Source organism: Oncorhynchus mykiss, chromosome 7 (genome assembly GCF_013265735.2).
Source record: "Oncorhynchus mykiss isolate Arlee chromosome 7, USDA_OmykA_1.1, whole genome shotgun sequence".
NCBI classification, from domain to species: Eukaryota; Metazoa; Chordata; class Actinopteri; order Salmoniformes; family Salmonidae; genus Oncorhynchus; species Oncorhynchus mykiss.
Window position 1 is genome coordinate 32,137,718 of NC_048571.1, and position 144,179 is coordinate 32,281,896.

The window sequence follows — 144,179 nt, forward strand, 5'->3', positions numbered from 1 at the left end:
TATGGTCAATCTTCCAATGATATGCCTACAAATACGTCACAATGCTGCAGACACCTTGGGGAAAACGTGGAAAAGGTAAGCTGACTCCTAGCTCCTCCACAGCCATATAAGGAGTCATTGCCATGAGGCGGTTTCAAAAAATGCGGCACTTCCTGATTGTATTTTTATCTGGGTTTTTTCTGTAACATCAGTTCTGTGGCACTCACAGACAATATCTTTGCAGTTTTGGAAACGTCAGTGTTTTCTTTCCAAATCTGTCAATTATATGCATAGTAGAGCATCTTTTCGTGACCAAATATCTTGTTTAAAACGGGAACGTTTTTCATCCAAAAATTAAAAGAGCGCCCCCTATATCGAAGAAGTTAAACAGCTTGGAAAATTCCAGAAAATGATGTCATAGCTTTAGAAGCTACTGATAGGCTAATTGACATAATTTGAGTCAATTTGAGGTGTACCTGTGAATGTATTTCAAGGCCTACCTTCAAACTCAGTGCCTCTTTGCTTGACATCATGGGAAAATCAAAAGAAATCAGCCAAGACTTCAGAAAATAAAATTGTAGACCTCCACAAGTCTGGTTCATCCTTGGGAGCAATTTCCAAACGCCTGAAGGTACCATGTTCATCTGTACAAACAACAGTACGCAAGTACAAACATTATGGGACCAAGCAGTCATCATACTGCTCAGGAAGGAGACACGTTGTCTCCTAGAGATGAACGTACTTTGGTGCGAAAAGTGTAAATCAATCCCAGAAAAGCAGCAAAGGACCTTGTGAAGATGCTGGAGGAAACAGGTACAAAAGTATCTATATACACAGTAAAACGAATCCTATATCGACATAACCTGAAAGGCCGCTCAGCAAGGAAGAAGCCACTGCTCCAAAACTGCCATAAAAAAGCCAGACTACGGTTTGCAGCTGCACATGGGGACAAAGATAGTACTTTTTGGAGAAATGTCCTCTGGTCTGATAAAACAAAAATAGAACTGTTTGGCAATAATGACCATCGTTATGTTTGGAGGAAAAAGGGGGCGCTTGCAAGCCAAAGAACACCATCCCAACCGTGAAGCACGGGGAGGCAGCATCATGTTGCGAGGATGCTTTGCTGCAGGACAGACTGGTGCACTTCACCAAATAGATGGCATCATGAGGGAGGACAATTATGTGGATATATTGAAGCAACATCTCAAGACATCAGTCAGTTAAAGTTAAATTGGTCTTCCAAATGGACAAGCATACTTCCAAAGTTATGGCAAAATGACTTAAGGACAACAAAGTCAAGGTATTGGATTGGCCATCACAAAGCCCTGACCTCAATCCTATAAAATATTTGTGGGGAAAACTGAAAAAGCATCTGTGAGCAAGGAGGCCGACAAACCTGACTCAGTTACACCAGCTCTGTCAGGAGGAATGGGCCAAAATTCACCCAACTTGTTGTGGCAAGCTTGTGGAAGGCTACCCAAAATGTTTGACCAAAGATAAAGCAATTTAAAGGCAATGCTACCAAATACTAATTGAGCGCATGTAAACTTCTGACCCACTGGGAATGTGATGAAAGAAATAAAAGCTGAAATAAATCATTCTCTGCTATTATTCTGACATTTTACATTCTTAAAATAAAGTGGTGATCCTCACTGACCTAAGACAGGGAATCTTTACTAGGATCAAATGTCAGGAATTGTGAAAAACTGATTTTAAATGTATTTGGCTAAGGTGTATGTAAACTTCCGACTTCAACTGTATATGAAAATTAATATTGATCTGTGTGGTCGTAACATACCAGACTCACTAATCACAAATGCTTCGTTTGTAAATTATTTCTGAGTGTTGGAGTGTGCCCCTGGCTATCCATCAAAAAAAATATTAAAAAAATGGGTCCATCTGGTTTAAGGAATTTGAAATGATTTATACTTTTGATACAAGTACATTTTAGCAATTCCATTTACTTAAGTATTTTTAAAACCAAATACTTTTACTCAATTAGTATTATACTGGGTGACTTTTACCTTAATAGAAAATGACTGAAGTATCTTTATATCTGGGCATTTTCTGTTAACCTGGAATTTTTCCTTATTCTAGGCTAGTACTTTTACTACTTTTAGTCTTAATCTTTCCTACACTTCTCACTGTTTAGCACATGACCTCACATGTGAATCCTTAAAGAGATGGTGGGGCTGGCTTAAGAGGGAGTGAACAATGCTGAATGAGTGTAGACAAATATAGAGCTCTCCAATAGGTACCAAAACATTCAAAAGACCCTTTTCTCAAAAGTGAGTTTACAAGTGTATCAACTTAAAGCAGAATTACTTTCCCATTGTTCCTCAAAAATGCAGTGTATGATATACCATTTTGTAGCTGAGTACTTTTTACCAATGTAAAAAACCCAATTTCAAATGTTGCTACATAAAACCAAATCCAGGTGGTGAGTCACATCTTAATTTGCTTTATTACAAATGTATTATATTGTTGAGATTATTACCATTATTATCAGTTATCAGCTATATAATTAATATTGATGTTAATATGATTAGAATGAATCATGTTATATACAGTACCGTGAAAAAGTATTTGCTGATTCTCAATTTTTGCATATTTTTCATACAGATCTTCAACCAAATCCTAATATTAGTTAGAGAACCAGGATTTACAAATAAAAAAAAGGCTACTTATTTTATTAATTAACAAAAGGTTACACAACACCCAATTCCCCTTTGTGAAAAAGTAATTGCCCCCTTACACTCAATAACTCGTTGTGCCACCTTGAGCTGCAATGACTGCAACCAAACGCTTCCTGTAGTTGTTTATTAGTCTCTCACATCACCATTGAGGATTTTTGCCTCCCTCTTGCATGCAGAAATGCTTTAACTCAGCAAAATGTGTGTTTTCAAGTATGAACCGCTCGTTTCCATTCCAAAACTTCAAATGTATTTATTTTTAACCACTTTCATGTAGACTCAGTTTTTTGTTTTGGATCATTTTCTTGCTGAATGACCCAGCTGCGCTTCAGCTCACTGATGGATGGCCAGTCATTCGCCTGTAGAATTCAAATATTTGTTTCCCTTAATGTCCGATTTGGTCTTGGTACGCTACGGTCACAAGACGCAGGCCTCCTAATTGTCCCTAGAATTTCTAAGCAAACAGCTGGAGGCAGGGCTTTCTCCTATAGAGCTCCATTTTTATGGAATGGTCGCCTACCCATGTGAGAGACGCAAACTCGGTCTTAAACTTTAAGTCTTTACTGAAGACTCATCTCTTCAGTGGGTCATATGATTGAGTGTAGTCTGGCCCAGGAGTGTGAAGTTGAACGGAAAGGCTCTGGAGCAACGAACCGCCCTTGCTGTCTCTGCCGGGCCGGTTCCCCTCTTTCCACTGGGATTCTCTGCCTCTAACCCTATTACAGGGGCTGAGTCACTGGCTTACTAGGGCTCTTTCATACCGTCCCTAGGAGGGGTGCGTCACTTGAGTGGGTTGAGTCACTGATATGATCTTCCTGTCTGGGTTGACGCCCCCCCCTTGGGTTGTGCCGTGGCGGAGATCTTTGAGGGCTATACTCGGCCTTGTCTCAGGATGGTAAGATATCCCTCTAGTGGTGTGGGGGCTGTGCTTTGGCAAAGTGGGTGGGGTTATATCCTTCCTGTTTGGCCCTGTCCGGGGGTGTCATCGGATGGGGCCACAGTGTCTCCTGACCCCTCCTGTCTCAGCCTCCAGTATTTGTGCTGCAGTAGTTTATGTGTCGGGGGGCTGGGGTCAGTTTGTTATGTCTGGAGTACTTCTCCTGTCCTATCCGGTGTCCTGTGTGAATTTAAGTATGCTCTCTCTAATTCTCTCTTTCTTTCTCTCTCTCGGAGGAGGACCTGAGCCCTAGGACCATGCCTCAGGACTACCTGACATGATGACTCCTTGCTGTCCCCAGTCCACCTCCAGTTTCAACTGTTCTGCCTGTGATTATTATTATTTGACCATGCTGGTCATTTATGAACATTTGAACATCTTGGCCATGTTCTGTTATAATCTCCAACCGGCACAGCCAGAAGAGGACTGGCCACCCCACATAGCCTGGTTCCTCTCTAGGTTTCTTCCTAGGTTTTGGCCTTTTTAGGGAGTTTTTCCTAGCCACCGTGCTTCTACACCTGCATTGCTTGCTGTTTGGGGTTTTAGGCTGGGTTTCTGTACAGCACTTTGAGATATCGTCTGATGTACGAAGGGCTATATAAATACATTCCATAATAACAAAGTTTTTAGATATTGCAAATGTAGAAAAGAAAAAAAAACACATACGTATTCAGATGCTTTACACAGTACATTGTTGAAGAACCTTTGGCAGGGATTACAGCATCGAGTCTTCTTGGGTATGACGCTACAAGCATGGCACACCTGTATTTGGGGAGTTTCTCCCATTCTTCTCTGCAGATCCTCTCAAGCTCTGTCAGGTTGGATGGGGAGCGTTGCTGCACAGTTATTTTCAGGTCTTTTGGCAAACTCCAAGCGGGCTGTCCTGCCTTTTACTGAGGAGTGACTTCCGTCTAGCCACTCTACCATAAAGGCCTGATTGGTGGAGTGCTGCAGAGATGGTAGTCTTTTTGGACGGTTCTCCCATCTCCACAGAGGAACTCTGAAGCTCAGTCAGAGTGACCATTGGGTTCTTGGTCTCCTCCCTGATCAAGGCCCTTCTACCCGATTGCTCTGTTTGGCCGGGTGGCCAGCTCTAGGAAGAGTCTTGGTGGTTCCAAACTTCTTCCATTTAAGAATGATAGAGGTCAATGTGTTTTGGGGGACCTTCAACGCTACAGAAATGTTTTGGTACCTTTCCCCAGATCTGTGCCTCGACAATCTTGTCGTCTCGGAGCTTTGTACAATTCCTTCGACCTCATGGCCTGATTTTTTTCTCTGACATGCACCATCAACTGTGGGATCTTATAGACAGGTGTGTGCCTTTTCCAACTCATGTCCAGTCAATTGAATTTACCACAGGTGGACTCCAATCAAGTTGAAGAAACAACAAAAATGATCAATGGAAACAGGATGCATCTGAGCTCAATTTCAAGTCTCATAGCAAAGGGTCTGAATACTTATGTAAATAAGGTATTTATTTTTTCTATTTTTAAATACATTTGCAAAAAAATCTAAACCTGTTCGCTTTGATATTATGGGGCATTGTGTGTAGACTGATGAGGAAAATGTTTTATTTAATCAATTTTTAGATTAAGGCTGTAACATAACAAAATGTGGAAAAAGCCAAGGGGTCTGAATACTTTCCGAATGCACTGTAGGAAGAGGAATATTAGAATGTGTAGAGAATCAACATGGTAGCGCAATCAATAAAAAAAATATGTTGAAGTGATCACCTATTCGAATGTAAGAATTACTTGGTGTTTAATGTCCTCTAATGTAATCTTAATTGAAAGCACGGCCTTAAAAAAGCTTCCAGAGTGGCGCAGCGGTCTAAGGCACTGCATCTCAGTGTTGCAGTGTCACTACAGCCTGGGGTTCGATCCCAGTCCCATAGGGTGCCGCACAATTCTCCCAGCGTCGTCCAGATAAGGGGAGGGTTTATTTGGCTCCACACGCTCTAACAACTCCTTGTGGCGGGCCAGGCGCATGCAAGCTCACTTTGGTTGTCATTTGAACGGTGCTTCTTCCGACACAGTGCAGCTGGCTTCCGGGTTAAGCGAGCAGGTGTTAAAAAGCACGGTTTGGCAGGACATGGGGGTAAAAATCTTTAAAAAAATAATAACAGCTGACTGATTTAGTCATTATATAAACATTCTTGATAGTAGTGGAAATGAACAATCGTCGACCTTGGCTTAGCCGTCAGCCTATTACATACTTTGCCAATTCAATGTACCCGGTCTAAAACTCGTGAGAGGATAACTTCTTGCCCAAGGACCTCTGAAACATTCAGACATGAATTTAACGACATTAGATCTGTCTTCAATATTGATGAACTGTAAATATTTGAACAGCGAGACTTGTCTATGGTGTCGGTGAGAAACTTGTTTTTGTTCTCCAGCAACGTGTACCTTTCCTACAGGGCAACAATTCTGTCATTGTAGCCCGACAGACGCTGTTCGCCATTCATGATCCGTTGGCCATGGCCGTCGATGGTCTTGCGAACGCCATCTAGAGTAGCTGATATCAGGACCAAAACAGTGTCTATTGTCCCTTTGACTTCTGAGACCATCATGATGTGTAGTTTGCCCAAGTCGGCAGGTAGGTCAGGTACAGGGTTGTCAGACATCTTAGTCATCTCTGCCATAGGTGGCGCAATCTTAGTCATCTCCAGCAGAGAGTTTTCGTTCAGACGGTCTTTGTGAGTTGTGAGCCATTTGAGTAAGACGTTAGAAAAAGTAAATCCTACATAGTAGTGAAAAGTACAGGAGCTACCTCACGTTACTCCCACATATTAATCCGGAAGCCAATACATAATACCCGGAAGCCTCCAAATAAAACATTCTACTATCGCATAGCTATTAGTATGAATATTCGGACATGGCCAAAGATAAAGAACGAGATGGTTACCTCAGCCTGCCAAGTGAGAGTGGCAGCGTTGAGGGCAGGGATACGGCCCGTCCCCAGCACGGCAATAGTCTCCCCGTCGTCATCCACCACCTTGAAGTCCAGGTCCTCATTGTACTTCCTGCGCTTCACCTGTCGCCCCGAGCGACGTTTCTATGAGAGAGAGTTTACACTAAGTGCCTTCATGTCAAGCATTAGCTACTGCACATAGAGTACCAGTCAAAAGTTGACACCTACTCATTCAAGGGTTTTTCTTTATTTTCTACATTGTAGAATAACAGTGAATAAATAAAAACTATGAAATAACACATATGGAACCATGTAGTAACCAAAAAAAACAGTTTTCCTTTCCTGTGGTGGTCTTCATGAGAGCCAGTTTCATCATAGCCCTCAATGGATTTTGCGACTGCACTTCAAGGGTTTTTTCTTTGAGCCAATCAGAAAATAGCCCTATTTGGTAAAATACCAAGTCCATATTATGGCAAGAACAGCTCAACTAAGCGAAGAGAAATGACAGTCCATCATTACTTTAAGACATGAAGGTCAGTCAATGTGGAAAATTTCAAGAACTTTGAAAGTTTCTTTAAGTGCAGTCGCAAAAAACCCATCAAGCGCTATGGTTAAACTGGCTTTCATGAGAACAACCACAGGAAAGGAAGACCCAGCGTTACCTCTGCTGCAGAAGATAAGTTCATTAGAGTTCCCAGCCTCAGAAATTGCAGCCCAGATAAATGCTACAGAGATCAAGTAACAGACATCTCAACATCAACTGTTCAGAGGAGACTGTGTGAAATTGCTGTAAAGAAACCTTTACTAATGGACACCAATAAGAAGAAGAGACTTGGGCCAAGAAACACGAGCAACGGACATTAAACTGGTAGAAATTGTCTTTTGGTCTGATGAGTCCAAATGTGAGATTTTTGGTTCCAACCGCCATGTCTTTGTGAGACGCAGAGTAGGTGAACGGATGGTCTCCGCATGTGTGGTGACCCAACTCACCTCCAGGCAGTGTAAGAGCTATTTGACCAGGAAGGAGAGTGATGGAGTGCTGCATCAAATGACCTGGCCTCCACAATCACCTGACCTCAACGCAATTGAGATGGTTTTGGATGAGTTGGACCGCAGAGTGAAGGAAAAGCAGCCAACAAATGTTCAGCATATGTGGGAACTCGTTCAAGACTTATGGAAAAGCATTCCATGTGAAGCTGGTTGAGAGAATGCCATGAGTGTACAAAAGCTGTCATCAAGGCAAAGGGTGGCTACTTTGAAGAAAACATATTGATGTTTAAGACTTTGTGTGTTAGTTCGTAGTTGATGTCTTCACTATTATTCTACAATGTAGAAAATAGTAAAAATAAAGAAAAACCTTTGAATGAGCAGGTGTCCAAACTTTTGACTGGTACTGCGCACACAAAAACATGCATTTTTGCTAACCAAATTGGCAGAACTGGAGTAATAATGAACGGCAACAAATAGGGTTTCACCAGCGTCACCGCTGAACCCCTGATTAGTGGGGTCAAAATTGTGATTTTCTGTTTTGTAATGGTGTTTCCACACTAGGAGCTCGAACCAACACTGGAATTGTGAAAATTATAAACATTTCTTTTTTTTTCTTTTTTTCTTTGCCTGAAACTCATCCTTTTCAGATTTTGGCCCAGAGCATGACATCACAATCTGATTATTCTGACCAATAACCAGTCATTTTTATTGCATGTGTATCCATTTTTTTTAAACCTTTATTTAACTAGGCAAGTCAGTTAAGAACAAATTCTTATTTTCAATGACGGCCTAAGAACAGTGGGTTAACTGCCTTGTTCAGGTTGCAGAACGACAGATTTTTACCTTGTCAGGTCAGGGATTCGATCTTGCAACCTTACTAGTCCAATGCTCTAACCACTAGGCTACCTGCCGCCTCCACTTTGAGAGTGAGAATGTTTTTTTTTTTTTTTTTTTACAGAACACTGTACAAATGGAAGCAACATGCGGAATTGTGAGAACAATTTACATATAAATACAGAAAATGGCAATACTAACAAAAATACACTAAACAAAAATAGGCAAAAAATATGTATTTGTCAACAAACCATGGGCTGGGACGGCTAACACTTTGATATGCTAGAGTCTAGACAATCCTACCTGCCAATCAGGGCTGTGTATGGAAATATATTTCAAATTTGTATCAACACGCCCACAAGATCAGACTGAGCGTTTCAATGGCAAAAAGAAACTCAGGGAAATAAGTGAGAAAAATACTGAGTTAGTTCCATGAAATAAACAGTGATTTATTAGACACAGTGATAAAAAATGTAATCAAAAGACTGCAAGGAGGCTTTAGAGAAGCAAGTGTCACTCAGTCTGCTCTTGCCCCAACCTGTCAGTCTGTTCCTCACCGTGTTGTCGAGGGGATCGATGCTCTCCTCTCCCCTGATGGCCAGCGCGGACAGGAAGGCCACATTATCTCTCTCCACAGCCTCCTGGACAACTGCCTCGCTTTTCCGCTTGCCCTTTTTCTTCTTCTCCGCTGGGACCGGCCCTTGGAAGACTTGCTCTCTGTAGAGACACAGCAGGGTTGGCACAATAGAAACAGAAGTACACCAGGGAGTGTTCGTAATCTGCACTCAACTGACCAGAGGGGTCACATGGCGGCATTGTGCGTTTATCACCTTGCCACCTCACATCTCAGCAGGTATACTAGCAGAGAATACAAAAGCTAGATACAGTGCATTCGGAAAGTATTCAGACACCTTGACTTTTTCCACAATGTTACGTTACAGCCTTATATATATACAGTGCCTTGCGAAAGTATTCGGCCCCCTTGAACTTTGCGACCTTTTGCCACATTTCAGGCTTCAAACATAAAGATATAAAACTGTATTTTTTTGTGAAGAATCAACAAGTGGGACACAATCATGAAGTGGAACGACATTTATTGGATATTTCAAACTTTTTTAACAAATCAAAAACTGAAAAATTGGGCATGCAAAATTATTCAGCCCCTTTACTTTCAGTGCAGCAAACTCTCTCCAGAAGTTCAGTGAGGATCTCTGAATGATCCAATGATGACCTAAATGACTAATGATGATAAATACAATCCACCTGTGTGTAATCAAGTCTCCGTATAAATGCACCTGCACTGTGATAGTCTCAGAGGTCCGTTAAAAGCGCAGAGAGCATCATGAAGAACAAGGAACACACCAGGCAGGTCCGAGATACTGTTGTGAAGAAGTTTAAAGCCGGATTTGGATACAAAAAAAATTCCCAAGCTTTAAACATCCCAAGGAGCACTGTGCAAGCGATAATATTGAAATGGAAGGAGTATCAGACCACTGCAAATCTACCAAGACCTGGCCGTCCCTCTAAACTCTTAGCTCATACAAGGAGAAGACTGATCAGAGATGCAGCCAAGAGGCCCATGATCACTCTGGATGAACTGCAGAGATCTACAGCTGAGGTGGGAGACTCTGTCCATAGGACAACAATCAGTCGTATATTGCACAAATCTGGCCTTTATGGAAGTGTGGCAAGAAGAAAGCCATTTCTTAAAGATATCCATAAAAAGTGTCGTTTAAAGTTTGCCACAAGCCACCTGGGAGACACACCAAACATGTGGAAGAAGGTGCTCTGGTCAGATGAAACCAAAATTGAACTTTTTGGCAACAATGCAAAACGTTATGTTTGGCGTAAAAGCAACACAGCTCATCACCCTGAACACACCATGCCCACTGTCAAACATGGTGGTGGCAGCATCATGGTTTGGGCCTGCTTTTCTTCAGCAGGGACAGGGAAGATGGTTAAAATTGATGGGAAGATGGATGGAGCCAAATACAGGACCATTCTGGAAGAAAACCTGATGGAGTCTGCAAAAGACCTGAGACTGGGACGGAGATTTGTCTTCCAACAAGACAATGATCCAAAACATAAAGCAAAATCTACAATGCAATGGTTCAAAAATAAACATATCCAGGTGTTAGAATGGCCAAGTCAAAGTCCAGACCTGAATCCAATCGAGAATCTGTGGAAAGAACTGAAAACTGCTGTTCACAAATGCTCTCCATCCAACCTCACTGAGCTCGAGCTGTTTTGCAAGGAGGAATGGGAAAAAAATTCAGTCTCTCGATGTGCAAAACTGATAGAGACATACCCCAAGCGACTTACAGCTGTAATCGCAGCAAAAGGTGGCGCTACAAAGTATTAACTTAAGGGGGCTGAATAATTTTGCACGCCCAATTTTTCAGTTTTTGATTTGTTAAAAAAGTTTGAAATATCCAATAAATGTCGTTCCACTTCATGATTGTGTCCCACCTGTTGTTGATTCTTCACAAAAAAATACAGTTTTATATCTTTATGTTTGAAGCCTGAAATGTGGCATGTATGTATGTATGTATGTATGTATGTATGTATGTATGTATGTATGTATGTATGTATGTATGTATGTATGTATGTATGTATGTATGTATGTATGTATGTATGTATGTATGTATGTATGTATGTATGTATATATATATATATATATATATATATATATATATATATATATATATATATATATATATATATATATATATCTCAAATGTATTATTGGTTTGTTCCCCCCCAGCTACACACAATACCCTATAATGACAAAGCAAAAACTGGTTGAAATATATATATATATATATATATCTCAAATGTATTATTGGTTTGTTCCCCCCCAGCTACACACAATACCCTATAATGACAAAGCAAAAACTGGTTGAAATAATACATTTTTGCAAATGTATTAAAAATAAACTTAATAAGCACATTTACATAAGTATTCTGACTAAGTATCCGGGCTGGGCCACTCAAGGACATTCAGAGACTTGACCCGAAGCCACTCATGCGTTGTCTTGGCTGTGTGCTTAGGGTTTCCCTGTTGGAAGGTGAACCTTCGGCCCAGTCTGAGGTTCAGAGCGCTCTGGGGCAGGTTATCACTGATCTCTCTGTACTTTGCTTTGTTCATCTTTCCCCGATCTGGTCTCCCAGTCCCTGAAGAACATCCCCACAGCATGATGCTGCCACCATCATGCTTCACCATAAGGATGGTGCCAGGTTTCCTCCAGACGTGACACGACATTCAGGCCAAAGCGTTCAAGTTTGGTTTCATCAGACCAGATAATCTTATTTCTCATGGTCTGGGAGTCCTTTAGGTGCCTTTTGAAAAACTCCAAGTGGACTGTCATGTGCCTTTTACTGAAGAGCTCTAGGAAGAGTCTTGGTGGTTCCAAACTTCCACTTAAGAATGATGGATGCCACTGTTTTAGGAGACCGTCAATACTACAGAAATGTTTTTGTAAACTTCCCCAAATCTGTGCCGCAAAACAATTCGGTCTTGGAGGACTACGGACAATTCCTTCGATCTCTTGGCTTGGTTTTTGCTCTGACATGCATGGGCCCTTATATAGACAGGTGTGTGCCTTTCTAAATCATGTCCAATCAATTGAATTTACCAGAGGTGAACTCCAATCAAGTTGTAGAAACCAAGGATGATCAATGGAAAAAGGATAAACCTGATCGCAATTTTGAGTCTCAAAGGGTCTGAATACTTTTGTAAATAAGGTTTATTTTATAGATTTGCAAAAGTGGTGCTTTCTGTAGATTGAGGAAAAAAAATATTTAACCCATTTTAGAATAAGGCTGTAACATAACAAAATGTGGAAAAAGTCAAGGTCTGAATACTTTCTGAATAAGTGGGCAATGTTTTTTTTCATGGCAATGTTTATTTTCTAACGTCCTTTTCTAACGTCCTTTTTTTGGGAACGCAGAGGTTTAAAAAAGTTCCCCACAGTTTTCATCTCAAATCCACCTGTTCTGCAGAGCGATTAAGAAAATGCCTCCCACTCCGCTACTGAAATGCCAAATAGCAAAATCCTGTGGTCTAGATATTAGCACCGAACGAATATCTCCCTAGATCCCATAACAAAGGTTCAATGACATGGTGCAACTTGGGAAATCTCATCTCTAACTAAAGCCATACAAAGTTGATTTACTTGTTCAACAGATTTTAAAAAAAATTAAGTGAGGCAAGTGAGCAATTAAAAAAAAAATTAAATACATTTAACCCCAAACTTACAAGGTTTTGTACTGACTTTACCAATACATTTTAGAATGACAGTCACAGGGACTACAGTATCCTGGTCAGGGTCATTAGTGTCAGGAGTTGGCCTGCACCTTTGAAAGCCTGTCCCAGCTGACTTTTAGGCATAGTTCATTAAATAAGAGACATAGATCTGAAAAATGAGCATGAAGGATCACATTGCGTAAGTGGAGAGGTGGGGGCTCTCAGAGTGAGTTGGTGTGCAATTGAGTAAACCGGCCATTGTTCCTCCCGCTGTTATGTAGAAAGCTACACACTCGGTTGATATATTATCGAATATATATTAAAAAAACTACCTGAGGAATGATTATAAAAAACATTTGACATGTTTCTGTGGACATTATGAAGACCATTTGGAATTTCCGTCTGCGTTGTCGTGACCGCTCTTTCCTGTGGATTATAACGCGACAAACAAACATCGGTATTTTGGGTATAAAAATAATCTTTATGGAACAAAAGGAACATTTGCTGTGTAACTGGGAGTCTCGTGAGTGAAAACATCCGAAGATCAAAGGTAAACGGTTAATGTGATTGCTTTTCTGATTTTCGTGACCAAGCTTCCTGATGCTAAGTGTACATAATGCTATGCTAGGCTATCAATAAACTTACACAAATGCTTGGATTGCTTTCGCTGTAAAGCATAATTTCAAAATCTGAGACGACAGGATGATTAACAAAAGGCTAAACTGTGTTTCAAAATATTGCACTTGTAATTTCATGAATATGAATATTTTCTAGTAATATTATTTGACTGCTATTCAGCGGTTGCAGACGAAAATTATCCCGCTACAGGGATTGGTAGCGTCAAGAAGTTAAATGTCTAACTCACGTCGGCCACAGAGAAGGAGAGCCCACAGTCCTTGGTACAAGCTGCGTCGGTGGCAATGTTATCCACAAAGCGGGCAAAGAAGGTGTTAAGCTTATCCGGAAGCAAGAAGTCCGTGTCCAGCGACACGGCTGGTTTTCCTTTTGTAGTCAGTGATCGTGTGTAGAGCCTGCCACATACGTCCCGTGTCTGAGCCATTGAATTGCGACTCTAATGTCTCTATACTGACATTTTTGCCTGTTTGATTGCCTTGGAGGGAATTCCTACTCTGTATTCTTCCATATTCCCAAGTCACCTTACCATTTTTAAATGCAGTGGTTCGCACTTTGTTGTGCAAATGCTGCCATCTATCCTCGGTTTCTGGTTAGGGTAGGTTTTAATAGTCACAGTGGGTATAACATCTCCTATACACTTCCTGGTGAACTCCGTTGCCATTTTAGTGAATATTATTCTCGGAAGTTTCCAGGAACATATCCTAGTCCGAGTACTCAAAACAATCTTGAAGCTTGGATTCCGATTGGTCAGACCAGCATTTGAATAATCCTTAGCATGTATACTTCCTGTTTGAGTTTCTGCCTATTGGAAGGGAGGAGCAAAAGAGAGTCATGGTCAGATTTGCCAAAAGGAGTGTGGGCGAACGCCTTGTATGCATCCTGGAAGTTGGAGTAACAGCGGTCTAGTGTTTTAGCAGTGCGAGTACTACAGTCGATATGCTGATAGAATTTAGGCAGTCTTCTCCTTAAACTTGCTTTGTTAAAATCCCCAGTTACAATAAATGCAGCCTCAGGATGTATGGTTTCCAGTTTGCATTAAGTCCAATGAAGTTCCTTTAGTTCCTGTATGTTATCACAATTACACTGTCATGACGTTGGCCTGTGGGTAGTAAGGTTTATGACCCCCCATAAATACTTTTCTCCCTTCCCTCTCTCTCTTGACTCTACTGAAGGACTCTTGAATAGCCTTTAATTTTCCCAGACTCTCTATGTTTAACAAACAGTGGGGGGAAAGGAACCATATTTCGGTAATCCAACCAGCGGAGAATATACGTTGGTACTTAATGAATATGATGTCATTTCGTTTGTCATCTGAGACATTCTTAACTGTATCGTGGAAAGTCTACAGATTATAGTTATCAGATTCACATGGAATTGTGCAATTTAAATGTTTAAATATGAAACTATTTGTGAAAAGATTAAATGTAATCTTAGCTTCCAAATGAAAGAATTGGGTTTTCATAAGGTTAGAGCTCTGCTCAATCAGTGGCCTGCCCCTATGAAGAGACATTGGTTATAAACTATGAAACACACCCTTCTCTCCCTCCACCAAATAAGCCCTTGACGAAAATGTAACCTCCTGTTCCAAGTACGCGAGGCCTGCAGCCTCTGCGGTCTGATGTCAGAAGGATTCAAATAATAAACTGTTCCAAAGGACGTGAAGACGACGGTCCATCGTTAAAAGGAGTAACATGTCAACTACAGAACTAAGCTAACCTCAGCTTGAGCTTTGGTTGCGAATGGTATGAACTTTGAACTCTTACTCGCTACAGAAGTGATACCTCCTAGCCGTTGACTTAGCAGCGGCCGCTGTAAACGTGGGCTAGGAAAGGACGGACAAAGGAACTCTTCTAACAAACACGACACTGCCAAGTATCCAGGTTACCCGCAGAGACACTCTTAAAAGATACAAGGAAGATCTCTGTTGGGCAACACGGCCAGCATCTACGAACAATCTACCGAAGCGCAGCTCAGAGTAAATATTTATTGCATTCTCCTTTATCAAAATGGGCGGTAATTTAGAATGCATAAGATACTGTATTTACGATAGTCTTCCCGCTCTTTCACTCAAGCCCAACCCCCTTTGTGTAACCAGCCGTCATGTCGGCTCCGTCCACCAGGGACGTTTTCTGTATGACAATTTGCATTCTGTGTATATGTAATTCTGTGTGATTTAGGTATTTAGTAAATAAATAATTAATGGCAGTAAATAAATACAAAGGCAGTCAAGCACCCAAGCTAACGTTGGCTAGCTACTTCCAGACACAAATGAGACCACTGACCATTTTACTCGCTCTAGCAGAGCTGGTTAGGCAGTTGTGTTAACCAGAGCGATGGTGACTAACTGTGCTGCTGGAAACAATTTAATTACGCTTTTTTGATAACATTTACTGACACCGGCCATATTCAACGTGTGTTGAGCGATCGTAAATTCATTATTCTGCGCCCTGGTACACTCAGACGAGAGTGCTCTAAAATCAGAGTAGATAGCCAGAGCGACATTACGAAAGCACCTGAATGTCCATTGAGAACGCACAACAACTATACCACTTAGCTAAGCTAAGAATGACGGGAATAATCAAATCAATAAACATTGGGTAGTTAGATAGCCTATAGTTAAAATACTGGCAAGTTTGATGTATAACTACTAACGTTAGGTAGATAGCATATTGCAGCAGTATGTACAGGTATGTTAGCTATGTGGTTCGTAAGGACAGCGTAGCTAACAAACCATAACATGTAAGGTAACTTATTTGAAAAGTCATTTGATTGAGTAGCAAGCTACCGTGAGGAGGCGCGCTATCAACTGCTGCTTGAGCCTGATTTTGGTGCACAGTCAATATTGCTCTGGACTTCGGGCAAGAAGGTTTAGGGTTCGAAGTCGTGCACAATTATCAGTTTATTATTTGGTTTATATTGCCCATTCATTGTCAGTTAGAGACACAGTAGTGCATTGGGACCCAAAAGCATCATCAGTGCTCTAACTCCCACTTGGTCGTTAGGGCAAATCTGGTCTGTGATAGGACAGGGGTTTTTCACACCTAGCTCGGCCATTAGACTATTCTTTAGTAAAGGTTGAATACTCTATTGTTCAGCTATTAGTCCCCCTCCCCAACTTGCAACAAATTGATGTATTTTTGTAGAGACTAAAACTTTATTTTCAAACAAAAATAATTGTTCTGAAAGCAAAAAAAAGGCTTAAGTAAAAAAAATAATTAAAAAAAATGTTGCAATCAAATCTTTTGTAATAGAGCGCAAAACTTTATGCATTTTAATACCACAAAATACTGAGATTTTTTTTTATTTGAAAACAAAACTCCAATTTAATTTCGCTATTAACCACCCTCCATTTTGGCAATTTTTTGAGTGTCAGTTTGGCTACAAACAAAACTGTTCAGCCTTTCTTTCCGACACAAAGGAAGTCATAGCAGACACTTACAAAGGACTGCGTGATGATGGCATCTCAGGTAAGCAGCACTGGGCATTCTTCCATCCAACTTCTACATAGCTAGTAGTTAGCTCCTAGACTTGGCATGGGTCCCCAGATCATCAAAAAGTTCTACAGCTGCACCATCGAGAGCCTGGTTGCATCACCGCCTGGTATGGCAACTGCTCGTCATCGTCAAGGCGCTTTAGGAGATAGTAGTTAGCTCCTACGATTCAGTGTCGGTTCATAACATTCTACTATATTACACATACATACCGTAGAATGATAAATCATGCAATTATTATTCTCAAGCTAACCAAAAACATTTAGCTACGAACGCCTGTGCTCGCCATTTTCAGTTGAATTCATCTAACCTTTCACAGCAACTCATAAGCAGGCCATGTCCTATTTGTTTCAAAGTCGATATTTTCTTACAGAAGGATGAAAGAATACAATATGTCTGCCAGAGAATGCTATTCTGATGTGTCAGATGAAGAGTTAGACCAGAAAGTCGGGGCCATTAAGGCAAGGAAGTCCCATCCGGGCTTTAGAATGGTCAAAGGAAGTCTCCAAGCAATGGGCCATCGTGTACAATGGCAAAGTGTTAGGGAGTCTTTGCTGCATATATATGGTGCAGGTATCATTGCCAGAATGATCCAGTTTTGTTGCATTGCTCGGCAAAAATACTCTGTACCTGCTCCCACTGTATATTATTTTGTATGCATATTGCATATTTCCCATCACACAATGAACAACCACAATACCAGTCTGGTGTTAAACTTTCTGTGCTGTATTGACATATGCTGAAAATGACATCTGCTGCTTTAGATTGAACGGTTATTTCTCAGTTATTGTTTTCATATCTACAAAAAATAAGCTCTTCATTTACTTTGAGTGTGAGCTGATCAAGGGGTCAAAAATGTAGATATTGCCAGATGTATGTTCACTGTCCGAGGAACAGGCCGTGGAAGCTTTATCACTGGCAATAGTGTCCATAACCAGAGGTAACTCAATTGTTCGGTGTTCTTTTTCTCTCTTCCTGTCTTGTTGTACATGGAACCTGTCTTAATTATTAAATTTAAAAAAACTTAAGATGTCAGCTGCTAATTTAAAGATTTACACCACAAACACTCAGCCATTTTCACAGGACTATCAAGCAACTGTCACTGCCAAATGTATCGTCACTAATACAGATTTGTTTATTCTGAGCATTCCAGATTCAGCAGGTGGAGGACCTGCTTTATCAGGAGGAACATTTGGAATCTGACATCCCATGCCCTCTGTCTACTGAGAATCTGCTGTGCTGCAACGTCAAGTTAACCCTACCACTGAATCAGCTTTTGGTCAGGACATATACATGCTCTTTGATTAGTTATGAGTCTCCAGCCTTTTTAGGTGCGGTCATCCCACACTATGTAAGATATTGTTTTAGCCTCAGTGCCACTGTTGATAATGGCAAACACTTGTATTTTTTGGAGGAGGGTGAAAGGATAGATAGCAGACCCAGCTGAACATTTGCTTCCCCCGTAATGTTTTGTCAGCAATCTTTGCTGAAGAACGTCATGGGAACCACTCAATATGATTGGTCATATAACAATCTTGGGACCAAAATGCATAATGAGTACTCCAACCCAACAGACCCTTGTGGTGGTCTGGAGCAATGAAGCTGGGTATTTATTTTTTATTTTATTTTACCTTTATTTAAATAGGTTAAGAGGTTAAATCAGTTAAGAACAAATTCTTATTTTCAATGATGGCCTGTTCAGGGGCAGAACGACAGATTTTTACCTTGTCAGCTCAGGGATTCGATCTTGCAACCTTTTGGTTACTAGCCCAATGCTCTAACCACTCGGCTACCTGCCGCCCCACCTCTAAGTCCTGCGGTGTAAGCTCGCAACTTTTAAAAGGAGGAACCACTTTACAATTTTCTAGGCTAACAATGTAAGAAACACATAGGAAACTTTACAGTATTTCGTTTTTGTAAGAACTAGAAGCGAGGCAGCCCTCTGCCGGCGCCATCTACACATTCTTCACATCCCGGTTAGTGAGCATTTCTCCTTTGCCAAGATAAACCAATCACCTGACAGGTGAGGCATATCAAGAAGCTGATTAAACAGCATGATCATTAGAGGTACACCTTGTGCTGGGGGCCCTAAAAAGGCCACTCTTAAACGTGCAGTTGTCACAACACAATGCCACATGTCTCAAGTTGAAGGAGCGTGCAATTGGCATGCTGACTGTATGAATATCCACCAGAGCTGTTGCCAGAATATTGTGTTCATAAGCAGCCACCAGTCATTTTAGAGAATTTGGCAGTACGTCCAACCGGTCTCAGAACCGGAGACCCAGTGTAACCACGCCAGCCCGGGACATCCACACCTGGCTTCTTCACCTGCGGGATCATCTGAGACCAGCCACTGGTGCAGCTGATGAAACAGAGGAGTATTTGTCTGTAATGAAGACCTTCTATGGGGAAAGAAAATCATGGCTGTGCCCCTGCCCAGTCATGTGAAATCCATGGATTAGGGCCTAATGAATTTTAATTGACTGATTTCCTTATATGAAAATTGTTGAAATAGTTGCATGTTGCATTTATATTTTTGTTTCATGTAGTAATTGCTATTATCCAATTCATATTATGGTTTCTGTCAGCCGACAGGTAGACGTTTGTGTTAGCTCACCCTTTCCTCAGTTAGCACTAGGACTAACGTAGCCTACAGTTTCCGATTTGGATTTAGAATGGCATTATACTGCTGCTACTTCGGTGAAAGTCTTAACATCTGCATGCAAAAATAAACTGCGTACAACTGACTGTTGCGTCAATCATAACTAGACATACTAATCAGACCGGTTTGAGCATACGCAGTAGGGAGCACTGTAAAATCATCACACCTGTGTACTCGTACATGTCAAAGGGTTAACATCTCCCACTACTATAGATGGGTTAGCTGACAACATCACGGAAACGATATGCACGTGTCACTGGGGCAGAAGTACATGAGTTGTGATTCTGGATAGCCCGATAGTTACCAACAATGACAAGAAACTGCCATGTGAGGAATCGTAAATGACTCATTTAAGCTAGTTTCATCTTGTTCTTGATACCATGTCTTGTTTTGTGTTTCGGCAGATTTCATGTCAATGCTAAGATGGCTCAAATTCGCTAGCTAGTTAACCAACAATGTATTTGAGACAACAAGTGCTCATTGTATATAATGCATACGTTTTTAATAAACATTGTTGACATGTAAACAGTCTGTTTTGCCCCATAGTTGCGCACGCGTCTGTTTTGTTGGTAAAGTGGCACAGTGGTCTAAGACACTGCATCTCAGTGCAAGAGGCGTCACTGCAGTACCTGGTTCGAATCCAGACTGCATCACATCCGGCCGTGATTGGGAGTCCCATAGGGCGGCGCACAATTGGCCCAGCGTCGTCCGGGTTTGGCCGCCATTGTAAATAAGAATTTGTTCTTAACTGACTTGCCTAGTTAAATAAAAATATTTTTAGACAGATTAAGCAAGCATACACATTTTCTTCAGGAAATGTACTTTTCCTAGTTTTAGTCATATGGAGTTGCAATGTCCCACAAATTCAATACCCAAATCAACTTGAAATATCTACAAAACAAGTTTTGCAGCTACATAATGCAAAAAGGTACAGAAAAAAATCTAACTTAAATTTGAGATTTACAAATATTTTTTTTGAGCCACATGATTCTATTCATCATGATTGAACCAAATTCCAACTACTACAATAAATCGGCAATTTTGTCAAAAATAGTTTCATATGAATCATCGATTATGTATTTTTTATTAGAAATGTTGGGGAGAAATGTGAAGCGGGGAGCCATTAAACAGTAAAATCAACTTTGTTAGGAGTTAACTCTAACAGCAGGGGTTCTGACTTCTTGTAACCCACCTAAATTATTTTAATTGGATTATTCCGCACTAGACAAACACAACCATGTCTCTAAATACAACCAAGATTTTACCGGCTAATCAACCAAGAGAACCTGGTTGCGACACACCATTTGAAAAACACAGTGAATGCACTAGAGAGCAAAAGCCCCTCACCTGGGTTTGCGGCCCCTCTGTCTGGGAGGAGAGGGGGCGCTCTTGCATTCTGAATGAGGAAGGGGCAGGGCCTGCACCTTGGGTTTTCTCCCTCTCTTCACCTCTTTTGGTGCCTTCACCTTCCTGGGCTCCTTGAAATTGCGCAGCAGCAGCAGCTCCTTCCCTTCTTTCTGCTCCCTCTTTTTATTTGGTTTCATGTCTCTCTCCAAGCCCTTGTGCTGCCAGGCACTGCCAGGCTCGCCCCACTTGTCTTTTTTCTTTTGTTTCTTCTTCTTCGCCCACCGCCCGCCCCCTCCATCGTCCTCCTCACTGTTGAGGGGTGACGAGGGGGCGCAGGGGCTGATCGAGCTAGTGCTCGCCTCGCCCATCCTGGGGTGCTTGGAGTTGGCCATGCAGTGATTGGTCTGACCACCACCAAGGTCCCTGATCTGGTCCTTAGAGCCCAGGGTACCCCTGGGAAATGGAGTTTGTGCATTTTGGGCAGTTGCATTAGAGGCTGCTGTAGCTAGAGTGTACTTTTGTAAGTGGGTGGTGGACATCTGGAAAAGAACAAGAATGGTGCAATGAAGATACAGAAAGATAAAGGGCTAGGAAAAAAATGCAGGTCATGCCTCTATCTTGCAGTCATAATGAGAGTGAATGGTCGTCACAGGGCGTACATCTGCAAATGTAAACAATGTTTGCCAGTGTTCAGAATCACATTACACAATGGCAACAAAAATCAACAAAACTTGGGCTTTCTTTGAGTAAAGTCTCAATCAAATTCTCCACATATTCAGAGACCCTAATATAGTGACAAATCTTTCCGTGTTGAATTAGAGGGTAAACCCAAAGTCTGCAAATCCCCCGATATTTAACGGCATGTTCAGAATTCCATTAAGGGTCTCCATGTTCCTCGATCCCTTCCTCAAAACGCACATCTGGGCTGTCATAATGCAGTTCAATTCTATGGATAAACAAACTCCACAATAAAACTTCCCCATGATGCATTATGACTACTTCTTGAAATGCAAGCAGTCAGAGGGCATATGCTGGTTTACTGATACAGCAAAGTTGTGCACAATACTAATAAGCCAACGCAGATTCATAGGACCCCAGAACCTTTGGACAAGTGTACTCTCTCTACACCTGATGAGAGAAGTGCAACAGTAAACCAGCATATGCCCTCTGACTGCTTGCATTCCCAACAGTGACCACAAAATTATAGATTTAGGTGAGGATGCATCATTTGAACGGAAAGTCTCCATCGGACATATTTTGTAATCAAGTGAGTGCAGTTTGGTTAAAAAAAAGATGCAGTTAGCTGGAGGATGAAAGTCTGTGAAACCAATTTTATTAGCATGGGTATGAATGAAGATTAGAGTGAAGAAATATGAAATAAAAGGCCCCGTACAGCTGTTTTGAAATCTATAAATCATTTCTGGGTAACGATAAATTCAAATAAATAGAGCCAAATGGTAAAAACAAAGTACAAAAAATATATATATATATATATTTGATGAAACATTGAATTTGTCCTTACTGCTATTAGCCCATAGAAATGCATTGAATAAACTGATTCATTCATGGAAAAATAGTTTTTTTTTTAAAGATGTATCATAAGGAAGTCTCAGTCCTATATCTGAGCAATATGAAAGTTCAGGACATTTTCTATACTTTTTACCCATATTAAATCAATGAATCTAGGGTTACAGGGACTCTCCGCAACTACATTCAATGTGCAGGACAAAATTGATTAAGTTGGAGCTCTTCTCTGTCTGCATTAACAAGGACAACACACAGTTCTTTCCATCACTGTATGATTTTTTTTGTTTTTGTAGCTTACGGACAATGTCAAATGTGATAAAGCGAAGCACCTGAGTGAGTTGTGGTGGTGAATTACGCAGTTACTTTCCAAAATGGATGACACAAACAACTGGAATCGTTATCCTTTTCATGCCCTGCCTCCAATCCACTTATCGATATCTGAACAAGAGAGCCTCATCGAAATTGAAATAAGCGGTTCTGGGAAAATTGTATTTATATATCAGAAGACACTGCGAGATTTCTGGATTGGTCTGCGCTCAGTTTCTTGCCTTGGCAAATCGCGCTGTTAAGACACTGATGCCCTTTGCAACCACGTACCTATGTGAGAGTGGATTCTCAGCCCTCACTAGCATGAAAACTAAATACAGGCACAGACTGTGTGGGAAATGATTTAAATCCAAGACTCTCTCCAATACAACATTGCAGAGTTATGTGCATCCTTTCAAGCACACCCTTTGTGGTGAGTTATTCACAATTTTCAATGAACAAATAAAGTTTCATGTAAGATGGCTAAATAAAGAGTAAAATTTGTGATTATTATTTGCGCCCTGGTCTTATTTGTGCCCTGTTGTGACAAACTCACACAATTCTTATGTGTAAGAAATGTATTGTATAGTGTGTGTGGCAGGCTTACAATAGCAAAAAAAAACTTTTGAGTGTGCGCTGACCCTGGTGCTAGAGGTGGTACACAGCTGGAGGTAAAATTTTTGAAGGGGTATGGGACTATAAAAAGTTTGGGAACCACTGGACTATATACTTGATATTGAGGGAATGCTGGCTAAACTCAATTGGCAACTATACTGTAATTATACTGTAATGAGTTGTGTCGGCTAATCATTTGAACGTCTGGATTATCAAATTGACCGGCATGAATTAATGTGTAGTAGTAGAACTTGTGCTCGCAGATACTTATAGTCCGTGACAAGGACCAGGATTGTTGAAAACTGTCAAGGTATGTATTGTGGTAAAGGTTTGGGGTACCCGATGTCCCCAGTTTTGGGGGGGGGCCAGATTAATATTTTAATTCTGATGGGTGGAACATTATTTGAGCCATGACATTTTTACAGTATAAACAAGTATAAACAAGCGCTAAATCAAGACATTATAGTGAAGGTCATACACAGAAAAGCTCGGCATTCATCACCAGGATGTCTTAGTCTGACCCAATCTGTTCCTCTATGCTTTTGTGTTCATATTGTGCTACAAAATGATAAGCACATCATGTAACCATAATCAAGAGTAAATGCTAAGATGTACACTTACATTTACACAGTAACAAATATAAAATTAGTCCCAGAAAGCATTATTTTTTATATATATATTTTTTAAAGACCTACTGTTCGAGAAAAATCATTGATTTAATATAGCAACACTAATTGTATTCATGAGAATTAGCAGCATATCACATCCCAGTAGAGAAGTTTGTGTAAAAGCAGATATGGCACACTTCATGTGATAAGGGCTATATTGGTGCAGTCCCATTTTGAGCAACATGTTATTTATAAACCAAGGTTGAGGACATGTGGAGGGGCATATGGGACAACTCATACACAGGAGGATAATAATGTCAATGAATCAGACTCCCAGTGCCGGGAATCAGGGCCGTAGCCCTGGAAACAGGCTCTGTATCAAGCAGCAACGTAAACACGCCGTCTCTATGGTAACCCTTTTGTTGCCAGCTGACAGGACTATTTGACATTTCATCCATTTTGCACTTAGACAGATGCTACCTATAGCCTGCCCCCCTGCTTTGGTCAACAGCTGCTTTCCCCAGTATTCAGGCTGAACAATCAAAAGGGAGAAAGTCAACCACTAAATATGATAGTCAGTCTCTCAGAAATAGAGCTCTTAATGAGGTTTGTGACATTGAAAACAAGTTCAGCATTCATCTTGCCTATAGAAAGAATGCTTTCTATTTTTTTTACATGAATAGAACATAAAAACAGACCATGATGTAAATGACACCTCTCAAAGTAAACCGACCTAACACTCATAAAACGTTCACCAGCTTGCAAACAATGGACAGGACAAGGCTGCAAACAGACAAACTGGTAGCGCAAAGATTGAATAAGACAGAAAAGCCATGGATATGTCTTACTCCAAAATCACAGGAACATTCCTTCTCACCTTGCTCCATACCGCCTCCTTTCATGCCTTCTGTCTGTCACGATCCCTGTCAAATCCTAGTGTAGTAGTCCACAGTGTAACCCTCATCCAGGTTCCCATCTCCAGAACCACAGAGCTGCTGGCACATTGTCCTGAGGCTTCATGGCTCTACATTTCCCATGCACCTTCATTTGCGACTGCACGCACAGCACCCAGTGACGTGCTGCAGTGTACACGCTTGCCAGCCAACTCGGTCAACCACAAACAAGCTGCCTGCAATCAAATTCCCTATGAATCAATACAGTCTTCCGAGCTGCTGAACACCACAGATGCAGTCAAGTCAATGCTTCCCTGTGCCTTCTCCCTAAAAACACTGACACCTATTCAGCAGAAATGGTAAGGCTGCTGCCACAGGACGCTTGAGGACTGGGCATCATTCAAATGTAACCTCTCAGGAGAAGCATGGGGCTGCAGGGTGGTTTGGGTAGGGACATCCAGAGGGGAGTACCAGAAGGAATGCAAGCTCATGGGAGAGCAACATCTTTCTTCCCATGTGAAAGGGGAGGGCATAAAGTGGTGGGCATGGGTTGAGGCAGTTTCTGAGCAAGAAATAAATGACAAACAAAAGAGACTAAGTGAGATGGACAAGTGAAACTGCAGTTGTTCCATGTACACAAAGCTTGAGTGTTGCCTGTATGGTTCATACACAGGCTAACAATACCAATGCATCTGATACACTTCAGAGGGAGGTAATTTGTCCATTTAGGGGACTGCTTTTAGCACCCTGAGGTAAAGGTTATGTGTCTTAAAAAAGGGATACAACTTGACATGATTTTTGCACTAAAACTTGGCTGTAGTCGCTTACTGACAGTTTTTGGAAATGTTTCGCTTCAGGTAGTGAAGCACCAATGACATTTTTGGCCGATAACGATATTTTTCTTGCAAAAAATAAAAACGATACTGACATTTAAAGCATTTTAGTACAGTTAAATAGTTACACACACAGGGATCTAAGGAACTGCATCTCAGTGCAAGAGGCGTAACTACAGTCCATGGTTCAAATCCAGGCTGTATCACGTCAGTCCCATAGGGCGGCGCACAACTGTCCCAGTGTCGTGCGTGTAGGCGGTTAACGTGAATAAGAATTTGTTCTTAATTGACTTGCTAAATTAAGGTTACACACACACCAACAAAATAACTTTTTGGTTTGTATCTACGCATGTCCCCATTACCAGTAAAACAGTCAAAACCTATTTCTTTCACTTACTGTAATGTTTCGTTGTTCAGTCGTTTCATTCTCAACTAGGATTTCTATGGAGACGTGTCAAATAAGCTTGTTCACCAATCAGGACCTGAATATGAATGCACGTCACAATTTTACACGTTCATTAATTTACATAGTTATTTCACATTGATTAGACTGTCACTCGTATTTCATATGTCACAATGATTTTAGCTATACATATGCTATGATGCTGGTAAAGTTGTCTCATGCACCAACAGTGCTAGCTCATGGATGCAAACAACGTTCTTCCCCAAAAACATAGCAAAACGACCATTAGCTAGCTAACTATACAGCTAGGTGTCATCTAAAATAACCCTAAATTATAAAACAGTTCTTCTTTGATTAATGGTGGGAGGACCCATCTATGTGAAGCAAGCCACAAGGATTAGCCACAATAGCAGACTTTGCAGTTAGCCTTCAAAATAAAAAGTATGTCATTGACAGTGAAGCAAATGAATACAAATAATCTAATAGATCATGCTAAACGAGGTTGGAACGTTATATATGTTTACGGACATATTCAATCAAGCCTTATCCCAGTCTGCTGTTCCCACATGCTTCAAGAGGGCCACCATTGTTCCTGTTCCCAAGAAAGCTAAGGTAACTGAGCTAAATGACTAACGCCCCGTAGCACTCACTTCCGTCATCATGAGGTGCTTAGAGAGACTAGTCAAGGACGTCATCACCTCCTCCCTACCTGACACCCTAGACCCACTCCAATTTGCTTACCGCCCAAATAGGTCCACAGACGACGCAATCGCACTGCCCTAACCCATCTGGACAAGAGGAAAACCTCTGTAAGAATGCTTGTTCATCGACTACAGATCAGCATTTAACACCATAGTACCCTCAAACCTCGTCATTAAGCTCCAGACCCTGGGTCTCGGCCCCGCCCTGTGCAACTGGGTCCAAGACTTTCTGACGGGCCACCCCCAGGTGGTGAAGGTAGGAAACAACATCTCCACCCCGCTGATCCTCAACACTGGGGCCCAACAAGGGTGCATTCTCAGCCCTCTCCTGTACTCACTGTTCACCCATGACTGCGTGGCCATGCACGCCTCCAACTCAATCATCAAGTTTGCAGATGACACTACAGTGGTAGACTTGATTACCAACAATGACGAGACAGCCTACAGGGAGGAGATGAGGACCCTCGGAGTGTGGTGTCAGGAAAATAACCTTACACTCAATGTCAACAAAACATAGGAGATGCTCGTGGACATCACGTAACAGCAGAGGGAGCAGCCCCCTATCCACATCGATGGGACAGTAGTGGAGAGGGTGGAAAGTTAAGTTCCTCTGCATAAACATCACAGACAAACTGAAATGGTCCACCCACACAGACAGCGTGGTGAAGAAGGAGCAGCAGTGCCTCTTCAACCTCCGGAGGCTGAAGAAATTCAGCTTGTAACCAAAAACAAACTTTTACAGATGCACAATCGAGAGCATCCTGTCGGGCTGTATCACCACCTGGTACGGCGACTGCTCCGCCCACAACCGTAAGGCTCTCCAGAAGGTAGTGAGGTCTGCACAACGCATCACAGGTGGCAAACTACCTGCCCTCCAGGACACCTACACCACCCAATGACACAGGAAGGCCAAAAAGATCAAAGGACAACAACCACCGGAGCCACTGCCTGTTCACCCCGCTACCATTCAGAAGGCGAGGTCAGTACAGGTGCATCAAAGCTTGGACCGAGAGACTGAAAAACAGCTTCCATTTCAAGGCCATCAGACTGTTAAACAGCCATCACTAACACCGAGGCTGCTGCCAAAATACTGACTCAACTCTAGCCACTTTAATAATGGAAAAATTGATGTAATAAATGTATCACTAGTCACATTAAAACAATGCCACTTTATATAATGTTTACATACCCTACATTACTCATCTCATATGTACAGTGGGGAGAACAAGTATTTGATTTTCCTGATTACAAAGCATGTAGAGGTCTGTAATTTTTATCATAGGTACACTTCAACTGTGAGAGACGGAATCTAAAACAAAAATCCAGAAAAATCACATTGTATGACTGCATTTTATTGCATGACATAAGTATTTGATACATCAGAAAAGCAGAACTTATATTTGGTACAGAAACCTGTGTTTGCAATTACAGAGATCACACGTTTCCTGTAGTTCTTGACCAGGTTTGCACACACTGCAGCAGGGATTTTGGCCCACTCCTGCATACAGAACTTCTCCAGATCCTTCAGTTTTCGGGGCTGTCGCTGGGCAATACAGACTTTCAGCTCCCTCCAAAGATTTTCTATTGGGTTCAGGTCTGGAGACTGGCTAGGCCACTCCAGGACCTTGAGATGCTTCTTACTCCTTAGTTGTCCTGGCTGTGTGTTTCGGGTCGTTCTCATGCTGGAAGACCCAGCCATGACCCATCTTCAATGCTCTTACTGAGGGAAGGAGGTAGTTGGCCAAGATCTCGCGATACATGGCCCCATCCATCCTCCCCTCAATACGGTGCAGTCGTCCTCTCCCCTTTGCAGAAAAGCATCCCCAAAGAATTATCTTTCCACCTCCATGCTTCACGATTGGGATGGTGTTCTTGGGGTTGTACTCATCTTTCTTCTTCCTTCTACTAAAAAGCTCTATTTTTGTCTCATCAGACCACATTGACCTTCTCCCATTCCTCCTCTGGATCATCCAGATGGTCATTGGCAAACTTCAGACAGGCCTGGACATGCATTGGCTTGAGCAGGGGGACCTTGCGTGCGCTGCAGGATTTTAATCCATGACGGTGTAGTGTGTTACGAATGGTTTTCTTTGAGACTGTGGTCCCAGCTCTCTTCAGGTCATTGACCAGGTCCTGCCATGTAGTTCTCGGCTGATCCCTTACCTTCCTCATGATCATTGATGCCCCACGAGGTGAGATCTTGCATGGAGCCCAGGACCGAAAGTGATTGACCGTCATCTTGAACTTCTTCTATTTTCTAATAATTGCGCCAACAGTTGTTGCCTTCTCACCAAGCTGCTTGCCTATTGTCCTGTAACCCATCCCAGCCTTGTGCAGGTCTACAATTTTATCCCTGATGTCCTTACACAGTTATCTGGTCTTGGCCATTGTGGAGAGGTTGGAGTCTGTTTGATTGAGTGTGTGGACAGGTGTATTTTATACAGGTAACGAGTTCAAACAAGTGCAGTTAATACAGGTAATGAGTGGAGAACAGGAGGGCTTCTTAAAGAAAAACTAACAGGTCTGTGAGAGACGGAATTCTTACTGGTTGGTAGGTGATCAAATACTTATGTCATGCAATAAAATGCTAATTAATTACTTAAAAATCATAGAGTGATTTTCTGGATTTTTGTTTTCATTTCCGTCTCTCACAGTTGAAGTGTACCTTTGACAAAAATTACAGACCTCTACATGCTTTGTAAGTAGGAAAACCTGCAAAATCGGCAGTGTATCAAATACTTGTTCTCCCCACTGTATATACTGTACTCTATACCATACTGCATCTTGCCTATGCCGCTCGGCCATCACTCATTCATATATTTTTATGTACATATTCTTATTCATTCCTTTTCACTTGTGTGTATAAGGTAGTAGTTGTGAAATTGTTAGGTTAGATATTACTTGTTAGATATTACTGCATGGACGGAACTAGAAGCACAAGCATCTGCTAACAATGTATGTGACAAATAAAATTTCATTTAGATTGTTCATTTGACAAAAATCTTTTGAAATCATCCTGGATGTATTATACTTTAGAATTGCATTGGGGGCATACTTATTTCACTGTACAGCCTTATCTATGGCTTGTGGATCAATGACATGGGGCATCAGTCTACTCAGTGACACCCAGAGAACATTAGCATCGTAGCTCGTATTGCAGGACTCAAACAACTGAATTGAGCCACTTTTGTTGTCAACCTGCGAGTATTAAACACTATTCCATAGGAAAAGAAATACTCTGTGGATGTTTTGGAGTCTGATAAGTCTGAGGACGTTGGGGAAAAAAATATTGCTATTGAGTAGACCGTTACCCCATTTCATTGATCCCCAATCCTTAGGTAAAGCTGTACAGTGCAATATGAATGTCAATATGCTGACTGGGGAGGTGATTTCAGTCAGTCCCGCGATAAGAGCTAAAACGCTAATATTCGCGTAAACTCTTCACAGTTGTGTTCCGTGGGTGTCACCGAGTAGACTGATGCCCCATTTCATTGCTTCACATTCCAACCTTGTTTAACATTACCTAGTCTAAATATGGCATGATTCCACCAATTGTAACCTTCTGCATCACTTTCAAAGTGGTACTTTTATTTTGAAGGAAAACTGCAAATTCCACTATTGTGCCTAATACTTATTGTGGTTAGCTACACAACACATAACCCGGTCAGGTCGAGCCTCACTAGCCAGATGAAGCTAGCTGGCTGCTTATAACATTAGCTTTGGGCAACAGGATTAAGTAGCTGGCTAAGTTCAATTTCAATAGGCAAACAACAAGTGGCTAACTAACTAATACTTACTCACAAGGATTCCTGAATCATTACTAATAGTGAAAATGACTGCAGTTTCTACTGGTCGTATTGGTGGTATCTTGGTACCAAGCTAAAGCTAGCTAGCTACCCCAGAAGATGCGGTTGAACAAAATGCTTTATTACCAACGCGGAATTGTAAATGCATCGTTCGTGGCTGGTGTTTGCAGATTTGCGCCATTTGTACAGCTTTGACAGTGCTACTGATAGTAGGTGGAGCTTGGCTTGCACGTGCAAATTCAGAACACACAACATTCTATAATAGAACCGTGTTATTTGACGTGTCAAATTAAAAGCTTATTTAACGTGTCAAATAGTGTTATTTGACGTGTATCTTTGACACGCAAAGACCCAAAAGGTATTCCATAGTATGTCGTGAAGCTATTACTGTGCAACATCTGAATGGTGCACTTGGTTACGTTAGTGTGTGCCGGTGCACGACCAGTCGCAAAAGCCAACATCACCCACGACAGAGAACGGTTGATTGTCAAGGGCAATGAATTCCATTATCTGGCGTTAATGGATTTTGCCTTTTGAGTTGTCTCGCTGAAATGTTCTTACGCTTTCAAATGACTGCTCGATCCACACAGCAGACATTGTGGGCTAGGTTAGGAATGCTGTGTTGATCATACAGCGCAAAATTTTACATGGCGTCATATTAGGTATGCACTTCAGCTATGACATCGGTTTTTCACATCTGTGTTAAACTAGACATTGGGCCGATACCGATGTTGCCGTTTTTAGCTAATATCGGCTGATTCCGATATATCATGCACCCCTAGCTTTTGGTATTTATAATGTTGTCATAAACATTTTCTGTATGAATGAGGCCCTAAAACACACCTTGGAGGGTTTGGGGTATCTAAGGATGAGTCCCAATTCTCCACACTTCACTAAAAGTGTGTATTTGCAGACTTCTGCCCAATCCCAAATTGAGCACTAAGCAAGGGTTACCCAAAATGATCCTCGGGACCACGAGGGGTGCACATTTTTGTTTTTGTCCTAACACTACACGGCTGAGTTAAGTTTTCAAAGCTAGACAATTAGTTGACTATTTGAATTAGCTGTGCAGTGCTAGGGCAAAAACCAAAACATGCACCCCTTGGGGTCCCGAGGACAGAGTTTGGGAAACCCTGCCCTTGCACTTGTGGAGATCTGAGAGGATTTGACAGGTATAAGCAACATGGAGAAACTTCCACCTAGCCTGAGTGGGCAGGGTGGCACTATTACCATTACCACTATTGCTTACACCTGTCAAATCCTCTCAGATCTCCACAAGCGCATATGGCGTATGGTTTACAAGCCCATTTGGGATTGGGTCTTTCTGGCAAGGACTTTACAATAGTGGAAATACACTCCAGCCATGATTAAAAACAACCCTAACCCAAAACAGGGAACATGCAAGTGCACACTTTTGGAAAAGGGTGGGGAAATCGGGTGTAGCCTAATATTACAAAACGTATACTACACATACAGCACATACTAAAATTGACACCCTTGAAAGAGATTAGCAAAAATGTATAATTCAAATACTGAGCTATACTACATGCTCAAATGTTGGGAAATTATATTTTATGCTACACTGGACAAAAATATTTAAAGGAAACATGCAACAAATTCAAAGACTTTACACACACAGTCACAGATACCTTAAGAAAATAAAAATTACATCCAGAAAACCAGTCAGTATCTGGAAACCACCATCTGCCTCATACAGTGCGACATCGCCTTCAATATTTCCTTGATCAGGCTGTTGATTGGGGCCTGTGGAATGTTGTCCCACTCTTCAATGGCTGTGCGCAGTTTCTGGATATTGGCGGGAACTGGAACACGCTGTTGTACACGGCGATCTAGATCATTCCAAACATGGTCAATGGGTAACATGTCTGGTGAGTATGCAGGCCATGCAATTGAGTACAGATCCTTGTGCCGTGCATTATCATGCTGAAACATGATGTGGAAGTGTATGAATGCCACAACAATGGGCCTCAGGATCTCATCACGGTATTGCTGTGCATTCAAATTGCCAACAATAAAATGCATTTATGTTAGTTGTCCATACCATAACCCCACGGTTCAGTCTTCACAACAGCAAACTACTCGCCCACACACACTGTCTGCAATCTTCCCAGTACAGTTGAAACCGGGATTCATCTGTGAAGAGCACACTTCTCCAGTGTTTCTGACAGTTTGTGCATAAGTTCTTTGGTTGTGCAAACACAGTTTCAGCTGTCCAGGTGGCTGGTATCAGATGATCCCGCAGGGGAAGAAGCCGGATGTGGAGGTCCTGGGCTGGCGAAGTTACACGTGGTCTGCAGTTGCGAGGCCACTTGACATAAAACGACATTGCCTGAAAATTAAATGTTAATTTCTCCACCAACAGCTCTGGTGGACATTCCTGATGTTGGCACGCCAATTGCACACCTCTTCAAAACTTGACATTTGTGACAAAACTGCACATTTTAGAGAGGCCTTCATTGTCCACAACACAAGGTGCACCCATGTAATAATCATGCAGTTTAAATCCGCTTCTTGATAATCCAGCCACCTAACAGTTGTGGCATATTTTGGCAAAGGACAAATGCTCATCAACAAAACAATTTGTGCACAAAATGAGAGAATTAAACTTTTATGTATGTTTTTAATCTACACCAAAACCACCACTGGTGTGTGTGTGTTGGCAAAGAGCGCTAAAGCCTTCTCTAACCTGATTGCACTCCATTGCTTGTTTTTTTGTCATTTGAGTCTAAACAAATATTGAATAACTTTCATTTAAGCATAAATTAAAGCTATTCAAAGTTGGTTTAGAAAGACTCAAATGACCAAAAAAAAGGAGCGCAGTCAGGTTTGTAACTGAATGCAACATTTTTGGGTAGGAGTAAGAGTTAAGAAACTGTGTGTATATCATTAATTACAATGACAATTACAATTGAACAGTAAATCCTGCAAACAATGGCTTTTAAACAAATGATTTTAGTCATTACAGAATGAGCCTTCAAAATTAAGCCTATCAGTGGTTTAGAATGAAATACTGCCATTAACAAGAATCTCACGAACCAGCACTCCAAGAGGACTCCAAGACTAACGAACAGAGTCATGTGTATGGCCTGCGTTCAACATCAACTCAACAAAAGATGCGCAGAGAGACTGTGCTCTTATTGTATGGGTAACGTGTGATGAGTCAGAATCGTAGGTCTGACTCATCATTCAATTTCATTTGCGATGGAACTTAGGATCATAAATAACAAGCCACTTCGGCAACTCAAGGCTGAGTGACAGTGTTACTCTTGATTTACATACTTTTATATTTCAAGGTTGCTGAAGACATTTGTCAACAATGTATTATGTTCTAATATGTATGTATGTATGTATGTATGTATGTATGTATGTATGTATGTAACCGTTCAAAAGTTTGGGGTCACTTAAATTCCCTTGTTTTTTGTCCATTAAAATAAATTGGTCAGAAATAGTGTAGACATTGTTAATGTTGTAAATGAATATTGTAGCTGGAAACGGCTGATTTATGGAATATCTACATAGGCGTAATGAGGCCCATTATCAGCAAACATCACTCCTGTGTTCCAATGGCACATTGTGTTAGCTAATCAAAGTTGATCATTATAAAAAAATGAATTGATCATTAGAAAACCCTTTTGCAAATGTTAGCACAGCTGAAAACTGTTTGATTAAAGAAGCAATGAAACTGACCTAGAAGGCCAGCATCCCGGAGTCACCTCTTCACTGTTTACGTTGAGACTGGTGTTTTGCAGGTACTATTTAATGAAACTGCCAGTTGATGACTTGTGAGGCGTCTGTTTCTCAAACTAGACACTAATGTACTTGTTCTCTTGCTCAGTTGCGCACTCCTCTTTCCCACTCCTCTTTCTATTTTGGTTAGGGCCAGTTTGCACTGTTCTGTGAAGGGAGTAGTACACAGCGTTGTAAGAGAACTTCAGTTTCTTGGCAATTTCTCACAGCCTCTAATCGAACCCACAAATGCTGATGCTCCAGATACTCAACTAGTCTAAAGAATGCCAGTTTTATTGCTTCTTTAATCAGCACTAATCAACCGTTTTCATCTGTGCTAACATAATTGCAAAAGGGTTTTCTAATGACCAATTAGCCTTTTAAAAATGGTTAACTTGGATTAGCTAACACAACATGCCATTGGAACACAAGTGATGGTTGCTGATAATGGGCCTCTGTACGCCTATGTAGATATTCGGTTTTTAAAAAAAGCTGTTTCCAGCTACAAGTCATTTACAACATTAACAATGGCTACACTGTATTTCTGATCAATTTGATGTAATTTCAAATGTACAAAAAGTGTTTCTTTCAAAAACAAGGACATTTCTAAGTGACCCCAAACTTTTAAACAGTAGTGCATGTACACGTAGACAAGCATGCAAGTCAAAAAGATACAAACCTGTTTGTCCTTCTTTTGTATTTTCATATTTCTCTTCACCTTCACTGCATCTATGACACAGAAATAAATATCTTTATTGAAGTAAGAACATTTTTAAAAAATACACTAACCTCAGTAGGACCTGGTCAAATTATTTGCAAGGGCGGAAAGAGTTCATAGTTAAAAAATAAAAAAACAGGAGATAATTGGTTAGTCACCTTTCTCCATTGATAGTATTGTTACAATAAACCAAGGCTCTTTTACGACACATTCCATCTAGGCCTACATAATTAGGCACCATGAGCAATTCCAATGTTGCTACGGCACTTATGATTGTCAGGTGACAACTAGTCTCAGCTATATGTGAAATTTAAAAAAAAATGTGACACTAAAAGAGTTAGACATTTGCAAGTTACCTTGAAAGTGAGGAGCCAAACTAGCCTACTCCTTCCTGTGTCTACTGGATACAGACTAAACTCACCCCCGAATGCACCATTGTTTAGCCAACAAAATCAGACACAAAGGTGTTCTTTCATAGCAAACGTCATTTGGGACACATTGTTTGTTACAAACTAACTAACCTCAAGTGGTTTTGGATTTGTATAATGTGTGACATGTAATTGTTTATGTTTATTTTGTAGTGTATCATTTGTGCTTTTATTTTTGCGGACCCCAGGAAGAATAGCTGTGACTTATGCAACAGCGAATATGGATCCAAATAAACTGCAGGTGGCTAGGGGAGCTGCCTACTTTACCTGTGCGACCAGGGTCTTTGTTTTCTGTTAGACCTGGTGTAGTTGTGCGGCATATTGGCTCCACCAAAATTCCACAGGAATAATCGACCTACCTGCGGGAACGTGTCTTAGTTTCATGGCAAAGACTTGAGCTGGCTATCATGAAGTAGCTAGTAGACTGTAGAACTTAACTGCTACAAGTTGCCTGGCAAATTGAAGTTCTTGGCTAACTTATATGATTAAGAAAGCGTTATCAATTAATCTACCAAAAACAACACTAATCCTTACGTCGGCGGAGCCGTGTCCTATTTATATTAGCAAGGTATCGAGCTAGCCAGCCTGCTAACTAATGTCACTGCAATGATGTTATATATTCCAGTCCTTACACGTGTGAACACCCCCTTAAAATCCTTGCAGAGATATCGCCGCTACCCCTCAATGTGACTTCACCTACCTGGGCAACATTCACCGGTCAGAGCATCAGTTGCCAAACACTGCGCTTTCTCCCTGCATTTATTTCCAAGGACACAAAAACGCCATGACAGTTTAGAAAAATGCATTAAAAATTAGACGGGGTGTGAGATGGGGAGGGGGCCTCCGTGCAATTTCTTAATCCTCATAAAGCACACGAGCAGATGAGTTCATTCATGAGGGATGCACAAGTTTGAGACTCACCAACCACCCCACCACAACACAGGACCCTGCAATACAACACAGATTAAAAACAGTTAAAATACCTACTTACCTAAAATGGCTACTGCAGCAGCCAAAATACAAACAGCTATTATTTGGTGAAGTTTAGCGCTGGCCGCCTGCTACAACAGCCAAAATAATTGGACCCGTAACATTCTATTTTTCATTGGCTGCACCATAGTGCAGCTGGGTCGATTGATATTTCCATTGGTCCTCCAGCTGTCAAACAAGGAGTGCCGTTCTAAGTTTGTCTGAGAGCTACATATTGCAAACACATTGGGCACATTTAGTTACCGTTGATGTGAACCTTCTTGTGATTGGTTGTACTCTACTATTTTGCTTACCATAAAACCGCACGAAAACCTCATTTTTTCGGTCATGAGAGTCCCTCGGTTTTGCTCTTTGGCCGTGTAGTTTAACACGCATTAGTTTTATTCCTGGTCTCAATTCTGTAAAGATCTAGTGGTTTTATAATTCTTCTTCCTTGTGTAACAGTTTAGTTTCCAGCCCTCTCCTCTTTTCCCCTACCTGGGCTCGAACCAGGGACCCTTTGCACACATAGAGATCGTTGCACATCGCGCCACAAAAGCCGCGGGGAACAACTACTTCAGGTCTCAGAGCGAGTGACGTCACATATTGAAACGCTATTAGCGTGCACCCCGCTAATTAGCTAGCCATTTCACATCGGTTACACTTGCATCTTCCAATCATGATGGCTTTTATATGGAAGCCCATTCCTGCCACACAATAAATAGATTAAAATCAGTACTATCTAAAAATGTTGAGGTATGTTGGTCACAATTTCAAGATAGTATCTTGACATTTTTTAGATAGTATGTATACAATTTGAGACACTGTCTTGAAATCCTGACTATTGTATCTCTACATTTTTTAGATAGTATGTCAAAAATGTGAGATACTAATCTAAAAAAAATTGAGATACGTGAGTCAGAATTTCAACATATCTTATAAAGTTTGACTAACGTATTTCAAAATGTTTAGATAATATATCAAATTATTTACATACTATTACTACATTTAGAGATACAGTGGTTCGACAATTCTAAATGTTAAGGTTATGCCAAGGCACTGGTAGAGTAGTGGCGATTTTAAAATGTAAAACTCCCAACACAAAACAATTAATTAACTTGGGGCGGCAGGGTAGCCTAGTGGTTAGAGTTCAAATCCCCAAGCTGACAAGGTACAAATCTGTTGTTCTGCCCTTGAACAGGCAGTTGTTCCTAGGCCGTCATTGAAAATAAGAATTTGTTCTTAACTGACTTGCCTGGTTAAATAAAGGTAAAATAAAAATTGCACTATAACAGTGCCCACAAACTGTTAGGGCTGTCCCAACACCAGAGCCTTGCCTTCTGTTCAGCATGGAGTGAATCCTTACCACTGCTACACCTGGCTATCAGCGGAGCCTTGTCTTACAGCAAAACAGTTCAATCAGCCTCAATTTCTGCCGTAAAAAAAAACATAGCTGATACGGCTGACTTGCTTAAACAAATGTAGTTTCTACTGACAATTGAGATATACAAACTATGGCATAATTGGACGATGAGCGGATGGATAAGAGGCCATCCAAAAATTTGATTGAAACATTAATGAGGGAGCTAGGACGGAAATAGTCAATATAGCTATTTGTTCAGCACTTTTGAAATGCACAGCAACAGAATTCAGACCATGGGCCATTTTTACAGTATTCTCCTTGTACACCAAGTCATAACTGTAGGATAAATAAAGGGAGCATATAGGCAGACAATGAAAGCTCTTACAATATTCAATGATTACATTTCTCTAAAACAGGCTATAGGCTACATGTGCACCACCAACTTCTAACAGCTTACTACACAATGTACACTTAGTATTACTTTCTTAGGTACAGTATACAGTGCATTTGAAAGTAGTCAGACCCCTTGTCTTTTCCCACATTTTGTTACATTACAGCCTAATTCTAAAATGGAATAAATGCATTTTTTACCTCATCAATCTACACACAATATCCCATAATGACAAAGTGAAAACAGGTTTTTAGACATTTCTGCAAATCTATTAAACATAAAAAACAGAAATACCTTATTACTTACTTATACCTATTAGATAAGTATTCAAACCCTTTGCTATGATACTCGAAATTGAGATCAGGTGTATCCTGCATCCATTGATCATCCTTGAGATGTTTCTACAACTTGATTGGAGTCCGTCTGTGGTAAATTCAATTGATTGGACATGATTCGGAAATGCACACACCTGTCTATATAAGGTCCCAAAGTTGGCAGTACATGTCATAGCAAAAACCAAGCCATGAGGTTGAAGGAATTGTCCATATAGTTCCGAGACAGGATTGTGTCGAGGCACAGATCAGGGGAAGGCTACCAAAACATTTCTGCAGCATTAATTGACACCAAGAACACAGTGGCCTACATCATTTTTAAAGGAAGAAGTTTGGAACCACCAAGACTCTTCCTAGAGCAGGCCACCAGGCCAAACTTAGCATTTGGGGAAGAAGGGCCTTGTTCAGGGAGGTGACCAATATCCCAATGGTCACTCTGACAGAGCTCCAGTTCCTCTGTTGAGATGGGAACCATCTCTGCAGCACACCACCAATCAGGCCTTTATGGTAGAGTGACCAGACAGAAGCCATTCCTCAGTTAAAGGCACATGACAGCCAGTTTGGAGTTTGCCAAAAGCCACCTAAAGGACTCTCAGACCATGAGAAACAAGATTCTCTGGTCTGATGAAACTAAATCAAATTTGATTTGTCACATGCGCTGAATACAACAGTGAAATGCTTACTTACAAGCCCTTAACAATGCAGTTTTAAGAAAATACCAAAATAAAATGTTAAAAACTAAGAGAAAAAAATGACAAATAATTAAAGAGCAGCAGTAAATAACAATAGCGGGGCTATATACAGGGGGTACCAGTACAGAGTCAATGTGAGGGGGAACCGATGCCGAGGTAATTGAGGTAAATGTACATGTAGGTAGAGTATTTATAGTGACTATGCACAGATAATAACAGAGTGTAGCAGCAGCGTATAAGAGGGTGGGGGGGTGCAAGTAGTCCAGGTTGCCATTTGATTTGCGGTTCAGGAGTCTTATGGCTTGGGGGTAGAAGCTGTTTAGAAGCCTATAGGACCTAGACTTGGCACTCTGGTACCGCTTGCCATGCGGTAGCAGGGTGAACAGTCTATGACTAGTGCGGCTGGAGTCTGACAATTTTTAGGGCCTTCCTCTGACACTGCTTGGTATAGAGGTCCTGGATGGCAGGAAGCTTGAGCCCAGGGATGTACTGAGCTGTACGCACTACCCTCTGTAGTGCCTTGCGGTCGGAGGTCGAGCAGTTGCCATACCAGGCAGTGATGGAACCTGTCAAGATGCTCTCGATGGTGCAGCTGTAAAACCTTTTGAGGATCTGAGGACCCATGCAAAATCTTTCCAGTCTCCTGAGGGGGAATATCGTTTGTCGTGCCCTCTTCACGACTGTCTTGGTGTGCTTGGACTATGTTAGTTTGTTTGTGATGTGGACGCCAAGGAACGTTAAGCTCTCAACCTGCTCCACTACAGCCCAGTTGATGAGAAAGGTGCTCGTTCCTCCATTTCCTGTAGTCCCGATCATCTCCTTTGTCTTAATCACATTGAGGGAAAGGTTCTTGTCCTTGCACCACATGGTCAGGTCTCTGACCTCCTCCCTATAGGTGTTCTCGTCGTTTTCAGTGATCAAATACTCTACCACTGTTGTGTCATCAGCAAACTTAATGATGGTGTTGGAGTCATGCCTGGCCGTGCAGTCATGAGTGAACAGAGAGCACAGGAGGGGACTGAGCACGCACTCCCCGTGTTGAGGATCAGCGTAGCAGATGTGTTGTTACCCTACCCTTACCACCTGGGGGTGGCCAGTCAGGAAGTCCAGTATCCAGTTGCAGAGGGAGGTGTTTAGGCCCAGGGTCCGTAACTTGTTTGGGATAGGGGACAGTATTTTCACGTCCGGCTGAAAAGCGTGCCCAAAGTAAACTGCCTGTTACTCAGGCCCAGAAGCTAGGATATGCATATAATTGGTAGATTTGGATAGAAAACACTCTAAAGGTTCTAAAACTGTTACAATTATGTCTGTGAGTATAACAGAGGGGCGATACGGTGCGAAACCCCAAGGAAAAACCACACCAAAATAAAAATAATTCAGCTTACCACTATTTTCAATGGCTATCACTTTTATTATAAGGCGAAGTCCTCCCAGATTGCAATTCCTATGGCTTCCACTAGATGTCAAAAGTCTTTAGAAAGAGTTTCAGGCTGGTTTTTGGAAAAAATGAGCCATGGTTTGGCCGTAAAGCATTCTCACCAAACTGCTTGCCTATTGTCCTGTAACCCATCCCAGCCTTGTGCAGGTCTACAATTTTATCCCTGATGTCCTTACACAGTTCTCTGGTCTTGGCCATTGTGGAGAGGTTGGAGTCTGTTTGATTGAGTGTGTGGACAGGTGTCTTTTATACAGGTAACGAGTTCAAACAGGTGCAGTTTTAATACAGGTAATGAGTGGAGAACAGGAGTGCTTCTTAAAGAAAAACTAACAGGTCTGTGAGAGCTGGAATTCTTACTGGTTGGTAGGTGATCAAATACTTATGTCATGCAATAAAATTCAAATTAATTACTTAAAAATCATACAATGTGATTTTCTGGATTTTTGTTTTAGATTCCGTCTCTCACAGTTGAATTGTACCTATGACAAAAATTACAGACCTCTACATGCTTTGTAAAAAACCTGCAAAATCTGCCAGTGTATCAAATACTTGTTCTCCCCATTGTATGCATAGGCCCCCGCCTCGTGTCTTACCAGAGGCTGCTGTTTTACCCTGAAGATAGTGTATAACAGGCCAGCTGTATATTCTTGATGTCGCCGTTCAGCCACAACTCGCTGAAACATAAGATATTACAGTTTTTAAAGTCCTGTTGGGAGGATATACGTGCTTTCAGTTTGGCCCATTTATTTTCTAGCGATTGAACGTTAGCTAGCAGGAGGGAAAGCAAAGGCAGATTAGCCTGATCCTCACAAGGCACCCTGATCTTTTTCCACAAAATCTCAGTTTCCTTCTCCAGCGAATGATGGGGATCTTGGCCTGGTCGGGTGTCTGAAGTAGTATATCCCTCCCGTCCGACTCATTGAAGAAAAACTCTTTGTCTAATCTGAGGTGAGTAATCTCAGTTCTGATGTCCAGAAGTACAGAGAGATCATTGATAAAAATCTGCTCCAGAGCACTAAGGACCTCAGTCAGGTCAAAGGTTCACCTTCCAACAGCACAACGACCCTAAGCACACAGCCAAGACAACGCAGGAGTGGCTTCGGGACAAGTCTCTGAATGTCCTTGCGTGGCCTGGTCCTTGCGTGGCACAGAACCCGGACTTGAACCCTATTGAACATCTCTGGTGAGAAAATATCTGTGCTGAGATGCTCCCCATCCAACCTGACAGAGCTTTAGAGGATCTGCAAAGAAAAATGGGAGAATCTCCCCAAATACAGCTGTGCCAAGCTTGTAGTGTCATACCCAAGAAAACACAAGGCTGTAATCGCTGCCAAAGGTGCTTTTACTGAGTAAAGGGTCTGAATACTTATGTAAATGTGATATTTCTAAAAACCTGGTTTTGCTATGTCATTATGAGTTATTGTGTCTAGATTGATGAGGGGGAAAAAAACTATCTAATCAATTTTAAAATATGGCTGTCACTTAAAAATTCTGTAAAACGTCAAGGGGTCTGAATACTTTTCGAATGCACTGTATATATCTCCCTGGCATAGTACATAATTTATGTAGCAGAATTCAAGTCATTGTTGAACTCACCTTGTTGCGCTGTGCTCACTTGAACAGGAAGGTGGAGCAGCAGTCCTTCATGGACAAATTTTGTCATCAAAGTCTGGCATTCTCTGGATTTATGGTGCTTTCAACACAACTGGGAACTCGGAAAAAAACGAGGTCGAATCATGACATTAGTAATCTTCATCACTACCTTGATTACTTCCCCTTTTTCTTCACTCTGTAGCCTCACTCATTAGGCAGTATTAGTTCTGTTTTCATGTCCAGACGCTTCTCTTGTTTTGTAGCGCTCCATGTTCGTTATTATTAAATGCAACAACTGCACCTGCTCCCTTACTCTCTGCGTCTTCGTTACAGAATACTGCCTCAAAAGCCTTCCCTTCCTCATCACTACGGCTCCCGTACACAAAGTCATCATATCGTTGGCCCCGTGTTTTGGGATGTAGATGTGGACATCCGCCAGACTCTGGAGAGGGAACGCGTGCCTACTACCTGCCTTCCTGAGTCCATTTACGTCCTCACGGAGGTGAGGGATCAGCTGTTGACCTGGGCGAATACATCCCTTGCCGCTGGACATCCAGGAATTACCTACACTATTCAATCTATCTCTGCAAAGTACTGATGGCCCACTTTGGCACAGGACATCGCACGCTATGTCAATTCATGCTTCGTATGAGCCCAAACTAAATCTCCCAGGCACGCTCCAGCTGGGAAGCTTCTTCCCGTGCCTCAGCGGCCTTGGTCCTATCTGTCCATAGATTTGATTTCGTTACGGATCTCCCTCCGTCTGATGGTTTCATGGTGTTTAGGTCAGAACGTGACTAGGGTGGTGTTCTAGGGTGGTGTTCTAGTCATGATCATATTTAGGAAGCTCTTTCTCCCACCTGCTTTGTGGGATATTGTTTTGAGTGAGTGCATGGAGCACTACGGTACTTCATAGTTGTTGTTTGTTTCTTGTTTTGTTTAAGTTTCACTAAAATAAAGATGTGGAACTCCAATCACGCTGCGCCTTGGTCCACTCATTTCAACAACTGTGACAGATTCTCAAAATCCTCCCGTTTTATCCCTCTGCCTGGTCTCCTTACCGCACTCCAGGTCGCTGAGGCACTGTTCTAACAGGTCTTCCGGCACTATGGCCCCCAATTCACGTCACAGGTATGGAAAGCCTTCATGGAGAAGCTGGGGGTCACGTCACGCCTACCGGCGCTCGACATTGCCGGTTTACTAAACACCGGTCCTGGCAACCCATCATTACGCACACCTGCGACCCATCATCATGCACACCTGGACTTCATCACTACCTTGATTACTTCCCCTTTATCTAACACTCTGTAGCCTTTCTCATTAGGCCGTATTGGTTCTGTTTTCATGTCCAGACACTTCTCTTGTTTTGTATTGCGCCATGTTCGTTATTATTTAACTCAACAACTGCACCTGCTTCCTGACTCGCCTGTGTCTCCATTACACTGGATGACAGTTCAAAACGTATTTTCCAGTCGGCGCTCGTTTTTTTTCAGTGTTCCCAGTTGTCTTGAACTCACTGAAGTCTGACGTTTCCAGTTTTTTTGAACTCGGAAGAAGTTATGCTCGATTGACAGCATTGCCAATGCATTCAAACTTTTCTGGCACATGGTGTTGAATGTTTTTCCTTTTAAGCTTAGAAAAGAGACCCTTAAACACCCCACTCCACAGAATAGCAGGCTAGTGATTGCTTTGAGATGCTTGCAGTTAGCCACTGATACCTTCCAAACCACTCATTGCTGAATTTGTGATGTCCAACATGTTGTGTAATGTTTATGGCCGAAGAGCACCGGGTAGATGGTGGCAGACTGCAGTAAATTGCATCATATCATTGTGCCAGACTATCACAAGGGTGAGTTAGAGTGCTGATTATGCTTTTGTTTTCTCTCACTCGAAAAACAGAAAGAATGTATGTTTTATTTAATAAATGTACTTATTTATTTAGCCAATAAAGTGTATTAGTCATAAAGCTGAGTGACTTACTAATTTCTTGCCACACCCTGATCTGTTTCACCTGTCTTGTGCTTGTCTCTACCCCCCACCAGGTGTCTCCTATTTTTCCACATTCTCCACTGTGTATTTATACCTGCGTTTTCTGTTTATCTGTTGCCAGTTGGTCTTGTTTTTTCAGGTCTCACCAGAGTGTTTTCTGTTTCTCCTGTTCTCAAGTTTTTGTTTTCTAGTCTTCCCGGTTCAGATCTTTCTGCCTGTCCTAACCCTGAGCCTCTCTGTTGTTCTGTACCTGCTTGACTCTGACTTGTTTACCAACCTCTGCCTGTTCTGACCCCGAGCCTGCCTGTCATCCTGTACCTGCCTGACTCTGACCAGGTTTATAACTTTGTTACATTAAATATTCAGAGAATCGAACTATATGCCTCCTGTGTCTGCATCTGGGTCATATCCTGCGTCGTGATAGTACGAACCGGCCATGACTGACCCAGCAGATTCAGACCAGCTTCGCATCCCTGTCTCCTCCAAAGGAGCCACCATTGGAAGACACAAGGACCTACATCAAAACCTTATGCAAGGACTCCAGACCTTGGAAGAACGCCAGGATCACACTTTCAATGCATTGCTCGAGCAATACTGATGATTATCTACTAGGCAGCAAGCCACTATGGTAACCCCCCAGACTCTCAGTTACCCTGCTACCAGTGAGTCTTCTCCCCAGTCTACCCCAGCTTTTCAAGAACTTCGCTTACCTCCGGAAGTGCTACGCTGGAGATCCAGGAACCTGCCGGGCGTTTCTCTGCCAGTGCTCCCTCATCTTCGAGCTGTCTACCTGATAATGCTGATGTCTGGGAGGGCACTCACCTAGGCTACTGCAGTGTGGGAGCAACAATCCACTGTTTGCCTCAGTCTGGAGGAGTTTGTGGCGGAGGTTAGAAAGGTGTTTGATTCTCGGTTGTCCGGTGGAGAGGCTGCTCGGAATCTACTTCAACTGCGTCAAGACTCCAGTAGTGTCGCAGAATACGCTGTGGATTTTCGCACTTTGGCCGCCGGAGTCTCTGTTCAACACATTCCTTCATGAATTATCAGAGGTGGTTAAAAACGAGCGTGCAGCCTGGGAGCTTCCCATGGACCTCGACTCTCTCATAGCCTTGACCATATTGATCAATGGCCAGCTGTGAGAACGTAGGACAGAGTGGAGGTCTGTTCCCGGTCACACTCGCTCGTCCACAGCTCCCACCTCACCTCCGGGGAATCCTGGAAGTCCCCGGTGTCTACAACACGGGGAGAATCCGATGTCACCCAAGTTCCCTTGGTAAGGGAAGACCCCCATGAAGTGGACAAAAATGAATGGCAACTTATTTCCATTGGGCGAACCGTATACACAATCGCAAATAACACTCAAATGGACGGCAGTTCATCCAAACCATATGGCAAGTGGAACATGGCAAATGCCAAGTGTCATACTCCAAAACTCCCAAAGATGGCGAGAGCGCTCTACCATAGATTTTCATATGGCAAATGGTCACAAAGTCAAGAACCAGGGGTCAAATTTTGAAAGATATACAACCCCCTCTAAATAAGTGCTGTAAGGACAATTTTTTGGACAAAAACATGGATTTTTTTTGTCAGTTATACATAAGTAATAACCGTATGAACATACATTTGTCTTCTTTTATTGAGTTTGTCCATAAGGCCTGTGTTTTGTCCATTTGCAATATATGATCATAGGAAGTCGGCTTCCGAACCCAAAAGTCAGTAAACCATGTCCAAATGGCATAAGAAATATCCAAATGGTATTTATACTGTCCAAATGATATATATCACTATGTTGAGCCCTGAATCAACTTATAAGGTCTATTTGTCATGTTTGATCATAGGAAGACATAGGAAGTAAGAATTTGGTGCAATGAGAGAGAAGTTGGATTCTGTCGTTTTTTTTAAGATTTTTTGAAAAACGTCCAAAAGGATGAGCATGGGTGGGGTGTGCTCCCTACCCGGCCATGGACCACATGCACCCCCTAAAGGCATTAAAAACCATTAAAAAATATATGCTACTGGTAACCCTTTCAGATAACCAGGTGCATGGCTGTTCATTTGCAATGTCTTGCAATGGAAATTTACCATCAAGAATTTGACATGCTCTAATATACTGCAGAAAGGCCCAATTGACTGGCCCGTTGAACTCGGGATGGCCGGGCAGTGATAGTGGTTCCTCTCCATCGCTCGTTGGTGTTGATTTCAGCATGTCAATTTGGTGATGGTAAATCCCTCATTAAAAACATTTGGAAATGTACTTTCCATTTGCAATGTCTTACAATGGGTATTTACCATCACAAATTTGACATGCTCTAATATACTGCAGAAATGCCCAATTGACTAGCCCGCTGAACTCGGGATGGCCGGGCAGTGATAGTGGTTCATTTTAGAGTTCAACCGATTATGATTTTTCAACGCCGATACCGATTATTGGAGGACCAAAAAAGCTGATACTAGTTAAACAGCCATTTTTTTTATTTTTTATTTGTAATAATGACAATTACAACATTACTGAATGAACACTTATTTTTACTTAACATAATACATCAATAAAAATCAATTTAGCCTCAAATAAATAATGAAACATGTTCAATTTGGTTTAAATAATGAAAAAACTAAGTGTTGGAGAAGTAAAAGTGCAGTATGTTCCATGTAAAAAAGCTAACGTTTGAGTTCCTTGCTCAGAACATGACAACATATGAAAGTTTGTGGTTCCTTTTAACATGAGACTTCAATATTCCAAGGTAAGAGGTTTTAGGTTGTAGTTAATATAGTATTAATAGGACTATTTCTCTCTATACCATTTGTATTTCATATTCCTTTGACTATTGGATGTTCTTATAGGCACTATAGTATTGCCAGTGTAACAGTATAGCTTCCGTCCCTGGGATCGAACCAGGAACACATCGACAACAGCCACACTCGAAGCAGTGATACCCATCGCTCCACAAAAGCCACGGCCCTTGCAGAGCAAGGAGAATAACTACTCCAAGTCTCAGAGCGAGTGACGTTTGAAACACTATTAGCGCACACCCAGCTAACTAGCTAGCCATTTCACATCGGTTACACCAGCCGTTAGGCTGATAGGCTTGAAGTCATAAACAGCGATGTGCTTGCTAAACGTACAGGGCCCTCCCTTGTCTGCAATTCGGCAAATCTGATGATGAATCCATAGTCTTGCTTCCTGTTTACAAGCAGAAGTTGACACAGGAAGTAGCCACGATTCACTCCGTTGAGAAATGGTCTCCAGAATCAGAGGTTATGCTACAGTACTGCTTTGCTAGTGCTGATTTGAACATGTTTAGAGTCTCCGTCGATAACATTAACGAGCTGACAACCTCTGTCACCGGCTTCATTAGAAAATGCATCGGTGACGTTGTATCCATGGTGAGGGTTCACTGCTTCTCCAATCAAAAGGCCTGTTCACCGGACGTGCTACCTGTCCCAGATCTGCTGTTTTGAGGTGCTGATCTGTTGCGCCCTCGACAACTACTGTGATTATTATTATTTGACCATGCTGGTCATTTATGAACATTTTAAAATCTTGGCCATGTTCTGTTATAATCTCCAACCGGCACAGCCAGAAGAGGACTGGCCACCCCTCATAGCCTGGTTCCTCTCTAGGTTTCTTCCTAGGTTTTGGCCTTTCTAGGTAGTTTTTCCTAGCCACTGTACTTCCACACCTGCATTGCTTGCTGTTTGGGGTCTTAGGCTGGGTATCTGTACAGCACTTTGAGATATCAGCTGATCTAAGAAGGGCTACATAAATACATTTGATTCAATTAACCCTGAGATTGGCACAAAACTAAAGAACAAGGCTACCGCACACAGGGCTACCGCACACAAGGCTACAGCACACAGGGCTACCCCACACAGAGCTCAAATAAAATAAAATCTAATTTTATTGGTCACATACACGTGGTTAGCAGATGTTAATGCGAGTGTAGTGAAATGCTTGTGCTTCTAGTTCCGACCGTGCAGTAATATCTAACAAGTAATCAACCATTTGACAACAACTACCTTATACACACAAGTGTAAAGGATTAATAAGAATATGTACACATAAATATATGGATGAGTGATGGCCGTGCGGCATATGCAAGATGCAGTAGATGCTATAGAGTACAGTATATTCATATGAGATGAGTAATGTAGGGTATGTAAACATTACATAAAGTGGCATTGTTTAAAGTGACTAGTGATACATTTATTACTTCCAATTTTTTATTATTAAAGTGGCTAGAGATTTGAGTCAGTATGTTGGCAGCAGCCACTCAATGTTAGTGGTGGCTGTTTAACAGTCTGATGGCCTTGAGATAGAAGCTGTTTTTCAGTCTCTCTGTCCCAGCTTTGATGCACCTGTACTGACCTCACCTCTGGATGATTGCGGGGTGAACAGGCAGTGGCTCGGGTGATTGTTGTCCTTGATGATCTTTTGGCCTTCCTGTGTCATTGGGTCGTGTAGGTGTCCTGGAGGGCAGGTAGTTTGATGTGTTGTGCATGCGTTGTGCAGACCTCACTATCCTCTGGAGAGCCTTACGGTTATGGGTGGAGCAGTTGCCGTACCAGACGGTGATACAGCCCGACAGGATACTCTCGATTGTGCATCTGTAAAAGTTTGTGAGTGTTTTCAGTGACAAGCCAAATTTCTTCAGCCTCCTGAGGTTGAAGAGGCGCTGTTGCACCTTCTTCACCACGCTGTCTATGTGGGTGGACCATTTCAGTTTGTCCGTGATGTGTACGCCGAGGAACTTAAAACTTTCCACCTTTTCCCCTACTGTTCCGTCAATGTGGATAGGGGGGTGCTCCCTCTGCTGTTTCCTGAAGTCCACGATCATCTCCTTTGTTTTGTTGACGTTGAGTGTGAGGTTATTTTCCTGACACCTCACTCCGAGGGTCCTCATCTCCTCCCTGTAGGCTGTCTCGTCATTGTTGGTAATCAAGCCTACCACTGTAGTGTCATCTGCAAACTTGATGATTGAGTTGGAGTCGTGCATGTCCACGCAGTCATGTGAACAGGGAGTACAGGAGAGGGCTGAGAATGCACCCTTGTGAGGCCCCAGTGTTGAGGATCAGCGGGGTCAGATGTTGTTTCCTACCCTCACCAACGTCTCCTTGTCCCAGTCTGTAATCCCCACATGTTTTAAGATGACCACAATCATTCCTGTTACTAAACACTCTAAAGCTTCATGCCACAATGACCACCACCCTGTAGCAATTCTGTAATCATGAAGTGCTTTGAGAGGCTGGTTATGGCACAAATCTACTCCACCATCCACCAGCTCCAACAGATCCATAGACAACAATCTCAATTGCTCTCCACACTGCCCACGCCCACCTAGATAAGAGGAATATCTATGTTGACTACAGCTCAGCGTTCAACACCATTGTTCCCTCCAAGCTCGTCACCAAGCTTAGGACTCTAGGTCTGAACATCTCCCTCTGCAACTGGATCCTGGACTTCCGGACGGGCCGACCCCAGGTGGTGAGGGTAGGACATATCACCTCCGCGACGCTGACCCATAACACAGGGACTCCACACGGGTGTGTGCTTAGTCACTTCCTGTTCTCCCTGTTCACCCACAATTGTGTGGCCACGCACGACTCCAACACCTGATCACTGACAACGATGAGTCAGCCTACAGAGAGGACCAAGGAGCTGATGGTGGACTACAGGAAACGGGGACAGCTTCAAGTTCCTCTGTGTTCAACTCACTAAAGACTTAAAAATGTCCAAACACACACACGCAGTCATGAAGGAGACGCAACAGTACTTCTTCCCCCTCAGGAGGTTGAAAAAGTTTGTCATTGGCCCTCAAATCCTCAAAAGGTTCTACAACTGTACCAGTGAGAATATATTGACTGGCTGCATCACTGCTTGGTATGGCAATAGCACCGCCCTCGATTGCATGGCGCTACAGAAGGTTGTGTGGACAGCCCAGTACCTCACCGGCTGCCGAGCTCACTGCCATCCAGGACATCTATATCAGGCTATGTGAAAAGAAGGCCCGGGAAATCGTCAAAGACTCCAACCACCCAAGCCATAGACTATTTTCTCTGCTGCCGCACGACAAGAGGTACCAGTGCATCAAGTCTGACACCAACGGGCTCTTGAACAGCTTCTATCTCCAAGCAGTACGACTGATAAATAGCTAACGAAATAGCTACACACACTATCTGAGTTAACCTTGCATCTTTATTGACCTTTTATTTAAATCTTTGCACTGTCTCTATGCACACTCTCGGGGCCTTACACACTCGCACACACCGTCACTCCAACACACACACAAACACTCACTCCTTAATTTTCTCACTCACAAATAAAATGCACATATATTTATACTGACTAGATAATAAACAGAGTAGCAACAGTGTATGTGAAGAGTGTGAAAGTGTCTATATGTGAGTGTGTGTGTTTGGCGTCAATATGCATGTGTGTGAGAGTATGTAGTGTGTTTGTATGTGTGTGTGTGTGTTGTAGTGTCAGTGTAGTATGTGTGAGTGTGTGGGTGGAGTCTAGTCAGTGTGCATAGAGCTATTGCAAGATAGTTAGTGCAAAACAATAAAGATACAAAAAAATAATAGAGGGGGTTAATGTAAATGGCATATATTATATTACTCTAAAATATTTATAGGATGGCCAACCCTCTTGGGTGCAAAGCCAACATTGGATCTGACCTCCACTTTCCCAAAAATTCTGTGCTGCAGTATGACACACACTCGAAAATGCAGTCATGCAGAGCAAAACACATTAGTAGGGCCTTTTAAAATTAATTTAAATATTTAGCCTAATTCTGTATTAGTTTTTTAAAATTCTGTTTTCTCAGTTTTGTTTTTTCAGGATTTGGATATCCCCTGTTTTTTCTGGTTTTCCCCCAATTTTTTTTATTTAAAAATACTACAACATTTGATTTTCTGTGTTCACAACAATGATTAAACCGCATCAGTGGACCACTTTTATGGTCTGTGAAAAATCTAAGAAACTTTTGTGTAGTTTAAGTCAGTGCAAATGAACTGTTGTTTGGTTAATTAACAGCGTTTCGGTAGCGCAGTAAGCGCACATGTGATGGTGTTCGCAAATCAGACGGTGTTCGCAAATCAGATTTGTATTTATTTAAATTCATTTTTAGTAATTAAATGTTGAGTTAGATTACATATGGTTACTTCACAGCAATTGCTAGCCTGCTAACGGTAGCTGTTAGTGAGAACTTCCTAGGTGTTAACACATTTGTTTTTACATTTAAGCCTTTATATACAGTCTGTCACAATCGCCTAGAGAGATGGGTGCAAAGTCAATTGCAGAGAGCAGAGGATACTGGGGAAAACCGTCTTTATTGGGATTCCCAAACGAACGCCCAAAACCATAGGCGATTAATAGACAGAAAAATAGTCCGACCCAACACAGGGCACAAACGGACAGGAACACAAACACGCACACCCCGACTAACAGAAAATAATCCCGCACAAACATAGGCGGGCCTAACAGGCTTAAATAGACATAAATCAAGAAACAAAATAAGGGACAGGTGCAACCAATAAGACCAAACGAACAGAAAAGGATAAAGGGATCGGTGGCGGCTAGTAGACCAGCGACCGCCGAGCGCCGCCCGAACAGGCAGGGGAGCCACCTTCGGTGGGAGTTGTGGCAGTACCCCCCCCCCCCCCCCCCCCCGACGCGCGGCTCCTTCAGCGCACCGCCACCGGCCTTGAGGGCGACCCAGGGGGAGAGGCGCAGGGCGATCCGGGTGGAGGCGGTGGAAGTCCCTCAGTAGTGAAGGGTCCAAAATGTCCCCCAACGGTACCCATCACCTCTCCTCCGGACCATACCCCTCCCAGTCCACGAGGTACTATAGGCCCCTCACCCGGCGTCTAGAGTCCAGAATAGCACGTACAGTGCGCGGCTAGTAGAACGGCGACGACGACCGCCGAGCACCGCCCGAACAGGCAGGGGAGCCACCTTCGGTGGGAGTTGTGACACACTCAAACGTTTGGACACACCTTCTCATTCAAGGGTTTTTCAATATTGTTTCTATATTCTCCAATGTAGATTAATAGTGAAGACAAACTATGAAATAATACATTTGGAATCATGTAGTAACCAAAACAGTGTTAAATTAATCAAAATATAAAAGATTCTTCAAAGTAGCCAACCTTTGCCTTGATGACAGCTTTGCACACGCTTTGAAATCTCTCAACCAGCTTCACTTAGAACGCTTTTTCAACAGTCTTGAAGGAGTTCCTACATATGCTGAGCACCTGCTTTTCTTTCACTCTGTGGTCCAACTCATCCCAAACCATCTCAATTGGGTTGAGGTCGGGTGATTGTGGAGGCCAGGTCATCTGATGCAGCACTCCATCACTCTCCTTCTTGGTCAAATAGCTCTTAAACAGCCTGGAGGGGTGTTGGGTCACTTTCCTGTTGAAAAACAAATGTCCCACTAAGCGCAAACCAGATGGGATGGTGTATTGCTGCAGAATGCTGCGGTAGTGTAACCGATGGCTAGCTAGTTAGCGGGGTGCGCGCTAGTAGCGTTTCAATCGGTGACGTCACTCGCTCTGAGACCTTGAAGTAGTTGTTCCCCTTGCTCTGCAAGGGCTGTGGCTTTTGTCGAGTGATGGGTAACGATGCTTCGAGGGTGGCTGTCGTCGATGTGTGCAGAGAGTCCCTGGTTCGAGCCCAGGTAAGGGCCAGGAGAGCGACGGAAGCTAAACTGTTACATTGATGCTGTTGACCCGGATTACTGGTTGCTGCGGAAAAGGAGGAGGTCAAAAGTGGGGTGAGTGTAACATATGTGAAATGGCTAGCTAGTTAGCGGGGTGCGCTATTAGCGTTTCAATTGGTGTGCACATCACACCAATTCAATTGTTGTGCACGTCACAACAGGGTCCCTGGTTCGAGCCCAGGTAGGGGCGAAGAGAGAGACGGAAGCTAAACTGTTACAGTAGCCATGCTGGTTAAGTGTGCCTTGAATTCTAAATAAATCACTGACCGTGTCACCATAAAAGCGTCCCCACACCATCACACGTCCTCCTCCATGCTTCACGGTGGGAACCACACATAAGGAGATCAACCATTCACCTACTCTGCGTTTCACAAAGACATGGTGGTTGGAACCAAAAATCTCTCATTTGGACTCCAAATTCCACCGGTCTAATGTCCATTGCTTGTGTTTCTTGGCCCAAGCAAGTCTCTTCTTATTGGTGTCATGTAGTAGTGGTTTCTTTGCAGCAATTCGACCATGAATGCCTGATTCACGCAGTTTCCTCTGAACAGTTGATGTTGAGATGTGTCTGTTACTTGAACTCTGTGTAGCATTTATTTGGGCTGCAATTTCTGAGGCTGGTAACTCTATTGAACTTATCCTCGGCAGCCAAGGTAACTCTGGGTCTTCCATTCCTGTGCCGGTCCTCATGAGAACCAGTTTCATTTTCCAGAATCCGTCTATCTTCTGTATACCACCCCTACCTTGTCACAACACAACTGATTGGATCAAACACATTAAGAAGGAAAGAACTTCCACAAATTAACTTTTAACAAAGCATACCTGTTAATTGAAGCTGGTTGAGAGAATGCCAAAAATGCTATTTTGAAGAATCTCAAATCTCAAATATATTTTGATTTGTTTAAGACTGTTTTGGTTTCTACATGATTCGTTATGTGTTATTTCATAGTTTTGATGTCTTCACTATTATTCCTTAATGTATAATATAGTACAAATTTTTAAAAAAGGAATAAGTTGATGTGTCTAAGCCTTTGAATGGCCAAAGGTGTCTGACTTTACAGTAAGTACAGCATCATAAGATCCAAGGTATTTATGTATGTGTTATAAATTACCAAAGGGCTCTTACTTTTAAGGAAGTATAGCGTCATGCGATATAGAGTCTTTATGGATGTGTTATGAATGTGCTGAATACTACAGGTGCAGACTTTACCGTGCAATGCTTACTTACGAGCCCTTTTGCAACAATATAGAATTAAAAAGTAAGACATTTTTTTAAAGAAAACATTTGCTAAATAAAACAGGGGAATAGTAACACAATAAAATAACAATAAGGAGGCTATATACAATGAGTATCAGTACCAAGTCAATGTGCAGGGGTACGAGATAGTTAAGTTAATTTAAGTAAAATGAGTAGCTGCAGCATACAGTGCATTCGGAAATTATTCAGACCGCTTCCCTTTTTCCACACTTTCTTACGTTACAGCCTTATTCTAAAATGGGTCAATACTTTTTTCCACATCAATCTACACACAATGCCCAAAATGACGAAGCGAAAACAAGCTTTTAGACATTTTTGCAAATGTATTAAAAATAAAATCTCTTATTTACATAAGTATTCAGACCCTTTGCTAATGAGACTCGAAATTGGGCTCAGGTGCATCCTGTTTCCATTGATCACCCTTGAGATTGATCATCCTTGAGGTTCGCCAACTTGATTGGTCCACCGGTGGGAAATTCAATTGGACATGGTTTGGAAAGGCACACACCTGTGAGGTCAAGCCATGAGGTCAAATGAATTGTACGTAGAGCTCCTACCTCGGAGAGTACCAAAAATGTCTGCAGCATTGAAGGTCCCCAAGAACACAATGACCTCCATCAAGACTCTGCCGATAGCTGGCCGAATGTTTATTCCATGAAAAAATCAGCCATTTCCAGCTACAATAGTCATTTACAACATTAAGAATGTCTACACTGTATTTCTGGTTAATTTAATTTAATTTTAATGGACAAAAATTGTGATTTTCTTTCAAGGAAAGGACAATTCTAAGTGAACCCAAACTTATGAATGGTAGTGTACATATTACCTCAATTACCTCGACAAACCGGTGCCCCCTCACATTGACTCTGTACCGGTACTGTCACACCCTGACCATAGCGAGCTTTTTATTCTCTATGCTGGTAAGGTTGGGCAGCAGGGTAGCCTAGTGGTTAGAGTGTTGGACTAGTAATCACAAGGTTGTAAGTTCAAATCTCCGAGCTGATGAGGTACAAATCTGTCATTCTACACCTGAACAGGCAGCTAACCCACTGTTCCTAGGCTGTCATTGAAAATAGGAATTTGTTCTTAACTGACTTGCCTAGTTAAGGAAAGAAAAAAAAGAAGTGTAGGGTGTGACTAGGGTGGGTCATGTAGATAATTATATTTCTATGTTTGCCTGGTATGGTTCTCAATCAGAGGCAGCTATTTATCGTTGTCTCTGATTGGGGATCATATTTAGGCAGCTATTTCCCCTTTGTGTTTTGTGGGATCTTGACTATTGACTACTGCGAGCACTATATGTTTAGTTTTGCGATTTATTCTTTTCTTTGAGTTTCACTTCCTAATAAAGTGGATGGAACCATACCACGCTGCATCTTGGTCCACTCATTATAACGATTGTGACAGAAGATCCCACCAACAACGGACCAAGCAGCGTGCCCAGGAGAAGCAGGGATCCTGGGCCTGGGAGGAAAGTGGGGAGTGGAGGACATCCTGGACGTAGGACGAGATTATGGCAGGAGACAGAAGCCTGCCATGGAAGCAGGAAGAAGCAGCGAGGGAGCAACAACGAGAACACCGGGGTTCGCGGCCACGACGGAAGCCCGAGAGGCAGCCTCAAAACATTTTTTGGGGGGGGGTCACACGGGGTGGTTGGCGGAGCCAAGGTTTGAACCAGAGCCAACTCCCCGAACTCACCGCGGGAGTGTGTGACCGGTCTGGCACCATGTTTTTCGGTGATACGCACTGTGTCTCCATTGCACATTCACAGCCCGGTGCGTTCTGTGCCAGCTCCTCGCACTTGTCGTGCTAAAGTGGTTATCTGTCCAGGACGGGTTGTGCCGGCTCAGCACGCCTGGTCTCCAGTGCGCCTCCTCGGTCCAGGATATCCTGCGCCGGATCTATGCACTGTGTCCCCAGTGCGCCTTCACAGCCCAGTGCGTCCTGTGCCAGCTCTCCGCACTTGCAGTGCGAAGGTGGTCATTTGTCCAGGATGCGTTGTGCCAGCTCTACGCTCCAGACCTCTAGTGCACCTCCACAATCCAGTACGTCCTGTGCCTCCTCCCCGCACTCGTCCTGAGGTGTGTGTCACCTGTCCGGTGCCACCTGTACCGGTCCCATGCATCAGGCCTCCAGTGCGCCTCCACAGTCCAGTACATCCTGTGCCTCCTCCCCGCACTCGCCCCGAAGTGCGTGTCACCAGCCCGGTGCCACCTGTACCGGCCCCACGCATCAGATCTCCAGTGCACCTCCCCAGTCAAGTATGTCCTGTGCCTGCTCCTCGCGCTCGCCCTGAGGTATGTGTCACCAACCCAGTACCACCAGTGCCGGCCCCACGTACCAGGTTCCGGCGAGGATCCCCAGTCCAGAGCTTCCGGCGACGTTTCACAGTCCGGAACCTCTGGCGATGGTCCACAGTCCAGAACCTCCTGAGACGGTCTGCAGTCCGGAACCTCCTGAGACGGTCCACAGTCCGGAACCTCCTGAGACGGTCCACAGTCCGGAACCTCCTGAGACGGTCCGCAGTCCGGAACCTCCTGAGATGGTCCGCAGTCCAGAACCTCCTGAGACGGTCTGTGGTCCGGAGCCTCTAGCGACGGCGAGGATCTACGGTCTGGAGCCTCTGGAAACAATCTACGGTCCGGAGCCTCCGGTGACAATCCACGGTCCGGAGTCCCCTGCGATGATCCGGTTCCTATGGTGTCGACCCACTGTCCGGTTCCTCCGGCGACGACCCACAGTCCGGTTCCTCTGGTGACGATCCCTGCACCAGTGCCGCCATTGAAGATGACGTATCCGCGAGTGAAGTGGGTACTGCCGCCCCCGACAGTAGATGCCCACCCGGACCCTCCCCTATTTAGTCAGGTTTTGCGGTCGGAGTCTGCACCTTTGGCAGGGGGAACTGTCACGCCCTGGCCATAGAGAGCTTTTTATTCTCTATGTTGGTTAAGTCGGGGTGTGACTAGGGTGGGTCATCTAGGTGATTATGTTTCTATGTTGGCCAGGTATGGTTCCCAATCAGAGGCAGCTATTTATCGTTGTTTCTGATTGGGGATCATATTTAGGCAGCCATTTCCCCTTTGTGCTTTGTGGGATCTTGACAATGTATAGTTGCCTGCGAGCACTATAGTAGCTTCACCTTTCATTTTGCGATTTATTGTTTTCTTTGAGTTTCACTTCCTAATAAAGAGGACGGAACCATGTCACGCTGCATCTTGGTCCACTCATTATAACGATCGTGACAGGTATAAAGCCTCGCTACTACTGACAGGTATAAAGCCTCGCTACTGTTATTTTACTGCTGCTTTAATAATTTTTATTTTAATGTTTTACTCAATTTTTTCCTCAACACTTATTTTTCTTAAAACTGCATTGTTGGTTAAAGGCTTGTAAGTAAGCATTTCACTAAAAGGTCTAGTCGGCGCATGTGACAAATACAATTTGAATTGATCTAGGTAAGTGTTTCTTGGTGTATTGTGCACACAGCAAATCTAAACCTAACCCTAACCTTAACCACACTAATATCCGTATGTCTAAATCTTAAATTAATACCAAATAGCACATTTTTGTTTTCATCCAATTTTATGATATAGTCAATTGTGACTTTGTGGCTGTGCTATCTAATGGAAGCAATTCCCTCTGGCCTCAAAGGAGAAACAACCTTCCAGCTAGCTAATTAGCAAAGAACATAGCTAGCTAGCTAATAGTTTCACCGAGAAGAAGAAAGACTACACCCTTAAAATCTTTGGTCAACATATAAAATGCTTGTGGGGAAAACAACGGCAATGAAAGTTACAAACACAAACCCTTTATTATCAAGACGTAGGACTGATACGACAGAGATGCACACGACACTTGGGGAAGGTGTTATAAGAAGTCATTGGTTGATAGATTAAGCCAATGAGTAATGCTTATCACGACACTTTGTATTGGCTAAGGAAGGCCAAGTTCTATGCATTGTTATTGTAACGTTGTTATCACTTTTCATCATGTCACAATAAGCTTTGTTAAACATCTGGTAACAATGTTAGAAAAACATTTCATATTTTTTCATGTTGAAAAAATGTTGCATTCAAAACTTTGGACAATCTTAACCAGTGTTTCTTCTTGGTCAGGACGTTATTGTAAAATATAATGTGTTCTCAATTATATTTTGAAGGCAACAACTATAGTTTGATAGGGCATTCATAAAGTCTTCATAAGCACTCGTATCAATACTTCACAAATCATTTTGCCACCATTTAAATAGCATGACTAGATATTGAATGGTTTCTTTAGCATTTAGTTAAGCCTTAGTTTTGAAAAAGCTTATTTAAGTGTATAGTTTGTTCAAATTGGGACTGAAAGCTTGCAAGCTTGCAAGTTGCTACAATGTTTCAGGTAGAAAATGTGACTTGGGCATTTGATGAGAAATATATTTGGCTCCTTAAGGGTTAAAGGAGTTAGCCATATGTTCCGTGCACCCCTGCAATCCCTGGCACTCGTCTGGTTTCCCTGTGCTGCCCCTCCTCACTCCTCCCCTCATTCGCTTGGCCCTCAGCCCAGAGAGAGCTGGAAAATCCAATATTTTCCCCCCTAAGATTTAGACCTTAAACTTTTTTCAAGGGATAAAAATGGGCCAGTTTGTTAGAAATGCTGTGCCGATTTCTGGTCCCAGTACATCCCTGTGTGAATGTGTGAATCTTTACCCCAACATATACGCAGTATGGCTAATGTGCTGTTGCATGTCAATCATACTATCTTGCCTCATCCATGGAACATACGTATATATTGTTATTTATTTAACCATTATTTAACCAAGTAAGACCCATTGTTTGAAACCTCTTTTGCGAGAGTGACCTGGCAAGAAGGCAAAACAGGGAAATAGCAGCATGTACATAAAATGTTACAGAAATACACATACATACAAAATACAGTGTTATAAATACATTTGAATATTACCAAACCCTGCAGATGAGAAAGTTTAACGTGCATGTCACAGTAGGAATTAAATGATAACACAATCAGACCCCTCTGAAAGATCAAAGCTGATGTACTATCAGTCAACGTAAAGTTTGGCGGGATCTCTGGGGTACTGCAATGGAGAGATGTCTAATTTATTTTGCAAGTTACACATTTATCAACAGAGGGCGCTATTATGTCACAATAGCCAAATGCATAGGCAGGTCATATCCAGATCACTGCCTACATAAAGAACAAGATATCAGTACAGCTGAATGTATGATCGCTTGCTTTGAGTCACCCTGGGATAGGAGTGTGTTTTCTATCAGGTAAGGTCAAACATTTGCTGTCAGTACTACCACTACTGTACTTCCTGCCTCTTTGCTTGGGCTGTGCTCATTCAGTGTCCGCGTTTACATCCCAAGGCAATTGCTCATCAAGATGACATACATGCAATTGTGTTTTCATGGGATGAAAAGGATACTTTTAGCACAAATGCATGTATGCATTTGCTGAGTGCCTATACAATTGATAAAGTTGTTTACAGTGTCAACTCGGCCATAGTTTCTCATGAACCCCTTATGCTGTTGCTTGCCAGATCAAACAAAAACAATGAGGCTTGTCCTCACTCCTACTCAGTGAGTCAGTGGGTCTGGAGAAGGATTTGACACATTTTAAAACAAATAAGCCTAAGGCCTTCTCACAAGTCTGCAGCCTCCGTGTTTCTTTTTTAAACTCTTGCTCATGCTTATGGAAAATCTATCTGATTGAGAAATGGGAGGGGACAGAGGACTTTCAAGCTGTGCTTCCCACAGGTGGGGGAACATCTAGCTTAGAGTTAAATACTGTATAATGTTGCAGTGACATTGCAGGGAGGTTGTATAGAAGTTGTGGCTGTGTTTATTGTACATGAGGGTGCTCTTAGCTTGGGGTTTCTCCCAGAGATTGAAAAGCAGATTACATATTTTTTTTAAAGTAAAACACGCTTTTGGATGCCTAATAAAGAGCTTTGACATGCACTAATCGAAAGCAGCATCCAAAGAAGAGTCGGACAGATCCCATGCAGGCTTAAAGCATAGGGTGACAGGGACTAAAATATGACTAAATTACAAAAAATTGCTGAACTATGCACTATATGAACTATAAGTTTATCTTTATTTTTACTATTTTCTACATTGTAGAATAATAGTGAATATATCAAAACTATGAAATAACACATACGGAATAATTTCCAATCCCTCTTATATTTTTATGGTAAATACACTGCTCAAAAAAATAAAGGGAACACTAAAATAACACATCCTAGATCTGAATGAATGAAATATTCTTATTAAATACTTTTTTCTTTACATAGTTGAATGTGCTGACTACAAAATCACACAAAAATGATCAATGGAAATCAAATTTATCAACCCATGGAGGTCTGGATTTGGAGTCACACTCAAAATCAAAGTGGAAAACCACACTACAGGCTGATCCAACTTTGATGTAATGTCCTTAAAACAAGTCAAAATGAGGCTCAGTAGTGTGTGTGGCCTCCACGTGCCTGTATGACCTCCCTACAATGCCTGGGCATGCTCCTGATGAGGTGGCGGATGGTCTCCTGAGGGATCTCCTCCCAGACCTGGACTAAAGCATCCACCAACTCCTGGACAGTCTGTGGTGCAATGGTGGATGGAGCGAGACATGATGTCCCAGATGTGCTCAATTGGATTCAGGTCTGGGGAACGGGCGGGCCAGTCCATAGCATCAATGCCTTCCTCTTACAGGAACTGCTGACACACTCCAGCCACATGAGGTCTAGCATTGTCTTGCATTAGGAGGAACCCAGGGCCAACCGCACCAGCATATGGTCTCACAAGGGGTCTGAGGATCTCATCTCGGTACCTAATGGCAGTCAGGCTACCTCTGGCAAGCACTTGGAGGGCTGTTCAGCCCCCCAAAGAAATGCCACCCCACACCATGACTGACCCACCGCCAAACCGGTCATGCTGGAGGATGTTGCAGGCAGCAGAACATTCTCCACGGCGTCTCTAGACTGTCACGTCTGTCACATGTGCTCAGTGTGAACCTGCTTTCATCTGTGAAGAGCACAGGGCGCCAGTGGCGAATCTGCCAAGCTTGGTGTTCTCTGGCAAATGCCAAACGTCCTGCACGGTGTTGGGCTGTAAGCCCAACCCCCACCTGTGGACGTTGGGCCCTCATACCACCGTCATGGAGTCTGTTTCTGACCGTTTGAGCAGTCACATGCACATTTGTGGCCTGCTGGAGGTCATTTTGCAGGGCTCTGGCAGTGCTCCTCCTGCTCCTCCTTGCACAAAGGCAGAGGTAGCGGTCCTGCTGCTGGGTTGTTGCCCTCCTACGGCCTCCTCCACATCTCCTGATGTTCTGGCCTGTCTCATGGTAGCGCCTCCATGCTCTGGACACTACGCTGACAGACACAGCAAACCTTCTTGCCACAACTCGCTTTGATGTGCCATCCTGGATGAGCTGCACTACCTGAGCCACTTGTGTGGGTTGTAGACTTCGTCTCATGCTACCACTAGAGTGAAAGCACCGCCAGCATTCAAAAGTGACCAAAACATCAGCCAGGAAGCATAGGAACTGAGAAGTGGTCTGTGGTCACCACCTGCAGAACCACTCCTTTATTGGTGGTGTCTTGCTAATTGCCTATAATTTCCACCTGTTGTCTATTCCATTTGCACAACAGCATGTGAAATTTATTGTCAATCAGAGTTTGATTTCACAGAAGTATGATTGACTTGGAGTTACATTGTGTTGTTTAAGTGTTTACTTTATTTTTTTGAGGAGTGTATATATATTTATACATATGTACATACCCACATATAAATTCAGCAAAAAAAGAAACGTCCCTTTTTCAGGACCCTGTCTTTCAAAGATAATTCATAAAAAGTCCAAATTACCTCACAGATCTTCATTGTAAAGGGTTTAAAACACTGTTTCCCATGCTTGTTCAATGAACCATAAACAAGTAATGAACATGCACACGTGGAACGGTTGTTAAAAATTCGTATGGCTGCAATCCCGTTAACGGGATGATATGACAACAGCCAGTGAAAGTGCAGGGTGCCAAATTCAAAACATCAAAAATCTCATAATTAAAAGTCCTCAAACATACATGTATCTTATACCATTTTAAAGGTAGTCTTGTTGTGAATCCCACCACAGTGTCCGATTTCAAATAGGCTTTACGGCGAAAGCACCACAAACGATTATGTTAGGTGACCACCAAACCACAAAAAAAAACTGTCATTTTCCAAGCCAAAGAGGAGTCACAAAAATCACAAATGGAGATAAAAATGAATCACTAACCTTTGATGATCTTCATCAGATGACACGCATAGGACTTCATGTTACACAATACATGTATGTTTTGTTTGATAAAGTTCATATTTATCAAAATATGAGTTTACATTGGCGCGTTACATTCACTAGTTCCAAAAACATCCAGTGATTTTGCAAATCCACATCATTCAACAGAAATACTCATCATAAATGTAGATTATAATACAAGTTATACACATGGAATTATAGATATACCTCTCCTTAATGCAACCGCTGTGTCTGATTTCAAAAAATCTTTCCGGAATAAGCAAACCATGCAATAGTCTGAGACGGCGCTCAGAAGAAATAGTCACAATAGCCGCCAGATTGGCATCAACATAAACAAGAAATTACATGATGAATATTCCCTTACCTTTGATGATCTTCAACAGAAAGCACTCCAGGAATCCCAAGTCCACAATAAATGTTTGATTTGTTCAATAATGTCCGTTATTTATGTCCAAATACCTCCGTTTGTTAGCTCGTTTGGTATACATATCCAAACACTCATTCTGGTCAGCGAGCGTTACGTCAGACAAAAACTTCAAAAAGTTATATTACAGGTCGAGGAAAAATTTCAAACTAAGTACAGAATCAATCATTAGGATGTTTTTAACATATAGCTTCAATAAAGTTCCCACCGGAGTATTCCTTTGTGTCTTGATGAGCAATGGAATGCAAGTGGATACCATGAGGAATGAGCGTGATCAGAAAATGTCTGACTGCCAGTCAACTGATAGATTCTGCTCTCATTCAGTCCCACAACACAGTAGAAGTCTGTTAATGTAATTGAATTATGCCAATGTGCTTTCATTAATTGAAAACCCTTAATCTATTTTATGAGAATTTGGAGGTGTAACTGTGAATGTATTTCAAGGCCTACCTTCAAACTCAGTGCCTCTTTGCTTATCATCAAGGGAACATCAAAAGAAATCAGCCAAGACCTCAGAAAAAAAACTGTTGACCTCCACAAGTCTGGTTCATCCTTTGGAGAAATTTCCAAAAGCCTGAAGGTATCACGTCAATCTGTACAAACAATAGTACGCAAGTATAAACACCATGGGACCAAGCAGCCGTCATACCGCTCAGGAAGGAAACTCGTTCTGTCTCCTAGAGATGAACGTACTTTGCTGCAAAAAGTGCAAATCAATCCCAGAACAACAGCAAAGGACCTTGTGAAGATGCTGGAGGAAATAGGTACAAAAGTATCTGTATCCTCAGTAAAAACGAGTCCTATATCGACATAACCTGAAAGGTCGCTCAGCAAGGAAGAAGCCACTGCTCCAAAACTGGCATAAAAAAAGCCAGACTACGGTTTGCAACTGCACATGGTGTCAAGGTTGTGCGCTACTGGTGGAGAAGTCAGGTGCAAGAGAGCAGAGACTTGTGAACAGGCGCACACTTTATTAAGGCAGAGGCAATAAAACAGACAGACGCCACTGCGTCAAAACCTCCAGCCAAAGGTAAAAAGTGCAAGGCGCGAAACAGTCACAAAAATAAGCAAATGTTTAACAATTAACTTCATTAGGATAGGGGGCAGCATTGGGAAGTTTGGATGAAAAGCGTGCCCAGAGTAAATTGCCTGTTACTCAGGCCCAGAAGCTAGAATGTGCATATAAGATTTGGATCTGGATAGAAACCACTCTAAAGTTTCCAAAACTGTTAAAATAATGTATGTGAGTATAACAGAACTCATATGGCAGGCAAAAACCTGAGAAAAATCCAACCAGGAAGTGGGAAATCTGAGGTTTGTAGTTTTTTTAAGTGATTGCCTATCCAATATACTGTGTCTAAGGGGTCAGACTGGACTTCCTAAGGGTTCCACTAGATGTCAACAGTCTTTAGAAAGTTGTTTCAGGCTTCTATTGTGAAAGGGGAGCGAATAAGAGCTGTTTCAACAAGTGGTCAGGCTGAAAGCCTTTAGTTTAGTCTCGCACGTGGCCTTGAGCGCGAGCTCCGTTCCCTTTACTTTCTAATGAAAACAGTATTGTCCGGTTGAAACATTATTGAATATTTATGATAAAAACACCCTAAGGATCGATTAGAAACATTGTTTGACATGTTTCTACGAACTTTAATGGAACTTTTTTGAATTTTCATCTGGACTTTGTGAGCGCGCTTTGTGCATTTGGATTACTGGACTAAACGCTAGAACAAAAAGGAGGTATTTGGACATAAAGATTAAATTTATCGAACAAAACGAACATTTATTGTCTAACATGGAGACCTGGGAGTGCCATCAAATGAAGATCATCAAAGGTAAATTATTAATTTTAACGCTATTTCTGACTTGTGACACCTCTCCTTGGTTGGAAAATGGCTGTATGGATTATTGTGGCTAGGCGCTGACCTAACATGGTGTGCTTTCGCCGTAAAGCCTTTTTGAAATCGGACACTGTGGCTGGATTAACAAGAAGTTTATCTTTAAAATGTTGCATAATACTTGTATGTTTGAGGAATTTTAATTTAGAGATTTCAGTTGTTTGAATTTGGCGCCCTGCAATTTCACGCTCACGTCCCGAACAATCCCAAAGAGGTTAAACATCCTTCGTGAAATACCACGGAATACAGGGGAAAAAAACAGCCTGGCGCGTTACACGAAACACGTAACGAAAACAATTCCACACAAAGACGTGCAGGGGGAACAGAGGCATAAATACATGCAGTGTGATTAGGGAATGTAAACCAGGTGTGCAGGGAACAAGACAAAAAAAATGGAACAATGGAAAAATGGAGCAGTGATGGCTAGAAAGCCGGTGACGTCGACTGCCGAACGCCGCCCGAACAAGGAGAGACTTCGGTGGAAGTCATGACACATGGGGACAAAGATCGTACTTTTTGGAGAAAGTCCTCTGGTCTGATGAAACAAAAATATAACTGTTTGGTCATAATGACCATCGTTATGTTTGGAGGAAAAAGGGGGATGCTTGCAAGGTGAAGAACACCATCCCAACTGTGAAGCATAGGGGTGGCAGCATAATATTGTGGGGGTGCTTTGCTGTAGAAGGGACTGGTGCACTTCATAAAATAAATGGCTTCATGAGGCAGGAAAATGATGTGGATATATTGAAGCAACATCTCAAGACATCAGTCAGGAAGCTTGGTTGCAAATCGGTCTTTAAAATGGACAATGACCCCAAGCATACTTCCAAAATTGTGGCCAAATGGCTTACAACAAAGTCAAAGTATTGGAGTGGCCATCACAAAGCCCTGACCTCAATCCTATAGAAAATATGTGGGCAGAACTGAAAAAGCGTGTGCGAGCAAGGAGGCCTACAAACCTTACTCAGTTACACCAGCTCTGTCAGGAGGAATGGGCCAAAATTCACCTAACTTATTGTGGGAAGCTTGTGGAAGGCCACCCGAAATGTTTGACCCAAGTTAAAGAATTTATAGGCAATGCTACCAAATACTAATTGAGTGTATGTAAACTTCTGACCCACTGGGAATGTATTGAAAGAAATTAAAGCTGAAATAAATCATTCTCTCTACTATTATTCTGACATTTCACATTCTTAAAATAAAATGGTGATCCTAACTGACGTATGTAAGACAGGGAATCTTTACTAGGATCAAATGTCAGGAATTGTGAAAAACTGAGTTTAAATGTACTTTTTTTATTTTTTTATTTTTTATTTCACCTTTATTTAACCAGGTAGGCTAGTTGAGAACAAGTTCTCATTTGCAACTGCGACTTGGCCAAGATAAAGCATAGCAGTGTGAACAGACAACACAGAGTTACACATGGAGTAAACAATGAACAAGTCAATAACACAGTAGAAAAAAAGAGAGTCTATATACATTGTTTGCAAAAGGCATGAGGAGGTAGGCAAATAATTACAATTTTGCAGATTAACACTGGAGTGATAAATGATCAGATGGTCATGTACAGGTAGAGATATTGGTGTGCAAAAGAGCCGAAAAGTAAATAAATAAAAACAGTATGGGGATGAGGTAGGTAAAATTGGGTGGGCTATTTACCTATAGACTATGTACAGCTGCAGCGATCGGTTAGCTGCTCAGATAGCAGATGTTTGAAGTTGGTGAGGGAGATAAAAGTCTCCAACTTCAGCGATTTTTGCAATTCGTTCCATTCACAGGCAGTAGAGAACTGGAACGAAAGGTGGCCAAATGAGGTGTTGGCTTTAGGGATGATCAGTGAGAACTTGGCGAAGGTGTATGTAACTTCCGACTTTAACTGTAAATGAACACCCAAAGCATTGTCTTTTATGCTAGTCAGGAAGTAGAGGCTTTCATATTTTATTCTCAGGGAATATCTTCTGTCTGTATTGATTCCGGAGGGTTTTCATGACAGCTTTGAATGTCTGGAATTGTGTCCCAAATGGCATCCTATTTTCTATATACACAGTATAGTCTATGGGCCCTGATCAAATTTATTGCACTTTGTAGAGAATAGGGTGCCATTTGGTACGTAGTCTGGGAGATCAATATGAATTGCCTTCATATTGTTAAGAGGAAGGTTATAACAGATGAGAGCAAAGTTAATATGTTGAAAGGGCAACAATCGTTCAGATATAATTTCTCACATTGGCACAACATAACAGGAGATGCCTTGAACTTTATAGAGGCAGTAAAGTCATCTGTTTCACATTTGATTCGCTGGCAGAAAAATAAATAATTATACTAATGATGCCTTGATGAAAATATGACACCAATAAGGGAATGATTACGATGCCATAATAAATCAGGGGCCAAGTTCATCACCAAACATGGGAGGAGAGAGAGAGCTTGGATAGAGGCATGCAGCATCTGGAGAAAACATTTAGACTAACCATTAAGCATCCAAAACCTCTTAAAAGCTGATTAAAATATTCCCTGCTTGTGAACGACATGTTTAAAGGAAGTATTTGATGGCATGTATGGCTCTAAAGAGTCTCATGGTTTCGTGTTACAGAGTTAACACCAAGGTTTCATGGGTATTCACTTTTATCTATGAGAGGGTCTCTCTGGTGAGGGTTCCAGTGGTCGCCCTGTGGTCTGGGCTCTGTGTGTATGTGCATGCGGGTGTGAGTGTGTGCATGATTCTGTGTGTTTCTATGTGTGCTAATTTACAGTGCTGTCAGAAACCCCTTGACTTTTTCCACATTTTGTTGCATTACAGCCTGAAATGTTGTGTCACTGGCCTGCGCACAATACCCCATAATGTCAAAGTGGAATGATGTTTTCTTGAAATTTGTACAAATTAATAAAAAATGAAAAGCTGAAATGTCGAGTCAACAACCCCTTTGTAATGGCAAGCTTAAATAAGTTCAGGAGTAAATATTTGCTTAACAAGTCAAATAATAAGTTGCAAGAATTCTGTGTTCAATAATAGTGTTTAACATGATTTTTGAATGACTACCTCATCTCTGTACCCCACACATACAATTATCTGTAAGGTCCCTCAGTCGAGCAGTGAATTTCAAACACAGATTCAACCACAAAGACCAGGGAGGTTTTCCAATGCCTCACAAAGAAGGGCACCTATAGGTAAATGGGTAAAAAGGAGCAGACATTGAATATCCTTTTGAGCATGGTGAAGTTATTAATAACACCCAGTCACTACAAAGATACACGCGTACTTCCTAAATCAGTTGCTGGAGAGGAAGGCAACCGCCTACAGATTTCACCATGAGGCCAAAGGTAACTTTAAAAGGGAATTTCCCCTTGGGGTAGCCCTGGGTTTGTTTTGATCATGTCCAAGGGATTTTTAGGTCAGTGAGATGAGTTTCACACATAATTGGCCACGAAGAGGGCAGGACTGGGCTTCACGTGACGAACGGTACACCCTAATGGCGGCAGGTAGTCTGACGGGTAGGAGCATTGGGCCAGTAACTGAAAGGTTTCTGGATCGAATCCCCAAGCTGTCAAAATAAATATCTGCCGTTCTGCCGTGAGCAAGGCAGTTAACCCCCAACAACAACTGCTCCCCAGGCATTGATGACGTGGATGTCGATTAAGGCAGCCCCCTGCACCTCTGATTCAGAGGGGTTGGGTTAAATGCACAAGACAAATTTCAGCTGAATGCATTCAACTGACTAGGTGTTCCCCCTTCCTTCCCTTCTAATGATGACTTCCAATGTATTTGGGGGGGTCTGAAAATAAATGTAGTCCTGCTATGTGGCATTTCATGAAGCCTCTTTGTTCTCCTATTGTATGTTTGTTTGTGAGAATATATGGTTGTCCTTGTTTGATAGAGCCAACAGTTACAGAGTTTAATGGCTGTGATAGGAGACAACTAAGGATGGATACACAACATTGTAGTTACTCAACAATACTAACCTAAATGACAGAGTGAAAAGAAGTAAGCCTGTACAGAATAAAACAAATAAAAATAAAACTGCAAAAAATGTCCTGAATATAAAGCGTTATGTTTGGGGCAAATCCAACGTAACACATCACTGAGTACCTATCTTCATATTTTCAAGCATGGTGATGGCTGCATCACGTACGGGTATGCTTGTCATCGGCAAGGACTACGTTTTTTTTTAGGATAAAACAAAACAGAAAATAGCTAAGCACAGGCAAAGTTTGTAGAGGGAAACCTGGTTCAGTCTGCTATCCAACAGACACTGGGAGACAAATTCACCTTTCAGCAGGACAATAACCTAAAACACAATGCCAAATATACCCTGAAGGTGCTTACCAATACGACATTGAATGTTCCTGAGTGGCCTAGTTAGAGTTTTAACTGATATATGATGGAAATCTATGGCTCTCTAGCAATGATCAAAAAACAACTTGACAGATCTTGAAGAATTTAAAAAATAATGTTGTGCAAATATTGTACAATCCATGTGTGCAAATCTCTTTGATTCTTAACTAAAAAGACTCACAGCTGTAATTGCTGCCAAAGGTTATTCTAACATGTATTGACCCATCTGGTTTGGGTGTGAATACTTCATGAGTACTTCATTTTCAATACATTTTTTAAAATGTCAAAAAACATGGTATCCCTTTGTCGTTATGGGGTATTGTGTGTAGATGGGTGATTTCTTATTATTGAATAAATGTTGAATTCAGGCTGTAACACAGAGAGATGTGGAACAAGTCACAGGGTATGAATACTTTCTGATGGCACTGTATATGTTCATTATATGTATTCGAATGTACATGTCTGAGTGTGGAGGGATATCAATTGTCCAGAGGAGACTGTGTGAATCAGGCCTTCATGGTCAAATTGCTGCAAAGAAACCAATACTAAAGGACACCAATAAGAAGAAGAAACTTGCTTGGGCCAAGAAACTTGAGCAATGGACATTAGACCAGTGGTGTCTTTGTGATACGTGGTGTGGGATGATCTCCGCATGTGTATTTCCCACAGTAAAGCATGGAGGAGGAGGTGTTATGTGTGGGAGTGCTGCATCAGATGACCTGGCCTCCACAATCCCCCAACCTCAAACATATTGAGATGGTTTGGGATGAGTCGGAGCGCAGAGTGAAGGAAAAGCAGCCAACAAGTGCTCAGCATATGTGGGAACTCCTTCAAGACTGTTGGAAAAGCATTCCAAGTGTAGCTGGTTGAGAGAATGTCAAGAGTGTGCAAAGCTGTTATCAAGTCAAAGAGTGGCAATTTGAAGAATCTCAAATATAACATATATAAACTTAACAGTTTTTTGCTTACTACATGATTCCGTGTGTGTTATTACATAGTTTTGATGTCTTCACTATTTCCCCCCTCTCTCTTGGGTAGGATGTGAAGATTATTCATAGATTATACAAGTGAAGTTGAAGTGAAGTTGAGGAAGAGCTCTGATTGTTTACATAGTGTGTTTATTTTAATCTGTGATATTAAGGTTTACTTCCAAAAATGTGTAATCTCTCAAATTGAAATTGAAACGGATGCATAAGAATTTAAAGATGCTTTCCTCGCCCCTGTGGTTGCAGAATGAATAACATAAACAATTGCAGGATGTTATCTCCTAGGAAACAACATTACACAACATGTTTCTTCACTCAATTACACCATATGGAAAAACGTTTGTTCTCTCCTTACCTTGTGTCCAGTCAAATCAAAAACAAAAGTTGGAACATTTTGTGATATACCCCCCCCCCCCCCCCCCCCCAAAAAAAAAATATATATATATTGCATCTCCTCTATAGCCCCTGCTCCTTTGCCTCCCCATCCCTCCATTGCTTCATCCCTCCATCTCTGTGAAAGAGCTTTTCACATCTTTCTGTTTTCTTTATGGTTGTCTGTATGGTTCCAGCCTGTCTGTCTGTCCGTCCTTCCCTCTCTCTCTCTCAGACCTCTCTCTCTCTCTCTCTCTCAGACCTCTCTCTCTCTCAGACCTCTCTGTTGTTAATCTCTTTAGGAGAGCCCCAAACAGAGTGAGTGTGACTTCTTACTGCCATTTTTTTTCAACACAATGCTTTTGGAATGCACTGCATAATATATGTTGCACAATTGATTTAAGAGGGCTCATCAACTCTCATCACCTCTATTTCCATTTGGGTCCGAATGTCTTCCGAGTGTTTATACTTTGAAGAGGCTGGTTGGAGAGTAGAGGCTGGTTGTGTTTTTTTAGCAGGGAGAGCAGAGAAACAGCCACATTATTATAATTATCAGATTATGGTTTGCGAGGCCCTGATCAACTGTGGCACAGAGCCAAAGGCAGCTGAGTGGCCCTTGGGGACCGGCATAGCTGGTGGTTAAAGTTGATTGATGACTAACGGCCCCGAATGAACAGCTGTACTCAACATGCGGAGAGGAGACATCAGTTCCCAAACCTGAGAACAAGCAACAGTGAGAAACACTCCAACAATGAGAAACACTCCAACAATGAGAAACACTTCAACAATCAGAAACATTCCAACAATGAGGAACACTCCAACAATGAGAAACACTCCAACAATGAGAAACACTCCAACAATGAGAAACACATCATCAGTCAAAGACAGTTAAAAGGGCTTACACAACTACAATTCTTTCAATAGCGACATAAACTTTTATAGAATAGTTTTTTTATCAAGATAATTGTCCCGCTATTACTCAGCGGGACAAACTGGGCAAAATTGGTTGAAATTATGTCATTATGACATAACTTCAACCTGTTTTTAGTTGTATTGATACCATTTCAACCAGTTTGCCAGCTGGATATGAGTTATCAACCATGATAGCTGAGGTATTGTTGTGGGAGATATCCAACTGCGAGGGCCAATCCTCTTTTAACAAGCTTCATTAAGTCACTTAACCTTGCCCTCGTAATCCTCCTGCAGAGAGTGGCTTACGTAAACAATAACAGCTAATAGGCTTTGTTCCCTGACACTAGTGTTTGCTGAGACTGATCACCAGGGAGTTTCAGTGAAACTTCATTTGTCTGTCGTTTTGCCTTTATAACACTGTTATAATGCATATATGTAACAGAAGTAAGAATGAGCTGTAAACTCACTTCACAGCTAGCTTGAAATTTCGCCAATAGAATAGAATAATTTTGTATAGCACATCTGGTTGGTACGTTGTCAAGGTCACGTGTCTGAGATCAGAGAACCATTGGTTTGAGGGGACAGGGACAGTGGAGGAAGCAAAGCTGTTAGCAGGACACTGATGTCAGTTTCATACACACACATGCAGTGAATTCGGGAAAGTATTCAGACCCCTTCCCTTTTTCTACATTTTGTTACATTACAGTCTTATTCTAGAATGGAGTGAATAAAAAAATGTCTTCATCAATCTACGCACAACACGCCATAATGAAAAAGCGAAAACAGGTTTTAAGAAATGTTTGCAAATGTATTATTTTTTTTTTTTAAAGAAATACCTTATTTACATAAGCATTCAGACCCTTTGCTATGAGATTTGAAATTGAGCTCAGGTGCGTCCTGTTTCCATTGATCATCCTTGAGATGTTTCTACAACTTGATTGGAGTCCACCAATCATAAATCCAATTGATTGGACATGATTTGGAAAGGCTCACACCTGTCTACAGAAGGTCCCACAGTTGACAGTGCATGTCAGACCAAAAAACCAAGCCACGAGGTTGAAGGAATTGTCGGTAGAGCTCAGAGACTGGATTGTGTTGAGGCACAGATCTGGGGAGGGTACCAAAAAATGTCTGCAGCACTGAAGGTCCCCAAGAACACAGTGGCCTCCATCATTCTTAAATGGAACAAGTTGGGAACCACCAAGACCAATATACTTATCCTCTTGCTCAGTTGTGCACCGGGGCTTTCCACTCCTCTTTCTATTCTGGTCAGAGACAGTTTGCGCTGTTCTGTGAAGGGATTAGTACACAGCGTTGTACAAGATCTTCAGTTTCTTGGCAATTTCTCGCATGGAATAGCCTTAATTTCTCAGTACAAGAATAGACTGATGAGTTTCAGAAGAAAGTACTTTGTTTTTGGCAATTTTGAGCCTGCAATCAAACCCACAAGTGCTGATGCTCCAGATACTCAACTAGTCTAAAGAAGGCCAGTTTTATTGCTTCTATAACTCTTCATCCTACCCCCTCCTTTTTCGAACATTCTGTTAAAAATCGCGCAACATTTCAGCGTCCTGCTACTCATGCCAGGAATATAGTATATGTATATGATTAGTATGTGTGGATAGAAAACACTCTGAAGTTTCTAAAACTGGTTAAATCACGGCTGTGACTATAACAGAGCGTGTGTTTCATCGAAAAGCGCAAGAAAAACTGGTCACTGAAAGCTGAAAAAAGTATCCATGCGCCCCTTTCATGTATTGTTTAAAGGAAACCAAATTTAATATGGACACGGATGCAATTCCTACAGCTTCCACACGATGTCGCCAAAAACGTCATTTTCATTGACAAAAATCCTTTGAGACATTACCAATAGAGCCGTCATTCCATCCAGCCTATTTTGGAAGATTGAAAAATGGACATTGTTTTCTTGAGTAGCTGCTATTGAATACAGATCGCCCAGTGATCAATTTGATCGCTTATTAACGTTTACAAATACCTAAAGTTGGGTTACAAAAGTAGGTTGAAGTGTTTTGTCAAAGAATATAGGCAACTTATATACGGATTTAATCGGGAAAAAGACCAATTTGTGATGTTTATGGGACATATAGGAGTGCCAACAAAGAATATCATCAAAGGTAATGAATGTTTTATATTTTATTTCTGCGTTTTTGTGTAGCGCCGGCTACGCTAATTCTATTGTTTACGTCGCCTTCAGGCATTTTGGGGTGTTGCATGCTATCAGATAATAGCTTCTCATGCTTTCGCCGAAAAGCATTTTAAAAATCTGACTTGTTGGCTAGATTCACAACGAGTGTAGCTTTAATTCAATACCCTGCATGTGTATTTTAATGAACGTTTGAGTTTTAACGAGTACATTTAGCATTTAGCGTAGCGCATTTGCATTTCCAGGTGCCTACTTGAGACGTCTGCGTCTCAAGTAGGATAAAGAAGTTAATCAGAACAACAGTTTTTCATCTGTGCTAACATCATTTCAAAAGGGTTTTCTAATGATCAATTAGCCTTTTAAAATGATAAACTTGGATTAGCTAACACAATGTGCCTTTGGAACACAGGAGGGATGTTTTCTGATAATGTAACTCTGTACGCCTATGTAGATATTCCATTAAAAAATCTGCCGTTTCCAGCTACAATAGTCATTTACAACATGAACAATGTCTACACTGTATTTCTGGTCAATTTTATGTAATTTTAAAAGACAAAAAATGTGTTTTCCTCTAAACAACACGGATATTTCTAAATGACCCCAAACCTTTGAACTGTAGTGTATATAACGTGGAATAAAATTGTAATTGAATGTGATCTACTTCACTTTTTTATAATGAGGGGAAGTCTTCAGGCGACTAGAAAAAAATCCATGCTTGTAAAGTCAACACTGACCAGGTCCTTGATTATAATACGCCATACCTGGGGGCTTACAAGCCATGTGGGCACCAGTAACACAAGTCCACCCTCTTACACATACTGTATATTACATGTTGTAATGATTTATGACAACCAAGTGGATTTAAGATTCATAAAACACAGATCTCTAACAATAATTTGGAATGCCAGATCAACTGAATGCTGGACTGTGTTTCCAGTTTAATTTGACACGTCATAATGTTGTTGTTACTGATTAAATAAGCACTCAGCTTTGGTACAATATCCAAAGGTTTCAACACTGCCTTTACATAATGTTTGGACTTTGGGCGAAAGAGAATAATTCTAGTGATTCTGGGCAAATTCGTGGAAAATGGCAAAGAGACAAGCCAACAAGAACTGTGAGTTGTGGTTCTCCAGATTGTCTCTTTAGTTGTCAGAGGGATGCTTTTCTACCTGGAACCCTTCCTTGTGCTAATATTTCAATTGGCCTGGGCTCGATAACTGCAGCATGTTGTCATGTGGAGAGACACAGCCATCTGAGTCAAAGTGAACTAAGTGTCAAGATTAAGTAACTCAATCGGCCATTACTTACGTGGCCTTTCTCACACCACACATGCATCTTAATCATTTACCAGTGCTAGCATTGTTATGGAAACGGTACACTCTTAGAAAAAAAGGTGTGGGGGGGGCAGCAAGTCAAATACGTGACCTTTGAGATTGTGTGGGTGGGAGCAGGTAGCTGACTAGTGGTAGCTATTCATTAGCCTGAAAGTCTATGGTTAGAACTATTGGCCAGTCTTTCAGTTTTTGCCATGATACTCATGTACTGCCTGCGTCTGAGTGATTGAAGCAGGGAGAACTTGGGTGGCCGGGGTCCCAGATTATCTTCTTGGCCTTTTTGTGACACCTGGTGTTGTAGGTGTCCTGTAGGGCAGGCAGTATGCACCCTATGGTGCGTTTGGCTGCACATATCCCCCTCTGAAGAGCCTGCAGTCTGCGGCGGTGGAGTTGCCGTAACAGGCTGAGATGCAGACCGACAGTATGCTCTCAATGGTGCTCCTGTAGAACACTGTGAGGGCCCTGTCGCTGTTGTGCCTTCTTCACCCCAATAAAGAAAATGAGAAGTAAAAACAGGTTCAGCCCCTGGTTCGACCGTGATCTGGCAGAGTTACTCCACCTCAAGAATTCCATTTGGCGAAAGGGTCGGCACCCGCATACTCAGGCTGACTAGCTCTCGTTCAGGTAAATGAGAAATAAGTGCACTCAGGCTATCCGGAAGGCCAAAGTTAGTTACTTTAAGGAGCAGTTCTCTATCTGTGGGTCTAACCCCAAGAAGTTCTGGAAAATGGTTAAAGACCTGGAGGATGAACCCTCCTCCTCACAGCTGCATATGTCCCTTAATGTTGATAATGAAGTGTTGATTGAAGAGCTCAGCCATGTGCTCCTTGTCAGTAATAACCACATCAAGTCAGGATTCTTATTTGACTCATTGCCAGTCCAACATTTCCTCAACTCCCACCCCTTCTAATGCGACTAGCCCCGATGCTCCTCCCTCCTCCTTTTTCCCCTGCCCGCTATGAAGTTTCTCCCTACAGGTGGTCACTGAGTCTAAGGTGCTAAAGGAGCTCCTGGAACTTGATCCCCAAAAAAACATCTGGGTCAGATGGTTTAGATCCTTTCTTCTTTAAGGTTTCAGCCCCTATCATTGCTAAGCCTTTCTCTAACCTTTAATAACGTATCTCTCCTCTCTGGGGAGGTTCCCATTGCTTGGAAGGCAGCCACGGTGCGTCCTTTATTTAAAGGTGGGGGATCAAGCTGATCCTAACTCTTTATAGGACCATTTCTATTTTGCCCTGTTTATCAAAAGTGTTGGAAAAACTTGTCAATAATCAACTGACTGGCTTACTTGATGTCTATAGTATTATCTCTGGTTTGCAGTCTGGTTTCTGCTCAGGTTATGTATGTGTCACTGCAACCTTAAAGGTCCTCAATGATGTCACCATTGCCCTTGATTCTAAGCATTGTGGTGCTGCTATTTTGATTGACTTGGCCAAAGCTTTTGATACGGTAGACCATTCCATTCTTGTGGGCCGGCTAAGGAGTAATGGTGTTTCTGATGGGTGTTGGAGAATAATCAGAATTAGTTGGTAACATAGGTAAGATGTTTTATATTCATCATGTGTTTGTAAGTTACTTCTCAGCAGAATGTTATTTTTGTATAATACTGTGGCGGGGTTGCAGTATCTGTTCTATGTCAAGACTAAGTTACTGGGGCCGGAGAGGAGAGAGAGGTCAAGCGTGTATCTCTTGGCTCCACAATGTCTGTGTGCCAGTAAATGTGTCTCTGTGATCTTGTCAAGATAGGATGGATTTGATATATGGCTGTTGATATGGAGGATTTGTTTATGGTTCTGAGTTTGAGAAAATAAAAGTGCTACTATGTTGTTGTCATGTGGTGTTGATACCATGCTGTGTTGTCATGTGCTACTGCCATGCTATGTTATTGTCTTAGGTCTCTCCTTATGTGGTATTGTGGTGTCTCTCTTGTTGTGATGTGTATTTTGTCCTATATTTGTAATTTTAATCCCAGTCCCCGTCCCCGCATTGTAAATAAGAATTAGTTAAATAAAGGTTAAATAAAAAATGTAAAAATGCCCTACAGTGTCCGTGTGGTTAGAACATTTCAGCTTCTGTGAGATGTGTACACCGTTGATGAGGATGGGGGCGTGTCCAGCCTGGTTCCTCCTGAAGTCCACAATCAGCATGGTGCCAGGTTGTTTACACCTGTATCATCACACACTATTTAGTTCAGTTCTTTGCACAACATTATTGTGAGGTATTGTTTGTTTTGTGACACACCTCCATTCGGAGCGCTGTTTTTCACGTAATTGAATCCTCTCATATATGATAGTTTTTGCCTGCCTCACTAATGATGCCTTTGCCTAAAATTGGTAACAACATGTACAACAAATGAACAACATAATTGACAATAGAAGTAAAAACAGTTAACACATACAGTATCAGTCAACATTTTGGACACACATTCAAGGGTTTTTCTTTATTTGGACTATTTTCTACATTGTAGAATAATAGTGAAGACATCAAAACTATGAGATAACAAATCATGTAGTAAACAAAAAATTGTTCAACAAATCAAAATATATGTGAACAGTAAAGTTTGTGCCTGAGCTGGCGGACGAATGGTTCTTGCCTCTGCCTGCTGGAGTTACTTCATGTTGATTCCAACCTTAAAACCTGTTAAGGATATGGCAGACATACGCCCCCTTTGGAGAGATTGGGTACCCCTAGTAAACTGGAAAAAAAATCTGTCAAAAATTGCTAATATATGCAAATAAAAATTATTATTGGATAGAAAACACTCTAAAGATTCTAAAACCGTTGGAATTATGTCTGTAAGTATAGCAGAACTCACAGGGCAGGCATTCTTCCAAACTAGTTTTTGTGGCCATGAAAGTTGGAGCAACTTTGACGTCATGGCCCCCACCCTTCCCAACCAGTTATGATTCTGGGGACACTTTCTATCTCTTCCGCTAGATGTCCTCTTTCAGTAGAGCTTTGAATCGTTCAAATCCCGCGAGAATTGACCCTATGGGAGTGAAATTAGTGCGTGCCACGAGAGAATAGGCTGTGCGTATGGGCGCGAATTGGTCCCAGCCATTCCTTTGTTCCAGCACTCAAGAGAAGGGCAGACGATGGCCGATTGAATTGAAGTTTGTTTTGCGTGTCTAAAACATCATAAAGCTTGCTTCTGCACTTAGTTTGACCTGTTTAGTCGACATATAATATGTAATTTTGAAGTTTTGATGCGCAACTTTTCCGGACCAGAGGACGTTTTGGGTGCATTTCAGCTGATGTTATTAGCAGTAGCTAATACAAAGACGCAAGACTTGAAACCAAACGATGTATTGGGTAAGTATGAAGCCTTCCAGAACATTCTGAACGAAGACCATCGAAGGTAAGGGAATATTTATGCTTAAATCTGTGTTTCTGTTGACTCCAACATTACGTAGAAATGTAGCTTGGAACTGAGCGCCGTCTCAGCATATAGAATAGTGTGCGATTTCTGTAACGTTAAAAATAAATCTAACAAAGCGGTTGCATAAAGAAGCAGTGTATCTTTCTAACTATATGTAGAACATGTATATTTAGTCAAAGTTTATGATGTCTATTTACGTTATCTTGCCGCCCTACATAGATTTCCTGCGGGCATTTTTGAGTAATTTCTGAACGTGAACTCACTGTAAATGGACATTTATGGATATAAATGGCATATTATTGAAAAAAAAAAATGTACTGTGTAACATGTCATATTACTGTCATCTGATGAAGATTTTCAAAAGGTTAGTGAGCGATTTATTTTTTAATCCTGCATTTGTTGATTGCATGTTTTGGCTATTCAAATGAGCTGTGTCTGGTGGTGGTTTTACATACATATGTGCTATGTTTTCGCCGTAAAACATTTTAGAAATCTGGCTAGATGAACAAGGTGTTTATCTTTCATTTGAGCTATTGGACTTGTTAATGTGTGGAGGTTAAATATTTTTAAGAATATTTTTGCGTTCCATGCGCCACCGTTTCAGCTGAACGTGGGAGGGTTGATTCCCAATTGGGAACCAGTATCGTAGACAGGTTAAAGTAACAACAAAGAAAGTTAGCAGGTCTGTTAGGATATTATTTTGTCACTCCATCTGGATAAGGGCATTTCTGTGCTGTGCCAAAAATTCTCAAAAAGGTGAGATGGGAAACTCCACTTGATTCGTATCATTGTAATCCTCTTTCGTTTACAAATCTCATGACATGACTATGAGATGTGGTTGTAACGTAAACTCACCCCATTCCGTACAAATGTGAGCAACCGCAACATTCAAACGAGGCTACAAAGAAAACTAATGGGACTGTAGCGACTGTGTTGACGTCAAACTCGGGGGTATGAACTATGTTTCTATTCAAGCGTTGATCGACATGGTAATGGCTCTATAGTATTGGAGAAAAGTTGAAAAAATGGACCCTCCGTTACATCTTGACTTGTCATGTCATAACGTACAGCACGCATAAAGCAACTATTTCTGTCTTATAATCTCTCTCCACCAGGTGTAGCACTTCTAGCATCCTTTAAAAACAAGAAATGGACAGCGACGGGGGTAAGGGGGGGATACCTAGTCATTTTTTGCGTCATCATTGCATGCGATCATCATTCTCAAAGCCGCTGTTTACTTCTAAGATCACTTTAGCACCGCCCTAAAAACCAGATTAAAATTCGACACAAACCTTCGAATAGGTATGTAATGACACATTATATTAACTCTTTATAGTTTATATGTTTTATTTACATTTTAGAGGTGATAAGGTGATAAGTTGGACAGATCCAGTGAAAAAAAGCAATTTTCCCACACAACATCTCTCCTTCTCACTATCACGCATTAGTTTCGCTTCCCCAACAGCCATTTTTAAAAAGACCCGATGGGGCTCATTGCCTGCTTGAATTATGCAGAAACGGGCAGTGTTTAGGTCTTGTAATTGATTATGTTGGAAAGGGGAGAAATTGTGCATTACAATGGTATTGACATTCAAATTGATCTGGAAGTATTACGTTTTTGGGGCGCTAAAATAAGGGCAATTTTACGGACCAAGGCGATGTACGGGTTTAAGTGAGTTTACGTTATCTAGTGGAATTTTTATTCAGCTGAGCCTGCTAGCTAGCAAAATGTTAGGAGCTAGCGAATTAGCTAGCGAGCAATTGCTGTGAAGTCACCAAAATTATATAAAATAACAATTGAGGTAGCTATGTAATCTAAGACAAAACTTAACTACTACAAACTAATTTAAATTACAATAAATAAAGGTTAATTTACAAAAAAATTGAACTGTCCAGTGGAACCACAGGTGGGCTTATGTCGCTTATCCCTGGAGCCGGCCCTGACCATCATCTAGTGACCTCTTGGCACACCTGATCCAGGTATTGTAAATAAAAAATTTAAAAAATAAAATAATATATGATGACCTGTGTTACATTAAGATGACATCAAATTGTTAATCTAACTTTATGCTGTTTGGCTACAATGCCACATATCACACCTTTTTGGCACAAATGTTAACAACCTTGCAGACATTCTCAGTAGGTTTCACAGCTATTATTGTTGCAATGGCACAATAACTACAATGTGAGACGCAACAGATGCAAATGTTTACTCTCCCTTGGATCTTGTGGCGATGGAGCTGCACAAGATGGCTACTGGGTAGAGGGGACATTGCCAGGCGTTCCCCATTATAGGGTCACCATCTCAACTGGCAAGTGAGGCAGTTCAATATTGGCTGCTTATGATGTTATCATAGGTAATTGTCTAAGAGTTTTGTGTGAGTCTGGATGCTCCATATGTTTAGCAGCCAAGTTAACTATAGTGTATAGCCAAGTTCTGAGCATCCATTCTTTAGATATAATGTAAATATCTATACAATTCCTATAGACAAAATGTATAGAAATCCCTTGGGAGAAGGATTCCCTTTCCTGTCAGTGTGCTGATGTGTGGTGCAGCGGTTTAAGCTCCTAACTCCGGACCACATATAACCCTTCAGCGACAAGGGTTTGAGCCCTGGCTTAGCCGATTGTCTGTGCCGTTAAGCCCCCAGAGTCAATGTCCACGCCCCCTGTGAAAATATAACTAGCATTATAAAAAAATCCCCATAAAATCAGTCTTATTAAGCTAGATACAGTATAACTGTTTACCATTCCCTCTATATCTGTCCTGTACCTTTTTTTAAATTAAAAAAATGTAAATTTAAAAAAAATCATATTTGATTCCAATAAAAAAAATTGAATAAGAATCCAAAAGAAAATCCTTTTCAGATATAAGATAGGTTCCAAAATCTGCTAGGATTTTCCTTTGGATTCTAATATGATTTTTTTTTTATTGGAATCCTATAGGATTTTCGGACTAGGATATGTCTACAAAAGAGTCGTTAAATCTCCAATTTGAGGAGGTAGGAGTATTTGTGTGGAGAGTTCCTTTGTTCTACTGTGACCCTCTCTCTCCCATACTGCATGGTCAGGGAGACAAGAGTCTCTGCAAGGAATTTATGACGTGGTTGTAAAGTCAAAAACTGCTCCAAGGATGGGCCGGGGATGTCCGGGTTGGGCATTGCCGTTCAGGACCTGTTCTCTGTTCGTCCAGGCTGATAGATCTGAGTAGTAACTTAAATAAATACATAATTACATTTCTTTACCAAATGAGCGGCATTTTGGCACTAAGTGTTGGTTGTATGGGGACTTTGTTTATGGCTCTATCACTTCCTAAGTGTCAAGGGAAATTAACCGAAAAGGAATGAAAGCATAAACAAAAGATATATAAAATATAATTCTCACACCTTAATTCTCACACCTAATTGGACTGTATTCTATATACGTTCATGGTCTTTGCTACATGACTCTATCATGGCATTGTCTCTAATGTCATGTCTAGGGCATTCCTAATTTGCGGTGTGTTGCTTAGGGCATTATCCTAAGTTTATATCTTAAGTCTACAGCTGCAAGGCACCAGTTTTGGCCAGTCTACAGGGAAGACCTATGGACCTCTGTGGAGAAACTGGTGAGTACTGTAGCTGTAGAGTCAAAGGCCTCAAAGTAAATGTTCAACTTTACTAAGTCTGGTATTTTGCTCGGACCATTAAGTGATCCTAGCATAAATCCTTACTGAATGTTCCGTTGTACGTGTGTGTTTATGCTTACAGAAGCTCACATGCAAAGGGAAGAACTTATTCAGAATGAGTCTGACATAATCAGGTAATGTTCAGGTCAATGTCTGGAAGTCAGTCAGAATTGGTATCGAGGGAGTCCGTAGTAGTTTTACTACAAGTCACTGTGTCTTCCACTATTGCAAGGGCGATGGGTATGAAGAAGTCTATTGGGGTGGCAGGGTAGCCTAGTGGTTAGAGAGTTGGACTAGTAACCGAAAGGTTGCAAGTTCAAATCCCTGAGCTGACAAGGTACAAATCTGTCGTTCTGCCCCTGAACAGGAAATTAACCCACTGTTTCTAAGCCGTCATTGAAAATAAGAATTTGTTCTTAACTGACTTGCTATTTCATAGATATGTTATCCACGGAGGAGCTAACCTCACGACGGAAGTAATCTTTAAGTATTGGACCAGATCATGGTTCGTGACTTCTAATAACTTTCCTCCTGAATGAGGGTTATATTTATTAGTGGTATGTGTGTTAACCATTGGAAGAGTGTTCTGGAGATTTCCTTCCACGTGTTGCAATCTGAATGACTGAGTAACTATTCTGTCACTGTTGTCAAGGGCAATTTGATTTGTTAGGTCTCCAACCTTCTTACTGATTGTAGCTGGACTGACTTTTGCTGGTATTGGTACTGGTACTCAAAGGGACCAGACATCCTACCAATTTGTTCTGAAATATTATTCTACCGGAACACATGGTTAGATCATTATACTAGTTGTATTGTAGTTGAACATGGCAAGGCATGACTATTTTTGTCATTTGTTCTGGAGGTGGAAGTTCACTGGACTTCTTTTATGACCAGTGTGGTACACCTCAGTAATACTAAATAGTAAAGTACAGATACCACAAAAAACTACTAAAGTAATACTTTAAAGTACTTTTACTTAAGTACCACTGCTAATATGACTATGATGGTCATAACTCTTCTTGACAGTGTCATAAAGTGTATTTTCTTAGTCCAAGTAAAGTTATACAGGATGCCATGGTGCTTCTTGACAGTGTCATAAAGTGCATTTTCTTAGTCCAAATAAAGTGTCATAGGATGGTCGTAATGCTTCTTGACAGTGTCATAAAGAGTATTTTCTAGAAGATTTTTAAAATATGATGAAAAAAACATGACTGTAAAGAATTCATAAGAACAAAAACAAAGAACTTAAGAAACAAACTTTCAAATGAAAGGAAACTTCTTGGCAGGGAAAAAATACATTTGAATAAATGTGGGTTTGGCAGTCTTATGTAAGTGTCATAAAATAGTGCAGTATATGACACAACAGGTGTAAATATATGAGTCATGGCAGTTTTATGACCATATTATGACAGGTTATGACACATTATGACATGGCTACGACTGGGTGTCAAGTAAAGTGTACCGTGCTTTGCTCAAGGGTACATCGACAGATTTTTCTGCTAGTCGGCTCGGGGCTTCGAATCAGCGACATTTCAGTTCCTGGCCCAACGCTCTTAAAACCGTTACAGAGTTTAATGGCTGTAATAAGATAAAACTGAGGATGGATAAACAATATTAACCTAATTGACAGAGTGAAATTAAGGAAGCCTGTGCAGAATAAAAGTATTCCAAAACACACATCTTGTTTGCAACAAAGCACTAAAGTAAAACTGCAACATGTGGCAAAGCAATTAACTTTTTGTCCTGAATACAAAGTATTATCTTTGGGGAAAATCAAATACAATACATTACTGAGTACCACTCCATACTTTCAAGCAGAGAGGTGGCTGCATCATGTTATGGATATGCTTGTAATCGTTAAGGACTGGAGAGTTTTTCAGGATAAAAAATAAATGGAATGGAGCTAAGCACAGGCAAAATCCTAGGGGAAAACCTGGTTAAGTCTGCTTTGCACCAGACACTGGGAGATGAATTCACTTTTCAGCAGGACAATAACCTTAAACACAAGACCAAATCTACACGGGAGTTGCTTACCAAGAAGACAATGAATGTTCCTCAGTGGCCGAGTTACAGTTTTGACTTAACCTCTCTGAGCACCGAACCCGTTAGCGGGATTAAATTTGACAACATGCGGTGATCGCTACATAAATAGTCATATTAAACATTCATGAAAATACAAGTGTCTCATATGTATCGAAAGCCTAGAATCTTGCTAATCCAACTGCGTTGTCAGATTTAAAAAAGGATTTACTGCGAAAGAATACAATGCGATTATCTGAGGATAGAGCCCCATAAAAAAAACTATTTCAACCAGCACGTGTAACAAAATCACAAATTGCAATAAAATAAATCATTTACCTTTGACGATCTTCCTCTGTTTGCAATCCCAATGCTCATTGTTACACAATGAATGGTCTTTTATTTGATAAAATCAAGTTTTAAAGCCTAACACGAAACATTTTGTGAACCTCTTGTGTCGTTAATTCCGTCTCATTCAATTTTCGACGACACATTCGATGTAAATACACACACTAAACGTGACTTTTCCAGTCATGTTTGGTTTCATTGCAATCAACTGGTTTGTTTGTAACACAACCAAACCTGATGGGTCCTTTCGCAGGACGTATTGACTGAAAGAAACCGATTTGAAGACAACAAGTAATGACATCATTGTGCACCAATGATATGACCGCTGTTCCGTTGATTGACTGTAGTATTTTAACCCAATGACCACTGATTGTCTTGAAATATAGCTGGGTAGATAGCCAATGAGCTGAGGTAAACAGCAATATGTAATGTTTATGTGTTGGAAGACCAACCCATGTAGTAAACTCCTGCGTAAAGACGGTCATTCGCCATTGAAGATTCATACTGGGAGGAGCTAAGCTTGTGACAGCACTTTTTCGGTAACGCGCATCTTCAGCTGTTTATATATCGAATATCATGGCAAATAAGTCAGGGAAAGCTAAATCTAAGACTAGATATACGAATGTAGACAAAATTATAGAGGAAATTGATCGTGACAGTGAAACAGATCTTCTTTCGGAAGATTCAGCTAGCGACCATAGCTATGACTCCAAAATGGAAGCATATTTTTTCAACGGAGAGGACATTGTTTTGGACTGGTAAGTTCTTCTCATGCTAATGCCGTTGTTTGAAATTAAATTAATTTAAATTAATTATTTGTGATTTTTTAAAAACATTTTATTTGCAATATATAAAAACGTAATGGAATGTGTAAAGTATACATTGGCTATGCGTTGTGGGTGGGGGTATGTTTGTATGTATGTGAATTTTGATATATATATATATATATATATATATATATAAAATGGAATGGAGTAGAATATAACAGCAAACACACACATCGCAACACAGCGACCATGCTTCTTCCTCTCAGTCTACATATTATGGATTAGAATGGAGCATGGTCGAGATGCGTGTGTCTGCCACTCCACCCCACCCCCACATGAATTAGCCTATTTGAGGCAGGCCCACAACAATGGCCAAAGTGAAATGGAACAGCACTTTATGTTCCCAGTACTCTATATATCTGTTTATTATACCTGTTGTGACAGGGCTCAAATGTGAAACTATTCTAACTAAACATTTTCTTTCACAGTGACACTGAATCCGAATGGGAGCCCCCAGTGCCAAGGTGTCCATCCCCCACTGAAGCTGGTTCATCCAGCCGGACACCTGTTGTCTCCGGCTCCACACCTCCCGGGCCATATAGAGGTGTGAAGGCACTGACAAAGAAGCGGAGGAGGGGAAGTGTGCCACCTGCTAACGAAGGGACAGAAGGGCGTTGGCACACTGTCCTAGAAGATGATGTGGAGCCACCTCAACCAACATTTAGGCCGAAAAGGAAGCCAGGACCTCAGGTGAACATGACCGCAACTTACAGCCCCCTTCAGATTTTTCAGCTGTTTTTCACCCAATCCGTTGATTCGCTCGTGTCTAACACTAATAAGTATGGGGAGAAGAAGCAAACAGGCAAAAAGGTAGCATGGAAGTCCATATCCATGTCAGACTTTTCTGCTACCTTTCACTGGTCGTATACATGGGGCTGGTGAAGCTGAAAAGCCTGAGGGACTACTGGAAAACATCTCTCTACCAACTTCCTTCCCCATGACTGTTATGTCTTGCAAAAGGTTTCTGGTTATCTCACAGGCGCTTCACATCAGTGACCCAAAGGTTGATGAAGCGAATGACAAGAAGAGAGGCACAACAACGTTTGATAGACTGTGCAAAATAAAACCTCTCTACTACAGCATTGTTGAGGCCTGCAAAACCTACTTTCAGCCAGCCCAGAATGTGTCAATAGATGAGAGGATGGTAGCCTCAAAGGCCAGAATTGGCCTCAAACAGTACATGAGAAACAAACCAACCAAGTGGGGTTACAAGCTGTTTGTGTTGGCTGATTCTGTGTGTGCCAACACATGCTATTTTTTTGTCTATGAGGGGAAGAACAGTTTTGCTACCGGTACGGGACTTAGCTATGACTCTGTAATGGAGTTATTGGATTTTCAACTGCTAGGGAAGGGCTACAAACTGTTTGTGGATAACTTCTACACAAGCCCTACCCTGTTCGCAGACCTTAGGAAGCGGGAAGTGTGGGCTTGTGGCACCATTCGTACCAACAGGGTGGGCTTTCCGAGCGGGCTGAGCGGGGAACCATGCAATGGATCCGTGAAGATGGCCTGCTTTTGGTAAAGTGGATGGATACCAGAGAGGTGGTAATGTGCACAACAATCCACAAGTCCTTCAGTGGGGATCATGTCGTCAGACGTGTGAAGGACAGTGCCGGGGCATGGACCACCAAAAATGTCCCCATTCCAACTGCAGTAAAGGACTACAACAAGAGCATGGGAGGTGTGGACCTGTGAAATGCGCTGATAGGCTATTACAATGTTCTCCATAAGATGATGAAATGGTACAAGACGTTCTTCTATCATTTCATCGATATTGCTGTGGTGAATGCATTCATCCTACACAAGGAAATGGCTAAGAGCTGTGGAAAGCCCTTCCTCTCACAGAAAGCCTTCAGAGAGCTGCTCATCGAGGAGCTTGCTGGCTACAGCACCACTGCACCACGTTCCACCTACTCTACCTCTGTCCCTTCTGCTCCTGCCACAAGTGTTCATCTGCCCAAATGTATTTCTGCAGGTATGGATGTGCCTAAGGGCCAAAAGGGCACAGCATGGAGGCGTCGCTGTGTTGTTTGAAAGATTAAGTCCCCCATCACCTGCACCTCATGCTTGGTGACCCTCTGCTTTACAGCAGAAAGAGACTGCTATGGCACCTGGCATCAGCAGCACAATATTGTGTAGAGATTTGGCAAAGTGGGTGGGGTTATATCCTTCCTGTTTGGCCCTGTCCGGGGTCTCATCAGATGGGGCCACAGTGTCTCCTGACCCCTCCTGTCTCAGCCTCCAGTATTTATGCTGCAGTAGTTTATGTGTCGGGGGGCTAGGGTCAGTTTGTTATATCTGGAGTACTTCTTCTGTCTTTTCTGGTGTCCTGTGTGAATTTAAATCTACTTGAAACTCTATGGCACAACCTGAAAATGGCTGCCTGATCAATAATCAATTTGACAGAGTAAGAATTTTGAAAAGAATAATGGGCATATCCTTTCTAGCGCAGGCGTTCCGCTAGCGACCCACCTCGACAACATCCGATGAAATTGCAGAGCGCGAAATTCAAATTACAGAAATATAAATATTTAACATTCATGAAAGTGTGATACATCAGAAAAAAAGTGTAACTTCTTGTTAATCCAGCCGCTGTGTCAGATTTCAAAAAGGCTTTATGGTGAAAGCAAACCATGTGATTTTCTGAGGACAGCGCCCCGCATACAAAAGCATGAAAAACATATTTCAACCAGTCAGGTGCAACACGAAAGTCAGAAATAGCGATATAATAAATGCCTTACCTTTGAAAATCTTCTTCTGTTGGCATTCAAAAAGGACCCAGGAACATCACAAATGGTCCTTTTGTTCGATAAAGTCCATAAAAACTCAGTTTAGCTGGCGCTTCATTCAATAATCCACCGGTTTCCCTCCTTCAAAATGCATACAAAATGAATCCCAAACGTTACCAATAAACATATCCAAACAAGTCAAAAAACGTTTATAATCAAACCGCAGGTACCCTAATACGTAAATAAACAATACAATTTCAGACAGAGAATCTTTATTGTCTTTACCGGAGATAAACAACAAAGAACACGCTCTCATCCACGCGCTTGGAAACACTACAGCCAAAATGGGAGCCACCTAGAAAAACTACAAGTTCTAGCTCATTTTTCCAAAAACAAGCCTGAAACTCTTTCTAAAGACTGTTGACATCTAGTGGAAGCCCTAGGAACTTCAATCTGGGAGGATTTCACCTTATAATAAAAATGACAGCCATTGGAAACAGTGATAGGCTGAAATATATTTTGGGGAATGGTTTGTCCTCGGAGTTTCGCCTGCCATATCAGTTCTGTTATACTCACAGACATATCCATATCCTAGCTTCTGGGCCTGAGTAACAGGCAGTTGACTTTGGGCACGTTTCTAATCCGGACGTCAAAATACTGCCAACCTAGGCCAAAGAGGTTATTAACCTCTAGCGACGAGCAATCCCGTATCCGGGATCTTAAGTATAGCCTCAAGCTCATTATCATAACGCAACGTTAACTATTCATGAAAATCGCAAATGAAATGAAATAAATATATTGTCTCTCAAGCTTAGCCTTTTGTTAACAACACTGTCATCTCAGATTTTCAAAATATGCTTTTCAACCATAGCTAAACAAGCATTTGTGTAAGAGTATTGATAGCTAGCATAGCATTAAGCCTAGCATTCAGCAGGCAACATTTTCACAAAAACAAGAAAAGCATTCAAATAAAATAATTTACCTTTGAAGAACTTCAGATGTTTTCAATGAGGAGACTCTCAGTTAGATAGCAAATGTTCAGTTTTTCCAAAAATATTATTTGTGTAGGAGAAACCGCTCCGTTTTGTTCATCGTTTGGCTAAGAAAAAACCCTGAAAATTCAGTCATTATAACGTCAAACTTTTTTCCAAATTAACTCCATAATATCGACAGAAACATGGCAAACGTTGTTTAGAATCAATCCTCAAGGTGTTTTTCACATATCTATTTGATGATATATCATTCGTGGAAGTTTGGTTTCTCCTCTAAACCACATGGGAAAATGCATGCAGCTGGAGATTACGCAATAATTTTGACGGGGGACACCAAGCGGACACCTGGTAAATGTAGTCTCTTATGGTCAATCTTCCAATGATATGCCTACAAATACGTCACAATGCTGCAGACACCTTGGGGAAACGACAGAAAGTGTAGGCCCATTCCTTGCGCATTCACAGCCATATAAGGAGACATTGGAACAAAGCGCATTCAAAATCTGGGGCATTTCCTGTTTGAAATTTCATCTTGGTTTCGCCTGTAGCATCAGTTCTGTGGCACTCACAGATAATATCTTTGCAGATTTGGAAACGTCAGAGTTTTTTCTTTCCAAAGCTGTCAATTATATGCATAGTCAAGCATCTTTTCGTGACAAAATATCTTGTTTAAAACGGGAACGTTTTTCATCCAAACATTTTTATAGCGCCCCCTAATGCATAACTGGTTTTAAGTTGCACAATTCATGTGTGGAAAGATTTTAGAAACTTACCCAGGAAGACTCACTGTCACGCCCTGACCATAGAGAGCCCTCTGGGTTCTCTATGGTGTTGTAGGTCAGGTCGTGACGAGGGGGTGTTCTAGTCTTTCATTTCAATGTTGGTGCTCTTAGTATGGTTCCCAATTAGAGGCAGCTGATGTTCATTGTCTCTAATTGGGGATCATAGTTAAGGTGTCCCTGTTCCCACCTGCTTTGTGGGATATTGTTTTGGTTAGTGCATTATGCGCTCCGTGACTGCACGTTTGTTGTAAGTTTCACCATTAAATTGTTATGTGGAAATCTACGCAAGCTGCGCCTTGGTCCACTCATTTCAACAATCGTGACACTCACAGCTGTAATTGATGCCAAAGGTGTTTCAACAAAGTATTTGAAAAATTCTTGTAAATACTATATGTATTTCATTTTCATTTTCAATTTGCAAACATTTCTAAAAACATGTTTTCACTTTGTTATTATAGGGTATTGTGTGTAGATGGGTGAGATGTTTAACATTCTTGATTCATTTTGAATTCAGGCTGTAGAATAACAAAATGTGACATGGATATTCAGCTAGCAGGATATACGCTGCACCGGCTAGATAGAACAGCACACTCCGGTAAGACGAGGGGGGGCGGTCTGTGCATGTTTGTAGACAACAGCTGGTGCACGAAATCTAAGGAAGTCTCCAGATTTTGTTCGCCTGAAGTAGAGTATCTTATGATTAACTGTACACCACACTATTTGCCAAGAGAATTTTCATCTATTTTCATCTACATGTCCCTGATTGAGTCTGTAATACCAACATGTTTCAAGAAGAACACCATAGTCCCTGTGCCGAAGAACACTAGGCAACCTATCTAAATGACTACAGACCCGTCGCACCCACGTCCGTAGCCATGAAGCCATGAAGTGCTTTGATTGGCTGGCACTTCAATTTGCATACCGCTCCAACAGATCCACAGATGATGCAATCTCTGTTGCACTCCACACTGCCCTTTCCCACTTGAACAAAAGGAACACCTACGTTAGCATGCTATTCATTGACTACAGCTCAGCGTTCAACACCATAGTACCCTCAAAGCTCATCATTAAGCTAAGGATCCTGGGTCTAAACACCTCCCTCCACAACTGGATCCTGGACTTCCTGACGGGCCGCCCCAAAGTGGTGAGGGGAGGTAACAACACATCTGCACTGAACCTAAACACTGGAGCCCCTCAGGGGTGTGTGCTCAGTCCCCTCCTGTACTCCATGTTCACTCACGACTGCGTAGCCAGGCACGACTCCAACACAATCATTAAGTTTGCAGACGACACAACAGGGTTAGGCCTGGTCACCGACAACGATGAGGCAGCCTATAGGGAGGAGGTCAGAGACCTGGCCGGGTGGTGCCAGAATAACAACCTATCCCTCAATGTAACCAAGACTAAGGAGATGATTGTGGACTACAGGAAAAGGAGGACCGAGCACACCCCCATTCTCATCGATGGGGCTGTAGTGGAGCAGCTTGAGACCTTCAAGTTCCTTGGTGTCCGCATCACCAACAAACTAGAATGGTCCAAACACACTAAGATAGTCGTGAAGAGGGCATGACAAAGCCTATTCCCCCTCGGGAAACTAAAAGGATTTGGCATGGGTCCTCAGATCCTCAAAAGGTTCTACAGCTGCAACATCGAGAGCATCCTGTCTGGTTGCATCACTGCCTGGTACGGCAATTGCTCGGCCTCCGACCGCAAGGCACTACAGAGGGTAGTGCGTATAGCCCAGTACATCACTAAGCTGCTTGCCATCCAGGACCTCTACACCAGGCAGTGTCAGAGGAAGGCCCTAAAAATTGTCAAAGACCCCAGCAACCCCAGTCATAAACTGTTTTCTTTACTACCGCATGGCAAGTAGTACCGGAGTGCCAAGTCTAGGACCAATAGTTTTTACCCCAAAGCCATAAGACTCCTGAACAGGTTATCAAATGGCTACCCGGACTATTTGCATTGTGTCGTCCCCACCCCCAACCCCTCTTTTACGCTGCTGCTACTCTCTGTGTATCATATCTGCGTAGTCACTTTATCTATACATTCATGTACATACAACCTCAATTAACCCGACTAACCGGTACCTGTATATAGCTTCGCTACTGTTATAGCCTCGCTACTGCCTTGCTACTTGTTATTTTTCACTGTCTTTTTACTGTTGTTTTTTTATTTATTTACTTATCTGCTGCCTGCTACTATGATAAATCACATGGTGAGGGACATTTGCTATCAAGCTATTAATGTGCATAATATCTAACAAGAGGGTTAAGGGTAGGGAAAAAGGATGAAACGATAATGCGCAAACTGACTGAGTGACAGCAAACTTGGCTGACCGCTGCAAGTTGAGGACACAGACAGACAAACACCCCTCCGTGCACTGCTCCTGCTCCAGATTTTTATGCAGAGAGAACATGCAGGGAGGTATTTTGCCTCATCTACTTAGGCATATTTTCCAATCACGAATATCATCCAATCCGACTATCAACTATCAATTTACGGATATGATTACGAATACGAGGCACACTCCTAGTAGTTAATCTAGCTAGCTATCTAAACTTGTAGTAATCATGGCCCTGGGGCCCTGACCTCCAGAGGCCCCCATTGATTGAGTTAGTCATTCTCACTCAGATATCATATTAACATGAAATAAGTCATGGCAAAATGTGTAGATTTTTTTAAATTAGCTTTAAAATGGCAAAAATGTATCTACACCAAATGGCAAAATGAGTAGAATTGCATTACATTTGTTATCAAATTGCAGAATGTTCTCATCGCCACAAGGCAGAATGTGTAGAACTGCAGGAAATTAATAAAACATGTTCTCTCCGATGTCTTGGGGGGGTCCACTAAAATGTTTTGCCACGAGGTAGGGGCCCCCACCCAAATCGAGCTTAGGCTACAGCGAGCCCTGTTTATTATCCTAGTAATTGGATATAGTAATCATCATAAACTATCCTAAATTGTCATGGTTGAATAGATATAATTACACAGTTAAATACAGCGCATTCGGAAAGTATTTACTTTTTCCAAATTATGTTACGTTACAGCCTCATTCTAAAATGCATAAAATTGTTTTTTCTTCTTCACCAATCTACACACAATACCCCATAATGCCAAAGAAGAAACAGGTTTTTAGACATTTTTGCAAATATAGTATATATGGCAGGGATTACAGCTTTGGGAATTCTTGGGTATGACGCTACAAGCTTGAATTTGGGGAGTTTCTCCCATTCCTCTCTGCAGATTCTCTCAAGCTCTGTCAGGGTTGATGGGGAGCTATATTCAGGTCACTCCAGCGATGTTAGATCGGGTATAAATCCGGACTCTACCTGGGCCACTCAAGGACATTCAGCGACTTGTCCCGAAGCCACTCCTGCAATGTCTTCGCTGCGTGCTTAGGGTCGTTGTCCTGTTAGAAGGTGAACTTTCTACCAGTCTGAGGTCCTGAGCGCTCTGGAGCAGGTTTTCGTCAAGGATCTGTCTGTACTTTTCTCCGTTCATTGTTCCCTCGATCCTGACTAGTTTCCCAGTCCCTGCCGCTGAAAAACATCCCCACAGCATGATGCTGCCACCATCATGCTTCACTGTAGGGATGGTGCCAGCTTTGCTTACAGGCAAAATATTTTAATCTTGGTTTCATCAGACCAGAGAATCTTGTTTCTCATTGTCTGGGAGACCTTTAGGTGCTTTTTGGCTAACTCCAAGCGGGCTGTCATGTGCCTTTTACTGGGCAGTGGTTTCCGTCTGGCCACTCTACCATAAAGGCCTGATTGGTGGAGTGCTGCAGAGATGGCTGTCCTTCTGGAAGGTTCTCTCATCTCCACAGAGGAACTCTGGAGCTCTGTCAGAGTGATTATCTGGTTCTTGGTCACCTCCCTTACCCAGGCCCTTCTCTCCTGATTGCTCAGTTTGACCGGGTGCCGAGCTCTAGGAAGAGTCTTGGTGGTTCCAAACTTATTCCATTTAAGAATGATGGAGGATACTGTGTTCCTCGGGACCTTCAATGCTGCAGACATTTTTTGGTATGCTTCCCCAGATCTGTGCCTTGACACAATCCTGTCTCGGAGCTTAACAGACAATTCCTTCGTCCTCATGGCTTGGTTTCTGCTCTGACATGCACTGTCAACTGTTGGACCTGATATAGACAGTGTTATCTACTATGCATAGCCAATTCACCCCTACCCACAGTGCCTTGCAAAAGTATTCATCCCACTTGGCGTTTTTCCTATTTTGTTGCATTACAACCTGTAATTTAAATAGATTTTTATTTGGATTTCAATGGACAGACACAAAATAGTCCAAATTGGTGAAGTGAAATGAAAAAAAAACATGTTTCAAAAAATTCTACAGAATAAAAACGGAAAAGTGGTGCGTGCATATGTATTCACCCCCTTTGCTATGAAGCCCCTAAATAAGATCTGGTGCCACCAATTACCTTCAGAACTCACATAATAGTTAAATAGAATAAACCTGTGTGTAATCTAAGTGTCACATGATCTGTCACATGATCTCAGTATATACAGTTGAAGTTGAGGGTATATACAGTTTACATGCACCTTAGCCAAATACATTTTCAAATCTCAGTTTTTCACAATTCCTAACATTTAATCCTAGTAAAATGTCACTGTCTTAGGTCAGTTAGGATCGCCACTTTATTTTAAGAATGAAAAATGTCCGAATAATAGTAGAGGGAATGATTTATTTCAGCATTTATTTTTTTCATCACATTCCCAATGGGTCAGAAGTTTACATACACTCAATTAGTATTTGGTAGCATTGCCATTAAATTGTTTAACTTGGGTCAAACGTTTCAGGTAGCCTTCCACAAGCTTCCCACAATAAGTTGGGTGAATTTTGGCCCATTCATTCTGACAAAGCTGGTGTAACTGAGGCATATTTATAGGCGTCCATGCTAGCACACACTTTTTCAGTTCTGCCCACACATTTTCTAAAGAATTGAGGTCAGGGCTTTGTGATGGCCAATCCAATACCTTGACTTTGTCATCCCTAAGCCATTTTGCCACGACTTTGGAAGTATGTTTGGGGTCATTGTCCATTTGGAAGACCCATTTGCTACCCAAGATTTAACTTCCTGACTGATGTCTTGAGATGTTTCTTCAACATATCCACATAACTTTCCTCCTCATGACGCCATGTATTTTGTGAAGTGCACTGTATACACCTGTTCTGAAAGGCCCCAGAGTCTGCAACAGCACTAAGAAAGGGGCACCACCAGGCAAGCGGCACCATGAAGACCAAGAAGCTCTACATACAGGTCAGGGACAAAGTTGTGGAGAAGTACAGAAAAAAAAAATATCAGAAACTTTGAACATCCCACGAAACACCATTAAATCCATTATTAATAAATTGAAAGAATATGGCACCACAACAAACCTGCCAAGAGAGATTCGCCCACCAAAACTCACAGACCAGGCAAGGAAGGCAATAGTCAGAGAGGCAACAAAGAGACCAAAGATAACCCTGAAGGAGCTGTAAAGCTCCAGAGCGGATATTGGAATATCTGTCCATAGGACCATTTTAAGCCGAACACTCCACAGGGCTGGGCTTTACGGAAGAGTGGCCAGAAAAAAAGCCAAGAAGAAAATAAGCAAACACATTTGGTGTTCACCAAAAGGCATGTGGGAGACTCCCCAAACATATGGAAAAAGGTACTCTGGTCAGATGAGACTAAAATTGACCTTTTTGGCCATCAAGGAAAATGCTATGTCTGGCGCAAACCCAACACCTCTCATTACCCTGAGAACACCATTTTGCATCGGCAGGGACTGAGACACCTGTCACTAATCGGTTTCGTTCAAATAACTATGACTTAAGGTCGATAGAGGCTGGCTGGTATTTGACTGTTGTAAGTCCCTGATACATTGTGTCATCTGCAGTGTTTGCACAGCTGTTGCAGCATATCCAGGCTAGCTGTCAGATGGTACCTATGGCCTGCTGCAGTCCGGAGAGGGTCACCGTCTTCCAGCTTTCCACGTACCTGAGCCGCTGGAGTTTCACAGACCTGGGAGAACACATCTTCCGCCTCTCCAGAGAAGATATCCTGTCAGAAACTAATTTCCTTTTCACACTATTGCGCCGACCTGAACAAAACGATTCTGGTTTTGCTCAGCTCTTTTTGATTGAAAAAGGAAAATCTACATAGCATCCAAACAAAGCTCTGGAGCTAGACCAAAGAATGGACTCAGCGACAACCTTCCACATTTAAATGTTGTTACTGTATCACCTCATTCAGTTCCATGGATTTGAGAACAGTTAACTACAGTATGTTCATCGTAGGACCATAACGAAAGACTTATGGATTTTCTTGAGTTGATCTTGAGGGTAAAATGAGTATCATATATTATGCATACTTTAAAGCCCCCAAATCCTGTCCACACAAAACAATGAGGTTTTGTTCAGGAAGCAGAGGTACAGAATGCAAAGAAAATGCAGTAGACCACAGCAAAATAGATTCTCACAACTATTTCAGATCCAGGATAACATGAGTGTCATGTATTGTCATATTATGTCTTGTTCCTGTTCTTTCTCTTCACTCCGTCTCCCTCTGCTGGTCGTATTAGGTTACCTTCTCTTCCCCTCCTTCCCCCAGCTGCTCCTCATCTTCTCTAACTACCTCGTTCACCCTTTTCCCACCTGTTCCCTTTTTTCCCTCTGATTAGGTCTCTATTTCTCTCTCTGTTCCTGCTTCTGTCTTTGTCAGATTCTCGTTTGAGTTTCTCATGCCAGAACCAAACTATCGTCTCGTTTGCTTCAACCTTGTCCTGTCGGAATCTGCCTGTTCATCTGAGGCTACGCGTGATCAGGTACCTCTGTCCTCTACAACCCAGCTATTCTCCTCTGCTGCTAGAAGGGGACTCTAACCCAGCTATTCTCCTCTGCTGCTAGAAGGGGAACTCTTCTGTGATATTCAGAAGGACTTTATGTTTCATTTGTCGCCCTCTCTGCGGGTTGTTTATTTTGCCATCATATACATTTGAAGAGGATTTATGTCTTACCTGTGTTTTGACATTAAAGGACTCTGTTTTTGTTAAACCGCTTTTGGGTCCTCACTCACATGCATAACAATGAGAGTCCCAAAAACATTCCCAAAACATCTGAATATACTCTGTCGACACTCTTCCTGCTCCATGTTAGGGCTGTTGCGGTGACCGTATTACGACACACTGGCAGTCATGGGTCATGACTGCAGTAAAATTCTGTGACCGCTGAGTCACGGTAATCTCTTCTTATGCTCTCTGGACATGTGTTAGTAGTACCCAACTTGCTAATTATCATCAGGTCACTAATGGCCTGGTACTCAGGGCTCTATTGTCACTGTAACCACTCTGACATCAATGCAAATGCAATCGAAAATCACACCTAACACTTATCACGAAAGCAACATGTGCTTTTCAAACTCACCTCACTGTGATTGATCAATTTGAAGCAAGAAGATCAACAACAGGTTGAAACTGAGTAGAAAACATGGTCGAAATGCTTTCTAAGGTGATGATTAATTCAAAACAGTAATCTGATTATTAGAGCTATATATGAGCCCCCTGATTTAAAATAATGATTGTGCCATTATACAATACATAGCCTACCGCATATTACACATGGCAGAAAAAAACATAAAGAATACTCATTTAAGATCTCTTTGGTACATAATTGGTCTAGCCTAAATTAAACATGTTCATAGAAAGTATAGGGCATTTGTATGTTTTCCTAATTAACAGCCTGACACATTACCTTTAGCTACAGAATATCTCATCACTGTGCATTTCCATCTCCTCCCCTGTGTCCTTCATTCCTTTCTCCAGCGCTCAGAGAGAGGGGCTATCAACAGTTTAATGAAATATGTTTAGCTGTGAAAACATGCTACTATAGATGTTCCCGAAACAGATTTCACTTGGTTTTCCAAATTAACAGAGCCTCTCATTCAAGAGTTTGGGGGAATATCACCTATTGCACAGCGAAATAACCGGAGTAGCCTACCAGACAATGGTGAAAGTTGCCTGGTGGGAAAGTGGCCTGGATTCTCTATTTGAGTGCATACGGATGACATGCCTTTTTTCTCTTGCCCTATTCCTGCCCATTTGATAATGGACCATTCCAAATTGAAACTAATTGTACATGCCAGTAAAGACTAGATTGAATTGAGAACAGTCTGATGGGTGAAAATATGATCACTTGATGAGGGAACAGGGTGTGTAGCCTGAGGCAACGAACAGAGCGCAAGCTTTTTTTTGCGACTTTCTCAAATCTGCCTAAAATAAATAATGGATTTAATGTGATGGAGTATATTCAATAGTTTTATTAGACTTTTTAAAATGTAGATGTTCCAAAGGCGCGCATCAGCAGCTTGTATATGGCTTGTATGTGTGGAGGCCTGGAGATGCTAAACATCTTTGTTAATTTGCGGTCAATTACCATGAAACCGGCAGTCTTTTGCATGAAAATAATCGGCTGACAAAATGTCATGACCGCCACTGCCCTACTCCATGTACACCAGAATTAAGTCATAAACTGGAGCATGTGGGCATGGTGTGAAACAAAGGACAGGTTTCCTTAGTGGCCTCTACAGCTGTGTCTTCAAAAGGCAGAGGGGACCCCACACCACACAATGAAAGGCCCGTACTAAATCTGCATGTACAGAATGTGATGGGTTACCCAGTAGAGAATGCTGCAGAAAAGTTGAGATAATTGGAAACCTATGGTCTGAGCCAGACCTGGGTTCAAATACTGTATTCAAATGCATTTAGCTGAGCTTGATTTAGCTTGCCTGTTGCAATGGAACAAATAGAAAAGTCCCAAAAGTGCAAACCCCACCCTCCTGGCACTCCAGGCAGGCTAAAGGAAGAGTTTAAAGTATTTCAAATACCATTTTAATCCAGGTCTAGTCTGAGCTGCAGCAGCAGTTGGGAAGAGTCCTAGAGTAATGTGTTGGATGGAAGCCATGCATGTTTTTTTATTTATTGTACAGTAGGATATGCATTTTGACTGATTGGGGATGGTATAGCCTTGTGGTTTTTACTGATAAGCCTTTTTGAGTTCTGCTATCTCCACCACATGTGTGTCCTTCAGCTCTCTATCTATTTCCTTTCCAACTGTTGTTGTGCAAATATTTAGCCTCTGTACCTTCTTACTGTTTCTGCATTCAACAACACCTACCGAGTTGTTTGGCAACTTGCAAGACAATGCCAAGTTGCCTATAGGCAGACAAAGAGAAAAGCAGACAGATACAAAGATGGGAAAAAAAGGGACAGCTTTAAATTTACTGGTCCAACTCGAGGTGTCATAAAAAAATGCACCCACCTCCCAAAGTAAAAAATATTTTCACACAACCTTGAAATGTCAACAAAAATTGCACCCGCTCCCCCTCATATAATTAACTCAAAATAATGCTTACAACCAAAAATAACAATAACTGCAGCGACCCTGTGTTTATGAATGTGGATATTCGACTTTGGAAGTTCAGAATGTTTTTGTGGCACAGTTTGTGCCACCCAGGGATACAGGCCAGAAGGTTGAGGGTGAGGGTTCGCAGACCACGGATGAGCGAACTCTCCCTGCCTGTTTCATCAGACCTACACTACAATCAGAGCCGGTTGCAGACAATGATCAGCTAGTCAAAATCAGATTTTAACATTTAGATGCTATATTTATAATTATATAAAATATATGCAATACATTTTCCAGCAACAGGTTTCTGTGCCAATGCACCCCAATCAATAAGCAAAGCATTCCGACTTCGGGCGCTTCAACATCTTTGTTTGCCTTTCAACACCACTATCTACACAGTTCGGATGCAAGAATTACAGTGCATTCGGAAAGTATTCAGACCATTTTACTTTTTCCAAATGTTGTTAGAATACACCCTTATTCTGAAATGAATTAAATAGTTTTTTTCGCCTCATAAATCTACACACAATACCCCATTATGACAAAGCAAGAACACATTTTTTGAATTTTTTTTCTGACTTATTAAAAATAAAAACAGAAATACCTTATTTACATAAGTATTCAGACCCTTTGCTATGAGACTAGAAATTTAGTTCAGGTGCATACTGTTTCCATTGATCATCCTTGATGTGTTTTACAACTTGATTGGAGTCCACCTGTGGTAAATTCAATTGATTGGACATGATTTGGAAAGGCACACACCTGTCTATATAAGCTACCACAGTTGAAAGTGCAGGTCAGAGCAAAAACCAAGCAATGAGGTCAAAGCAATTGTCCGTAGAGCTCAGAGAAAGGATTGTGTCGGGGCACAGATCTGGGGAAGGGTACCCAAAAATGTCTGCAGCATTGAAGGTCCCCAAGAACACATTGGCCTCCATCATTTTTAAATGGAAGAAGTTTGGAACCACCAAGACTCTTGCTAGAGCTGGCAGCCTGGCCAAACTGAGGAATTGGAGGAGAAGGGCCTTTGTCAGGGAGGTGACCAAGAACACGACCAAGTCACTCTGACAGAGCTCCAAAGTTCCTCTGTGGAGATGGGAGAACCGTCCAGAAGGACAACCATCTCTGCAGCTCTCAACCAATCAGGCCTTTATGTCAGAGATTCCAGGCGGAAGCCACTCCTCAGTAAAAGGCACATGACAGCCCGCTTGGAGTTTGTCTAAACGCACCTAAAGGGCTCTCACACCACGAGAAACAAGATTCTCTGGTCTGATGAAACCAAGATTGAACTCTTTGTCTGAATGCCAATTGTCACATCTGGAGGAAATCTGGCACCATCCCTACGGTGAAGCATGGTGGTGGCAGCATCATGCTATGGGGATGTTTTTCAGCGGCAGGGACTGGGATACTAGTCAGGCTTGAGGGAAAGATGAACGGAGCAAAGTACAGAGAAATCCTTTATGAAATCCTGCTCCAGAGCGCTCAGGACCTCAGACTAGGGGCGAAGGTTCACCTTCCTTCAGGACAACAACCCTAAGCACACAGCCAAGACAACGCAGGAGTGACTTCAGGACAAGTCTCTGAATGTCCTTGAGTGTCCCTACCAGAGCCCCAACTTGAACCCGATCTAACATGTCTTGAGGCCTGAAAATAGCTAAGCAGTGACGCTCCCCATCCAACCTGACAGAGCTTGAGAGGATCTGAAGAGAAGTATGGGAGTAACTCCCCAAATACAGGAAGCTGTAATCACTGCCAAAGATGCTTATGTAAATGTGATATTTCAGTTTTGTATTTTTAATACATTTGCACCAAAAAAAAAAGGTTTTGCTTCATCATTATGGGATATTGATGAGAGATTTTTTTTTGTTTTAATCAATTTTAGAATAAGGCTGTAACGTAATAAAATATGGACAAAGTCAAGGGGTCTGAAAACTTTCCTCAGATAACCTTCAGGAGACTTTTGAGCTTAATCAGATTAAAACATTGTGACTGGTGGTGTTTATCTAATCAAATGTATTTATAGAGCCCTTTTTACATCAGCCGATGTCACAAAGTGCTCAACAGAAACCCAGCCTAAAACCCCAAACAGCTTAGGAATGCAGAGTAATGTGCATCTCAGTATCAGAATTTAAAATACAACCAGACTGGCCTGCTATTGTGCCTTTCTAGACCTTATAAATTGTTGAGAGTAGACCCACAACTGATCCAAATGAAATAATCAAAATCACAGGGCTTTTGCGCCGTTATTCAAATTACATTTTCACTGCAATCAACAGCATGCAGTAAAATTGTGTACTTACTTGAAAACAATAATGCAATTATTCTTTGCAATCTGGTGCTGTAGGCTAGTCTAGGTATTGTGTTGTCCCTAAACAATATCATTAGGGTAGCTTTTTGAGCTGCATGTCACGTCTTCACTGTTCTTTCATGGGCAACCTGGCCTCTCCGCTTGCATTGAAAATTAGTGCAGCTTTGAATGATTTTATGTGTGGTATGATTGCTAGTTAGCATATTGTAGATCTGGACAAACATCCACCTCCCGCTATTGTCAGTATGAATGGTGGATAGAGACAGGGCCATAACCAGGGTTTGAGTTTTAGTGAGGTCCGGAAAGCAAAACTACCCCAGCATTATCATCTTGGCTGCTGTAGGTTCATTCACCTCAGTCAAACACAAATACATTTGTATTTTTTTTTTATTATGGATCCCCATTAACTGCTGCCAAAGCAGACCCCTTGTGGCATGTCTTGTGGGGTATGCATGGGTGTCTGAGCTGTGTGCCAGTAGTTTAGACAGACAGCTTGGTGCACTCAACATTTCAATACCGCTCATAAATAAAAGTAGTGATGAAGTCAATCTCTCCTCCACTTTGAGCCAGGAGAGATTGACATGCATATTATTAATATTAGCTCTCTGTGTACATCCAAGGGCCAGCCGTGCTGCCCTGTTCCGAGCAAATTGCAATTTTCCTAAGTCCTTATTTGTGGCACCTTACCACGCGACTGAACAGTAGTCAAGGTGCAACCAAAGGAGGGCCTGTAGGACCTGCCTTGTTGATAGTGTTGTTAAGAAGACAGGGTATCACTTTATTATAGACAGACTTCTCCCCATTTTAGCTACTACTGCATCAATATGTTTTGACCATGACAGTTTACAATCTAGTGTTACTCCAAGCAGTTTAGTCATCTCAATTTCCACATTATTTATTACAAGATTTAGTTGAGGTTTAGGGTTTAGTGAGTGTTTTGTTCCAAATACAATGCTTTACGTTTTAGAAATATGTAGGGCTAACTTATTCCTTGCTGCAGCTCTTTGTTGAGTGTTGCAGTCATTTCAGTCATTGCAGTAGCTGACGTGTATAGTGTTGAATCACTGACAATCTGAAATGGTCCACCCACACAGACAGTGTGGTAAAGAAGGCGCAACAGAGCCTCTCCAACCTCAGGAGGCTGAAGAAATTCAGCTTGGCCTAGAAGACCCTCACAAACTTTTACAGATGCACAATGGAGAGCATCCTGTCGGGCTGTATCACCACCTGGTATGGCAACTGCACCACCTGCAACCGTAGGGCTTTCCAGAGAGTGGTGCGGTCTGCCCAACACAACATGCAGGACACCTACAGCACCGATGTCACAGGAAGGCCAAAAAGATCAACCACCTGAGCCAAGGCCTGTTCACTCCGCTACCATCCAAAAAGGCGAGGTCAGTACAGGTTCATCAAAGCTGGGACCCAGAGATGGAAAAACAGCTTCTATCTCAAGGCTATTTGTCACGTCCTGACCTTAGTTCCTTTTTTATGTCTCTATTTTAGTTTGGTCAGGGTGTGAGTTGGGGTGGGCATTCTATATTTTTGTTCTATGTTTTGTATTTCTGGTTTTGGCCTGGTATGGTTCCCAATCAGAGGCAGCTGTCAATCGTTGTCTCTGATTCAGAACCATACTTAGGCAGCCTGTTTTCCAACTATGGGTTGTGGGTAGTTATTTTCTGGTTAGTGTTTATTGCACCTGTCAGAACTGTTCGTTTTGTTGTTTTTGTTTGTGTATTCATTTTTGATTAAAAGTATTATGGATATGTACCACGCTACACTTTGGTCCTCTTCACCTTCTTCCACCAACGAAAATCGTTACATACTTTCCTGAACATACTTTCCTGCAACCCGCCTCACCCAATGTGGTATGGATCTGCTATTTTTATACTTTAGAACAGGAACCCTCTTCAGCAGCTAGCCAGCTAACTAGCCGTCATCACCGTTAAACTCTGACATCTGCCGACCTCTGCCCGGTAAACTCCTGCCAGCCTGCACAGCGTGATATCAACCCAGAGCATATCGGACTGTTTTTCTCTACCACATCTCCGGATTCCTACCGCAAGCTCTGAACCTCTACTCCAGATCATCACAACTAGCTAGCTGCTATCCGAGTGGCTACTCCTGGCTAACGTTTCTGTCCTGAAGCAAGCACCAGTTAGCCTGGAGCTAGCCTTAAACTAGCCCCATCTCCCGGCTAGCCGAAGAGATCCATCAAGCAATTCCTGGGCTTCAATACCTCTTTTGCCAATTGGCCTGGACTCTTTGCTGCTGACATGGAGCCCCACCGATCCATCACGACTGGTCTGCCGACGTAAACGTCCGAGGGAGTTTCATCAGGCTCTCCCGTTGCGATGTCCCCCTGAGGCCATCTGCTAGCCTGCTGCTAGCCTCAGCCTGATAGCTGTCTGAATTGCCATGCCTCCAGCTCGCCTAGCTACTCATTGGACCCTATGATCACTCGGCTACATATGCCTCTCCCTAATATCAATATGCCTTGTCTATTGCTGTTTTGGTTAGTCATTTTTGTCTTATTTCACTGTAGAGCCTCCAGCCCTGCTCAACATACCTTAGCTAGCCCTTATGTTCCACACCCCACACATGCGGTGACCGCACCTGGCTTAAATGGTGCCTCTAGAGACAAAACCTCTCTCATTGTCACTCGAAGCCTAGGCTTACCTCCAATGTACTCACATCCTACCATACCCTTGTCTGTACATTATGCCTTGAATATATTCTTCCGCACCCAGAAATCTGCTCCTTTTACTCTCTGTTCTGAACGCACTAGACAACCAATTATTTTAGCCTTTAGCAGTACTCTTATCCTACTCCTCCTATGTTCGTTTAGTGATGTAGAGGTTAACCCAGGCCCTGCAGCCCCCAGCATCACTCCCATTCCCCAGGCACTCTCATTTGTTGACTTCAGTAACCATAAAAGCATTGGTTTCATGCATGTTAACATTAGAAGCCTCCTCCCTAAGTTTGTTTTATTCACTGCTTTAGCACACTCCTCCAACCCGGATGTCCTAGCCGTGTCTGAATCCTGGCTTAGGAAAGCACCAAAAATGCTGAAATTTCCATCCCTAACTATAACATTTTCCAACAAGATAGCCTGCAGAGCTCTGTCATGCTATTCAGGTCTGTGCCCAAACAATTCGAGCTTCTACTTCTAAAAATCCACCTTTCAAGAAACAAGTCTCTCACCATTGTCACTTGTTATAGACCCCCTTCAGCCCCTTGCTGTGCCCTGGACACTATAGATGGGGTGCAATCAATTCATATATCTTCAGAGTTCATACTATTAGGTGACCTAAACTGGGACATGCTTAACACCCCGACCATCCTACAATCTAAGCTAGATGCCCTCAGTCTCACACAAATTATCAAGGAACCTACCAGGTACAACCCTAAATCCGTAACCATGGGCACCCTCTTAGATATCTTCCTGACCAACTTGCCCTCTAAATACACCTCTGCTGTCTCTAACCAGGATCTCAGTGATCATTGCCTGCATGCGTAATGGGTCCGCGGTCAAACGACCACCCCTCATCACTGTCAAACGCTCCCTAAAACACTTCAGCGAGCAGGTCTTTCTAATCAACCTGGCCCGGGTATCCTGGAAGGATATTGAGCTCATCACATCAGTAGAGGATGCCTGGTTGCTCTTTAAAGGTGCTTTCCTCTTCATCTTAAATGAGCATGCCCCATTCAAAAAATGTAGAACAAAGTACAGATATTAGCCCTTGGTTCACCCCAGACTTGACTGTTTTGGGACACTGTAAAATCCATGGAGAATAAGAGCAACTCCTCCCAGCTGCCCACTGCACTGAGGTTAGGAAACACTGCCACCACCGATAAATCTACGATAATAATTGCAATAAGAATTTATCCACGGCTGGCCATGCTTTCCACCTGGCTACCCCTACCCCGGCCAATATCTCAGCATCCCCTGCAGCAACTTGCCCCCCCCCCCCCCCCCCCCCCTCCGCTTCTCCTTCACCCAAATACAGACAGCTGATGTTCCGAAAAACCTGCAAAATTTGGATCCCTACAAATCAGCTGGGCGAGATACTCTGGACCCTCTCTTTCTAAAATGATCCGCTGAAATTGTTGCAACCGCTATAACTAGCCTATTCAACCTCTGTTTCGTCTGAGATCCTCCTAGATTGGAAAGCTGCCGTGGTCATCCCTCTCTTCAAAGGGGGAGACACTCTAGACCCAAACTGTTATAGACCTATATCCATCCTGCCCTGCCTTTCTAAAATCTTCAAAAGCCAAGTTAATAAAGAGATCACCGACCATTTCGAATCCCACCGTACCTTCTCCACTATGCAATCTGGTTTCCGAGCTGGTAATGGGTGTACCTCAACCACGCTCAAGGTCCTAAACGATATCATAGCCGCCATCGATAAAAGACAGTACTGTGCAGCCGTCTTCATCAACCTGGCCAAGGCTTTCGACTCTGTCAATCACCACATTCTTATCGGCAGACTCAATAGCCTTGGTTTCTCAAATGACTGCCTCGCCTGGTTCACCAACTACTTCTCAGATAGAGTTCAGTGTGTCAAATCGGAGGGCCTGTTGTCCGGACCTCTGGCAGTCTCTATGGGGGTGCCACAGGGTTCAATTCTCGGCCGACTCTTTTCTCTGTATATATCAATGATGTCGCTCTTGCTGCTGGTGATTCTCTGATCCACCTCTACGCAGACAACACCATTCTGAATGCATTTGGCCCTTCTTTAGACACTGTACTATCAAACCTCCAAACAATGCCATACAACACTCCTTCCATGGCCTCCAACTGCTTTTAAATGCTAGTAAAACTAAGTGCATGCTCTTCAACCAATTGCTGCCCGCACCCTCCCGCCCGACTAGCATCACTACTCTGGACGGTTCTGACCTAGAATATGTGGACAACTACAAATACCTAGGTGTCTGATTAGACTGTAAACTCTCCTTCCAGACTCACATTTAGCTTCCGTTTTATCACCAAAGCACCATATACTACCCACCACTGCGACCTGTATGCTCTCGTTGGCTGACCCTTATTACATATCCGGCACCAAGCCCACTGGCTCCAGGTCATCTATAAGTCTTTGCTAGGTAAAGCCCCGCCTTATCTCAGCTCACTGGTCACCAGAGCAACACGCGCTCCAGCAGGTATATTGCACTGGTCATCCCCAAAGCCAAAACATCCTTTGGCCGCCTTTCCTTCCAGTTCTCTGCTGCCAATGACTGGAACGAATTGCAAAAATCTCTGAAGCTGGAGTCTTATATCTCCCTCTCTAACTTTAAGCATCAGCTGTCAGAGCAGCTTACCGAGCACTGTACCTGTACACAGCCAATCTGTAAATAGCACACCCGACTACCTCATCCCCATATTATTACTTACCCTCTTGCTCTTTTGCACCCCAGTATCTCTACTTGCACGTCATCATCTGCACATCTATCACTTCAGTATAAATGCTAAATTGTTATTATTTTCACCTCTATGGCCTATTTATTGCCAACCTTCTTATTCTTCTACATTTGCACACACTGTACATAGATTTTTCTATTTTTATTTTATTTTGTGTTATTGACTGTGTGTTTGTTTGTGTAACTCTTTGTTGTTGTTTTTGTCACACTGATTTGCTTTATCTTGGCCAGGTTGCAGTTGTAAATGAGAACTTGTTCTCAACTGGCCTACCTGGTTAAATAAAGGTAAAATAAAATTAATAAATACAAATTTCAACTAGACGTTGAACTGATGTCAATGCCCAGTGGGAAACCACTGTTCATTATTCCATTAGTTCGCAAAGAGGCAGGAGCGATTAGAGCTCAGTCAAATCAAGAATATATGCGTTCTGAGTTTTGATCAATGCTGGGAATAATATTTAGATGTTGACCTGTAAAATACTTTCTTTACTGTGTACATGTTTATTTTTTTCAAACTAGAAAACATTATAGAGGTCCGGACCTCGGTGTCCTCATATGTAGCTACAGCCCTGGATAGAGAGCAGGCTAGACAGTTAGACTGGTAGACTATATTGACATGTGGTAAAGTTAGCGCCCGGAAAGGTTTAGTGAATAAGTACCAAAGCACCTTGAGATAGGGGAGATGCATGGAAGCAGATGGGGAAACTTGGCTAGGATGGAAGAAATTATGTAGCAAAATTCCAATACGTTTTGAACTGTCCCTAACCTCAAATCTTTCAGTGTGTTTCAGTGTACCTGGTGTGTGCTATGGAGAGTCCTAAGAGGAGAATGGCCTTTAAGAAGCTGAAAGGGAGGTGCATCGCTGAGCTGCTGCCCTTGGGCTGTACCCTCCATCGCTTAGCCAGCCCCCAGACGGAAGCCAACCACAAGGTGTCTCAGGCTGCCAGCAACTGTCTCAGGACCAAGGTGGCCTTCAGGACCAAGGTTAGGGCGAGGACAAATCTTTTTAATATACTGAACAAAAATATAAATGCAACATGCAACAATTTCAATGATTTTACTTAGTTACAGTTCATATAAAGAATGAATAAATTAATTAGGCCCTAATCTATGGATTTCACATGTCTGGGCAGAGGCGTAGCCATGGGTGGGCCTGGGAGGGCATAGGCCCACCCACTTGGGAGACAGGCCCACACACTGGGGAGCAAGGTCCAGCCAATCAGAATGAGTTTTTCCCCACAAAAGGCTTTATTACAGACAGAAATACTCAGTTTCATTAGCTGTCCAGGTGGCTGGTCTCAGACAATCCCGCAGGTGAAGAAGCCGGATGCGGAGGTCCTGGGCTGGCGTCGTTACACGTGGTCTGCGGTTGTAAGGCCAGTTGGGTATACTGCCAAATTCTCTAAAATTACGTTGAATTAAATTCTCTGACAACAGCTCTGGTGTACATTCCAGCAGTCAGCATGCCAATTGCACGCTCCCTGAAAACTTGAGACATTTGTGGCATTGTATTGTGGTACAAAACTTCTCAGTTTAGAGTGTCCTTTTATTTTCCTTAGCACAAGGTGCACCTGTGTAATGATCATGTTGTTTAATTAACCCTTTAGAACCCATAGCGGCTGTTGATGGCCTTTCTTTAAAATTACTATAGCAGCTGCGAACTGCCTTGTTTTTATAACAACAATATCAATATTACTAAATGAACATGTATACAACCTGTTGTTGTATTCGCGTGGCTGATGTTATCATCCAGAAACAGGGTATGCTGTCATTTGCCTTTTCAATGTTTTTTATACTTCATTACTCAAAGTGACGTAGCCGAAACAGACAAGACTTTTCACTGTGACAGAGGAACATTTCTGGGATCTTTTATTTCAGCTCATGAAACACTTCACATGTTGCGTTTATATTTTTGTTCAGTATAGATTGGTATAACATAAATCATTCTAAATGATTATTGATGTTTAAAAACACTTTTGTTTAAATGTTATAAACTCAAATAACTTCACAGATCTTCATTGTAAAGGGTTTAAGCACTCTTTCCCATGCTTGTTCAATGAACCATAAACAAGTAATGAACATGCACCTGTGGAACGGTTGTTAAGACACTAACAGCTTACAGACGGTAGGCAATTAAGGCCACAGTTATGAAAACTTAGGACACTAAAGAGGCCTTTCTACTGACTCTGAAAAACACCAAAAGAAAGATGCCCAGGCTCCTTGCTCATCTGCGTGAATGTGCCTTAGGAGACAGGGACTGCAGATATGGCCGGGGCAATAAATTGCAATGTCTGTACTGTGAGACGCCTAAGACAGCACAACAGGGAGACAGGACGGACAGCTGATCGTCCTCGCAGTGGCAGACCTCGTGTAACACCTGCACAGGATCAGTACATCCGAACATCACACCTGCGGGACAGGTACAGGATGGCAACAACGACTGCCCGTGTTACACCAGGAACGCACAATCTCTCCATCAGTGCTCAGACTGTCCGCAATAGGGTGAGAGAGGCTGGACTGAGGGCTTGAGGCCTGTTGTAAGACAGGTCCTCACCAGACATCACCGGCAACATCGTTGCCTGTGGGCACAAACCCACCTTCGCAAAAAGTGTTCTTCACTGACGAGTCACGGTTTTGTCTCACCAGGGGTCGGATTCACATTTATCGTCGAAGGAAAGAGCGTTACACCGAGGCCTGTACTCTGGAGCGGGATCGATTTAGAGGTGTATCACAGCATAATCGGACTGAGCTTGTTGTCATTGCAGGCAATCTCAACGCTGTGCATTACAGGGAAGACATCCTCCTCCCTCATGTGGTACCCTTCCCGCAAGGTACCACATGAGAAGACAGGAATGTCAGGAATGTCTTCCTGCAAGACAGGAATGTCAGCGTTCTGCCATGGCCAGCGAAGAGCCCGGATCTCAATCCCATTGAGCACGTCTAGGACCTGTTGGACCGGAGGGTGAGGGCTAGGGCCATTCCCCCAGAAATGTCCGGGAACTTGCAGGTGCCTTGGTGGAAGAGTGGGGTAACATCTCACAGGAAGAACTGGCAAATCTGGTGCAGTCCATGAGGAGGAGATGCACTGAAGTGCTTAATGCAGCTGGTGGCCACACCAGATACTGACTGTTACTTTTGATTTTGACTCCCCTTTGTTCAGGGACACATTATTCCATTTCTGTTAGTCACATGTCTGTGGAACTTGTTCAGTTTATGCCTCAGTTGTTGAATCTTCTTATGTTCATACAAATATTTACCCATGTTGAGGTTTGTTGAAAATAAACGCAATTGACAGTGAGAGGATGTTTATTGTTTGCTGAGTATAAAAGCTCAATAAAAGGGCCTCCCAAGTGGCGCAGGGGTCTAAGGAACTGCTTTGCAGTGACAGCTGTGCCACTAGAGATCCTGGTTCGTGTTAAGGCTCTGTCGCAGCCACCGCGTCCGGGAGGCCCATGGGGCAGTGCACAATTGGCCCAGTGTCGTCCGGGTTAGGGGAGGGATTGGCCGGCAGGGATGTCCTTGTCCCATCGCTCTCTAGGGACTCCTGTGGCGCATACACGGTCACCAGGTGTACGGTGTTTCCTCCGACACATTGGTGTGGCTGGCTTTGGGTTAAGCGAGCATTGTGTCAAGAAGCAGTGCAGCTTGGTAGGGTTGTGTTTCGGAGGACGCACGGCTGTTGACTGTCGCCTCTCCCGAGTCTGTACAGGAGTTGCAGCGATGAGACAAGACTGTAACTACCAATTGGATATCAATAAAGGGGTATAGAAATGTATAAATGGTCAATAATTGTAATGCTAATAAATGTTTAATAATAATATATTAATGTATAATAGTATGTATACTACTTATAAATTGTTTATTTATTCTCAAAGAGTCCTGGTATACATACGAAACATTAATCCATTACCAAAGGACAACACAAGCATCCCATCCTAATTATTCTTCACTGTAGCTGTAGTCTAGATCCATCATGCCTCCCTCAGTTGGTATGGTATTAATTACAATTGATTAAACTAAGTGATATGAGCAGCAGTTCAAAGATAGCGTGAGGCAAGAGGCTGCAATCGTCAGCACCCACACAGATTCTGCAAATGCACGGGAGTTTGCTTCACTCTCTGCAACGTGATAGCTGCTTGACAACTTTGGTTGAGATTAGCCTCTCATTTTGTGCTCTTTGTTGTTGCGGATGGAAGTCATTGATTCTGCTAATGCTCATTTCGTATAGCGGAGTCTTTAATCATGGCCTTTACACTTGGGTTGAAAACCTCTCCCATGCTCAACCATGTTCATAATGAAATATTTACCCTAATGATAGATTTACCACATTATACTTTGTTAGTAAAGTACTTGTAGGACCGGTTTCCCAGACACAGATTTAGCCTAGTCCAGGACTAAAAAACATTCTCAATGGAGATTCTCTATTGAAGTACTGGGAGTCTGGGAAAACTAAACAAAGTCTTACTAAAAAATATGACATGCTATAATTTCAAAATTGGATGGATTTGATGTCCTTATTGTCTTATTATCCTCCTAGGCTGTAGTCTACTACACGGAAATCCTGAGGAACAGCGATGTCCAGCTCCAGCAGATTGCCTGTCTGGCCCTCAAGTGTCTCAAAGTGAGTGCTCTTGGTTGTGTACAATGTATTGGTGCCAAAGCCACAGGGTGTCGCAAGAAGGGGACATGTGTCGCCAATTGCCACTCTGCATCAACACACTCGATCTTATCCTGGACACTAATGCTTGTAGATTGTTTGTTTTGGCATGGCAGTTCTCTCTACTGCCTTATTTCACTGGGATTTTTTGATGGCATATTTGAGGGAGCCACTGAAGTTGTAGACGTTTGGCCCTGCTTGAAAATAAAGACAGGGATAAAAGGGATACCTTTGAATGTTTGTACATGAGATGTATTGCCGTCGTGCTTTTGGGAGACTTATCATGCACATGAGGGTTATCATGTGCATAGACAAGATTACGTTTTGAAGAGATGGCAGCCTAGCTGTTTGGTTTATATGACACGCTTTGAACTTTGATCTCCTGTGTTTGGCAGGCGATGGAGAGCGTGGAGCAGGAGGCTGAGTTGTGGTGGTCATCTGATGAGGACCTGCGCAGTGCTGTTAGAGAGACCGTGCTATCATATGGTAATCATTCAGCCCTGTTCATTTGCATGCAATTACATTACTAGATAAGTAATAACTAACCTGGTAGGTTAGTCAAATGGAAATGTCTGTGCCCAAATGGGCTAGATTTCCACCTCATCTGAATCGGAATATTGTGTTCTTGAATGAATGAATGATAAGAAATCTGTGAATTCCTCTTGGCCCATATTCACAAAGCTTCTCAAAGTAGGAGTGCTGATCTGGGATCAAGTTCCCCCAGGTATTCATTATGATTTAAAGGGTAGGTAGCATAAACCTAACCACCTGTAACATATGGTTTTGCATTAGTATACACATCAAAAGTCCCAATGCAAAGTTACCTCACTTTTCTATCTTTCATGTCGAAAAATATTTGTCCTGGGTGTGATGCAATATGGAGGACCCGGTAAGCCAGCCAATTCCCTACAATGTAAGCTCCAACAGAAATAACTTCAAATTAAACAAAATAATTTGCACTCATGACTACTGGTTTAACTTGCAAGGTTGCTAGGCAACTATTTGCCATCGCACTGCACACTGCCTTATCCCATCTGGACAAGAGGAATAACTATGTACGAATGCTGTTCACTGATTACAGTTCAGCCTTTAACACCATAGTACCCGACAAGCTCATCATTAATCTTGAGGCCCTGGATCTGAACGCCGCCCTGTGCAACTGGGTCCTGGACTTCCTGACAGGCTGCCCCAGGTGGTGAAGGTAGGAAACAACACCTCCACTATGCTAATCCTCAACACAGGGGCCCTGCGTGGCCACGCACACCTCCAACTCAATCATCAAGTTTGTAGACGACACAACAGTAGTAAGCCTAATTACCAACAATGATGAGACAGCCTACAGTGAGGAGGTGAGGGCCCTGGCGGAGTGGTGCCAGGAAAACTACTTCTCCCTCAACGTCAATAAAACGAAGGAGCTGATCGTGGACGTCAGGACACAGCAGAGGGAGCACGCCCCTATCCACATCGACTGAACCGTAGTGGAGAAGATGAAAAGCTTCAAGTTCTTCTGCGTACACATCACTGACAATCTGAAATGGTCCACCCACACAGTGGGGTGAAGAAAGTGCAACAGTGCATCTTCAAACTCAGGAGGCTGAAGAAATTCAGCTTGGCCCCTAAGACCCTCGCAAACTTTTACAGATGCACTATTGATAGCACCCTGTCGGGCTGTATCACCGCCTAGTACGGCAGCTGCACCGCCCACAACCGCAGGGCTGTCCAGAGGATGGCGCTGTCTGCCCACCGCAGGCACACTGCCTGCCCTCCAGGACACCTACAGTACCCGATGTCATAGGAAGGCCAAAAAGATCATCAAGGACATCAACCACCTGAGCCATAGCCTGTTCAGCCCACTATCATCCAGAAGGTGAGGTCAGTACAGGTGCATCAAAGCTGGGACTGACAGACTGAAAAACAGCTATTATCACAAGGCCATCAGACTGTTAAATAGCCAACACTAGCCGGCCTCCACCAAGTACGCTGCCCTGAACTTATTCACTGTCACTAGCCGGCTACCACCCGCTTACTCAACCCTGCAACTTAGAGGCTGCTGCCGTATGTACATAGATATGGAATCACTGGTCACTTTAATAATGGAACACTGGTCTTAATAATGTTAACATACTGTTTTACTCATTTCATATGTATATACTGTATTCTAGTCAATGCCACTCCAACATTGCTCGCCCTAATATTTATATATTTCATAATTCCATTCTTTTACTTTTTGATTTTGTGTTGTTGTTAGTGTTTGATTTGTTATTGTTGTGAATTGTTACATACTACTGCACTGTTGGAGCAAGGCTCACAAGCATATCGCTACACCCACAATAACATCTGATAAATATGTGTATATGACCAATGAAATTGGATTTGATTTGAACTTGACGGAGCGTGAAAAATAAAACTAATTATAATGTGCAAATATTGTACAATTCAAGTGTGCAAAGCTCTAGGAGACTTACCCAGAAATACTCACAGCTGTAATCACTGCCATCTGCTCCTTATTTACTTCACATTTTCTGTGATTAGTGGATTTTAGCTCACCACCGCCAACAGTTGGTCTGGAATGTAATTATATGCTAGCATGGCTAAGGGCTAACATTAGCAAGCTTGAGTTAGCTACCGAGCTAGCATACGTACAAACTCGGTAGCACAGAGTACAGTCGTGGCAAAAAGTTTTGAGAATTTCCACAAAGTTTGCTGCTTCAGTGTCTTTAGATATTTTTGTCAGATGTTACTATGGAATACTGAAGTATAATTGCAAGCATTTCATAAGTGTCAAAGGCTTTTATTGACAATTACATCAAGTTGATGCAAAGAGTCAATATTGCAGTGTTGACCCTTCTTTTTCATGACCTCTGCAATCTGCCCTGGCATGCTGTCAATGAACTTCTGGGCCACATCCTGACTGATGGCAGCCCATTCTTGCATAATCAATGCTTGGAGTTTGTCAGAATTTGTGGGGTTTTATTTGTCCACCCGCCTCTTGAGGATTGACCACAAGTTCTCAATGGGATTCAGGTCTGGGGAGTTTCCTGGCCATGGACCCAAAATATTGATGTTTTGTTCCCCGAGCCACTTAGTTATCACTTTTGCCTTATGGCAAGGTGCTCCATCATGCTGGAAAAGGCATTGTTCATCACCAAACTGTTCCTGGATGGTTGGGAGAAGTTGCTCTCGGAGGATGTGTTGGTACCATTCTTTATTCATGGCCGTGTTCTTAGGCAACATTGTGAGTGAGCCCAGTCCCTTGGCTGAGAAGCAACCCCACACATGGGGCGGCAGGGTAGCCTAGTGGTTAGAGAGTTGGAGGAACCGGAAGGTTGCAAGTTCAAACCCCCGAGCTGACAAGGTACTAATCTGTTGTTCTGCCCCTGAACAGGCAGTTAACCCACTGTTCCTAGGCCGTCATTGAAAATAAGAATTTGTTCTTAACTGACTTGCCTGGTTAAATAAAATTAAAAATAAAATAAAAACATGAATGGTCTCAGGATGCTTTACTGTTGGCATGACACAGGACTGATGGTAGCGCTCACCTTGTCTTCTCCGGACAAGCTTTTTTCTGGATGCCCCAAACTATCAGGCAGGGGGTTCATCAGAGAAAATGACTTTACCCAGTCCTCAGCAGTCCAATCCCTGTACCTTTTGCAGAATATCAGTCTGTCCCTGATGTTTCTCCTGGAGAGAAGTGGCTTCTTTGCAGCCCTTCTTGACACCAAGCCATCCTCCAAAAGTCTTTGCCTCAATGTGCGTGCAGATGCACTCACACCTGCCTGCTGCCAATCCTGAGCAAGCTCTGTACTGGTGGTGCCCCGATGCCTCAGCTGAATCAACTTTAGGAGACGGTCCTGGCGCTTGCTGGACTTTCTTGGGCGCCCTGAAACCTTCTTCACAACAATTTAACCGCTCTTCTTGAAGTTCTTGATGATCTGATAAATGGTTGATTTAGGTGCAATCTTACTGGCAGCAATATCCTTGCCTGTGAAGCAATGATGACGGCACGTGTCTCCTTGCAGGTAACCATGGCTGACAGAGGAAGAACAATGATTCCAAACACCAACCTCCTTTTGAAGCTTCCAGTCTACTTTTCTAACTCAATCAGCATGACAGAGTGATCTCCAGCCTTGTCCTTGTCAACACTCATACCTGTGTTAACGAGAGAATCACTGACATGATGTCAGCTGGTCCTTTTGTGGTAGGGCTGAAATGCAGTGGATTTTTTTTTTTTTTTTGCAATTCAGTTCATTTGCATGGCATAGAGGGACTTTGAAATGAAATTGCAATTCATCTGATCACTCTTCATAACATTCTGGAGTATATGCAAATTGCCATCATACAAACTGAGGCAGCAGACTGTGAAAATTTATATTTGTGTCATTCTCAAAACCTTTGCCCACGACTGTAGATCCTCCATATGACATTGAGAAATAGTGCATTGTGGTAGTTTAGAACATATCTGTAAATAATTTATTAAATATGTAATAATCTGGTAGCCAGATTATGACTACAACTAAGTTACTAAGTCTCTGACCACATTGTGTTACATTAGTAAGTAAAAGCTCATGCTTTCTAGCCTTTAAAGGGCGACTGCACTTCCTGATTTGGCCTTGATTTTCATCAATGCTCATTAAGAAATGCTAGAGGCCATAACTGAAGGCAAATGAGAGCCATTCAATCACAACAAACAAGGGCAGTAGTGAATACGGTGAGGTAAGCTAAGATTGTTCTCTTCATAGCAAAGCTAAGTTTTGAAGTTGAGGACTTCTCCCCTCCTGACCGACTCGCCATCTCAAGTTGGTCAGCTAATTCAGTTACAAGTATAGGCTAAAGCCTGCGCTGACCTTGTGTTTAGCCAAACTGACAGTAACTACCTAGCATAGCTTGGTGATAGCTGTAGCTGGCTATCATATTTAGCTGATATTTCTCTGACAAATCAGTTATGCCAAGAATGTGTTTCATAAGACACTTGCTACGAAAGTAATTTAGTTTCAACGTGTCACGACTTCCGCTGAAGTTGGTTCCTCTCCTTGTTCGGGCGGCGTTCGGCGGTCGGGGTCGCCGGTCTTCTAGCCATCATTGATCCACTTTTCATTTTCCATTTGTTTGGTCTTGTCTTCCCACACACCTTGTTTAAATTCTACCATTACATGTTGTGTATTTAACCCTCTGTTTCCCCCATGTCCTTGTCCGGAATTGTTTATTGTAAGTGCATGTGCATGTTTATTCTGGTGTGCGACGGGTTTTTGTACCCATTTATTGTTTGTTCTGATCCGGGGTTTTTTATTATTAAACTGCTCCGTTGTAAACCCAGAGTTTGCTCTCCTGCGCCTGACTTCTCTGCCGCCAAGACACACCCCTTACACAATTTATTACGTTACAGCCTTATTCTAGAATTGTAATTTTTTAAATGTATCTAAAGAAAAAATGAGTGTGTTTGTTTTACAAATACAACACATTTGATGCTGTAAATATCATATTGATATGCTTATAAAGACAGAATAACTACATTTACCAAGAAAAAGTTAATCAATTGTGGGCTCCTGAGTGGCGCAGCGGTCTAGGGCACTGTATCTCAGTGCAAATACACTGTTGTGTATTTGGCTTGCATTGGATTTGTGACACACATGCTAAAAAGTTAGCAGTGGAAACAGAGGCCAGGTAATCAAAGCTAAAGCATGGGTTGCTTTCATACCTGGTCCATAGACTGCTTACAGGGTAAGAAAACCAAGATGTAATTTTGTTATTTGGGTGAACTATCCCTTTAACAAGGGTGGGGTGGGTCTTTAGAGAATAATAACCTAATAGCAGGAACAGCATCATCTAGTTGTCAGAACCTGGTAATATCCGGATGTAGGACGGGACATGAACCAAACAGCTTCAATGACTAATTTCTCTGAACAGGGGGAAAAAACATCACCAAATTCACTGAAAATACATTACATTGGATGAAGAAACAATACTCCGGGCCTCTGCTCCATACTACACCAAACAAAAATATGAACGCAACATGTAGTGTTGGTCCTATGTTTCATGAGCTGAAATATTAACTCCCAGAAATGTTCCATATGCCAAAAAAACATTTATCTCATGTTTACATTCCTGTTATTGGCCATTTATTCTTTGCCAAGATAATCCAATCCATCCACCTGACAGTTGTGGCATATCAAGAGGCTGATTAAACAGTATAATGGGCACTCTAAAATGTACAGTTTTGTCACACAACACAATACCACAGATGTCTCAAGTTTTGAAGGAGCATGCAATTGGCATACACTAGAGCTGTTGCCATAGAATTGAAAGTTAATTTCTCTACTATAAGTCGCCTCCAACGTCGCTTTAGATTAGCAGTACGTCCAACCGGCCTCACAACTGCAGACCACGTGTAACCACGCCAGCCCAAGACCTCCACATCTGGCTTCTTCACCTGCGGGATCGTCTGAGACCAGCCACCCAGACGGCTGATGAAACTGAGGAGTATTTCTGTCCTTAATGAAGCCCATTTGTGGGTAAAAACTCAGTCTGATTGGCTGGACCTGGCTCCACAGTGGTTGGGCCCGGCTCCAAAATGGGTGGGCCTATGCCCTCCCAGGCCCACCCATGGCTGCGTCCTTGCCCAGTCATGTGAAATCCATAGATTAGGGCCTAATGAATTTATTTCAATTAACTGATTTCCTTATATGAACTGTAACTTAGTAAATTCATTGAAATTGTTTCATGTTGCATTTATAATTTTGCTCAGTATATTTTGACCATTGACCGGATCAAATGTGACCAACTTGATTTAAGTGTCCTCCATTATTCTGAAGTGGGGCTAGTGTTTGGCCACTGCCTCAGCCTTCTGTAACAGCTCCTAATATGATAGGGGAGTTCCCATGAAGAATGCTGAACAAACAAATCCACCAGGTGTTGAATGAAATAAAATATCACTTAATAAATGAGAAATTTAATTCTCTAGTTTGGAAGTTATTTATATGTTAGCTTTGCTGCAGAGTATACGTTCATTACAGTTATCAGGCTCAGAAATAGGCAATTAACTGCACTTCAGATTGCAGCCCAAATAAATGCTTTACAGAGTCCAAGTAAGACACATCTGAAAATAAACTGTTCAGAGGAAAATGTGTGAATCAGGCCTTCATGGTCGAATCGCTGCAAAGAAACCACTACTAAAGGACACCAATAATAAGAAGAGACTTGCTTGGGCCAAGAAACACGAGCAATGGACATTAGACAGGTGGAAATCTTTCCTTTGGTCTGATGAGTCCAAATTTTAGATTTTTGGTTCCAACCGCCGTGTCTTTGTGAGACGCAGAGTAGGTGAACGGATGATGTCCGCATGTGTGGTTCCCACCTTGGTGACATGGAGGAGGAGGTGTGATGGTGCTTTGCTGGTGACACTGATTTATTTAGAATTCAAGGCACACTTCACCAGCATGGCTACCATAGCATTCTGCAGCGATACGCCATCCCATCTGGTTTGAGCTTAGTGGGACTATCATTTGTTTTTCAACAAGACAATGACCCAACACACCTCCAGGCTGTATAAGGGCTATTTGGCCAAGAAAGAGAGTGACGGAGTGCTGCATCAAATGACCTGACCTCCACAAGCACCCAACCTCAACCAAATTGAGATGGTTTGGGATGAGTTGGACCGCAGAGTGAAGGAAAAGCAGCCAACAAGTGCTCAGCATATGTGGGAACTCCTTCAAGACTGTTGGAAAAGCTTTCCAGGTGAAGCTGGTTGAGTGAATGCCAAGAGTGTGCCAAGCTGTCATCAAGGCAAAGGGTGGCTACTTTCAAGAATTTAAAATCTAAAATATATTTTGATTTGTTTATGACTTTTTGGTTACTACATGATTCAATATGTGTTATTTCATAGTATTGATGTCTTTGCTATTATTCTACAATGTAGAAAATAGTAAAAATAAAGAAAAGCCCTTGAATGAGTAGGTGTCTCCAAACTTTTGATTGGTACTGTACATCCACATACTTCTCTCCTCTCTTCAGGTTCAGGAACTTCAGTGGATGCTCGTGCCTGCACGCCATCACAAACACACCAGTTATGTCCAGTTTCTGGGTTTTGTGTTTGGATCACAGCACATCCCGGCTTGAAATCCCCAGCACCCCTGTAAAATTAAGTGAATAAGCATGTGTGAAAAAAGTCATCCATATTCACTAAGCAATATTTTTATGGACAGAATAGTCCAATGCTAAAATAACACCATCAAGGATAAATGTCTTCTCCTGAATTCAATAAAACCTTTTAACTTCTCCAACATTAGCCCAGCTGTTGATTATACACACAAACACACAAGTGACACAGACGAGGGCTAGTGAAATTAACTGATTGTGAGATACATCACATTTTTTAAAATCCAGTATACCTCAGTTGGTGTGTCTGATGCTCCTCCTACAAAGCAGTCGACATTGTCTTGGTCACAAAAGAACCGCGCAGCATGTTTAGGACCCTCAATGCTGGTCCCAAATGATCTTTGGCCTACCTCTAAAGTAAACAACAGTCAGAAGACGGTTGTACTGGCTGTGACAGTCATGGTCATCTTGTCTCCTCCACTCCCATCGTTGGCCCACCGGGACACATGGTATGAAGTGCCCTGACTAAGACAGACAGACACAAAGTTGTTGTAGAACAGACTACATTAGCTGCAGATTTGAAACTACACTATCAGGGGGATATTTCATTGGACAAGGTTGTTAGAAAACTCAAAACCAACTCTGTGCTTGGTACAACAGATTTAGTCACATTTACCTTATCGCTGCAGGGAACTGTAACTTTTATGGAAACTGAACTGTAAGTACATCATCAAGTACATCAACATTTTGGACTGGGAAGCCATTTTTTTAAGCAAGAAGTTGACAGGTTTTTTGACATAACATAAAATACATTACTTTCCATAACTCCAAATGGTGGACAATGTTGGGAGTGCTGTGAGAACACACAGCACTCCCAACATTGTCCACAAGAAATATTTATCTGAGCCACAATCACCACAGTGCCAAAGCTCAGCCTCCTCCAAAACTCTACACACAATGCAGATGGCATTGGATGCAGGACATTCCTGTTCCACTGCAGGCATGTGGAGTAGCTCCCTCAACACCTTCCAGGCCTCAACATCCTCTGCAATACTTTTTTTTATGCCGGTGGGCACAACCTCTGCTGCAGAGGGAACGGACTCTGTTCTCCCAGTACTCCCTTGAGAGTAGTGACAATTGTTCCTGAGTCGACTATCCTGGTTAAATTAAATTGAACAGAGAAACTTTCTCACTGATCCAAGTTGATGGCGGGGTTGCACGTGCTATTACGCCTCCAGTCAGGTCTCTTTAAACCAGCCTGGCTATTTTTCTTCTAAACCAGGCCTGGGCAACTCCAGTCCTGGTGTCACAGTTTTGCCCCAGTCCCAGCTAACACACCTGACTCCAATAATCAACTAATCATGATCTTCAGTTTAGAATGCAATTAGTTTAAATCAGGTGTGTTTGCTAGGGAACTCCCAAGGACTGGAGTTGACTAGGCCTGTTCTAAACAATGATATATGTAAAGCAAAACAAGACCATTACTAAGTTTGATTTATTCTAAATGAAGATATATTAGGACACATGTTACGTTCCCCAGATTATGTGTTGTAGTTTGTGTATTTGCATGTCTTACATGGCCTACATGCAAATGTAGGCATAGAAATGTGCCCATTTGGGGACCTGATAGTATTTCTGATTGGCAGGTAAGGGTGCTATCGAGAGGCTAGATGTTCATTACCATTCGGCGATCAGATTTGCCACCAATGCTCCTTATAGGACACATCACTGCACTCTAAACTGGTCATCTCTGTAAACCAGTCGCAAGACCCACTGGTTGATGCTTATTTATAAAACCCTCTTAGGCCTCACTCCCCCCTTCCTGAGATATCTACTGCAGCCCTCATCCTCCACATACAACACCTGTTCTGCCAGTCACATTCTGTTAAAGGTCCCCAAAGCGCACACATCCCTGGGTCGCTCCTCTTGTCAGTTCGCTGCAGCTCACGACTGGAACGAGCTGCAACAAACACTCAAACTGGACACTTATCTCAATCTCTTCATTCAAAGATTCAATCATGGACACTCTTATGGACAGTTGTGGCTGCTTCGTGTGATGTATTGTTGTCTCTACCTTCTTGACCTTTGTGCTGTAAACTCTGCCCAATAATGTTTGTACCATGTTCTGTTGCTACCATGCTGTGTTGTCATGTGTTGCTGCCTTGCTATGTTGTCTTGGGTCTCTCTTTATGTAGTGTTGTGTTCTCTCTCGTTGTGATGTGTTTTGTCCTATATTTATATTGCATTTATTTTGTTTTTTAAAATCCCAGGCCCCATCCCCACAGGAGGGCTTTTGGTGGGCCTTCATTGCAAATAAGAATTGTTCTTAACTGACATGCCTAGTTAAAGGTTAAATAAAATAAAATAACGCACCACCACTAATGACCCGTGGAGCTGCTCAAAGTAATGTTTTCTTCACCTCAAACAGCAAGAAAAGTATTTACAATAGTTCCTCAGCGTATTTGAAAAATCTTTCCAGTTCTCTCCCTTTTGATAACCACTCAGCATGAAAGCGAAAAATGTTATGCTTGATCCAGTGGAAACGTCATAAAATAGGCCTACCTGATTGCTTATCAGTGCTTGACTTACTGAAATAGGTTCCGGTTCTCATTTTGGGTGCTCCTGCCTAAGTCAAGCACGGCTTCTTATCCCTTGAGCAAATAGCCTACAGCTGTGTCGGTCCCTAGCTCACTGGCAGGGAAACAGAAGGCCCAGAATATTTTACACAATGTAGCAAGTTTGCTAGGGAAAACTTTGGGTTGAAACCAACTTAGTTTATACAATGTTTCAAGGTTGTTGCAGACAGCCAATGTGATTTATAAGATATTTATTTTATCAGGATATTTTCTACCTGCAGACTGCAATGTTTATATTAGTTAGCTTTATGTAGGCTATTTTTACATAGTTGGCAATGGCAATAGAAGTTACGTTTTAAGTTTGAATCATTTTAATTTAGATTTGGATCGAATTTTGAGTAACCACATGACAAGGATTTTCAGATATGAAGACGTTATTACTCAAATGAAACCGTTTTACAAAATGTGAAAGGTTGCCAACCCCTCATGTAGCCTATTGCTAGCAACTTCAGGAAAGTAATTGCAGAATCTGCGAAAGTCAGCAGGAGAATAATTGGGTCAGGTTACGTTTTTTTCCCCTTCTGGTAATGTAGATAGATCTCTGGCGCCCTCGAGGCATTTGTCTTATTTCATCAAACTGTAAGCTTAAAGCATCAGACAAGCTCAATGCGTATAGTTGATTTTATTAAAACACAGTGTGTCTATATATGGAAAAATACTAAAAACTGCAGTCAATTGATTGGTCGAAAGAACAGACGACTCTCGGTTTACCAAAATCTTTTTTAGTCGGGGACAGACCTAAAGCAAATATTTGCAATACAAACCTCCCATGTATTGAATGTAGCCTCCAAATAACATTGGCAGCACAATCTTCACAAACGAGCAAATTGAGACTGATGATCTAACCTATTTTAATGACAAACAAAATGTCATCAGCTACAGCAACCTAACAGAATATAATAAAATTTACTTGAGTATCATTGTCAACAGTTCTCAAAACCAGACCGGGCTAAATTATGTGAACATTTTGTTAGGCCTGTGGTTCACTGGATAGCCAGCTACAAAATGGTGACCTTTCCGTGATGGGTCTCACACTGGGCTGGAGTTAAAAATAACATAAAACCTTTTGATCAAAAGCTCATTAGCTTGTCCAGCAGTATCTATATGGCCCAAATTAAAATAAAATTAAATGTTTGCCAACCAGCACCAGACAACATGCAGTAATTAACCTTCTCATTTCAATTACTTTCATAATAAACTCTATAAAAACTGACTTGTCTTTTCAAATATTGAGATTCTGTGAACCCTAAAAAAAAGTATTGTTTTTCTTTCACTACCTTTATTTATTTATTTACCAATAATTAGCTTTTCCTTCTTAGTCATGAGGCATTCTCACTCTCTCAAATGCAGATAGTGGGCAATTGATAAAACTTGCAGTTGACATAAAGCCTAGAAGAACCAAAAAAACACACAAGGCCACCGCATCATGGTCAGTGATAACGCCTTCAGACGTTGAACTTTAATAAATTAAAAGCTGTGGTAACATTTGAGTTCTGCAGGGGAAGTGACATGAAAATGGTTCACATCACTCTTCTGCTCTTGACGTCAATAAAGCTCAACAAGGACGCAGGATATTCATGTTCACCTGCTACCATAACATACTGATAGTATGACTTGTGAAAATGCTGACTAACACACACACACAATTTCTACCCTTTGGAAACTTTCAGCATTCTGTAATTAAAATTGATGTATTAACACGACATATGAAAACTATAAAGGCAACCATTGCAAATGTGAGTCCAAGGTAGTGGACGTTCACTCAAGACCAGGGGATAAAGGCAGGGGTGGAGGGCAGTAGTGAGGAGGGAGATGGGCAGGATAGGCCATTTTCTGGAAAGTTTACATATGCATTCCTCCCCATGCATTTAAATGCACTGGATTGGTGTAATCGTGGGAGAGGGAAATATCACCCTATTTTTTGCAACAGTCAATTCCTTTGAAATCCATGAAGGGAAGTGAACAAGTGTACACTAAGGGCAGAGGGAATGAGAATCGGGACACTGTCTAGGTTTCTCAGCATCTCAACAGTCAACTGGGGGATTTTATTCACAGCCTAGATAGAGATTGTCCAGGGTCCGTGTGCTCCTAGTGTCAGTGGGATCCTCTTAGTTACCCACAATGCTGGGGTCGTGTGCAGAGTCTGGCAGTGTGGAGTCATGGCAGTGGTACAGAAAACAGTTTCCCCAGCAGCTGTAGCAGATGAGAAACAGGGCTGCCAGGAACACTAAGGCACAAATGGTACATGGCTTCCTCTCCAGAAGGAAGCTGAGCAGGTAGAAGCCCATGAACATTGAGTGATTGAACCATAAGGCCGGATTCAGGGGTTTCGGGATGAGGAGGACTGGGAGCAACCACTGAAGGCAGTACATTGTCTGTGAGGGGGAAGCGAAATCACACCAAGCTCAATCAGTTGGCCACAGGGCTAGGTGGAATGTCACACAGTGAGGTTTCCTAACCACGGCAGATGTGACGTGGGAGCAGGTTGTAACCGTTTTACCTTCAGGTTAGGCCTAAAAAAAGGAAAGGAAACAGTAAATAAAAAGGTGCAGACAACACATCAGCTATATGTTTCTCTTTGACATGACATAGTTGGCAATATTTCCCTGCAAATGCAAAAATAGCTCAACTTGGTCACGCTCTCATCACCTAGCTACGCTAGTCTGCTAACCCAATGGATGTTGGGTTAGATCGAGCACAACAAATATCTTTCATTGCATTAAAGGCAAGTTAACTATGGTGGGGTTGATTTGGTTGACTAGCTGCAGTTAGTAACACTATAATTTTAGCTAGCGTCAAGAAGAAAACAAGTAGGGACGTCAAACATTCAGCCTGTTGCACAGACCCTATGGATGCTCTAGTCTAGAGCACCTGGTTAAATTGTGGTTAGGAGCATTTTCTAACTCTCTCCATGGTCAAAGCAGTAAGAAATTCAGGTCATTGTTGTAAAAATATGGGTCATCATCCTAATTGGAAATTCTTCTGACATTGAATTCTTATATTATGCTAAATGTCCCTATGGTGTTACTAAATTGCACAGGTTAACGTTTTCACCACACACCAATTACAGGAAATACACATACTTTTTTAAAATCTCAGATTGGTGTTGATACCATGAAAGATTATAGCCATCTCAATTACACAAAATCTATGGATTAAAACGGATAAATATATTTGGTTTTGTACCATGGGTTTGGTCATACACACCGCTATTCGCAGAACTTGTCATTTTTCGAATTCGAATGGAATGAATGGCCGTGTGGCCAATACGTCGATTTGAGAGTCAAACTATCACTTAAATTACAGGGAACCGTTGTCAGTGTTGATAGTAGGGCAGGGACGATAACAGTATGTCGATACTCAGTACCATGGCAAGGAAACAAAACACGAAGCGGATTCTTTAGGAAAACAGCCCTAATGCTGGAAGCATGTTGTCATCCAGAGTCACCTTTATTATTTTCCAAGCTACAGCACACAATATTTTACATAAAGAAGATTCTTTAAAACCCACTGTGTTTTCCTTTTTGGCATGGGAAAAAAAATACTGCGATACTGGCATTGCCACAGCCCTTGTTCATAACCTATGGCAGGTCATGATTTGTTAAATAAAAGTTAAATAAAGCAACTGATTTGTATCTTTCCCCGTTTTGTCAGCCTCCCAAAATCGCCATTGCCATTCTAGAATTTAGATGACGGTCTTCAACAAATTGTCTTCTAACTAGTGATGTAAAAATGATTCTCCGATTCCGTTTGGCTTTTGAATAGTTTTAGTTTAAGAGCGCATACACCCCAAACGAAAGCAGTGATGTTTTGGGGAGGTTGCTAGGCAACACGGACTTACATGGCCCCATTCATTCTTTCCTTTACACGGATCAGTCGTCCTGGTCCCTTTGCAGAAAAACAGCCCCAAAGCATGATGTTTCCACCCTCATGCTTCACAGTAGTTATGGTGTTCTTTGGATGCAACTCAGCATTCTTTGTCCTCCAAACACAACGGGTTGAGTTTTTACCAAAAAGTTATATTTTGGTTTCATCTGACCATATGACATTCTCCCAATCTTCTTCTGGATCATCCAAATGCTCTGTAGCAAACTTCAGACAGGCCTCGTTCTAGGTTTTTCCTGTGAGCTCGATGTGCAGAACTGTTCGATGTAGTAGGGAATTGTAGTTTCCAACAGGCCAATATTCCATATTGTTCAGCACAGAAACGTGGTAATTAACTACAATGACCATAATCGAACAGTTGTTTCGCGAGCCTGAAAATACATGATCTAGCTTTTGTGACGATAGCATTATGTTGTTACAAGTGTCAAGCTTATGGCCATGTGGCAGCCATGTCTGGGAGGGAGGTTCCTAGGTGTGAGAAGTGTACAAAAGAACATAAGACAAAGGAATGTGTAGTATTGGGGAAAGTAGTGGTAGGTGTTAATTGTAAGGGTGCCCAAGGGGCTGGGGATCAGAAATGTCCGATGCGAGAGGGACATGTTGAGGTTCCCAGGGTTAGAGTTGTGCAGAAGTTGTCGTATGCTGAGGCAGTGAAGAAAGTAGAGGGAGATGGGTCAAGGGGGAGGGATCCTGAGAGGAGTGGTGTGAGTAGTCGATCTGAACCAATAGACGGATAGGTCAAAAAGTGATAAACATTTCAGTAAGATTGGATTTTTTAGTGAGTATAGGGTTAGATGGTAGGGTATTTGTTTATTTTCAAGCAAAGTATAAGGAAGTTATACTCCAGTCTAGTAGCTGGCGGTAATGCAACACTTATTGGATGTCAACTGCTGTTAAACCTCATCGAAGAAGTGAAGCATCTTGTATTGTGTGACACCCTGGCTGTGTTCGGATACCCATACTAACATACTGTATACATACATACATACATACTTAATGACTATTTACTACATACTATAAGTTAATTGTAGTGTACTGTACTTTCTGTTGAGCATACTAGCCCTACACCTGTGTTCCGGAAATTGATTATGTTGTTATGCAACCTCTTGCTAGCTTGTTAACATAACAAATCAAGACATTTTTGTGTTCGTCAATTCAATCTGGAGTGCCATATTAAACGGGTGCTGAGCGTTCGTAAATGTATTCTGTTGCTCTGGTACACTCAGACAAGTGTGCTCTGAAATTGAATAAATAGCCAGAGCGAATGTATGTCCATTGAGAACGCACACGACTATACCACTTAACTTAGAATGACGTGGATAATCAAGTCAATAAACGTTGGCTAGTTAGTTAGTATATAATTAATATACTGGCCAGTTCAATGTATTAGTAGCCAACTAACATACCGGTAGTACCTACTGCTGTAATGATATGCATGCTATGCGGTTCGTAAGGATAGCGTAGCCAACACATTGTCAGCCAACATAACGTGTAGCGTATATAATTATTAAGCCATTACTTTATTATATTGCTCAACATTGTCTTAACATTTGTCATAATTAGTTAAAGCAATCGTTTGTATCCACTCTCGTCGGACTTCGGCTGCATATTTTCCGCTATTCTCTTAAAATCTGAAAACGTGAAACCACATCGATTTCCTGAAGAATTGCATTATGGGCTAACATACTCAATTCACGTCATGTCGTACGTTTAGTACGAGTATTCGAACGCAACTCCTAAATATATATATATAAAAATTCGAACACAGCCCGTCTTTAGTGCACACCCGTCATGTAAAAATATCAAATTTAGGCTACCTGTGGTTTTTGAATGGTAGTAGTTTCAACAGTGCATACAACCGGATTTTTCGGTTTATTGCCACTTGTCAAACGTTTTTTTTGTGTTTGTGCAGTGTACAAAGTGCTTGTTTAAAAAAATACAAGTAACCGGATTATTGTTTCACATGTGTAGATAGTATATTTTAGGTTTCCGATATATCACGTAGTGTTTCTGCATATTGGCTATTGATTTGGACACGTTCAAACTGTTTTGACTTTGGACTATTTATCAAAAGGTCTTGTCAACAAGAAACAACGACAAAACATGATACTGTAATGTTAAACTTAAGTTTTAGGAGTAACGTCATACATTTACCTTTCAACATTAATTTCCAATGGTATCGTAATTCATTGTGTAAAAACTGCTGAATAAATCCAAAAACGTGCTGTGATAGATTTATGTAGAGGATATATCACCAAAACGAGTAGTTAGCTAGCGAACGTTAGCTTGTTCGGTTAATAATTAACGTTAGCTGGCTAACGAGCTTCTAGCTAGCTAAAACAATCGTGTTGAAATAGTAGTTTGTAACAACTTGTCCAATTGAATTATACATAGCTAATATTTCGCGTTTGAAGCTAAGTATTTGAATAACACATCATACAAAGAATAGATCCAGACCTGTCAGTTTCCAGGTTCATTCTTGATAGTTTTCTTGATGGACTCCATTGCTGCTACCTAGACGACTGCGTAGCAATCCCAGAGAGGAAGAGGCGGCGCCAGAGGGTCCCCTCCTGTCAAAATCTATCCACACGGGAATACACGGGAGGTAAGCTAACCGATGACTATAGCAGACTACTCCCATTGTCAGGACGGACACAATACCATCTCGCCATTAAACAGTATCTCTGGCTTTAGCATTTAAATGACAAAACCAACATAAAAAGATGGTAACAAATTTGCCTTGGTGTAAATTATGTTCAAATAATTTTATTCACTAGTAAGAATCCAATACATGTGCTAAAAACATATATAGTGTCCTACATAATACATATGAGGTCAATAATTATATAGTTCCACATTTTAAATTACGTCAAATATTTTTCAGGCTTTATTCTATTGATCCTTATTCAATATTGCTGTCAGAGAAACCGTAGCTTGACCACTCCAGAGATGTTACAAAAGAAAGAGACACGAATTATCCTTCTTCGGTGGGGTTTATCGGCAGTTGGCATCCAACGTTATTGGGCATTACCGCCACCTATTGTACTGGAGTGTAGGCCAGAGACGGATAAACTAAATCCTACCTGCCAGCCCTGTTGCTCTTAAAAAATATATAGTCTCAAATATTTTATCTAATGACGTTCTACTCAATACAGTCTTTCAATTAATTTCCTGTATCCCCTTTTCCTTCATACTAGATCTCATCATCTCTGTTTCCCTCCAATAATGTCCACACACATGCTCTGTTTCCTGGCAATACTCACATTTTCCTGTTGGATGCTTTCCTATCACATGTAAGGTCTTATTCAACTGGCTGTGTCCCACCCTTAATCTTGGAAATACAGCCTCCTCTCTTCTGTCCTTTCCTGCCGTTCTCCGCTCCCCAACTTTCCTCTGTACTTGAAATAAATGCCTGCCCTTAGTATCTCTATTCCACTACTCCTGCCATTTCTCCACCAACACTGTCCGTGTCATGCTTTTTGCCTCTGCCTTGCTCATTGAAACTACCACATCAACATCCCCACTACTTAGTTCTTGTTTAGCCAGTACATCAACTGCCTCATTCCCCTCGACCCCCACGTGAGCTTGGATCCATGTAAATATTATCTGTATACCCATTTATTTACACCTAAAGCAGGTCTTGTCTGCTACGTGATATAAAGGACTGGATACGCCTTAGCACTGCACATGACTCAGAGCAAATAACTACTCTTTATGGCTTAACTTCCTTCACCAGATGATCTGTAATAAGTTTCCTGACTCTCACTCCACATTCCTGCACTACAAATGCTGACCCAGTACGTCCTGTCCTTGGATCTTTTGAACCATCCTGATATACAGTATCAAGACTTCTCTTAAACAAATCAGATGGATCAACACCCTCCCTATCTTTCTGTAGTCTCCAATACGTCTAGATCTACTACTGAAGGTGGGAGTAGCCATGGTGGATTTACAGGAATAGCTACCATTGGACTAAACTCCCTTCCATACAGTCCCATCTCCTTCGCCTTAGTATTACCCACCCACCCAAAGCTTGTGTTCTGTCTTCGCTCATGTTCCCAGCATGCCTGTAAAATCCCTTTCGCAGGATGAGATACCCCATGTCCCTGTAGGCTGACCCAATAATTAATTGCCAGCTGCTGTCTCCTGATCTGCAATGGCATTTCCCCCATCTCCACCTGTAGTGCAGCCACTGGGGACGTCTGAAACGCCCCACTACTGAGTCCTTGTATGACATCTAGCCTTTCCAATGATGGACGGGTTGCCAAACCATATGCTATACTTCCATAGTCTATTACAGATCGGATCAATGAAACATATATGGTCTTCAATGAGGCACACCCAGTCCTTCCCTGTCAGACAGAGCATCACATTTAGTACCTTCTTACACTTTCCCACCGTAGTACATAGTATCAAAGTATACCCCAAGGAACCTAAAGGCCCCCAAGTTTATCCCATATAACCTTAAGCATGCCTCATCTCCCACCTTCCTCCTGGTAAAGAACACTGTCTGAGTTCTCTACACAGAACCTGAATCCCCACATTAATGCCCACTGCTCTACCTCATCAATTGCTTCCTGTACCTTCCTGACTATATATGGCACATTTCTTCTTCTCTTCCATAAGGCCCCATCATCTGCAAATAACGACCTCCCAATGTCCGGCTGTACCTGAGAGTAAGCATCATTGATCATGATTGAGAACAACAGAGGACTTATCACGCTCCCCTGTGGTGTACCATTATCCACCATGTTGCTGCCTGAGAGAGACTTCCCCATCCTCACCTTCCAAACAGGAAATCCTTTATCCAGTTGTATGTTCTTCCTCCTACCCCCATAATATCAAGCTTGATTAACAACCCCTCCTTCCACATCATGTCATATACCTTCTCCACATTAAAAAATATACAGTTAACAACAGTCTCCTTGTTCACCTAAGCAGAGCACTGGGTCCATTGTTCCCCGACCCTTCCCGAATCCGCTCTGATGTGGCGATACTAACCCCCTGCTCTCCAGGAAGTAAGTTTGCCTCTCAAGGCTATTGGCCGATAGCTTGTTGGCCTCGTTGGGTCCTTCCCTGGCTTCCAGACTGGTACCACTACGGCCTCCTTCCAGCTGCCTGGTAGTTATCCAGTGCCTCATCACTAAGATGGGCCAACATAACATAGCACACCTCATCTTTCCCAGGTGAAGTTAACTCAGCCTTACCTATTGCCCTGTTCACTCTGCCATGGTAAATGGTGCATTCAACGCATCATTTACATCCTCCCTCCTATCCAGCAGTCCCGGATGCTCCTCTCTCGTTCTCTCTCCCAAATTTGCTGAGCTATGCACTTGGACAAACGCTTTGGCCATCATCTCTGCCACTCATCAACATTGGATAATCCCACTCCCTTCTGACCCCACTCATCCTCTTAATCATCCCCCACTGGTGTCGCCCTTCCAAAGGTGTCACAGAACCGACGCCAACATGACCTCTTTGCCTGTCGAATAGTTATCCTCACCAGAGCCTGGCCCTGCTTATACTAAATCAGATGCTGGAAGTTGTGTGTCCTTTTTAGTACTCTGAATGCCCTGTTCCTACTCCTCACCATTACTCCACACTCCTCCAACCACCACGGGACTGCTTTCCCCTCCTCCCTGAACTCTTAGGGATCGCCTCAGTAGCTGCTCCCACTAAAGCTGCTCTCACCCAGTTATTCATACTATCCACTTCCCCTCTCAAATCCACCCAAGCCATCACCCGCTCACTTAACTCCTGAAACAGATCCCACTTTGCTCTTTCAAACACCCACCTGCCTACTCCATCCACTGACACCTCCTCCTCCCTCTGGCCTACTGTGCATACTATGGGGTAATGATCACTCCCTACTGTCGACTCTTCCCATTAATAGATTCCTGCCATCGCACTAGATACCAGAGTGAGGTCCAATGCAGACTCTTTCCCTGTAACTACATCAATCCTAGCCCCTCGGCCATCATTCAGGCACACCAGATCTTTAACTTCTATCAGATTTTCCATCACTTGGCCATTTCCATCCAAATTGAATTCTAAGTAAATCACTGACAGTATCACCAGCAAAGCACCCCCACACCTTCACACCTCCTCCATGCTTCACGGTGGGAACCACACATGCAGAGATCATCTGTTCACCTACTCTACGTCTCACACTGCCTGTTCACCCCGCTATCATCCAGAAGGCGAGGTCAGTACAGGTGCATCAAAGCTGGGGCCGAGAGACTGAAAAACAGCTTCTATCTCAAGGCCATCAGACTGCTAAACAGTAATCACTAACTCAGAGAGACTGCTGTCTACATTGAGACCCGATCACTAGTCACTTTATACAATGCCACTCTTCATAATGCCACTTTAATAATGTTAACGTATCCTACATTACTCATATCACATGTATTTACATAACTCATAACACAAGCATTTTGCTACACTCGGATTAACATCTGCTAACCATGTGTATGTGACCAATAAAACTTGATTTGTTTTGATTTAGGCCTACCTGGTTTATTGTTGGTTTGTTTCAGGGTAGGGGAGGTATCCTATACATTGCTCTAAGTCTAAGACTATCACATTATTAAAACAAATATTTTATTTTAGGCTTATCTTGCTATGATGCAGTTGTTGCTGCTTGTTGCTGTAAGACATGTAGCTGATCATGACTCATGTAAGTAAGCCTTGTCCGAGCTATAATACAGGAGCCTATCTCCTTTTTCTGTAGCATGAGGCAGCTGATGTAAAATTACACCCCCTGTGCTGGACTAGTCTGATGTAGGGCCTTAATACTGAATGCCAAGCAAAGACCATTTTTACAGTCTTCGGTATGACTCAACCGGGATCAAATCAAATTTATTTATATAGCCCTTCGTACATCAGCTGATATCTCAAAGTGCTGTACAGAAACCCAGCCTAAAACCCCAAACAGCAAGCAATGCAGGTGTAGAAGCACGGTGGCTAGGAAAAACTCCCTAGAAAGGCCAAAACCTAGGAAGAAACCTAGAGAGGAACCATGCTATGTGGGGTGGCTAGTCCTCTTCTGGCTGTGCCGGGTGGAGATTATAACAGAACATGGCCAAGATGTTCAAATGTTCAAAAAATGACCAGCATGGTTCAATAAGAATAAGTTAGAACAGTTGAAACTGGAGCAGCAGCACGGCCAGGTGGACTGGGGACAGCAAGGAGTCATCATGTCAGGTAGTCCTGAGGCATGGTCCTAGGGCTCAGGTCCTCAGAGAGAGAGAAAGAAAGAGAGAAAGAGAGAATTAGAGAGAGCACACTTAAATTCACACAGGACACCGAATAGGACAGGAGAAGTACTCCAGATATAACAAACTGACCCTAGCCCCCCGACACATAAACTACTGCAGCATAAATACTGGAGGCTGAGACAGGAGGGGTCAGGAGACACTGTGGCCCCATCCGAGGACACCCCCGGACAGGGCCAAACAGGAAGGATATAACCCCACCCACTTTGCCAAAGCACAGCCCCCACACCACTAGAGGGATATCTTCAACCACCAATTTACCATCCAATTTACCATCCGTTCACCTTCCCACTCCTGGGCCAGACTACACTCAATCATATGACCCACTGAAGAGATGAGTCTTCAGTAAAGACTTAAAGGTTGAGACCGAGTTTGCGTCTCTGACATGGGTAGGCAGACCGTTCCATAAAAATGGAGTTCTATAGGAGAAAGCCCTGCCTCCAGCTGTTTGCTTAGAAATTCTAGGGACAATTAGGAGGCCTGCGTATTGTGACCGTAGCGTACGTGCAGGTATGTACGGCAGGACCAAATCAGAGAGATAGGTAGGAGCATGCCCATGTAATGCTTTGTAGGTTAGCAGTAAACCCTTGAAATCAGCCCTTGCTTTGACAGGAAGCCAGTGTAGGGAGGCTAGCACTGGAGTAATATGATCCAATTTTTTGCTTCTAGTCAGGATTCTAGCAGCCGTATTTAGCACTAACTGAAGTTTATTTAGTGCTTTATCCGGGTAGCCGGAAAGTAGAGCATTGCAGTAGTCTAACCTAGAAGTGACAAAAGCATGGATTCATTTTTCTGCATCATTTTTGGACTGAAAGTTTCAGATTTTTGCAATGTTACGTAGATGGAAAAAAGCTGTCCTTGAAATGGTCTTAATATGTTCTTCAAAAGAGAGATCAGGGTCCAGAGTAACGCCGAGGTCCTTCAGTTTTATTTGAGACGACTGTACAACCATTAAGATTAATTGTCAGATTCAACAGAAGATCTCTTTGTTTCTTGGGACCTAGAACAAGCATCTCTGTTTTGTCCGAGTTTAAAAGTAGAAAGTTTGCAGCCATCCACTTCCTTATGTCTGAAACACATACTTCTAGCGAGGGCAATTTTGGGGCTTCACCATGTTTCATTGAAATGTACAGCTGTGTGTCATCCGCATAGCAGTGAAAGTTAACATTATGTTTCTGAATTACATCACCAAGAGGTAAAATATATAGTGAAAACAATCGTGGTCCTAAAACGGAACCTTGAGGAACACCGAAATTTACAGTTGATTTGTCAGAGGACAAACCATTCACAGAGACAAACTGATATCTTTCCGACAGATAAGATCTAAACCAGGCCAGAACTTGTCCGTGTAGACCAATTTGGGTTTCCAATCTCTCCAAAAGAATGTGGTGATCGATGGTATCAAAAGCAGCACTAAGGTCTAGGAGCACGAGGACAGATGCAGAGCCTCGGTCTAATGCCATTAAAAGGTCATTTACCACCTTCACAAGTGCAGTCTCAGTGCTATGATGGGGTCTAAAACCAGACTGAAGCATTTCGTATACATTGTTTGTCTTCAGGAAGGCAGTGAGTTGCTGCGCAACAGCCTTTTCTAAAATTTTTGAGAGGAATGGAAGATTTGATTTAGGCCGATAGTTTTTTATATTTTCTGGGTCAAGGTTTGGCTTTTTCAAGAGAGGCTTTATTACTGCCACTTTTAGTGAATTTGATACACACCCGGTGGATAGAGAGCCATTTATTATGTTCAACATAGCAGGGCCAAGCACAGGAAGCAGCTCTTTCAGTAGTTTAGTTGGAATAGGGTCCAGTATGCAGCTTGAAGGTTTAGAGGCCGTAATTTGCTTTCCGTAATTTGCTTTCTAATAATCATGATCTTTTCCTCAAAGAAGGTCATGAATTTATCACTGCTAAAGTGAAAGCCATCCTCTCTTGGGGAATGCTGCTTTTTAGTTAGCTTTGCGACAGTATCAAAAAGGAATTTCGGATTGTTCTTATTTTCCTCAATTAAGTTAGAAAAATAGGATGATTGAGCAGCAGTAAGGGCTCTTCGGTACTGCACAGTACTGTCTTTCCCAGCTAGTCGGAAGACTTCCAGTTTGGTGTGGCGCCATTTCCGTTCCAATTTTCTGGAAGCTTGCTTCAGAGCTCGGGTATTTTCTGTGTACCAGGGAGCTAGTTTCTTATGAGAAATGTTTTTAGTTTTTAGGGGTGCAACTGCATCTAGGGTATTGTGCAAGGTTAAATTGAGTTCTTCAGTTAGGTGGTTAACTGATTTTTGTCCTCTGGCGTCCATGGGTAGACAGAGGGAATCTGGAAGGACATCAAGGAATCTTTGTGTTGTCTGTGAATTTATAGCACGACTTTTGATATTCCTTGGTTGGGGTCAAACCTCAAATCTTCCAAGCTCAGGGCCGACACTGTAACCACAAGGCCACTGAGTTGGTCTCATTACTTGACTTCAACTGGGGTTTTGAGAATGAACAGTGGTTTAATTCAGTAGTGGAGCTGTTGGTGAATAAGACAGACGCATGCATGCTGAGATAGACTATTCAATGTACTGTATAGTCAGGTTATCATACCATTAAAGCTGGAATCCGTAGCGGTGAAACTCCCACGTCTGTTTGCAATATTTCAACAACAATGTAGTTACTTTAAACAACAAACACCTTTTTTTCCCTTGGACATCATTGCACATCATTGCCGCAGGATTCTCCTCTACCCAGTTTCAAAAACAAAACAATAAGAAATGCGCCAGGGGGCGACCAATTTCACCTTATGCAGATCTCAGCTTTAAAGGGCAACTGCGCTTCCTGATTTGACCTCGTTTGAGATTTGGTTCATTAAGAAATTCTAGCGGCCATGACTGAATTCAAACGTGAGTTTGTTTCGGGGTGTGGTTGGATTTGGGTGTCTCATGTATGTGTTCACAGGTGGGAAGAGTTAGCCAAATTATTTAGCCAATTAGCTTCAGCCAGCTGGTGTGCGGCCGTGGCAAAGTTGGTTGGATTTTGGATAGCCTATATCCGGGGCTAGGTATGGACCGTTATACATTTCTACAATTTATAGTTGATTTGATTTGAAGTCATTGACGCATATGGGCAGGATTGAAACAAACCCAACCTTCATTTATGCAGTCATAACCACAAGTCTGATAAAACTCAGTTTTGCACGAGACTGACTTTATGACCAAAGTTGTCCAATTTACACTTTGTAGTCAATTTTCACAGTAGAATTGATGCTTCTGACTCATATCGATGCCACATAAGCTGTTTTTGACATGAGAAGTTGGTCATTAGGGACAGTTGCTCTTTAAGCCAAATAGGCACCCCATGTATGGCACAATCTACAACTAACTAATGTACTGGTGCATCTCAGGCAGTTCAAATTGTTGATTGAGGAACTCTTTGCTGAGGAATATGATTGTTTCTCTTGAGTATGTTTTGTAATCTTGTATATTTGTATTATGCTGTATTTGTAAATTGTGAATATGCAGGGCTCCCTTGTAAACTAGATATTGGTCTCAATGCTTCTAAAATAAAGGTGAAATAAATGTTTAAATATAAATTGGCTCATGGTCACCATATCACCTCCATTATACCCCCCTTTGACCTCCTCCACACAGACCCAACTGGGGCACGACACCAATGTGACAGCCAACCTGAAATCCCAGGTATCCTGTGTGCTAGAAGACAGCACTAGCCTGCTAAGCCAAATCAACTCTTTAGGGTTAGGTTACTCATACTCGAATGTGGTCACCAAACTGCCTCCATTACCTTTGCATCCTGAAGACAGTTGGCAGATTCTTGTATTAGATGCACACACTTAGAATGACAGATTTGTGGAGGAACTAAATTAGTGTCGTGTCTTTGGCATCATTAAAATGAAGACTGTTATTTTATCAAATCAATTCTCTGTAATTATTGTTACGTGATTATTCTAATCATGTAAATGTAATTAACTAGGAAGTTTGGGCACCAAGGAAAATATTCAGATTACCAAGTTATAATTTTCCTAATACAACTTTTCAGATATTTTAATATCTGATCAATTAGTCTTCTGATTAATGAATTATTCTTTACCTCATGTTAGTCTCATTCCAAACGTCGTAAATGGTTGGTTATCTGCACAAACCCAGTCTTCACTATGAATCATTCATACATCAATTGTCTCAATAATTTATTCATTAACTATCTAAATAATCACAGAAATGCATAAACAAACAGTAGTACATATGGTTACAAGGAAATGATAGAGGAGGTTCCCTAGTGGGATAAACTGGCTTGGTGGTCATTACAGGTGCATCAAAGCTGGGACCGAGAGACTGAAAAACAGCTTCTATCTCAAGGCCATCAGACTGTTAAACAGCCATCACTAACACAGAGAGGCTGCTGCCTACATACAAACTTGAAATCATTAGCCACTTTAATAAATGGATCACTAGTCACTTTAATAATACCACTTTAAAAATGTATACATACAGTGCCTTGCGAAAGTATTCGGCCCCCTTGAACTTTGCGACCTTTTGCCACATTTCAGGCTTCAAACATAAAGATATTAAACTGTATTTTTTTGTGAAGAATCAACAACAAGTGGGACACAATCATGAAGTGGAACGACATTTATTGGATATTTCAAACTTTTTTAACAAATCAAAAACTGAAAAATTGGGCGTGCAAAATTATTCAGCCCCCTTAAGTTAATACTTTGTAGCGCCACCTTTTGCTGCGATTACAGCTGTAAGTCGCTTGGGGTATGTCTCTATCAGTTTTGCACATCGAGAGACTGACATTTTTTCCCATTCCTCCTTGCAAAACAGCTCGAGCTCAGTGAGGTTGGATGGAGAGCATTTGTGAACAGCAGTTTTCAGTTCTTTCCACAGATTCTCGATTGGATTCAGGTCTGGACTTCGACTTGGCCATTCTAACACCTGGATATGTTTATTTTTGAACCATTCCATTGTAGATTTTGCTTTATGTTTTGGATCATTGTCTTGTTGGAAGACAAATCTCCGTCCCAGTCTCAGGTCTTTTGCAGACTCCATCAGGTTTTCTTCCAGAATGGTCCTGTATTTGGCTCCATCCATCTTCCCATCAATTTTAACCATCTTCCCTGTCCCTGCTGAAGAAAAGCAGGCCCAAACCATGATGCTGCCACCACCATGTTTGACAGTGGGGATGGTGTGTTCAGGGTGATGGGCTGTGTTGCTTTTACGCCAAACATAACGTTTTGCATTGTTGCCAAAAAGTTCAATTTTGGTTTCATCTGACCAGAGCACCTTCTTCCACATGTTTGGTGTGTCTCCCAGGTGGCTTGTGGCAAACTTTAAACAACATTTTTTATGGATATCTTTAAGAAATGGCTTTCTTCTTGCCACTCTTCCATAAAGGCCAGATTTGTGCAATATACGACTGATTGTTGTCCTATGGACAGAGTCTCCCACCTCAGCTGTAGATCTCTGCAGTTTATCCAGAGTGATCATGGGCCTCTTGGCTGCATCTCTGATCAGTCTTCTCCTTGTATGAGCTGAAAGTTTAGAGGGACGGCCAGGTCTTGGTAGATTTGCAGTGGTCTGATACTCCTTCCATTTCAATATTATCGCTTGCACAGTGCTCCTTGGGATGTTTAAAGCTTGGGAAATCTTTTTGTATCCAAATCCGGCTTTAAACTTCTTCACAACAGTATCTCGGACCTGCCTGGTGTGTTCCTTGTTCTTCATGATGCTCTCTGCGCTTTTGACGGACCTCTGAGACTATCACAGTGCAGGTGCATTTATACGGAGACTTGATTACACACAGGTGGATTGTATTTATCATCATTAGTCATTTAGGTCAACATTGGATCATTCAGAGATCCTCACTGAACTTCTGGAGAGAGTTTGCTGCACTGAAAGTAAAGGGGCTGAATAATTTTGCACGCCCAATTTTTCAGTCTTTGATTTGTTAAAAGAGTTTGAAATATCCAATAAATGTCGTTCCACTTCATGATTGTGTCCCACTTGTTGTTGATTCTACACTAAAAAATACAGTTTTATATCTTTATGTTTGAAGCCTGAAATGTGGCAAAAGGTCGCAAAGTTCAAGGGGGCCGAATACTTTCGCAAGGCACTGTATATGCTGTATTTTATACCACCTATTGCATCTTGCCTATGTCGCTCTGAAATTGCTCATCCATATATTTATATGTGTAGATTCATTCTTATTCCATTCCTTTACTTAGCCTTGTGTGTATTAGGTAGTTGTTATGGAATTGTTAGATTACATGTTAGATATTGCTGCACTGTTGGAACTAGAAGCACAAGCATTTCGCTACACTCGCAATAACATCTGCTAACCATGTGTATATGACCAATAACATTTGATTTGATTTGAATTGGACACCAGATAAGACAGGAGAATTACACCAGACATAACAGACTGACACTAGCCCCCCCGTCATATAGACTATTGCAGCATAGATACTGGAGGCTGAAACGGGGGGGTCGGGGGACACTGTGGACATGTCCGACAATACCCCTTGACAGGGCCAACCAGGCAGGATATAACCCCACCTGCTTTGCCACAGCAGAGTCCCCACACCACCTGATGGGTATTAACAGACCACCAACTTACTACCCTGAGACGAGGCTGACTATAGCCCACAAAATTCTCCTCCACCACATGAGCCCGAGGGGGTGCACCACCGGACAGGAAGATCACGTCAGTGACTCAACCCACTCAAGTCGAATATAGCACAAAAAAGCCTGGCACAACGTGACACACCCTCCTAGGGACGGCATGGGAGAGCACTAGTAAGCCAGTGACTCAGCCCCCGTAATAGGGTCAGAGGCAGAGAATATCAGTGGAGAGAGGGAAGCCAACCAGGCAGAGATAGCAAGGGCTGTTCATCATGCTAGTGCCTTGCCGTTCACCTTCGCACCCCTGGGCCAGTCTACACTCAATCATAGGACCTACTGAAGAGATGAGTCTTCACTAAAGACTTCAAGGTCGAGACCGAGTCTGCGTCTCTCACATCGATAGACAGACCATTCCATAAAAATGTAGTTCTATAGGAGAAAGCCCTGACTCCAGCTGTTTGCTTAGACATTCTAAGGACAATAAGGAGGCCAACATCTTGTGACTGTAGTATACGTGTAGGCATGTACAGCAGGACTAAATCAGAGAGATTGGTGGGAGCAAATCCATTTAATGTTTTGTAGGTTAGCAGTAAAACCTTCAAATCAGCCCTAGCCTTAAAAGCCATGTGTGTGTGAGTGAGTATCCCTAACCGTGGCAACAGACAAAGAACTATGAATGGATCAGTGGTTCACCAATCAGGGCCTTGTGTAGTAACAGTAAAAATACATTGTGTTTTTAGGGGCACTAAATGTTCTTGCAAAGATCCCATGAAACGTGTCGAGAACATTAATATCTTAAATTCTGAGACCACGGTAATCACGTTCTGGGTAAGTTCTATTTGACATTAAGGGAATGTCCTCCAAAGTTGTGGGAACATTTGTTGCTAGCTGGAATTTAACTTTTCAATTGAGCCTTGTATCATGTTGTCACACCCTGACCATAGTTTGGTTTGTATGTTTCTATGTTTTGTTTGGTCAGGGTGTGATCTGAGTGGGCATTCTATGTTACATGTCTAGTTTGTCTATTTCTATGTTTGGCCTGATATGGTTCTCAATCAGAGGCAGGTGTTAGTCATTGTCTCTGATTGGGAACCATATTTAGGTAGCCTGTTTGGCGTTGGGTTTTTGTGGGTGATTGTTCCTGTCTCTGTGTTTGCACCAGATAGGGCTGTTTTGGTTTCGCACATTTCTTGTTTTGTTAGTCTATTCATGTATAGTTTCTTTATTAAAAAAACATGAATAATAACCACGCTGCGTTTTGGTCCGCCTCTCCTTCACCTCAAGAAAACCGTTACACGTACCATATTACTTTGCTATATCTTTTATTGGTTTGAAGGCAATCCCCATTGTATAGAATGAGCAATCTTAGGTATTACAGTCTAGTACCAGGTCCTTTCTAAATGTGACTGACGACTCGATTCGGTCTTATGTATCAATTTAAAAGTGTCATTTTTATATTTGAGAAAATGGCCCTTGAATATTTTGGTACACCTACTGGAGAGCTCGTCTTTGTATACACCCATTCAGCATCATTCACACCCTCTTAAGCCTTAGCCCCACCCACCTCTTTAAGGATTCACATGTGAGGCCATGTACTAAACAACCAAAGATTTCAAGACTAAAGGCTAATTTAATCTGGAGTGCCAGAGTGTGCTCTGAGCTTTGTCAGATTGTCTGTTTTCCGCTCCCTGAGTATTTAGCGCGCACATTGGCCGAGGAGTAGGGTTGATCCGAGTGTTTTGACCCAACAACAGCAGTCAAACACCCAAGCTACCTGGCTAATGTTGGCTAGCTTACTAGCTACTTCCAGACACATGAGAGAACAGCTCACTCTGACCATTTTACTCACCCTAGCAGAGCTGGTTAGGCTGTTTTTTTGTTATCCAGAGCGTTGATGCCTGCAACTGTGCTGTAGGCAAAAAATGTATTACGCTTTTTTGCCAAGGTTAACTAACATGTGTTCGTAAATTCCTCAGTTATTCTGCGCTCTGGCACACTCAGATGAGAGTGCTCTGAAATCTCAAATAGCCAGAGCGAATTTACCAGCTACGTCTATCGGCAGTTGTCGCTGTGTCATCATGAACATTCTATTGAAATGGTTACTTGCATAGTGGAGTCTTTTGTTTAGACATGTAGCTAGCTAGCTAAACAATGAACCATAATCCCATCTCACACCGTTACTACCCTGCATGAATCTGCAGGTAGCTAACCAACCAGGCTCAATGTTAGCTAGCAAATGGCTCTGAGATACGAATAATGTTCCTACACAGATCATACAAGTAACGTTAGCTAGCGAGCCAGCCAGCTAGCGTTAGAAGGCCAACATCCCAGAGTCGTTTCTTCCCTGTTGACGTTGAGACTGGTGCTTTATGGGTACTATGTAATGAAGCTGCCAGTTGAGGACTTGTGAGGGGTCTGTTTCTCAAACTAGACACTAATGTACTTGTCCTCTTGTGCACCGGGGCCTCCCACTCTTTCTATTCTGGTTAGTCAGTTTGCTCTGTTCTGTGAAGGAAGTAGAACACAGTGTTGTACGAGATCTTCAGTTTCTCTGCTATTTCTCGCATGGAATATTCTTCATTTCTCAGAACAAGAATAGACTGAGTTTCAGAATAAAGTACTAGGTTTCTTGCCATTCTGAGCCTGTAATCGAACCCACAAATGCTGACGCTCCAGATACTCAACTAGTCTAAAGAAGGCCAGTTTTATTGCTTCTTTAATTAGCACAACAATTTTCAGCTGTGCTAACATAATTGCAAACGGGTTTTCTAATGATCAATTAGCCTTTTAAAATGATAAACTTGTATTTAGCTAACACAACGTGCCATTGGAACACAGGAGTGATGGTTGCTGATCATGGGCCTCTGTACGCCTATGAAGCTATTCCATACAAAATCTGCCGTTTACAGCTACAATAGTCATTTACAACATTAACAATGTCTACACTGTATTTCTGATCAATTTGATGTTATTTTAATGGACCAAAAAAAATGTGCTTTTCTTTCAAAAACAAGGATGTCTAAGGGACACTAAACTTTTGAACGGTGTCACGCCCTGACCTTAGTTATCTTTGTTTTCTTTATTAGTTTGGTTAGGTCAGGGTGTGACAGGGGGTGGTTTGTTGTGTTTTTGTCCTGTCTAGGGTTTTTGTATGTGTTTGGGGTTGTTTTACTAGTCAATGTGTTTTGTATGTCTATGGTTGCCTAGATTGGTTCTCAAATAGAGGCAGCTGTTTATCGTTGTCTCTGATTGGGAACCATATTTAGGCAGCCATATTCCTTGGGTAATTGTGGGTGATTGTCTATGTATTAGTTGCCTGTGTCTGCACTTAGTCTATATACCCTGCATACCACTGCTGGCTTGCATCTGAAGCTAAGCTTCATACATATATATATCCCTGGATGGGAGACCAGATGCTGCTGGAAGTGGTGTTGGAGGGCCAGTAGGAGGCACTCCAACACACTCCAGGGCAGTGATTCGGGACACTGCTCTGTGTAGGGTGCTGTCTTTCGGATGGGACGTTAAACGGGTGTCCTGACTCTCTGAGGTCATTAAAGATCTCATGGCACTTAATCGTAAGAGTAGGGGTGTTAACCCGGGTGTCCTGGCTAAATTCCCAATCTGGCCATCAAACCATCATGGTCACCTAATAATCCCCAGTTTACAATTGGCTCATTCATCCCCCTCCTCTCCCCTGTAACTATTCCCCAGGTCGTTGCTGCAAATGAGAATGTGTTCTCAGTCAATTTACCTGGTAAAATAACGGATAAATAAAAAAATAAAAAATATATCTTCACGTTCGTTTGTTTGTTTTTGTAAGTTTGTTTTAAGTGTTCTTCGTTTCATTAAAATAGAAGATGTATTCACATCACGCTGCGCCTTGGTCTCATCGCTATAACGAACGTGACAAACGGTAGTTTAGATGTGATTGAAATGAGATAATAATTGTTTGATTTACACTTTGTTTCAAGCTTGAGCATTTATTGAGTGTACTTTTGAGTTGACATGTCTTCCTTTTAATAATAATTTGTAACTGGTAATTGGTTGTTTGTGTTTAATTCTTATCTTCAAGGGATATTTCATCATTGAGCAGTTCTCCATACTGTGTGGGTTTATTATATTTCCTATTAAGTAAATACATATCTTTAGGAGTGCCTTACATATTAGGTGTAGGCACTGCTCTACATTATTTATGGTTATGCCTATACATGTTTACACACATTAACTGTCACATGCTGACTACTTACAGACTACCTAGTCTAATGGACCTATTATTTAGGTGTGTGAGAGTACTATTAGACTAGATGGTCTCTACGAAATCAGACTGTCAGTCTTTGATTAGCTAGCAAAAATATCTAACTCAAGTCCGTTCTCTT

At 42.1% G+C, this 144,179-nt stretch overlaps 3 protein-coding genes across 12 annotated transcripts in view; 1 reads left to right on the forward strand and 2 right to left on the reverse strand.

Annotated features, from left to right (window-relative positions):
• LOC110527654 (chromodomain-helicase-DNA-binding protein 6) overlaps positions 1–36,819 on the reverse strand; it is a 98,655-nt gene extending 61,836 nt beyond the window's left edge. For 3 of the 7 annotated variants that reach the window (XM_036983148.1, XM_036983150.1, XM_036983147.1), the window contains exons 1-7: positions 36,597–36,819; positions 36,235–36,260; positions 36,014–36,066; positions 34,847–34,896; positions 20,729–21,267; positions 8,904–9,063; positions 6,517–6,666 (exon numbers count right to left, since the gene is read on the reverse strand). In XM_036983148.1, coding sequence (XP_036839043.1) covers positions 6,517–6,666; positions 8,904–9,063; positions 20,729–21,267; positions 34,847–34,896; positions 36,014–36,066; positions 36,235–36,260; positions 36,597–36,632 — 1,014 coding nt within the window. In that variant the 5' untranslated portion in view covers positions 36,633–36,819. Of the gene's footprint in view, positions 1–6,516; positions 6,667–8,903; positions 9,064–20,728; positions 21,268–34,846; positions 34,897–35,580; positions 35,673–36,013; positions 36,067–36,234; positions 36,261–36,304; positions 36,482–36,596 lie in introns of those variants that run through there. The other 4 variants (XM_036983153.1, XM_036983149.1, XM_036983152.1 and 1 more) reach the window with 4 other exon arrangements.
• Positions 36,820–59,248: 22,429 nt separating this feature from the next.
• LOC110528942 (RIPOR family member 3) lies at positions 59,249–119,677 on the forward strand. The gene is made up of 5 exons (XM_036983154.1): positions 59,249–59,328; positions 107,425–107,628; positions 111,182–111,265; positions 111,697–111,787; positions 119,309–119,677. The coding sequence occupies exons 2-5, from the start codon at positions 107,452–107,454 to the stop codon at positions 119,431–119,433; spliced, it is 477 nt and encodes a 158-aa protein (XP_036839049.1). The 5' UTR covers positions 59,249–59,328; positions 107,425–107,451; the 3' UTR covers positions 119,434–119,677.
• A 3,775-nt stretch (positions 119,678–123,452) lies between these two features.
• On the reverse strand, positions 123,453–128,928 carry bc10 (Bladder cancer-associated protein). Of its 4 annotated transcripts, none has more exons than XM_036981859.1 (3): positions 128,782–128,928; positions 128,371–128,493; positions 123,453–124,541 (listed from the first exon to the last, which is right to left on the reverse strand). In XM_036981859.1, the coding sequence occupies exon 3, from the start codon at positions 124,398–124,400 to the stop codon at positions 124,137–124,139; it is 264 nt and encodes an 87-aa protein (XP_036837754.1). In that variant the 5' UTR covers positions 124,401–124,541; positions 128,371–128,493; positions 128,782–128,928; the 3' UTR covers positions 123,453–124,136.
• Between the last annotated feature and the right edge of the window lie 15,251 nt (positions 128,929–144,179).

What these genes read in the sequence shown, in the direction of transcription:
- LOC110528942 (XM_036983154.1), top strand. Translation starts at nt 107,452, where the DNA reads ATGGAGAGTCCTAAGAGGAGAATGGCCTTTAAGAAGCTGAAAGGGAGG. An exon ending in AGGTGGCCTTCAGGACCAAG is followed by an intron (nt 107,629 to 111,181) that starts GTTAGGGCGAGG and finishes TTATCCTCCTAG; the next exon opens with GCTGTAGTCTACTACACGGA. An exon ending in TGGCCCTCAAGTGTCTCAAA is followed by an intron (nt 111,266 to 111,696) that starts GTGAGTGCTCTT and finishes TGTGTTTGGCAG; the next exon opens with GCGATGGAGAGCGTGGAGCA.
- bc10 (XM_036981859.1), bottom strand. Translation starts at nt 124,400, where the DNA reads ATGTACTGCCTTCAGTGGTTGCTCCCAGTCCTCCTCATCCCGAAACCC.